The sequence below is a fragment of the Thalassophryne amazonica genome, chromosome 10 (assembly GCF_902500255.1).
Source record: "Thalassophryne amazonica chromosome 10, fThaAma1.1, whole genome shotgun sequence".
Lineage (NCBI taxonomy): Eukaryota > Metazoa > Chordata > Actinopteri > Batrachoidiformes > Batrachoididae > Thalassophryne > Thalassophryne amazonica.
Genome location: NC_047112.1, coordinates 72,820,092 through 72,941,987, shown reverse-complemented (window position 1 = coordinate 72,941,987; position 121,896 = coordinate 72,820,092). Strand labels below are relative to the sequence as shown.

Here is a 121,896-nt window from a genome sequence, read left to right as displayed (position 1 = left end):
ATTAGACACCATGATTAGTGCACAGGTGTGCCTTAGACTGCCCACAATAAAAGGCCACTCTGAAAGGTGCAGTTTTGTTTTATTGGGGGGATACCAGTCAGAATCTGGTGTGACCACCATTTGCCTCATGCAGTGCAACACATCTCCTTCGCAGAGTTGATCAGGTTGTCAATTGTGGCCTGTGGAATGTTGGTCCACTCCTCTTCAATGGCTGTGCGAAGTCGCTGGATATTGGCAGGAACTGGTACACGCTGTCATATACGCCGGTCCAGAGCATCCCAAACATGCTCAAAGGGTGACATGTGTGGTGAGTATGCCGGCCATGCAGATGAGCTTCCCTGAGACGGTTTCTGACAGTTTGTGCAGAAATTCTTTGGTTATGCAAACCGATTGTTCCAGCAGCTGTCCGAGTGGCTGGTCTCAGACGATCTTGGAGGTGAACATGCTGGATGTGGAGGTCCTGGGCTGGTGTGGTTACACGTGGTCTGCGGTTGTGAGGCTGGTTGGATGTACTGCCAAATTCTCTGAAACGCCTTTGGAGACAGCTTATGGTAGACAAATGAACATTCAATACACGAGCAACAGCTCTGGTTGACATTCCTGCTGTCAGCATGCCAATTGCATGCTCCCTCAAATCTTGCGACATCTGTGGCATTGTGCTGTGTGATAAAACTGCACCTTTCAGAGTGGCCTTTTATTGTGGGCAGTCTAAGGCACACCTGTGCACTAATCATGGTGTCTAATCAGCATCTTGATATGGCACACCTGTGAGGTGGGATGGATTATCTCAGCAAAGGAGAAGTGCTCACTATCACAGATTTAGACTGGTTTGTGAACAATATTTGAGGGAAATGGTGATATTGTGTATGTGGAAAAAGTTTTAGATCTTTGAGTTCATCTCATACAAAATGGGAGCAAAACCAAAAGTGTTGCGTTTATATTTTTGTTGAGTATATGAAATTCAAGAAGACTGAAAAGACTTAAAGCATTTCTAAAACCACAGCTAAAGCTTGTATAATATTTTGAAAATCATGGTAATATATCAATAATATATCCATCCATCCATTTTCTTCCGCTTTATCCGGAGTCGGGTCGCGGGGGTAGCAGCTCAAGCAAAGCCGCCCAGACCTCCCGATCCACACAAACCTCCCCCAGCTCCTCTGGGGGAACCCCAAGGCATTCCCAAGCCAGCCGAGAGATGTAGTCCCTCCAGTGTGTCCTGGGTCTTCCCCGGGGCCTCCTCCCAGTGGGACGTGCCCGGAACACCTCTCCAGCGAGGCGTCCAGGGGGCATCCGCAAAAGATGCCCAAGCCACCTCAACTGACTCCTGTCGACGTGGATGAGCAGCGGCTCGACTCCGAGCTCCTCCCGAGTGACCAAGCTCCTATCAATAATATAAAAAAAAGTAACTTATATTGTGTAAATACCTGTAAATCCATTCAAAGCCACAATGTCTTTTTTCCAATGAAAGAAAGTCTAGATTAATTAATAAAAACACTGATCTGTATCTGTTATACATATCAGTGTCCGCAGACTTATATAACTTGTACAATGTCGTTAAAAAAAAAGAACGCTTTGCGATGAGCATTTTAAAAACTCAATAACAATCGTGATTACAGAGTACAACATTAACCCCCCTGCCCCATGATGAAATCCGGGGACTTAATCGGATCCGCCCTGTTTTTCACATTTTCCTGCTTTAGTAAAGACAAATTTTAGCTCATTCGGAAAGATTAAAAACATTGGTTTGATTTCAACAAATCTACATCTGTGAATAAATTGTTTTGCCATAGTATTGAGGATATTGCATATCAATTCTACCTTTTTTGATATATTAATATGGGAAACTGAGCATCCTTTCCAGATACCTAATTTTGAAATGATTCTCTAAATGTCATATTCTTCTTCTTCTTTTGGCTACTTGCTACAGTGTCCCTCACATGCTTCTCTGCCATTCCAGACTTCCTGATACAACACTACAACACTTGCCACCTTTCTCTAAATAAAAAAAAAATGCACAATGCATCTTCTTCTGACCATCTCTCTATTTCCTCCATCAGGACTCTCAATACAAACATTGCATCTGTAGAGCTCTTTCTTGCCATGAAACCATATTGCAGCAAACAGACCTTCACCTTTCTTCCTCAGCTGAGCTTCCACTACTCTTTCCCATAACTTAATCCTGTACCTGATCAAATTTATGTCTCTGTAGTTACTGCACCTCTGCACATCCACCTTATTCTTAAAATCGGAACCAGTGCATTTCTTCTCCATTTAACATCCTCTCACTTTCCAAGAGTGTATTAACCAATTTGGTGAGGAACTCCACAGCCATCTCTCCTCAGCATGTCCATGTCTCCCCTGGAATGTCATCTGGACCAACTGCCTTTCCTCTGTAGGCACTGATGACATTCATTTTCACCCCTTCAGTTTCCAACTTCACCACAACACCATTTCTCTGGCCATCCACACCATTATTCAACAGTTGGAACCCACCTCCAATGCTGTTGGCCTTAATTGATGCACAGTACATCTACTTTGCTCCTCTTTATCACATCAGCCAGTCATAACACCAACATTCCTGACTTTCATTTTGACCATTCAAACTTTCCACTTTCTCCAGACTCTTTTTCACCCAACAGTAGGCCAGTTTCAGTCAGCTCCCTGTTGGACAACAACACTGACACTGTTAAACCTGTGCCTAGACAAATCCAGTATGGAAATTCAATTTAAGCTCTGTATGTATGGTTTATTTAATTTTCTACTATGACGTGTGCTGCCACCTTTCTTGACCAGGTCACCCTTGTAAAAGAGGTTTTGAATGAATGAAAACTGTTTATTTCGAACATTTGATACAGCAACAATTACAAGATAGATCAGTAAAGACAACAACAAAAAAGTCCTTCTGTGTACCCAACATGTCCGAAAAGGGGTAGGGTGAAGCATCAGCTTATTTATCCCTACCCCTTCTTCCCCACAACCAGTAATACCCTTTGCCACATATACACATAGATTCCTACACAGCTAAACTGATATCAATATATATATATATATATCAACATACATACACATATACGATATACATATATACACACATATATACATATAATATACATACACATATATATATATACACATATACACACATATATACAAAACATAAATATACACCTACACATACCTACTTACATACAAAATACTATATATTTACAAGCCGAAGCAAAAAACAAAAACACCCTAACCCTCATTACCCTTCCTCCTCCCTATACCTAGAAAAAAAAACATATTTTGTACCACTGTTTGAACTGGTTCATGCTTGGACATTGCTTGAGCCCCACTCCCAATCTGTTCCACATCCTCACCCCACAGACAGAAATACAGAAACCTTTTAATGTTGTTCGTGCCCACTGATGCTTTAAATTAAATTTCCCCCCTCAGACTGCAATCCCCTGATCTGTTAAAAAACATATTTTTAATATTTGCTGGAAGTAAATTGTTTATTGCTTTATACACGATTTGTACTGTTTGAAAATGAACCAAGTCTGTGAATTTTAAGAATCTGGATTGTAAAAATAGTGGATTTGTATGATCTCTATAGCCAGTATTATGAATAATTCTTATAGCTCTTTTCTGCATTACTGATAGTGATTGTGTTGTACCTTTATAAGTATTACCCCATACCTCTGCACAGTACTGTAAATATGGTAAAACCAGTGAGCAGTAAAGAATGCGGAGTGAGTTGTGGTCCAGAATATGTTTCGCTTGGTTTAGAACTGAAATGCTTCTTGACAGTTTACTTTGTATATGTTTTATATGAGTCTTCCAGTTTATCTTATCATCTATTATCACCCCCAGAAACTTATTTTCATGTACCCTTTCAATATCTACCCCCTCGACTTGTAACTGAACCTGTATGTCTGTATTACAATAGCCAAATAACATGTATTTTGTTTTACTTAAGTTTAATGATAATTTGTTTCTGTCAAACCATATATTCAATTTTCCCATTTCTATACTGATCCTCCTCAGTAACTCCTGCAAATCCCCCCCTGAACAAAAAATGCTTGTGTCATCTGCAAATAATACTAATTTTAATATTTTGGAAACATTGACAATATTGTTTATATAAATTAGAAACAGTTTTGGACCCAATACTGACCCCTGTGGGACGCCACAAGCATTGTCCAAGCATGATGATGTATATTCCCCCAACTTCACAAACTGTTTTCTGTTACTTAAGTAGCTTCTCACCCAGTGCAACACCAACCCCATAATCCCATACTGTTCAAGTTTACTGATTAATATGTGATGATTGATTGTATCAAAAGCCTTTTTAAGGTCTATAAATATTCCAACTGAATGTAATTTGTGGTCTATGGCGTTTGTAATCTCCTCAACTGATTCTATTAATGCAAGTGATGTTGAACTATGTGCTGTGAATCCATATTGACTATCAGTAAGTAATTTATGTTTATTTATGAATTTGTCTAATCTATTATTGAATAACTTTTCTAATAATTTGGAAAATTGTGGAAGCAAAGAAACAGGTCTATAATTTGTGAAGTGGTGTCTATCCCCAGTCTTATACAGCGGCACAACCTTAGCTATTTTCATTTGATTGGGAAATTTATCGGTTTGAAATGATAAGTTACAGATGTATGTTAATGGTTCTACAATCCATTCAATGACCTGTTTTACCACCACCATATCAATTTCATTTAAATCGGTAGATTTAAATGAAACTGATATGGGTTTGTATCTGGTTAAATAAAGATTTAATAAATAAATGTGTAAAGTTTCAATATCCAAAATCACATAACATGCAGTTATTTTAATGAATGTTAAATACAACAACAGGTATTAAACTTACCGGGGAATAATTGAGCTATTTCCCATAACCTGCAAATGCAACATTTGCAAAACAACCAAGAGCGACGCCACTCGTTGCATTAAAACAACATATCCCATAGTGCATTGCGGCACGTTTTCTGTCATTTTCTGCAGTCACTGTGACCGAAAGCTAACTGGGAACATGAGTTTTTTTTTATGTTCATCGCCAGATTCCCCACAGGTTTCGCGAGAATTTGACGGTTGTGTGCAGCAGTCTCTGTGCTGGACGAATTTACCAGCGTACTGCTATGAAATTTGACTAAAGGTAATGAAAATATGTGTTAGGAGGGTCAGTAATGCTGATAGCGTCCGGCTGTAGATGTTGTTTGAGCGGAACAATAGGTAACGCGGACATGTAGCCGCCTCCGCCACTTACCCGGGCATCTGTATGGAGCTAAAGCTAGCACATGCTGTGACGATTGGCGGACTACGGTAACTTCACGCTTCGTCACATTTAGAAACAGTATGTGCGCAGTTAACCGGTTAATCTTACACTGTATTTGTCATTTACACTGAGACGGCTACATAAGGCCATAGGCTTTGGCATTTATAGTTCTAAACTCAGGCTGGGTTAGTGCTCTAAGTATGTTCATACGTATGCCTGAGACTGTCCATTGCAGGTTGTGACCTGTGTAAAGTAAAGTACACACGAAGTTATTGCATCTTGCTGATTCATTGGCGGTCGAGGTTGTCAGTCTGTGCTGATTGGGCAGAACCTTTCGGACGAAGGACAGGCCTGTCTTCTCTCACAGTACATGGAAAGTTTGGCAGCTGTCACACTCACAGACCATTATCCTTTTCTTTTCAGAAACCGTTTGAATTCCTGGAGGCATGTCCAAGAAAAGGGGCAGGTACGTACAAACAGCAGTCTTGGAATACCATCATTCTTGTATGATGGTATCGCACATAAAGAACTGGTTAAGCCAGATTTAAAATATCCTGGGATGAACCATGACTTGACTAACACAGTCAGCTGTCTTTCCTTTTGCTTTTGAAAATGGCAAAATATTAGGAATGGCGAGTTTGTTAATTGTGCCATATTATACACCTTTATAACAGTCTAATATAGGCCACCAGGGGCTTTATATCAATCACAATTATTTCCTTGTGCAGTAAAACCACACATATGTCTTTTTGCCCTCACATAAACTAGAATTTAATATGCATATGCAGGTCTGGTATTTTTCCGGCCTGAGCCAGATTTCCGGCTTTTGGATCGGGATATATGTAGCGGAGGCGACAGGTTGCCATGTAATCCCTATGGAAGGATGCGCTGTGGATACGTAGTGACGTGGAGATGTCTGTCTGGAGTTTATACTTGATGTGGACATGTACTGTCTCTGGCAATAATAAAACAAATGCTGACTGGTTGATAACACAATTATGACAGTTTGAGGGGGAGAAAGTGAGGAAGTGCTGCAGCAGCTGGTGTTTTTTGTTCACGTGCGTGCGCGTGTGAACGAATCGTCCGTGAAGATAATTTTATGAATTACACAGATATACAGCGAGGAAAATAAGTATTTGAACACCCTGGGATTTTGCAAGTTCTGTTGTATGGCTGGGGGGGCCTGGCTGCCGGTTTGTTTGCCTTTTGTGTTTCCTCCCAGGTGGCATGCATTTGGGACTGAGTGGCTGTGTTGCTGAGGCTGTTAGGACTTCACCCTGATCACCTGCGACTCGTCAGGACTCACAGCTGAGGTGCATCTGGAGGGATTGGAGTATGTTGGCATTTAAGACTGAAGTGCACAGTGTGCATTTGCCAGAGACTCGACCTTGTGACCAGACGGGTGAGATCGTCGTCTCGGGAGCCATCTCATCAGCAGCGAATGCTGAGAAACGTCCAGGTTTGATGCACAGTCTGTGAAAGAGGAGGGGGTGAGGTCTCACGCTCGTCAGCACACTTCCTGAGGTACGTTAGATTTTGTGACTAACAGTTATACAGTCAGTAAATGTGGTGTCCCTCACACCTTATTGTATTGAGCTGTTTGTTAGTCATGTATCAGCTTCCACTGCGGTGGAGTTTTGTGAACTGGATGTTCCATGCCTGCAGGTTGGAAGCTGATCAGCAATCAAGCCAGGAAGTGTTTGCTGTTTGTACACCTTTAAGTGTTCTGTGTGTAGAGTGTGGACTCACATAATGGTTCCTTCTTTCACAGACTCGGTTGTTGCGGCCACCTGGGGGGTGTCGGCGGGGTCCTTGGGTCCGAAACAGCTTCTGGCTCCGGACCGTTAGCGCTGCTGGGAGCGCACCACGCCAGACCGCACCTTTCTGTATTATCACTGTTATGTATTAAATTCAGTTAGCCTTTGTACCGTGCTCTGCTTATTTCATACTGGGTCCTTCAAACGCTGGTCGGTTCTCCGAGCTGCGTCCGACACATAACAAGTTCTCCCACTTAGAAATCATTGAGGGGTCTGACATTTTGATCTTAGGTGCATGTCCACTGTGAGAGACATAATCTAAAATAAAAAATCCGGAAATCACAATGTATGATTTTTTTTAAATAATTTATTTGTATGTTACTGCTGCAAATAAGTATTTGAACACCCACCATCCAGCAAGAATTCTGGCTCACACAGACCTGTTAATTTTTTTTAAGAAGCCCTCTTATTCTGCAGTCTTTACCTGTATTAATTGCACCTGTTTGAACTCGTTACCTGTATAAAAGACACCTGTTCACACACTCAATCAATCACACTCCAACCTGTCCACCACAGCCAAGACCAAAGAGCTGTCTAAGGACACCAGGGACAAAACTGTAGACCTGCACAAGGCTGGGATGGACTGCAGGACAACAGGCAAGCAGCTTGGTAGAAGACAACAACTGTTATGATTATTTATTATAAAGTGGAAGAAACACAAGATGACTGTCAATCTCCCTCGGTCTGGGATTCCATGCAAGATCTCACTTTGTGGGGTAAGGATGATTCTGAGAAAGCTCAGAACTACACAGGAGGACCTGGTCAATGACCTGAAGAGAGCTGGGACCACAGTCACAAAGATTACATTAGTAACACATGATGCTGTCATGGTTTAAAATCCTGCAGGGCAGCAAGGTCCCCCTGCTCAAGCCATCACATGTCCAGGCCTGTTTGAAGTTCACCAGTGACCATCTGGATGATCCAGAGGAGGCATGGGAGAAGGTCATGTGGTCAGATGAGACCAGAATAGAGCTTTTTGGAATCAACTCCACTTACCATGTTTATAGGATGAGAACAACCCAAAGAAAACCATCCCAACCGTGAATCATGGGGGTGGAAACATCATACTCTGGGGGTGCTCTTCTGCAAAGGGGACAGGACGACTGCACCATATTGAAGAGAGGATGGATGGGGTCATGTATTGCGAGATTTTGACAAACAACCTCCTTCCCTCAGTAAGAGCATTGAAGATGGGTCATGGCTGGGTCTTCCAGCATGACAGTGACCCCAAACACACAGCCAGGGCAACTAAGGAGGGGCTCCATAAGAAGTATTTCAATGGTCCTGGAGTAGCCTGGCCAGTCTCCAGACCTGAACTCAATAGAAAATCTTTGGAGGGAGCTGAAACTCCAAACCTGAAAGATCTAGAGAAGATCTGTATGGAGGAGGGGACCAAAAACCCTGCTGCAGTGTCAGTCTCAGACTCTTAGGCAAACAAGCAGACGGGCAGACAAGAATTCTACCACTGAACTAGTCTGCCCGGCTAGCTCAGTCGGTAGAGCATGAGACTCTTAATCTCAGGGTTCGAGCCCCACGTTGGGCGCCAATTTTGTTGGGGAAAAAACACCTTCCTACAAAAATAACCTTTACTCAAAACATAGAAAATCTTAGGTTTCCCCTCGTGAGTCCGTGGGCAGTGCAAATAGAATACACAGACAATAGTAATTTAAATTCAGGTTATTCCTACCAGGTTTATTAAAACAGCAGAGCAGATCAGTCGTCAAAAATCATTCATCTTTGCGCAAAAATGGGTTCAGAATGCATACACATTAATGCCACAAAAACCGATACCCACAGCATGTGCAGCAAAAAGAACACTCTTCTTTTCAAAAACAGAGTTTTTAAGCTTGCAGTTCAGAAATCTGTCCGGGCGGGGCGCCCAGTCCCACACGTCTTCAGTCTCGGCACAAAACATGTAAGTCCTCGGAATAAAGCAGGCATTGTTGATAATTCTTAATGTCCAACGTTGTGATGGGAACTGATTTGATAAGTGCCCTGGGTGCAGAGATTGCTAGTACATACACCCCCAGTTTCTGCCTTTTGCGGCAAAGTGTAACTAATTAATTAAAGAATCACTGTTTTCTTGTTTTCAGCTCCATATGAGGACAGGTCCATGTGTTCAGTTTAGTGGCATTATTGTCTCTACAGACACTTTCAAGGTTGCCTCTCCGATAACACATAATCCAGTCATTGTTCTTCCCTGTGGAAACAAAGTTCTTTCACAGTCAAAATATGAAATCACTCACATTTTACAGAATGCAGAAGCAGCAATTAATTTTGAACAATACAGTTATTTAACTGTTCATTATTGATCAGCGTAGTTTAAACATAAATGTGCAAACCATTTGATTATAAATAGAGGCAACAACAATATTATTTGCAGTACATATCTTGACCTCATGACCTTTGAACATATCATGAAACATCATGTCAGGCATTAGTCATGACTTTATTAAAATGGTCAATGTCTGACATGTTTTAAACCAACATGTTACACCCGACTTAAGCATATGTTATTTATGAAAACCTTAAACCAAAACACTTTACTGATTTGAGAGTCAGCACACCTGTCAGCAGTTCAACATGTTCAGTACAATTCATCATAAGCACATATTTCAATCATTAATCAAACTGTATAATGTATCATTTCAAAACCATCATAAATCAGTTGAACACCTATCAAAGCATAGTCATACACATTTTCATTCATTTGACATCATGATAAAACCCTTAAACACATTATGGCACAAGAATACACTCTATTCAACTTCATTCATTCAATACAATATCTAGTTCATTTAAACCTGCATGGTGTACATACTTCTAAACGTGTTACTTTTTGTAAATAATGAACACAAAACCTTTTTTTCAGTTTGGTAACTTTTAGCATTGTTAGCATGCAAAGCTAATTATAAGTAAAATAGCATATATTTTCATTTATTCTTAATAAAATACAAAAGTTTCTTTCACCAAAACATCAAATCTAGGCTTTCATCTCAAATGTACTTTCTGTCAAATTGTAGCTGAACTTTCAGGTCTTCTTTTTAAGAAAATCCTCCTCTACACCACTTCATCAGGAAGCTGGATTTTATATTTTTAATTAATTTATATCAAGTTGTAGAGCAGGGGTGGGCAACTTGTTCCAGAAAGGGCCAAGAGGGTGCAGGTTTTCTTTGCAGCCACTGACTCCACCATGTGATTTCACTGATTAACATCACTTTGAGCAGATGGAATCAGTTAATCAGTGAAATCACCTGGTGGAGTCAGTGGCTGCAAAGAAAACCTGCACCCTCTTGGCCCTTTCTGGAACAAGTTGCCCACCCCTGTTGTAGAGATTTGCTTTCAGTTTGAGTTAAGGAAGATAATTTTAGAAAAAAAATGTATTTGAAATGGCATAAACAAATTAAAATGTGTGAAATACCAAGTGTTCCAATACTTTTGAGGACAACCGAGAAACACTGAGGAGCAGCATCTTACATCTCATATATAGTGCAGCAGTTAAGAGAATATTTAGAGTGGAATCCTGCAAATGGTGATACAAGCATCAAATTTGGCACAAATAATCCATAGACATTAACTCTTAAAAAAAACTGATTGGCCACTTGAATTTTCAAGAGGCAGCCGGGTAGGGGTCAATTGAAGAATTACACTGGGGTCTAAATCAGGGGTGGGCAACTTGTTCCAGAAAGGGCCAAGAGGGTGCAGGTTTTCTTTGCAGCCACTGACTCCACCAGATGATTTCACTGATTAATATCACTTTGAGCAGATGGAATCAGTTAATCAGTCAAATCACCTGGTGGAGTCAGTGGCTGCAAAGAAAACCTGCACCCTCTTGGCCCTTTCTGGAACAACTTGCCCACCCCTGGTCTAAATTAAAAGATGCTCCAATCATATAGAAAACTACACCACATTATTTGCCTGATCATAAAGATTCCAAAAAAGGTATAGTTTGGACTATCTGTGACTGAATATTATGGAGTTATGAGGTAAAAGCAGCAAGAATGGTGGCAAAGGTCAATTTCAGTTTGTACAGGGGTCAAAAGTTAAAGTTGCTCCATTAATTTTGCTCCAGCTGTATTTGTGCTGAATTTGATGCTTGCATCACCATTTGAAGGATTGTTTCAGTTATCTGCTGCACTAAGAAGGCAACAGAGAATGAACCAGCTGCTGTCTGTTAGTTTAAACGTGTATATAAGGCAACCCAAATTAACGGAGAAATTCTGCTTTTAACAACCTCATTTCTTGCATAAAATATGGTCATTTACTCACCACTATAAGTTTGGTGTGATTAGAAGTCCATAGTTCAAATGGCATGTTCAGTTCAAATCTGAAGCAAATATTTTTCTTCTGCTACTAAGGTGGAATAGAACTTTTTGTGGTACACAGCACAAACTACTGGACAGGAGGAACCTAGCACTCAATGTAACTCACCAACTTCAAAATGCAGGTCTTTCAACCAGACGTGTGGTGCCGTGACATGTCAGTCATCTGTGTCCAATCAGATATCAGGAGAGTCCAGTGAAACCCCGGCCTCCGCTCTAGCTCCACCCATGCCAGGAAGTGTTTGACATTTGAACTTTTCCTGTTTCACTGTGACTGCTAAATTGGCACTTCCTGTTTGAGTGTGAGCTTGCCACTGAGTTCCCGTGAGATTCCATGGGATCTTGTCTGTCAATCCAGGAAGTGTTTGAAATTTGAAACTTTCCTGTTTTACTGTGGATTTGAAAATTGGCACTTCCTGTTTAGGACGCCCTGTACCATGAGTGAGCTTCGCGACGCTTCGCTCATATAAAGGAAGACTGTGTAGTGAGAATGTAGATTTGCACTTACCTCACGCATGCTTCTGACCAAATATCAGTAGGCCCTGATGTAGTGAAATGAAAAATGCCATCACATTTGTTGCTATATCGCCCAGCCCTAGTACAGAATACTTCAAGGTTCTGTCCTGTATTGGTATTTTCTTCCAATGTTACATTTTCTGGTTTAGGATAAGATTTAGGATTGCCTTGCGTAGGCTTGGGTATTGAGAACCGGTTCTTTTTTGGGTATCGTTAAGAAATTATTCAATCCACCAACATCAATAGTCTGTTTGCTTAACGATTCCCTTATCGGTCCTTCAGAGTGGGTATTGTTTATGAGAGTGTTTGTCGGGAAAACAATCATTTCTCTACGTTGATTACAGACCCTGCAGTGGGTCTGTAATCAACAGTTTCTGCAGTGTGGCTCTGCTTTGAACCTTGAACTAATGAAGCAGTGCTCCGATCCTCTGCTTTGTTGGATCTTTGCTTTGTTCCTCTTAAGAAGCGGCAACTCCGCTTCTTAACCCCTCTCAAAAGCATTAAAATATGTCAATCGTTAGTCACGTTTGTGCAGATTAAAGTGACTAACTGGGACTCCTGTCTTGTTGCGAGAAAGAAATGAGAATCGTCTTCTGTTCCGTTGCTCCAAATGCTGCTCCGCTGTCTGCTGAGTTGAGTCCATTCGGAATTTGTAACTTCAAAGCGAATCGCCGTTTAAGTCAAATGACACTTCACGTTGTAGTACAAACAATAAACTGCAATAGATCAAAAGTTTGTTTGTTTGTTTTTTTTTCTTCCCAAAATGAGACGTCCTGCAGGGACCGATTTTTAGGGAGACCGTTTGGTCTGGGACACCGTCATTGGTACTTTCTATAAGATTATACATAGCTATTGGATTGTTATTACACCATTGATGTGCAGATGTACAAGTCTTTATGTAGGTAATGTCACCTGTTACAAAGGTGGAGGTGTGTCTGCAGTGAAAAGATAAATGTTTTGTAATAATCTGCTTTTAAACTCAGAGAATACAGAGACGATTGTTATTGGTTCTGCTCGACATACACATCTTTATGATCAATTACCTCCTTTCACTGGAGAATGTTTTAGTGTTTCATAGCAGAAGAGTTAAAATATTGTGGTGAAATTTTTAATCAAGTTATCGTTTGAATTGCATATTGACAGGTTTGGTAACATTGCAATGATTAGACCTACAGTAGTGTTCAGGATAATAGTAGTGCTATGTGACTAAAAACATTAATCCAGGTTTTCAGTATATTTCTTATTGTTACATGGGAAACAAGGTACCAGTAGATTCTCACATATCCAACAAGACCAAGCATTCATGATATGCACACTCTTAAGGCTATGAAATTGGGCTATTAGTAAAAAAAAAAGTAGAAAAGGGGTGTTCACAATAATAGTAGTGTGGCATTCAGTCAGTGAGTTTGTCAGTTTTGTGGAACTAACAGGTGTGAATCAGGTGTCCCCTATTTAAGGATGAAGCCAGCACCTGTTGAACATGCTTTTCTCTTTGAAAACCTGAGGAAAATGGGATGTTCAAAACATTGTTCAGAAGAACAGCGTAGTTTGAGTAAAAAGTTGATTGGAGAGGGGAAAACTTATACACAGGTGCAAAAAATTATAGCCTGTTCATCTAGAATGATCTCCATTGCTTTAAAATGGACAAAAAAAACCAGAGATGCGTGGAAGAAAATGGAAAACAACCATCAAAATGGATAGAAGAATAACCAGAATGGCAAAGTCTCACCCATTGATCAGCTCCAGGATGATCAAAGACAGTCTGGAGTTACCTGTAAGTGCTGTGACAGTTAGAAGACGCCTGTGTGAAGCTAATTTATTTGCAAGAATCCCCCGCAAAGTCCCTCTGTTAAATAAAAGACATGTGCAGAAGAGGTTACAATTTGCCAAAGAACACATCAACTGGCCTAAAGAGAAATGGAGGAATGTTTTGTGGACTGACGAGAGTAAAATAGTTCTTTTTGGGTCCAAGGGCCGCAGACAGTTTGTGAGATGACCCCCAAACTCTGAATTCAAGCCACAGTTCACAGTGAAGACAGTGACAGACAAGTATCATGATATGGGCATGTTTCTCCTACTATGGTGTTGAGCCTATATATTGCATACCAGGTATCATGGATCAGTTTGGATATGTCAAAATACTTGAAGAGGTCATGTTGCCTTATGCTGAAGAGGACATGCCCTTGAAATGGGTGTTTCAACAAGACAATGACCCCAAGCACACTAGTAAACGAGCAAAATCTTGGTTCCAAACCAACAAAATTAGTGCCTCGCAGATGTGTAGAAATCATGAAAAACTGTGGTTATACAACTAAATACTAGTTTAGTGATTCACAGGATTGCTAAAAAAGCAGTTTGAACGTAATAGTTTTGAACCAGAAGGGCCATTAGGAAAAATTAAGTGATTTAAATCATACCAGCCCTGCCGCAAACACCAGTTTCCAATTACACAAAATTTTTACCTTGGAAAAAATTTGCAATGCCAAAGTCCCGTAAAAAGTGACTTTTCATAAGGTGAATTAGACAATCAAATGTCAGGAGTATGTATTTAGTTCATGCACTTGAATCAAAGTTTTTTGTTTGTTTTTTTGTAGTCTTGTCGGCTATTTTTTTCTCAACTTTTTTGGTTTCTGAATTCTTTTTCAGATTATTTTCACAGAACCAGGGCTGTGAAAACTCCACAGATCTGCGAAATTCTGCAGATTTCATCATGGGGAGGAGGGGGTGTTAGTGTTTAATTCTGTAATTGTGATAGTCACAGAGTTTTTAAAATGTCTATCGCAAAGTGTACTTTTTTTACGACATTGTGCAAGTTTTATAAGACGGCGGTGGTCCGCAGTCACTGATCTGTGTGTTAGAGATATAAATCAGTGTCCTCGGATCGTTTCAAGGAGGAAAAAAGCCTGGCTGTTGCGACAGCTGTCGTAAAGCAGGATTGGTTGGTTGCTGCAGCGACGCTTAAGCTAAACGTAGCATGTGGACATAGCAAACCTTTAGAGCTCTAAAGTTTTTAAAAGAAGAATTGTGCAGCACGTCTGTGTCACAGACCAACGTCAGACAGAGAGAAGATGGCAAGATAGACAGTTTGAAAATGTCTGATAAGGACAAAAATCTGTGGAATTGTCGCTGGCTTCGTGAACACACCTGAAAGATAAATGGGAAAAGTGAACTCAGAAAACATGATAAGAATTTTTCTCTTTCTGGAAAATAAACATTGTGTTGTTCAAGCAGGATTTTAGAAAACCCATTGAAGTCACATAGTTAGTGCCCATGGCATGGGCAGCTTACACATCTGTGGTGGCACCATCAATGCGGAAAAGTACATCTAGGTTTTGAAGCAACACATGCTGCCAACAAAGCAATGTCTTTTTCAGGAATGTTCCTGCTTATTCAGCAAGACAATGCCAAGCCACATTCTGCACGTGTTATAACAGCGTGGCTTCGTAGTAAAAGAGTGCAGGTACTAGACTGGCCTGCCTGCAGTCCAGACCTGTTGCCCATTGAAAATATGTGGCGCATTATGAAGCGCAAAATACAACAGAGACCCTGGACTGTTGAACAACTGAAGCTGCACATCAAGCAAGAATGGGAAAGAATTCCACCTACAAAGCTTCAACAGTTACTGTCCTCAGTTCCCAAATGCTTATTGAGTGTTGTTAGAAGGAAAGGTGATGTAACACAGTGGTAAACATACCACTGTCCCAGCTTTTTTGAAACGTGTTGCAGGCATCCATTTCAAAATGAGCAAATATTTGCACAAAAACAGTAAAGTTTATCAGTTTGAATATTAAATATCTTGTCATTGTGGCGTATTTGATTGAATATAGGTTGAAGAGGATTTGCAAATCATTGTATTCTGTTTTTATTTACATTTTACACAACATCCCAACTTCATTGGAATTGGGGTTGTAGTACAGTGTTATCAATTTGAAAGTTGTTCACATGACAGAAATGTTGAAATGAACCTGGAGGTTTAGTCTTAGATGATATTCACTCTTTGTGTTACCATTATCATATCTATTACAAAGACTAGTAAGCTGTTTTACTTTGTGCAGTGTGTTTTAACTTATAACCACAAAATGACATGCTTTTTATTTCCATTTTACCAGAAAACGGAGCAGCGGGGAACTGAATGACGTATTAACCCCTGACCCCAACGGTATTCTGGGAGTCCGCATTCAGCATAACTGGCGTGAGAAGGGGAACCAGAGCAAATGGAAGGGGACCGTGCTAGACAGGCTGAGTGTGAACCCTTCTCTCTTCATGGTGAAATATGATGGTTTTGACTGTGTCTACGGAATTGAGCTCTTCAAGGACGAGAGAGTGTCCAACCTGCAAGTTCTTTCAGAAAAAGTTGGTGAGTCAAAGAGTCACTGTGTGAGCCACTTTGGTGGATGGGGGGTGGCTAAGACTGAGTTACAGATTTGCATCGAGATCACTCTGTCATTCATTAGAGTAGAAGAGTACTGAATGTATCCCTTGTCTCTGCAGTCAACAACAAGATCAAGATTCCTGCAGGGGCTGAGGAGCTGGTGGGAAAAGCTGTGGAGCATCTCTTTGAAAAGGAGGATGGCGAGAAGAATGAGTGGAGAGGCATGGTGCTTTCTCGAGCTCCAATCATGACCAACTGGTATTATATCACTTATGAGAAGGATCCCGTTCTTTACATGTACCAACTTTGGGACGACTATGCTGATGGAGACCTCAGGATTCTGCCGGAAGCAGGTGCTGGCAGTCCCTTCTTCTGATTTTTACCATTAGGGTTCACCCCATCAGCTAAACCGTTTCCATCTCACCCTTTCCTCTGCATCTTCTGTCACACCAACCACTTGCATGTCTTCTCTCACCACATCCATAAAACTCCTCTTTGGCCTTTATCTTCTCCTGTCTAGTATCTTGTGTATTATTTTCATAATATTGCTGGGTCCCTCCTCTGCACATGCCCTAACCATCGCAATCATGCAATGTCCTTCTTTGCTCATTCTTAATCCTGTCCATCCTTGTCACTTCTGAGGAAAAGATTCAGCTTTGCCTCCTGTCTGTGTTAGCACCACTGCCTCTTAGTCATACATGGCTGATCTCACAACCGTCTTGTAAACTTTTACTTTGACTCTTGCAAATAACCTCATGTCACAGATCACTCCTGCCACTATTGTCCACCTGCTCTTCCCTGCCCGCACTCTCTTCTACACTCTCCTCTACCTTGAACAGTTAACTCCAAGTATTTAAATAAGTCTACCTCCACCACCTCCACTACTTGCAACCTCACGGATCTACTGTACTCTGACACACATGTAAGCCATCTTGCTCCTATTTCCCTTTTCTCCAGGCTCAAATCAACCCGTTCTCTTCTCACTATAGAACACAATAGCATCTGCAAAATCCTAATCCATGGAGACTCTTGTCTGATCTTTTCCGTCAACCTGTCCATCATCACTACAAACAAGAACGGGCTCAGAGCCGATCTTTGATGCAAATCCACCTCCTTTAAACTCATCTTTAATTCATATTACTACTTCTGACTTCCTCACACAATATCACAACTCTTCTCTTGGCACCCTGTCATAAGCTTTCTCTAAATCCACAAACACACAGTACAACTCCTGGCCTTCTCTATGTGGCTGCATCAGCATTTTCAGAGCAAATATTGCATCTGTAGTGCTTTCTCAGCTTGAAACGATATTGCTACTTGCATATCTACATTTCTTTCCTAAGTTTACCTTTCACTTCTCTTCCACATAACTTCATGCTGTGGCTGATCAGCTTTATGCCTCTGTGGTTACTGCAGCTCAGCACATCACCCGTATTAACCAGCACACTTCTTCTCCACTGCTCAGTCATCCTCTCACTTCCCAAGATTTTATTAAACAGTCTGGTTAGAAACACACTGTCATCTTCCCTCAACTTTTACATACCTCCACTGTCATCTGGACCAACTGCCTTTCCTTTCTTCATTAGCTTCATCACCGTCCTCATGTTGCCTTTAACAATCTGTTGCACTTTCTAATTGACTCTCTCCACATCATTCAACCTTATCATTCTCTCGTCACACACAGAACCATCCATGCTCGTTCTCTTTATGCATAAATGAGTTCATTGTGATGTAGCTGAAATCACTGCTGCTGCCAACGTGGCAACGCCGAGACTTGACCTTCATGTCAGGTGTTCCGGGTCTTGATAGAAAACCTATGGGTGACGTCACACAGGCTTTGTCCAGTATATGTGCAGTCTAAGCAATAATGAGCCAGCTGTTGGAGAATTTCTTTATCACTGAGCCTTAGTTGTATAAAAAAAAAAACCTAGAAAAGTTGAATACACTCGAGACTGCAAGCTTTGCCACTGAGGCAGATATAAGTCAGGCATTGGTAAATAAATATAAATGAAGACTAAATACAATTTTGGTGTTAAAATTTATGTTATAACTTGTTACCATGATATTTGGCAGTTGTCACACTATAAATTAAATTGTTGTATTATGTTTATGTAATATGGGGACAGTGTCTCATTGGCTTTTTTCCTTTTCTGATCCCTGTATACACCTTTACCTCATCTTGCCTCACTTTACATTCAATTATTACACTTCTTTTATGACAATCTCTTCATTCTTGTAGTTGCCTGCCCTTCACACCACAAGGTCTCCTTGTTTTTGTTTCTTTGTCTAGATATCACAGTGAATACCTTACTAGGTGTCTCCCACACCACTTCTGTAGTAGTTGTCTAGTATCACTTCATTTACATGTACTACATGTCTCACTTATTCCCTGAAATTCACACACGTCTTCCTCCTTCAGTTTCCACCATCTGATCTTTGATTCAGCTTTTGCTGTATTCCTCTTCTTCACCTTCAAAGTCCTCTTCCAAACCACCATCTGATGCCATCTAGCTGTGCTCTCCCTTCTACCACCTTACAGTCTCCAATTTCTTTTAGGTTGCATGTCGTCCACAGGATGTATTCCACCTTCCTCCACTTGCAGACGTCACCCTGTGCTCCTTCTCCTTAAACTAAGTCTTCATCACAGCCATTATAATAATTTTTTTCAAAATCAACTGCCATCACTAACATGCCCATTAAAAACCACTCAAATCACCACGCTTTCCTCCTTGGGTACACTCTCCACTAGCTTGTCTGCTCACTCCAGAAATAGTCTTGATTGTGGTTGTGTATACTGAACCCACACAAACACAGGAGATGCAAACTCCACATGGAAAAGACCGGGCTGGAAGCCAACCTTGGACCATCCGACTTTGAGACAACAGTGCTAACCACTACACCACCGTGCTACCCATGCTTGAAACATTCTAGTTTATATGTGATGAGTCTAGAGTATATAAAGTTTTCACTTTCTGATATAGCCAGAAATATTGAAGTCTTTCATGATGTATATATTTTAAGGTTTACCTTCTGTAATTGCATTGTAAAGATGATACTATGTGGTACAATTAAATTTTCGACCTTGCGAGATCATGTTGGCTCATGTGTATTGTGGCACCTTCCCATCAAAGAAGTACAAATTTTTAGATAACCCAGGTAGTATTTTCTTTTTGAGAGTACACATTTGTGGTAGCAGAAGCATTTTTGCTTCAGTTCAAACAGATGTGTAACGTGGAACAGTTTACCACTGCACCCTGGATTATGTCTAAACCCAATGATGACCATAGGAGGAGGTGCTTCACTCTAAATATCATCCAGAGCCTGCATAGGGAGCAGCTGGAAATATTTACGTTTTAGAGTAGCAGATGAAAAAAGAAAATAATTAAATTGCAAAAGGAAAAATCTCACATTTCATTGTAATGTTAGTAGTATTTAGTACTAATTATCCCCCTCCCCTCTCTCTCCCACTACCTCTTTTCAGAAAACAAGCACCTGTTGCCTGCAGACAGGAAGCCGGGAGAAGAGACGGAGAGTCTTGTGGGAAAACAAGTGGAGTACGTTACTGACAAAGGTGTGAAGAGAACAGGCCTGGTAATCTACCAGGTCCCAGCCAAGCCTTCTGTCTACTACATCAAATACGATGATGACTTTCATATCCACGTCTATGACCTGGTCAAAACCACCTAAAAATAGTTGACATTTTCTCCCCCTTTCAAACCTCTCTCCATCTGCTTGTTTCATTCACTGTTATTGGCAGATTTAATGGATAATATGCTTTACTGTTCAGAAGAAAGTGATTGTTTTTGTTTGCAAAGCAGAACTGTAGCACTGCTTTGAGCATTTGGAGGATGGACAAATTGTTTCCTTGTTGCTGCTTTTAATTTATAAAGTTTGGACAGTCAGGGACTGCACTGCCCTACAGCTGCAGTGTAGCAGTTACTACTGCATTTGTCACCAAGGTACTGATCTGTCCTTAAAGTAACAGTTTTGATGAGGCTTGATTAATACTACCAAAAAAATACTTCTATGAAGCACTGCCCCATAGACTGTCTGCAGATTTTTGAATCAGATATCTGAGGTTCTACTTCGCCACAGTTAATGATGAAGACAAGTCCTGTATGTGGTCTGAGGCCCATTGGACTGGTGTTTATATCTGATGGCAAACACCATTGCAAGTAAAATTATACAGACAATATGGTGTACATTTTGTTACATAAGATGAGCACAGCTGCCATGTGTGAAATATTAGGGTGAGCATGAATGCAACGCATAATGGCCCATTGGCATTTAGTGACTTAAATGAGCAAAATGGAGTAAAGACCAGAGAGACAGAGTGCAAGTGGACTCCAAAATTATCAGTGTAGTAGTACTGTGTTTTCAGCCAAATTATAACTGGGGCAAAATCAAGTTTTGCACCATTTTAAGAACTGCAGCACTAATTGCAATGTGATTTACATGCCTAAACTGATGTGCTTACTGCTTAGGTTGATACATAGGCTCTAAACCCTAATGTTAAACAGCACAAGGAACATCAGATCCTCTGTACTGTAATGCAGTCTCATACATTCTTATTCAATTTTAATGTAACACAAATCATTAAGTGCCTTCTGGCTTGGGCTTGTCATTTTGCAACTTCATATATATAATGTTTGCTCTTAAAGGGGGAACTCTGGACTTTTTCAGCCTGGACTTTATTTTAGATGATGTAGAGTTTAATTTTTCCCCTCTCGGCCAAATACAATATAGTACATTTGAGCCCCGTTAACTCGTGCGATTTGGGGTCCACAAAATCAGACTGCAAGTTATCTGAAACCCTGAGTTATGTTGATCCAAAAAAAAAACCTTTAAAATCAGCTTACCTTGCCATATTACAATAGTTTTTGTGATTTGTTGGATGGTGATGATTTCCTCATCTGGAGTGAGTTCGGAATATTTTTCCTCCTGCTGCAGGTCAGTAATGAGGGTGGATGATTCTGTGTGAAAGACTCCTGACTATTAAGTTTTTGGATGCGACTCTTAAGAACCTTACTGCTTGTTCAGATTGGGCCGGAATTTATACATGTACCCACCACACAAGGATCGTTGACCTGCAGCAGCCGGAGGAGGAAGAATTCATTGTCCGTACTGAGGATCCCTCCCAAAAATAGTCAAATCAAAACTGACTTTTATAGGTAGTCCAAATTTTTGGGGTCCACAGCTTGACTGCGGGTAAAGCCAAATCGCAACTTGCACATGTGCAAGTTACCTGAACTTGCAACATAAACGCTGTCATGAGCTACATCTTAATGTGGCTCAGAACAGCCAACTTGTATAGACTTTGTAGACAGCGGTGTCCACAAACAAAGAGCAAGACAATAACTGCAAAATCGATTAGTTTTAACTTTTTTTCAGACGTAAATGTGCAAGTGTATGACTGTAGTCATACTACCGGACACTTTTTAACCTATTCAGTGACATGTAGTTCACTTTGAGAGTTTTAACTTGCCTTATGCCAATACATTGTACAGCTGTTTAACACCTGACTTTGCCGTTTAACTGAAAATTGTTTTTAATCCCAAAAACAAGTTCCAGGTTGAAAAATTCCAGGTCACCTTTAATGTCTCTTGGATGTAAGGTGGTCTTGTGAAAACTATGATGCTACAAGAAATGGTAAGAAGACATATTGCATAAAGTTTATTAGTCATATGCTTTGCCTATATTAATATTTGAAAACAAACTTGGTTGTTTTAGTCTCATTGTTCATATTTTGTGGGAGCACTTTATTGTATAAAGTTTATATTATAATTTGCCATTTAGCTGCTTCAAATCACTTTGACCTTAAGAGCAAATGTGGTAGTTTTATGGGATTAAATTTGGGACTTGAAGCTTATACATACAAAAATACAAAATTTAAACTAAGTCCAGGTTTTGATTTTGCACTTTTAAAAATGCAATGTATTAAAAAATTAAACACACACACATACATATAATTTTTTTTCCTTCAGTTGTAGATCTGCTGTCCATGATTTTACTTGGTAGATATGGTATTACCTACACATCAGTGATGGCTAAATGCTTAGTACACTTGGGTTCAGTATGGAAGGTTCCCGGTTCAAACCCCACCCCTGCCACATTTCTCCATGTAATGTGGAGCTGAATCAGGAAGGACTTGTGACAACCCAGAGGGGGAAATACAAGGGAGTAGCTGGACAAAATTGCATTTAGCTATTTTAGCTAGGTATCACCTGCATCTGGCATGTTCAGGCTCAGAGTCCTCTCTGCTCTCAGCAGCTCTGAACAGGCAAGTCATACTCTCGTGTTAATTTATGACCCTCTGAGGTAAATAACACACCAAGTAAAATAAGAGACAGACATTGTTTTGAGAGTGTGTGTGTGTGTGTGGGGGGGTAGACTTTATTTTAATACCTTGTAATCTTTTAAAAAGGTGCAAAATCAAAACTTGGGACTTCCAGAAAAAAAAAAAAAAATTCATACGAACCAGCTCAAAGTCACAAATTAATCCCCGAGTTTGCTTTATTACATGCATGATGGAAAAAAAAGGCTCACAATACGGTTAAACAGTATTTAATCTGCAATTTATGTAAAATGCATTGTAAAGTTACCTCTCGTGATTACTCTCCCAATATGACTCAACACATCACCAGCTCTTAGTAAAGCGATTCCACAGGTGTTAGCAGTATGGATTTCATCCCGACTTTGTCACTATGCGCTTGTTTCAGAATTGGTCTTAGTCTGCTCAGTTTAAAAAGAAAAAAATCATTCAGTGTATCCTCTCTGATGTTCGTGTTAACACATTCTGGTGTTACCATTCTGTGATTTGGTTGTCAAAAACTCTGCATGCATCATTGTAAGAGTAGCTGGAGTTTTCTTTCCAAACGTGTCTGTATCTTGGCAGTGAAATAGTGACAATGTGTGGCTGAATCTATACCATTTGTTGAAACTCACATGAACATAAAAGGGTAACACTATTTGCCTCCAGCACTGGTGCTGTGCGGCGTTTCGATGTTGTACACAGTGGAGTTACAGATGACAGAATGCTTGTTCATGCTCTCCATCACCTTGTGGGGGAGCTGCAGCTTATAGTTTCCCTATAAGATGACTGAAGCAACTGTGTAATAATTATGACATGATTAATAAAGGGTTTTTTTATATTTGTTTTTACCTTTTCTTTCCATACACAAATCAACATGTACTTTAAATTTGGTGAATAAATCACACAAGTTTGGAAGTTGATATTCAGTCATAAATGGTGACTTGGCACTCCATGTGTTCTGAGAAAGGTAGACATGCCTAAAGGGGGAAAATATATACATATTTCATCTAAAGTGTTGAACAAAAATAAGTATACGATACATATAATATTAAATGTTCTCCTTTGTTCCATAATATACAACATCCAATTCATGCCTTTATCATCAAATACAAAGGTATCCATTCAGGACATTGACTGTTACTCTCAGAGGTTAGCTTCTGTGTTTGTTGGTTTTGTCTTATTTCCTGTGTTGGCTTAACAGCTTTGATATGTGCATTACACGGGTAATACTACTTCAACAGTCATAAAATGTCAGGTTCAGAGTTTTTGTCTTCATTTGCTGAGGTCTTTCAGGTACTGGAACCCTTTATTTGTGTATTCAGTTGCTTTTGTTGGGGCCTCTGACAGCACTGAAATTGTCCACCGCACTCCTGCAAAAAAAAAAAAAAAAAAGGATGAAGCTTTGTGTTTGAGGTACCAAAGTCACACAAAGTGTGGTGTAAGGGGCAAGCTCAAAATGCTACACAAGCCCCCTCCTCCAACATACCAGTTGTTTGCACAGATGTATGTGATGAGCTATCCAAATTAACAAACTGGTTCACTTATGTACTGGACAGTCCAACAGGTCTATTTATCATACTTAACTGATAAGTCTGATTTTATTACAAAACGATAAAGATGTTTGATCAATATTATTTTGCTGAATGCACATGTTCCTGTGGTGTGCTACACTGTGTGAAGGATCACTAAAATCCACCGACTACATGAGAAGTTCTTAAGAGTTGTGGTAGTAAAATTGCACAGTTGCTTTGCAGTTAATATGAAAAAGACACACTGTAGAGTAACAAACAGCCAATAACACCTGGACAACAACTGTTCTTCAGTCATTAAAATGAACTGAAATGTTTGTGGCTCCAAATTATCACTAAAAACTATCTTTTTGTTCTGCTGGTTGGAGACATTATCTGAAAATTTACCTTGGTCACTGAAAATTGAAATGTCCCCCCAGTATATTTGGAAAATTTCAACGAATTCTAAAAAAAAAAAAAAAGTCCATAAAACATTCAATATGGTAAATAACCAGGTGCAAGTCTAGTAAAAATAGCACTGAACTGCTATGTGCTGCAGCTTCACATACATGTCAACCCCTTGGAGGGTCCACCTCTATAACCAAGTGATAAAATCCATAAAATCAACACAAAATCCTTATAACCTCCTAAATTGCACCAAAATCAGTTTTATTACAGTACACACAACCACACAGCGGTGTCACATAACTGGGGTTTTGTCCATAACTAACACCAGGGATCTCCATGGGCTCTTTTATGGTGGAAGTCCTCCACAGTTAAATCCTCTTGCTCCACAGTAAAATTGCTTGCTGTCAATAAAATCAATGTCTACAAGTACATTGTAGGTATTTTGTACAAACTCAATATATTTCCCGTGAATATAGTGTCACGCAGCTGTTCTATTTTTACAGAAACAACTCAGAGTAACAGATCACTTCTCCTAACAATCTTTGGCCCTACCATCTGAGACTGCTCTGCCCTACCATGGGATATTGGAAAACCATGTGATGATGAACCAATTCCGATTGGACGCTCACATTGCACACGTCATCACACAGCTTCTATGAGGAGTACAAAGATGGTGGATGGCTGGCCGAAAGTCCGCAGAGTTAAGAAAAACAACAGTAAAAAAATAAATTTACAACAGAAAACCCTGAATATCCGTAAGACTTTATTTGTACGTCTGCATGACTCTGAAACTCGGAAAAATCCGTATAATTTACGGACAATCCATATAGGTTGACATGTATGGCTTTAAGACAGTGAAAATGCCAAATTTGAACTTGGGGGGACTTTTCTGATGTCTTACCGGAGTTCCATGACTTAACAGGGGAGAATTCAATCTGAGGCATAGTTGGAAGTTGAGCCTGTAGAGAAGAGACCATTAGGTTCATGGGATAGCAACCAAACAAATTGAAGCTTTCAAGATGCTGACAATAACTGATGACTGCACAGCTCTCAGAATACCATACCAACTTCATTTATGAAGCACCTTAAAACAGCCAGCGCTGACACAAGGTGCTGCTATTCACTACAAACATAATACAAATTAAAACACTATCATTTAAAAAAAAAAACCACAAAATAAAACTAAAATGCAATTTAAAAAACAAACTAAGCCTCGGTGTCAAAAGCCAAGGAAAAAAGATACATTTTTAAACAAACTAAAAATAAAATGACTAACACAAGTTTCCAACACCACTTCCTATCAGTGTGTAAGCAGGCAACTCATTTACAGAAAGTGGTCACAATAGTGTGCACAATAATTAGGCGCACTAACAGGACCACTATCAAATCGCTGTGGCCTTAAAGCACAGAAGGCCCAAATACCATGTTTTGTTTTGTTTTTTTTCTGATGGACAAATTTGGATGAATTCTGCAGAATCTCAATATAAAGAAATGAGCACTGGTCATCACCCAGTATGACTATTACTGAATAGACTAAAAATGACAAGGACCATATCATGCAAAAGACTTAAAACAGGTGACAAAGTGAAAAATAAATAAACTGCATACCTTATCTAGGATCAACTTGATTTGCAGAGCAATTTCCTGCCCACATCAGACTAGTTTGTGTTAGTTGAAGCTAAGATACATTTGTTCCTGTGGCGTCATTCTTTTTTAACCTACTGCAGCAACATAGCAAACACAGGACTTCACTCGTCACAACAGGCTTCATTTCATAAAGTTACACTTGCTAACAGCTTGTGTTGTTTGAGCCACTTTTAATAACCTAGCTTGACAATTTTGCAATTGACAATTGTACTTTTGTCTAAATTTGCATTTCCAAAATTAGTGACTTCTCTGTACTTAGATTACTGTAAGTAATAAGTGCAATTACATGTGGCCATACTGGAACCAAATACCTGATGATGGGCACCATCTGCTGGACTGAGCAGAACAGACACCACAGTGGCCATAAGTGAGGTGACAGGAACCTAGCTTATCCTCTCTAACCTTAACCCTTTCATCATCTGATGTGAGGGGATAGAATGCATACTCAGGACACGGGGTGACGACAGGGAAGGTATGTGGGGTGACGACAGGGAAGGTATGTGGGGTGACGACAGGGAAGGTATGTGGGCTGACTGTGTACCAAACACATTACATGGTACAGCTGTTTTACATCACAAGCATATGTACAACTCAGCTGAAGTAGCGGTACTACTGCTACTTGGCTCAGGATGCGTATGCCTACCCGACTGTGACACAATTTGATATGACATAAAATACCATATTGGGGGGAAAGGAGTGATGTTCAAATGGATACAATGACTGAAGTGTTAGATGTATTTATGAGGGTATGTATGACGTGTGCGAGATGTGTTTTTATGGAATGGATGTGTTTGCAATGACACATTTTACTGGAGAAGCTCTCAAATTTTGTCTTTTACTGCAATGACAATAAAAAAGTCCATCCATCCATTTTCTTCCGCTTTAGTCCTCTGTTCTAAAAAGCAAATCATAAGATAATTGTATTCTGGAATTCTGATTTGATGCAAAACTCATTTAATTATCTAGCCTTATTTCAAAACTTTGAAAATCATTTCTGAAGGTACAGAGGTTGGACTGAATTACACAAAATGTCAATGTTTTACTTACTGGTATTGTTTAGTCATTAACCATAATGCAACATGACATTGCTACATCCACTACAGCATGTGTTTGAAATCATAAGAGTAATACTTTATGGTTTTCTTCTACTCATGAATATGGATTCACTTTTTAAATAGAAATATATTGCAAGATCATTCATGAATATCTATTCCAATATAACTAATGATTTCATATGTATGTATTCTGCGCAGTATGCCAGAACTGGAAGCGGACATATCAGAATTCTACTACTGTGCAAGACTTTCAAAAGTGTGAAAAGCAGTTTTTCAGATCTAGAAGTACTGATCAATTGCCCAGGCTTTTTAAAACCACACACACATTGCCCGCAGCATCTGTGTTGTATTGACACTACTGCAAGTTAAGCAGATAATATTCAAATTTTATATATATATACACATATACACACACACACACACACGTATATATATATAAAAAATAGTTTTGAGTTTGTAGCGTCAACAGCAGATGCTACATTATTGTGAACACCCTCTTTTCTACTTTTTTTTTTACTAATAGCCCAATTTCATAGCCTTAAGAGAATGCTTGGTCCTGTTGGATTTGTGAGAATCTACTGGTACCTTGTTTCCCATTTAACAATAAGAAATATACTCAAAACCTGGATTAATCTTTTTAGTCACATAGCACTACTATTATTCTGAACACTACTGTGTGTGTGTGTGTATGTATATATATATATATATATATATATATATATATATATATATATATATATTTCTCTTTGTTAAAAAAAAAAAAGACAACTAATCAATGAGCACTTACTTTAGCTTCCTTTATCAACTGAACAGGGCACCTTAACCTTTTAAATAAAATACTTTGTGAAACTTCCTTAATTGTTTTCTTCCTCCTCAAATAATCTACAAAACTAAAAAGGTAAATGTGTATGTGTCATTAAAAAGACATCCCCCCTTTCCTCTGTCCTGTGGTAAGTAACCTCAGCCTCATTTTGTACATAAAAATGTATTCTCTGTCTTCACATTTATATGCAAACTACAGGTGCGCAGGTCACATCTCCAATATGTTTTTTTCTTGGGCGCATCACAATTCTGAGAATGCTGGTGTGAATCTTGGTGAATGTGTTACATTCAACCAAAAATGTACCAGTAAGATTTAGACGCTGTGCACCGTTTGTGCTCCATTTATGAAACATGCAATAAAGTAGAAGCAGCATAAACAGAAGGTTTAGTGTTATGTCCACCCGACCCTGAATTTCTATCCAAATTCAAACCATTTAAGAGAAAGCAATTTACAGGGTTGCATAGCAGCTGAGACATCATCTCCAGTTTCACTCCAAAGAAGAAGCATGTAGCTCTCTTCCAAAAATGATGGTCAGTTTCTGGAGCAAATCATTTTCTGAGTTTCTCCACCTTTGCCAACTGCACCACAGATGTGCTATAACAAACACCACAATGCATTATGGGTAGAAGGAAAACACTGAATTAAAGTAAGATGACTCTTGACAAACTGAACAGTTGTTTATTTTCTTAAGGCAAAGACAGAACCAACCCATCTAATTTTCTTGTGCTGAATCTATCCATACCTGCAGACCAAAATACTTCATCCACTCCTCGACCGCTGGTGGTACTGCAGCCTTGGCCTTCCCCAAAGCCTCTGAGCCTTTCTCACTACTTCCCAACAGTCCCGAGTCGTAGGCAACGTACACAGCTCCTCCTGCAATGGTCAGCTTGGTGGCCAGTCTGCAAATAAAAGAACACATACAGTTTAACAGCTAGCGACACAGAATGCAAACCAAAAGTCACACTGAAAAGGTAGCGAGTGAAGACACCCGACTGAAAATTCACCCCAGGTGAAGTCACCCCAATCCAGCTATCCATTCTTACTTTTGAAATAATTAAGAATGAGTAGTTTAAAGTTAGGCCAGTGTGGTGTATACAACAGGGCAGTGCACCCTGCTTCTCCCATCAATGGGCTTTTTACCTGACAATTACATTCCCCTACCTTAAAACATCATCTCACTTACAAAACGTAATAACAGTTTATTATGCCACTGGTGTGTATAAATAGTTTATTACATGGACATATCATAATTGAAATATCGTGTTATTAGAGTGGGGTGACTTCACTATGAACTCACTGACAAAGGCGGGACTTATGAGTGTTTACTAAAGGTGCATTGTGAGGCATTAAAGTCACCCCTTTGAGTCTGGTCTGCTTGAGGTTTCTTCCTCAAATCATGAGTGGGAGTTTTTCCTTACCACTGTCACCTGTGTGCTTGTTCTGGGGGTTGGTAAGGTTAGACCTAACTTGTGTGAAGCGCCTTGACGCAACTTTGTTGTGATTTGGAGCTACACTCAACAAAAATATAAATGCAACACTTTTGGTTTTTCTCCCATTTTGTATGAGATGAACTCAAAGATCTAAAACTTTTTCCACATACACAATATCACCATTTCCCTCAAATATTGTTCACAAACCAGTCTAAATCTGTGCTAGTGAGCGCCTTGGGGCAACTGTTTGTTGTGATTTGGCGCTATATAAGAAAAAAGTTGATTGATTGATTGATTGACTTCTCCTTTGCTGAGATAATCCATCCCACCTCACAGGTGTGCCATATCAAGATGTTGATTAGACACCATGATTAGTGCACAGGTGTGCCTTAGACTGTCCACAATAAAAGGCCACTCTGAAAGGTGCAGTTTTATCACACAGCACAATGCCACAGATGTTGCAAGATTTGAGGGAGCGTGCAATTGGCATGCTGACAGCAGGAATGTCAACCAGAGCTGTTGCTCGTGTATTGAATGTTCATTTCTCTACCATAAGCCGTCTCCAAAGGCGTTTCAGAGAATTTGGCAGTACATCCAACCAGCCTCACAACCACAGACCACGTGTAACCACACCAGCCCAGGACCTCCACATCCAGCATGTTCACCTCCAAGATCGACTGAGACCAGCCACTCGGACAGCTGCTGAAACAATCAGTTTGCATAACCAAAGAATTTCTGCACAAACTGTCAGAAACCGTCTCAGGGAAGCTCATCTGCATGCTTGTCATCCTCATCGGGGTCTCGACCTGACTCCAGTTCGTCGTCGTAACCGACTTGAGTGGGCAAATGCTCACATTCGCTTGCGTCTGGCACGTTGGAAAGGTGTTCTCTTCACGGATGAATCCCGGTTCACATTGTTCAGGGCAGATGGCAGACAGCGTGTGTGGCGTCGTGTGGGTGAGCGGTTTTCTGATGTCAATGTTGTGGATCGAGTGGCCCATGGTGGCGGTGGCGTTATGGTATGGGCAGGCATCTGTTATGGACGAAGAACACAGGTGCATTTTATTGATGGCATTTTGAATGCATAGAGATACAGTGACGAGATCCTGACGCCCATTGTTGTGCCATACATCCAAGAACATCACCTCATGTTGCAGCAGGATAATGCACGGCCCCATGTTGCAAGGATCTGTACACAATTCTTGGAAGCTGAAAATGTCCCAGTTCTTGCATAGCCGGCATACTCACCGGACATGTCACCCATTGAGCATGTTTGGGATGCTCTGGACCGGCGTATACGACAGCGTGTACCAGTTCCTGCCAATATCCAGCAACTTCGCACAGCCATTGAAGAGGAGTGGACCAACATTCCACAGGCCACAATTGACAACCTGATCAACTCTATGCGAAGGAGATGTGTTGCACTGCATGAGGCAAATGGTGGTCACACCAGATACTGACTGGTATCCCCCCCCAATAAAACAAAACTGCACCTTTCAGAGTGGCCTTTTATTGTGGGCAGTCTAAGGCACACCTGTGCACTAATCATGGTGTCTAATCAGCATCTTGGTATGGCACACCTGTGAGGTGGGATAGATTATCTCAGCAAAGGAGAAGTGCTCACTATAACTGATTTAGACTGGTTTGTGAACAATATTTGAGGGAAATGGTGATATTGTGTATGTGGAAAAAGTTTTAGATCTTTGAGTTCATCTCATACAAAATGGGAGCAAAACCAAAAATGTTGCGTTTATATTTTTGTCGAGTGTATATAAATGAAAAGAAACTGAAATAAAAGTTCATGTAATTTGGAGAACAGTCCAAACACATCTACTTATTGGGTGACTTATTTATTCACCTCTGGTGAGTTATTAAGTAACTAGTTGTCCAGCAGTCAATCAAATAACAGTTAGCATCAGCTAGCTACACGGCAAGCAATTACTTCCTAATGCAGATGTTATAATTGCTTTTAAAAGAATAAATACTCACTTAACTACGGGCAAAAACCTTGCCGCCATACCGCACAAGTTAGTAGTTCCTCTACTACGTAGCTGTTTATAAATAAAAACAAGCTCGCTGCAAACAACCAAACATTCAGGCTAACAGGCTAACTGAAGGACAACTCTGTCCGACAAGTATGCACAGTACATGTGTGTTAATAAAGTTTGGGTGTCAAAGAAAATTGGTGGACGCAGATTCGTTTCATATGTATGTTATTTTTTTTCTTCTTCTTTAAAATAATTTTAAGTGTTTAATGAATCTGTTAAACGCTTGATAGGGCTTATTTAAAAGTTAAACTTTTTTTTATGAGAAGAAAATGTATTATTTAAAGCTGTATTATATAAAGCGCTTATCTGAACAACACACCCATAAGCAGAACGGGAGGGGCTGGAAAACTGAACACACTCAGAAAGCTTCACCACGAACAACTTTTCAGCATGAATTTCTTGGCAAAATTTTTAATAGTTAGTGCAGTTGTTGCTTTCATAGCTGTGAAATGGACTGCGCCCAGATTTCAGGAAGGTAAGAGAGCGGTGATATCTTTTGAAATAACTTACACACACACACACACACACATGTGTGTGTGTGTGTGTGAATGATAAATTATATACAGTGCATCCAGAAATTATTCGCAGCACTCCACATTTTGTTATGTTACAGCCTTATTCCAAAATGGATGAAGTTTAATATTTTCCTCAAAATTCTACACACAATACCCCATAATGACAATTTTGAACAGGCCACAGGTCAAGGGTTATAGAAGAAGGGGTGGGCAGTAATCTCACACACACACACACACACACACACACAAAACATATTATAGGGTGGGCTTGAGGATAGAGAATCCTCAGTTCAAATCCCTGTTAGAGTGGAAAATCACGTAGGGCCCTTGGGCAAGATCCTTCGTCCCTAAGATGCTCCCAGTGTACAGTTCAGCACCTTGCATGGTGAACAGACGTGTGCATCTTAAAAAATTAGAATATCTTGAAAAAGTTCAATATTTTTTTGTCAATTTCAGAAAGTGAAAGTTTTATATATCCTATAGTCTCATTACATATACAGTGGGGAAAATAAGTATTTGACCCCCTGTCAGTTTTGCAGGTTTTCCCACCTACAAAGAATGGAGAGGTCTGTAATGTTTATTGTTGGTACACGTCAACTGTGAGAGACAGCACAATATACCTTGTCTGCAAATGCTCCTTTGGTCTAAATGTTTACTACATACTGATGACATAAATACTGATGGCATTTCAAGGTATGTGATAGTTGATTTCTGTACATAGCGTTAAAAGAAAAAGAAAATATTCATTATGGAATTCCCCCAGGTAAATATGTTCTCTTCATTAAAATGAGCTGTAATTTTGCAACATGTTACAAAAACAGACCAACATTATAATGCTTGGACTTCAGTAGAAACTAAACTTTGACAGTTTTATGAAATTTGAAAGGCCGTACAGCTTTAAATCTTCGGTTTCGCAATATAGAGTATTGTTGTACAAAAACAAAAAGGTATTATTTTTTTTCTTCTCCCCAGAATCACTCAGAGGGGCTAGGGTCCTGGTAACTGGGGCCAGTATGGGTATTGGTGAACAAATCGCTTATCACTATGCCCGTTTTGGAGCCCAGATAGTAATAACTGCGAGGAGAGAGAATGTGCTGAAAGAGGTGAGTCTACATAACAAGTAAATGATCTGTCATATACAAACGAATTAATCCCTAAACCCATTTGATCTTTTAAAACAAACAAAAAAAAGTTGATTTGTGTATTGAATTATTACGTCCGCCAAGTACGTAATAAAATCATCTGTTTTTATTTATTTATTTATTTGTCTGTCTGTTAACAGGATTACGTCAAAACAACTGCATGGATTTTGATGAAATTTTCACCACTAGGCCAATGGTATCATCTCCGCGTTGTTGTAGTGAAACATCCCAGAGGATCAGATGTCTCTGTTACAGTGTTCACTCTGAGTGAAATTCTCATCAGATTTAACGTTGTATTCTAACGGTGTTAGCACTTTTATCAGCTGTCCGTAGCTTCATCTGTTAGATCCTCTTAATGTATGATTATTGGGAAAATCCGTGGCTCATAACTCTTAATGTCCACAACAAAGTCAACCATTAGGAGAACCACCATGCAGTCCCTAAAAATCAGATTTAATAAACACCCGAACTGAGGTTAAGCAGCACAGCCTCTAAAAGAGGGGCGTGTTCAAGTGTCTTTCATCACACATAGAGCCACGCATGCTCCACCCCTTAATGCATTAATGATTTTATCGTTTAGTGTCTGTGAACATGGTGCCGTACAGAACATAGTCCAAACATTGGCTTGATTTTGGCTCCGCCGGGTCTCTATAGAAAACCAATGTCATGCAGCCTCTGTCCAGTATGTACGAGGTCTGTTAGAAAACTATCCGACCTTTTTATTTTTTGCAAAAACTATATGGATTTGAATCATGTGTGATTGCATCAGCCAAGCTTGAACCTTCGTGCGCATGCGTGAGTTTTTTCACGCCTGTCGGTTGCGTCATTCGCCTGTGAGCACGCCTTGTGGGAGGAGTGGTCCAGCCCCCTCGTCGGATTTTCATTGTCAGGAAATTGGCTGATCGACTGCCGCTTTGCTTCATCAAAAATTTTTCAGAAAGTGTGAGAGACAGCCAAGTGGAAACCATTTGGAAAATTCAGATGGCTTTCGGTGAAGATCTTATGGGGATCACACAGATTAAGGATAATTACAACTGGATTAAAGACGGCCCACAGCGGCGGATGGCGCGCCGCGCACCCAGCGGCGATCGACAGGCTCAAACGACCAGATCATTTCCAAAGTGAACGCTTTGTTGATCCGGGACGTCGTCTGACTACCAGAGAAATGGCAAGACAGCTGGACATAGCACTTTTTCGGCACATTCCACTGTTACAGGAGTTTTTGTAATGGAAAGAGGAGCGGAGAAATTCGCCACGGAGCAGCTCATGGCGCGGGACGAAAGCACCTCTGTGTTGGTCTCACAGGACAAGCCCTTTGTCATAAGCCCTGACAAATAACTCCTGTAACAGTGGAATGTGCCGTTCATTTCCAAAGTAAACGCTTTGTTGATCCGGGACATCGTCTGACTACCACAGAAATGGCAGAGGAGTTTGACATCAGCACTTTTTCGGTATGAAAAGACGTGCGGAGGACTTTGCGCGTCGGGACGGAGGTGCAGGGCACAGAACAAAAAGCAACGCCGGGATGAAGCCTCACAGGACATGTTGTGGCATGTCCAGCTCGTCCACAATTTCTCGGATAGTCACGCGACTGAAAAGCCACCGAAAGCCATCTGAATTTTCCAAATGGTGCAAGAGCTGGGCATGTTAGGGCTTGTCCTGTGAGACCAACACGGAGGTGCTTTCGTCCCACGCCATGAGCGGCTCCGTGGTGAATTTCTCCGCTCCTCTTTCCATTACAAAAACTCCTGTAACAGTGGAATGTGCTGAAAAAGTGCTATGTCCAGCTGTCTTGTCATTTCTCTGGTAGTCAGACGACGTCCCGGATCAACAAAGCGTTCACTTTGGAAATGATCTGGTCGTTTGAGCCTGTCGATTGCCGCTCGGTGCGTGGCGCGCCATCCGCCGCTGTGGGCCGTCTTTAATCCAGTTGTAATTGTCCTTAATCTGTGTGATCCCCATAAGATCTTCACCGAAAGCCATCTGAATTTTCTAAATGGTTTCCACTTGGCTGTCTCTCACACTTTCTGAAAAAATTTTGATGAAGCAAAGCGGCAGTCGATCAGCCAATTTCCTGACAATGAAAATTCGACGAGGGGGCTGGACCACTCCTCCCACAAGGCGTGCTCACAGGCGAATGACGCAACCGACAGGCGTGAAAAAACTCACGCATGTGCACGAAGGTTCAAGCTTGGCAGATGCAATCACACATGATTCAAATCCAGTTAGTTTTTGCAAAAAATAAAAAGGTCGGATAGTTTTCTAACAGACCTCGTATACAGTCTGTGGTTGGCCACAGCAACTCGTCTGTCTCCATCTCACCCTGTCCTCTGCAGCTTTCTCCGTCTCATCAACCACCTACATGTCCTCCCTCAACACGTCCATGAACCTCCTCACGGGCCTTCCTCTTCTTCTCGTGCCTGGTGGCTCCATCCTCAGCATCCTTCTCCCTATATTTTTATATATCTAGCGCCCCCCCCACCATATATATATATATATATATATATATATATATATATATATATATATATATATAAACATTAGGTTATTTGCTTTGTTTTGTTGCGTTGCACCTCAGTGTAGGCTGTGAGGGTTGGATGTGCATCACTTCCTGTGCTGTTGATTAGATGCTGTTAGATGTGATTTTTGATTCCCCTTCTTCACAGTGGTTATTTTAACTGTGGGAATTTCAGTCACCTGTGTTGAGTAAGTTACTGTATGTTGACTTAAAATCTTAAAAAAAATGCTGAAGTTATGACTCATTAAGGTGCAACAATCACTGTTGTGGTGCAGGGGTCTAGTGACAGTTTGACCATCCTAACAGAATCATGAAGTCTGGTAGCAGGAGATGGTTTGCTTCATCACATACACAACACCAAATGCGGCCTTGGGTCCTGGATGGTGACCACTGAGGCAGACAACCAATCCATTCCAACATCTGTAAAGTAATCATCTATCCAGTAGCAATTTTTGGCAGTCTGCGCAGGGCAGCATTTTTTCATGAGGATGGCACGAGCACTGAAAAAAAATAATCTGCGCCGCAAAGCGGTTATCATATCACAGTGTGGGGAATTGGCAAATTGGCGCTCCCTACTTGCTGAGGTGCACAGAACAGAAGCAGTGTGAGAGGTTTGCCAGTTGTCTCCTGTATTGTCCCCGGGGAACAGGTGCTCTCCTCACCGGGCATTCTGCTCCGCTTTGGCTCTGGACGGAGCATCCTGCTCCACAACGTCTCCTCTGGCAGGGAAAAGTCCACTTAGGATGCAGCACAGAGCCAGAACTCTGCGCCACATTTGTCTGCGAGTCATCCAGCACCACAACGACAGGAAGAACAAGGCAGCCAGCCAGTTTATGAAATAAAAGGCAATTGAAAGTGGACAGGCAAGGTGTAAGAACAGGTTCGAATCTCACCGGAGAGGACAAATTGCCCACTCGTGGAAAAAAAGTTTGCAGAAAGGACAGCGTGCCTAAACAAGCGCACTAACCTCTTGGCCACTATGCTGTCTGAGAAGCTATAACTTGGCCTTCTATTTTCATATGCTTGATAATATGATATGATGAAAAGTTTTTTTGAAATTGTCATGGAGAGTATTGTTGCTTTCGTTGTGCCACAATGATGACAAATATCACAAACACAAAAATGGCATAAACGTGAGCATTAGCACATTCATCTTCTTTACCCTACTGATAGAAAGTATTGACTAAAAATCCTAGAATGAACATTGGGTTGTTTTCTTATCTCCTTAAATCCTTTTTTTGCCATTTCATGATCCATGTGAAAGTGATAGAATGAAATGTGCTTTCTGTGTGAGATTATGGTATGAACTGCAGATACTGCTAACACCTAAAGTTTGCAATTTGCTTTTACTCTGGACCTGTGCTGTCATTGCAAACCCCCTGTAGGTCTGTGTATTGGACAGTTCATTTATTTCTTTTTTATCTTGGTCCAAAAGGTGGCTGATAAGTGCTTGAGCTTGGGAGCCCAGAAAGCCCTTTATATAGCAGCAGACATGGCCAGTGACTCAGAGCCTGACAGAGTGATAAGATTTACTCTCGACAAGCTTGGAGGGTTGGATTACCTGGTTCTCAACCACATTGGGGTCACCCCCTTCTCTATGTGGGATGGAGACGTAGACCACATCAGGTGGCTGATGAAGGTAAGGGAACATTTGGATGGGGTGTTGACATAGACGTTGAGTATTGCACTTATCTTTATGGTTTCTGTTTGTTTGGTTGGTTTTTCATAGGTCAATTTCTTCAGCTATGTTCAGATGGCTTGGGCTGCTTTGCCTTTTCTTGAACAAAGTAAAGGCTCACTGGTGGTAGTTTCATCTCTTCTAGGTAGGTTAGTCACATTATTTCTATGAGAATCTCTCTTGGGTGACCACAAACTATACAGCTGGAATGTAATTTAGTTTATAATGACATCCTTTGTAATATTCACATTGTATGTGAACATACCAGCTCTGAGAAGATTATCCTATCAGTTTTGTTGCCATATTATTGATGCCAAAGTATCACTGATGTTTCAAACATATTGTATTTTACAGTAAAACTCTGAAAACTGGCAGAGCTGCATTTCTTGACTCCACTGCACAGCATAGATGAATGAGCATTATGTGTAAAGCAGTTAGTGAATCTCAAAAAGAGTTATTACTGGATAAATAGACCTTGAATCATGAATGTGAAGCCATAAACGTAACATAAACATGACATGAAAAAGGCCCAAAAATCTTTGTGTTTCACTTTTAACAACAATGTGCTGGGAAGATCGACTCTGACATTTGGTGATGCTTCACAGGTAAAATATCCACTCCTTTCACGGCACCTTATACCTCAACAAAATGGGCTTTGAATGGTTTCTTTGGATCCCTTCGGCATGAGCTGGCTATGAAGAAGAGTAATGTATCCATCTCTATATGTACACTGGGGATCATTGATACTGAAACGACCATGAACAAAATCAGGTTAGTCCAGCATACATAAGTATTTGGTTTTAGGGTTGGGGCTGATCTGATCTAATATCAGTATTGGCTTCCAATACAGACATAAGTCATTGATGGGAAATTTTCAATCCAACCTGCAGGGTTTTCCAATACAGGAGAGGAGTCACGTCTATGTTTCTGCTGAAAGATCTTGCTGGCTGCTCTGCTCCTGCTCTGCAGCCAGCCGAGAAAAGCAGCCCAGAGCGGGGCAGAGTACAGCACAGAATGAAAGGGGAAAAAAAAGTCCATCAAAATATTTCAGTAAATAATCCAGCGCTCCTCCTGTCTGTGTGGCTATGATACATTCAGAAATAAATTCTTTATTTTACAGTTGAAAGGCTTTGTGTTTCCAAAAAGTTCCAATTAGTTTGCTCAAAGGAGGAAACACTGCAGACTGTGTGAGAGAGAGAGAGAGAAAGAGAGAGAGAGAGAGAGAGCGCTGTCTTTTCTGTATAAAGTCTATGCTTTTTTCCCAAGACCTGCCATTTTTCATTAATCAACATTGATTTGATTTTTTTTTCACAGGGGTGCATCAGAAATTGTGTACATGTACCATTTTGAGGAAGAAGCACATTTCTGCATTTCCAAAATGTAACAAGAAACCACCAAAGAATAAATACAGTACAAGTACTTAATTCTTTCACCAAACTATCAAATCGAGCCTTGCATCTTACATATACCTTCTGGCAAATTGTAGCTGAACTTTCAGGTCTTCTTTTTAAGAAAATCCTCCTCTACACCACTTCATCATGAAGCTGTATAACTGGGGATACAATATATGCTCATATAAAATCAACAATAATGATAATAATATTAGATCAAACAAAGCTCTGGTATCGGAATAATATCGGTATCGGCAGAAATACAAATTCAGGTATTGGAATCGAATCGGAAGTGAAAAATGTGGATCAGTGCATCCCTATTTGGTTTAGATGAAGAAGCAACTCCAAGCCATTGCTGTTCAGATGACTTGCTGACATGTCTGTTTTCAATTCACAAAACAGTACAAGGCATTTGTTAAGGGCATCTGTGAGCACGACAGGGATAACTCTGCTGCAGTCATTGTCTCACTTGCTCAGAGGAATCAAAGCATAAGCAGATAATAAATCTACAGTGGATATAAAACATTTAAAGTGCATACGAAAAGTATTCACAGTGCTTCACTTTTTTCCACATTTTTGAATTGAATAAGATTTATTTTGAACATAAAAGAAAAAATAAAACAACAGACAATGTAAAATTAAAGTTAGTTAAAAAAGGAGTGAGAAGAAGTTGAAACTTATCTAATCCCACCCCTTCTCCCTGTATAATGATCCCTGTTTCCTTAAAAATACTATTGACAATCATGATAATAATAATAATATGAGCGAAGCGGCGAGCAATGGCGCGAAGCTCACTCATGGTACAGGGCGTCCTAAACAGGAAGTGCCAAAATTCAAATCCACAGTAAAACAGGAAATGTTCAAATATCAAAGACTTCCTGGATTGACAGACGAGATCCCATGGAATCTCGCGGGAACTCAGTGGTAAGCTCACACTCAAACAGGAAGTGCCAAATTCTAAGTCACAGTGAAACAGGAAATGTTGAACACTTTCTGGCATGGGTGGCGCTAGAGCGGAGGCTGGGGTTTCACTGGACTCCCCTGAAATCTGATTGGACACAGATGATTGACATGTCACGGCACCACACGTGTGGTTGGGAGACCTGCATTTTCAAATCAGTCATATTGACTGCTAGGTTCCTCCTGTCCAGTAGTTTGTGCTGTGTACCACAAAAAGTTCTATTCCACCTTAGTAGAAGAAGAAAAATGTTTGCTCCAGATTTGAACTGAACACATCATTTGAACTATGGAATTTTAATCACACCAAATTTATATTGGTGAGTAAACGACCGTATTTTATGACAGAAATGAGGTCCAGGTTGTTAAAAGCAGCATTTCTCCTTTAATTCGGGTTGCCTTCTACTTTAACTTTTGACCCCTGTACAAACTGAAACTGACCTTTGTCACCATTCTTGTTGCTTTTGGGCAATTCTATGGTAACGGAATTACAATCTGAGCTAATCTGTCATGGTTAGATGCCATATGTCCAGATTTTGCTGCTGTTGTAATTCCATTACCATAGAATTGCCCTTTTACCTCATAATATTCAGTCACAGATAGTCCAAACTATACCTTTTTTGGAATCTTTATGATCAGGCAAATAATGTGGTGTAGTTTTCTATATGATTGGAGGATCTTTTAATTTTGACACCTGTGTAATTCTTCAATTGACCCCTACCTGGCTGCCCATTGAAAACTCAAGTGACCTATCAGTTTTTTAAAAAAGAGTTCATGTCTATGAATTATTTGTGCCGAATGTGATGTTTATATCACCATTTGCAGGATTCCACTCTAAATATTCTCTTATCTGCTGCACTATATATGAGATGCTGCTTCTCAGTGTTTCTCAATTGCCCTCCAAAGTATTGGAACACTTGGTATTTAACACATTTTAATTTGTTTATTCCATTTCAAATACATTTTTTTTCTAAAATGATCTTCCTTAACTCAAACTGAAAGCAGATCTCTACAACTTGATATAAATTAATTAAAAATGTAAAATCCAGGATTTTCTTAAAAAGAAGACCTGAAAGTTCAGCTACAATTTGACAGAAAGCACATTTGAGATGAAAGCCTAGATTTGATGTTTTGGTGAAAGAAACTTTTGTATTTCTTCATAATTGATGTAAATAAAGCCAAGACATATTCAGTGACTTGGAATGTTCATGTTTCCATCCCCTGACTTGTCTAAAGAAAACTGGCAATAAAACTGATTATTGTTTACAGGTTTTATCAAGAGTTTTGCTTTCAGTTTGAGTTTGACGATCATTTTAGAAATTTTTATTCTTTATTTTTGTATTGAAAATTGCATAAACAAATTAAAATGTGTGAAATTCCAAGTGTTTCAATACTTTTGGAGGGCACAGCATCCTAACCTTATGATGAGTGCAAAATGAGAGTGAGTGCAAAATGAGTTTTGGTCGTGCTGTTCTTCTTCGTTGTACCGGCTGCAGTATTCTGATTGTGTGATTTACTGAAATGTGATTTAATGGATTTTTTTTTTTTTTTTTAGATTCTGTCTCTAACAGTTGAAGTGTACCTACGATAAAAATTACAGACCTCTCCATTCTTTGTAGGTGGGAAAACCTGCAAAACTGACAGGGGGTCAAATACTTATTTTCCCCACTGTATCTTACTGTTGTTTTATTTAAGCTTATTTATTGTTCTTATAGCACTTGAAGTTCTAAATATCAACACTTTTATTCGTAATACTAAAGTATCATGCTCGTAGATCGCAAACGTCCGGCAACACTAGTTTCCAATTCCACAAATTACCTTTGAAAATTTTTTTTCAAGGTCAAAGTCCCGTTAGAAGTGGCTTTTTACAAGCTAAAATATAATACAAAATATAGATCAAAAGTCTTTTCAATGTTAAAAAGAAGCAAATATCTGCTAAATCCGCAATACTGATCAGATGCAAATCAAACAGTCTATTCATTGAGAGTGCCAGTTTGTACCTTATTGTCACAAATAAGAGTGATTGAGGCACTTTTGATTGAGATATAATGCAAAAAGTACATCAAATGGGCTTTTTAATATTAAATTCAAATGTCCACAAAATCCACAATCCGGATCAAATCGAGATCAAACTTTGTCAGGTGATAGTCAGTGCCAGCCTGTACCTCACTTTCAAATATGAGAGTGATTGGGGCATGTTTGATTAAGATATAATGTAAAATATATATCGAATGGGTTTTTCAATGTTAAATTTAAATGTCCACAAAATCTGTAATCTGGATCAAACTTTGTCCTTTGATAAAGGATAACATCCAACATAATGCTCACAAATATGAAAAATGTGATCTTTTTGACAGTTATGAATTTTTCAAAATTCGTTCAGTGTCATGAACTTAAGGGGAAAAATCAGTTGATAGTGACAAGTTTGATATGTTTTTGGTTGAAATAGTATTGATTGTATTGTTAAGCCTTTTTATGTATATCTGTAATTTGTCATTAATGACTGGGAAATTTCCTTTCAAAATGAAAATAGCTAAAGTGATACCATTGTTTAAATTTTGGTGACAAACATGTTTTTTCAAATTATTGGCCAATCTCCCTCTTACCACAATTTTCTAAAATTTTGGAAACAGTATTTGTAATGAGGTTAAATGATTTCTTATCTAAACATCATATCCTTAGCGAGCAGCAATACGATTTTAGAATCGCACTACTTCATTGGCTGTAATGGATTTCGTTGAACAAATTTCCAACGCGATTGAAAATAAGCAGTATACTGTAGGGTTTTTTTATTTACAAAAAGCATTTGATACTACAGATCATACGTTGCTATTGGACAAATAACAGAAGTATGGTATCAGGGGAGTGGCACATGATTAGATAACGAGCTACTTACACAATAGGTATCAGTGTGTCCACATTGGTGGTGACAAATTCTGAATTCTTGAAGATTATATGTGGGGTGCCCCAGGGTTCAGTCCTTGGGCCATTGCTGTTTCTTTTGTATGTTAATGATATAGTTATAGTTTGAATAATTAGGTTTACCAATTTTGTCATTCTTGGGTTTGTGCACTGTTGCTGGTTTGCTTGTGTTTTGAAATTTTAGTGCACTGATTGAGTTATGTTGTTCATGCACATTTCTTTTGCATTGTTGTTATGAGTACATATATATATATATATATATATACGAGGTCTATTAGAAAAGTATCCGACCTTATTATTTTTTTCAAAAACCATATGGATTTGAATCACGTTTGATTACATCAGACATGCTTGAACCCTCATGGGCATGCAAGAGTTTTTTCACGCCTGTCAGTTACGTCATTCGCCTGTGGGCAGTCTTTGAGTGAGGAGTGGCCCACCCTCTTGTCAATTTTTTTCATTGTTTAGGAATGGCTCAGAGACTGCTGCTTTGTTTGATCAAATTTTTTTCAAAACTGTAAGGCACAACTGAGTGGACACCATTCGATAAATTCAGCTGGTTTTCGGTAAAAATTGTAACGGCTGATGAGAGATTTTGGTCCGGTAGTGTCGCTTTAAGGACGGCCCACGGTGCCTGACGGCGATCTGCGCTTCAAGGCGGCAGCGTCTCACCGTTTCAAGTTGAAAACTTCCACATTTCAGGCTCTGTTGACCCGGTAAGTCGTCAGAGAACAGAGAACTTTCAGAAGAAGTCGGCATGAGGAGTTTATTCGGACATTCCACTGTTAACGGACATTTTGTAATGAAAGAACGTGCGGGCAGAGTCGCATGTCGGGCCGGACCCGACCGCGGGGGGTCACGACAGGAAAACCACCTCCGTTGGAAACCTTAACGGGCAAGTTGGAACATGCCCAAGCTGTTAAACAATTTCTCCGTTACTCACTTGTTGAAAGCCATCAAAATCCGCCTGAATTTTACAAATGGTTTTCAACACGGAGGTGTTTATCCTGTTGCAGCGCACACAGATTCGCCGAGTTGTCACGGAAACGACTCGGCGAATTTGCGCGCACGTCTTTCATTAAAGATGTCCTTAAACAGTGGAATGTCCGCATAAAGTCCTCATGCCGGCCTCTTCTGAATCTTCTCTGTTCTCTCACGATGTCCTGGGTGAATTAAGCCTTAAATTAGGATGTTTTCAGGTCGAAACAGGCCGACGACGGCGCCTGGGAGCGCTGCGCGATGTCCCGCTCCGTGGGAAGTCCTTACACCGAGAGAAACACCCCATAATCTCTCATCAGCCGTTAAACTTTTCACCGAAAACCAGCTAAATTTCTCGAATAGTGTCCACTCGGATATTCCTCACAGGTCCAGAAAAAATGTTGATAAAGCAACGTGCACCGTCTCGAGCAGCGTGTGAAACAAAGGAATTCAGCCGAGAGGGCTGGACCACATCTCACTCAAGGCCTGCCCACAGGGAAATGACGTCACCGACACGCAAAAAACTTACGCATGCGCACGAGGGTTCAAGCATGATTGGTGTAATCGCACGTCATTCAAATCCATATAGTTAAAAAAAAATAAAAGGGTCGGTTTCTTATCTAATAGACCTCGTATATTCTTTATTTTTTTATGGTATATGGGGAGGGTATTTGTAAGCTTTGCGTCTGCCTTAACCTTTTTGGCCACACGGGTTCACTGTACATTGTTCTTTTTATGAGTTTTGTTACTGTCTTTGTTGTTGTTCATCTGTGTGCCGAATAAATAAAATTCATTCATTCACTAATTCATTCATGTTAACGATAGGGATTTTTCCTGACTTTGCCCCTTGACCTAGAAAACTGAATCACTTCTTCCCTGTCAGGATATGAATCTTCAGTAAAACGTTCATAAAGATATATGAAAAATTCTGGGCTCTAGGCTGTTCACAAACAAACAGACAAACAGGGGTGATAACATAACCTCCTCTAGTTTCGTTGGCGGATGTAACAGTGTCACAACTACAGCAAAATGATATATCTGGTGATCAGGTCACCTTCACATTGATCCATTACTATACCTTTCAATCAATTCAATCAATCAATTTTATTTATATAGCGCCAAATCACAACAAACAGTTGCCCCAAGGCGCTTTATATTGTAAGGCAAGGCCATACAATAATTACGTAAAAACCCCAACGGTCAAAACGACCCCCTGTGAGCAAGCACTTGGCGACAGTGGGAAGGAAAAACTCCCTTTTAACAGGAAGAAATCTCCAGCAGAACCAGGCTCAGGGAGGGGCAGTCTTCTGCTGGGACTGGTTGGGGCTGAGGGAGAGAACCAGGAAAAAGACATGCTGTGGAGGGGAGCAGAGATCAATCACTAATGATTAAATGCAGAGTGGTGTATACAGAGCAAAAAGAGAAACACTCAGTGCATCATGGGAACCCCCCAGCAGTCTAAGTCTATAGCAGCATAACTAAGGGATGGTTCAGGGTCACCTGATCCAGCCCTAACTATAAGCTTTAGCAAAAAGGAAAGTTTTAAGCCTAATCTTAAAAGTAGAGAGGGTGTCTGTCTCCCTGATCTGAATTGGGAGCTGGTTCCACAGGAGAGGAGCCTGAAAGCTGAAGGTTCTGCCTCCCATTCTACTCTTACAAACCCTAGGAACTACAAGTAAGCCTGCAGTCTGAGAACGAAGCGCTCTATTGGGGTGATATGTTACTATGAGGTCCCTAAGATAAGATGGGACCTGATTATTCAAAACCTTATAAGTAAGAAGAATAATTTTAAATTCTATTCTAGAATTAACAGGAAGCCAATGAAGAGAGGCCAATATGGGTGAGATATGCTCTCTCCTTCTAGTCCCCGTTAGTACTCTAGCTGCAGCATTTTGAATTAACTGAAGGCTTTTCAGGGAACTTTTAGGACAATCTGATAATAATGAATTACAATAGTCCAGCCTAGAGGAAATAAATGCATGAATTAGTTTTTCAGCATCACTCTGAGACAAGACCTTTCTAATTTTAGAGATATTGCGTAAATGCAAAAAAGCAGTTCTACATATTTGTTTAATATGCGCTTTGAATGACATATCCTGATCAAAAATGACTCCAAGATTTCTCACAGTATTACTAGAGGTCAGGGTAATGCCATCCAGAGTAAGGATCTGGTTAGACACCATGTTTCTAAGATTTGTGGGGCCAAGTACAATAACTTCAGTTTTATCTGAGTTTAAAAGCAGGAAATTAGTGGTCATCCATGTCTTTATGTCTGTAAGACAATCCTGCAGTTTAGCTAATTGGTGTGTGTCCTCTGGCTTCATGGATAGATAAAGTTGGGTATCATCTGCGTAACAATGAAAATTTAAGCAATGCCGTCTAATAATACTGCCTAAGGGAAGCATGTATAAAGTGAATAAAATTGGTCCTAGCACAGAACCTTGTGGAACTCCATAATTAACCTTAGTCTGTGAAGAAGATTCCCCATTTACATGAACAAATTGTAATCTATTAGATAAATATGATTCAAACCACCACAGCGCAGTGCCTTTAATACCTATGGCATGCTCTAATCTCTTAGCTGTTTTACAACTACCCTTTCAAGAATTTTTGAGAGAAAAGGAAGGTTGGAGATTGGCCTATAATTAGCTAAGATAGCTGGGTCAAGTGATGACTTTTTAAGTAATGGTTTAATTACTGCCACCTTAAAAGCCTGTGGTACATAGCCAACTAATAAAGATAGATTGATCATATTTAAGTTCAAAGCATTAAATAATGGTAGGGCTTCCTTGAGCAGCCTGGTAGGAATGGGGTCTAATAGACATGTTGATGGTTTGGATGAAGTAACTAATGAAAATAACAACAGATAACAGAACAATCGGAGAGAAAGAGTCTAACCAAATACCGGCATCACTGAAAGCAGCCAAAGATAACGATATGTCTTTGGGATGGTTATGAGTAAATTTTTCTCTAATAGTTAAAATTTTATTAGCAAAGAAAGTCATGAAGTCATTACTAGTTAAAGTTAAAGGAATACTCGGCTCAATAGAGCTCTGACTCTTTGTCAGCCTGGCTACAGTGCTGAAAAGAAACCTGGGGTTGTTCTTATTTTCTTCAGTTAGTGATGAGTAGTAAGATGTCCTAGCTTTACGGAGGGCTTTTTTATAGAGCAACAGACTCTTTTTCCAGGCTAAGTGAAGATCTTCTAAATTAGTGAGACGCCATTTCCTCTCCAACTTACGGGTTATCTGCTTTAAGCTGCGAGTTTGTGAGTTATACCACAGAGTCAGGCACTTCTGATTTAAAGCTCTCTTTTTCAGAGGAGCTACAGCATCCAAAGTTGTCTTCAATGAGGATGTAAAACTATTGACGAGATACTCTATCTCACTTACAGAGTTTAGGTAGCTACTCTGCACTGTGTTGGTATATGGCATTAGAGAACATAAAGAAGGAATCATATCCTTAAACCTAGTTACAGCGCTTTCTGAAAGACTTCTAGTGTAATGAAACTTATTCCCCACTGCTGGGTAGTCCATCAGAGTAAATGTAAATGTTATTAAGAAATGATCAGACAGAAGGGAGTTTTCAGGGAATACTGTTAAGTCTTCAATTTCCATACCATAAGTCAGAACATGATCTAATATATGATTAAAGTGGTGGGTGGACTCATTTACATTTTGAGCAAAGCCAATTGAGTTTAATAATAGATTAAATGCAGTGTTGAGGCTGTCATTCTCAGCATCTGTGTGGATGTTAAAATCACCCACTATAATTATCTTATCTGAGCTAAGCACTAAGTCAGACAAAAGGTCTGAAAATTCACAGAGAAACTCACAGTAATGACCAGGTGGACGATAGATAATAACAAATAAAACTGGTTTTTGGGACTTCCAATTTGGATGGACAAGACTAAGAGTCAAGCTTTCAAATGAATTAAAGCTCTGTCTGGGTTTTTGCTTAATTAATAAGCTGGAATGGAAGATTGCTGCTAATCCTCCACCTCGGCCCGTGCTACGAGCATTCTGGCAGTTAGTGTGACTCGGGGGTGTTGACTCATTTAAACTAACATATTCATCCTGCTGTAACCAGGTTTCTGTAAGGCAGAATAAATCAATATGTTGATCAATTATTATATAATTTACTAACAGGGACTTAGAAGAGAGAGACCTAATGTTTAATAGACCACATTTAACTGTTTTAGTCTGTGGTGCAGTTGAAGGTGCTATATTATTTTTTCTTTTTGAATTTTTATGCTTAAATAGATTTTTGCTGGTTATTGGTGGTCTGGGAGCAGGCACCGTCTCTACGGGGATGGGGTAATGAGGGGATGGCAGGGGGAGAGAAGCTGCAGAGAGGTGTGTAAGACTACAACTCTGCTTCCTGGTCCCAACCCTGGATAGTCACGGTTTGGAGGATTTAAGAAAATTGGCCAGATTTCTAGAAATGAGAGCTGCTCCATCCAAAGTGGGATGGATGCCGTCTCTCCTAACAAGACCAGGTTTTCCCCAGAAGCTTTGCCAATTATCTATGAAGCCCACCTTTGAGAGCACTGATAAGTCTGTGTAATTTCTTTACTCTTCACAGGGGTGTCATGAATGTTACAGCGTATCCAGCCTCAGAAGCAGCCATGAACATCATCGTTACAGGAGCTACGAGACAGTCAGAGCTCTTCTACCCTTGGTTCACACAACTTGTAGTTATTTCCAAAGACTGGTGGCCTTCCCTCTCAGATTTTATCATCCGCAACTCCTACACCATCATCCCGTGAGAAATGGTGTGTTTAAGGCACCCTAGAAGTGTGATTAAAAATACTGTATAATTTTTTTATTTAATTAACTAAGAAAAGGACAGTGATCCTTATTTGTTTTGATGTCTGTTTTATTGAAGACAATATGAACCCAAGATATTTCATGTTTTGTGTGGTCTTCTTCATTTAATTTATTTATGTATATCCATTCCTGCACGTCCATTACGCACGTCAACACATTCCAAAAAAAGGTGGGTGCTGAAACATTCACCACTTTGTAATGATGCCATTACTTCTCATAACACTTAAGATGGCACCAAGCAGATGTACAATAATGCAGAAAGGATGGCAGAAAAATGCACAAATAGTACCAAAAATGCACATTAGTGGCATCAGCCATGTTAACAGGACAAAGTGAATGTCACGTGACATAGAATCCACCAATGAAATGACAAGGATCTATTTAGGCGTCTCATGAAACAGTTTGCTACTGTAAAAAATGAAGAGATGGTCCCATTGTTAAATTACAGCACACAGCTGTGGTTTCCAGACTGGTTTTGTTTTGTTTTAAATGCAGTAAAATAATTCAATGAGATATGGGATCTACATGTTGATTTGACTTTTCAAACACAGCTGCATGATGAGAATGAGACATGATCGACCTTGAACCAAGAACATTGTGTTCAGGAGCCAAGTCCACTAACTGCATGCATCACTGTGCAATGAGATAATGTACACATCAACTTAACTCATCTGTTTTAGCGGACTGATAGAGCCTACTCAATTCTGAACAGACGGGATGTTTTTTAAAATTGTTTATATGAACATAATTTGTACAAATACAGTAAAAGTGTGATTTATTGTGGGACAGGTGTTTTAGAATATTGTGCTATTTCATTGTTAATTTATTTGTTGTGTCCAGGGACTGCGGATGGAAGTTAGCTATTTAGCTATAATCTGGTGCAGCTCATCTCTGTCTCTTTGAGCTTAATGATGTTGTACATTGTCCCGTAAATAAACTAATAATCTAAACTAACCAATACGAACAATTCAGTAAAATATTCAGTAGGCTAAAACAGATGAGGTAAGTTGAACAATACATTGGTGCAGTGATTCCCAACCTTTCTACTTTGAACTGCCCCCCCCCCCCCCCCCCCACACACACACACACACACACGTGTACCAAAGAAAGACTGCTCCCCCCCCCACACACACACACACGTGTACCAAAGAAAGACTGCTCCCCCCCACACACACACACACACGTGTACCAAAGAAAGACTGCTCCCCCCCACACACACACGTGTGCCAAAGAAAGACTGCCTCCCCCCCCCACACACACACACACACAAAGAAAAGGTTAAAGTTATTAATTCCCATTTTTATATATCTATTTTTTTTCGTTTGTATCTTTTTGAAAAAAAAAAAAACATTTTCGTGATAGCTCCACTCTGCCCCTCTTTTTTTCTCTTTGGTTCAGCTTGCCCTTTACACACTGAAATTCCTTGAATTATGCACCGTAGAGGGACAAATATGCAAATCCCTTTCAGTCTTTCTTTGAGGAACATTAAATACAAGTGGCAAGATTACAAATTTAATTTAGTGTATGTATAATCTGAATAATCTCATTGAATTTACCAGCTGTACTTTTTTTACTTGTGCCTGAGGTTTGGACTAACATGTATGTGTTGTGGTTCTGCCCAGCGACCCGTTTGGCTGTGGTTTTTGGTTTTTTACATGTCTTTGGGTTTTCATCTGTCTGTTGGTCTGTGGCGTCTTGTATGTTGTTCTGATTTTGTCTCTGTGTGTGTGTTTGCGTCCCTCCTTGCACCCTGTCTGTTTGCGTCTGTGGGTGTGGGTGTGTCTCCCCTGCTCCATGAGTGCACCTGTCTTTGGTCATCCTGGGTATATCTGTGTATCCATATATATGGTAAGGAGAGCCATTCTCTCTACCGCATATAGAAACAGAATACAGTGCTCTGTCTGTGATGTATTTAAGATTGTGCCTCCAGGCACCTGTACGCGCGACTGATGGAGCGCGAGTGTCAGGAAAGATGCTAAATTCATCGGTTGTCAAGCCTCATTAATATAACACTGTCAACATCCAGGTGTTTATTGATTTATTTATTATTTCTTCAGTCACCCGAGTTTGGAGAATTTACACACTGGCCTTCAAATGAAGGCAAAATCGAGCACTGTGACGTGTTGGATCCTTCGAGATATTCTTGATGTTAACGGACTACACATTTTATGAATGGAAATAATTATATAAACAATTTCTTTATGTTGAAATACTTTGAAAAACCTGAGAGGAAGAGTGTTGGTGGAAACCAAGCAGTGGTGGGCACAGTTCTGTTAATCCACTAACCGCTAATTATGTAAGCTAATATTTTCTTTATCCGTTTAGCTTTTCAGATAACTTTGAAATCCATCAGTGGACTAATTATCTTCCGATAAATTTTAGACCACTAACATATTTTTGCAGGTGTGATGAACAAAGCTTAACAGTTATAAACATTTATGAAGTGTAAAAGCCCAGATTTGAGTACCTACCTGTTAAATATATTCTAGTTGATGTACAGTTCTATTCCTTGCAAACAGAGGAGAGCTGGTTCCAGGAGAAACTGCTCTATTCTCTGCAAGCAAAAGAGAAATGGTTACAGAAAAGGAGAACAAAACAAAAAAAAGAAAAAAGATCACTTGTTTTGACACCATGCTAATGTGCTGGCAATATCACCCAAGTCATCCAGAGGCATACAGTTTTAACTTATGGTTAAAATTTAAATTAACGTCACATCTGAAGTTTTAAATAATATAAAATAAATAGAATATCAGATATATGTTTTAGTTTTAAAGTAATGCACTAATTTTGAAGGTTTTAGTGTGGGCACACTGTGTCCAGGTGCATTATGGGTAATCTCAGTACATTCATGACAGAAGAAATGCATTTGAGATGCTCTAATCAGGCATTAAACAGCATTAAACCCTTTGTATATTGTGCCAAAAACTCTCGGGAATATATTCTCTGGGTTTATAGATGTTGTTTTTTTGTATTGTATTATTGTAACACGTTGTATTATTGTGTTTGTTTTATGTAAAAATGCCAGAAGAAGCCCAGGTTGCTTCTCCATTATTTTCATTTGGAATCACTGCGATCACTTCCTGTTTGCTCTTTAGAGTCCTGCTTATGTCAAACACTGTCTGCCCTCTTTATTCCAGAGTAATACAGTGAGGAAAATAAGTATTTGAACACCCTGTGATTTTGCAAGTTCTCTCACTTAGACATCATGGAGGGATCTGAAATTTTCATCTTAGGTGCATATCCACTGTGAGAGACATAATCTAAATCACAATGTATGATTTTTTAATAATTTAGTAATAATCTACGCCATAATTTAATAATCTGCGCCAGTAGATGGCAGTGTTCTATTTATTTTGACCCCGGTTATATCAGATGGTTGTCTATCACAACTTGACTTTTTGGCTTTTGCAAATGGCTTTTTTTTTTTTTTTTTTTTTTTTTACAAATAAAAAAAGGCATATTTTACAAAAGCACATTTATATGTAAACACCAACACACACATCACATTAATGTGTTGGTTTTTACATAGAATGAATGAGTCAACCAATCAGTGTTAGTGGATGCTCATTTACCCATAATCCCTTTGGCATCTATCTGTGTTTGTTACAAAACTTCAGAATTAGTGCATTATTTAAAATTCAAAGATGTGTTATATTTTAACTTTGTATAAATGACAGAATTGACATTAATGGAGTTATTCTATCCGGATTCATTTGATGATTTTAAATCCAAAACCATAAGTCAAAACTGCTTTATTTTCCAAGACCTCTGCCTTACTGCAGCACTGCTGTATTCTGTTAAGGAATAATGGCACGGTGTGTGTAATTGCTTCACTTCTGCCAAATATGTAATAAACAGGAGTTTCCAGCAGTGGGCAGGGCACACAAAGACAGAAGTGCTGACTCATTGTTTGGATTTGAGGTCATCTTTGATGCTACCAGACGCGATTGTGGTGTTAAAGCTCAAAATCAGCTTGTTAGTAGTTGCAAGTGTACTGGAAGCAATACTGAAAGTTATTGGTTATCGCTGTAGCTTCCGATAAATTTTTGGGTGGTTTATCGATTTAGCTTTATAAAAGATAGCTTTTGAGTTAGCTGATTAGCTGTTATTGAAGCTAACGTTTTGGTTAGCTGTGCCCACCACTGAAACCAACACATAGACTAACTTATAACTTAAAATTAAGACTCAGACTCACTTTATTGTCACTCGACCCTTACAGGTCTTGGTGTAGCTAAGACTAGTGACGCTAATAGCAACTCATCTAACCTTGAGCTAATCTGATCTAGTGACAATTTTACCTAACCTTAATCTAACTTCCAATGTAAAATATATGCACATTGGAATATGGCCACATATGGAGTGGCCATATTCTATGGTCACTCCATATGTGGCCATAGAATATATGTACAAGGCACAGGGTCAGCAGCTGCAGCGTTAGAACATTAGTTTATTCTGTGAAAAAGCTTCACATAAAATGCTTGTGTCAAACATGTCTTGCGCTGTTATCATCAGGCGCAATTTGACCAGGAATTGTTTAAAATCTATTTTGTGCACCTTCTCTTCAGTATATTTGGGGTTATACACACATCAGTGCTGATTGGATGAATCCTGTGACACACCCACCAAATGGAGAAACTTGCTGTCAGTGCCAGTTCTGTATCGCCTGCCACATGTGTTCTGCACATGCATAATAGGCAATAACCAGCGCTAAGTAATCTGAAGACATATTTCTTTATTGGTGCAGGTACAGGGAGGAATTTGACTTGATTCACAGAAAGGGATGAGGCCAAATGTCAACACACTGTCACTGGATGGGTCCACATGGTTGGGTGCAGTAAAATGGCTGCTGCCATTGTACTTCTGGTGTCTTTGAGGACACCATGTGCCGGGGCCCAGCCATGCTCCTCCCCTTTACAGACAAGTTTATGAGAGAAGTCGTAAATGTAGAACTCCTGACCCACTTTTAATTCGTTACAAAATTACAAGTTGCTTCCAAACTTTTCAAGATGACGACCTTTACAAAAGTCTTAGTAGTTAGTGTAGTTGTTTTTGTGATAGCTAAGTGGTGGAATATATCTGAATTTCAAGCAGGTAAGACACCTACAGCTGAAACGTCACAACTTATACTGTCTGTACATGTTTACGTTTTAGAAGTGCCAAGTCATTTACAGAGTTTTTGTTGTTATTGTTGTTTAATACATTGTTACTTTTTGTCAAATATTGCAGATGATAGTGTCTTTCAGAGAAGGGAATGTGTTACAGTTAAATGTAAGACATATTTTATAGCCAAACTTAAACAATGGCTTTAAATATAACAATAACAAAACAAATTCAGATTGTTCATGAAATGAAGACAATTTTTAGTTTTTATGTTTTCTGGCGGTGTGTGTGGGTGGCACAGTGGATTAGTGGTTAGCACTGTTGCCTCACAGTGAGAAGGTCTTGGGATTGATTCACACCTGTGGTCTTTCTTTATGGAGTTTGCATGTTCTCCCTGTGTTTGTGTGGGTTCCCTTCGGGTGCTCCGGCTTCCTCCCACATCCAAAGATATGCAGGTTAGGTGAACTGGAAACTTTAAATTGTCTGTTGGTGTGAATGTGTTTGTTTGTCTGTATGTGACCCTGCAACAGACTGGCATCCTGTCCAGGGTGAACCGCCTCACGCTCTGTCTGCTGGGATAGGCTCCAGCCCCCTGTGACCCTTAATTGGATTAAGTGGCTACAGAAAATGGATGGCATATCATAAGATGACTGAGGAACAGGAGGGAGTTCTTAGACTAAGTTGTTTTCAGCAAGGGTATAGATCTGCTGAGCTCACCTGAAGATGTCTAAGAGCAGTGGAAGAAACACTCTGAGGCTCTCCACAACCCTACCGATATGCCCTCCTTAAAGTAGGCAGGGACGAAAAGCCCAGGTGGGTCATAGCTGACATGTCTAAATAATGTTGCATGGAAGTCTGGAACAGTACATCTGGATTGGCAAGGTCGGGTAGTGATTCCAATCTTAAAAACGGTTTACTGGAATGTGTGTCCTGTTCTGGAGGAATCGCATTTCTCAGCATCCACAAAAAACCCTATGCCAGGAGACTAGGCTGATTGTCCAACCTCAGATTCATTAGAACCAATGCCGGAATCTTGGTTGTAGAACAATGGACTGGCTCATTTTACTTGCATGGATATTAAAAAGGGTTTGAGAGTATGTCCAACCAGTCTACATGTGTTTGTGGATTTGGAAAAGGCCTATGACTGGATCCCTCGAGGTGTTCTGTGGGCTTTCATCTGACTTTGACCTCTGATGTGTAATGGTCAGGTTTGAGCCCGATTGAAAAGACTGGGATGAGGATCAGCACCTCCAAATCTCAGGCCATGGTCTTCTGCCAGAAAAAGGGTGGCTTGTCTCCTCTGGGTCAGGGGAGAGTTACTGCCCCAAGTGAAGAAGTTCAAGTATCTTGGGGTCTTGTTCACAAGTGGGGGGGGGTGGGGGGTTGGGTTGTGAGATTGATAGACAGATTGGGGTGGCATCTGATGTTCTGTGGACACTGTACTGACCTGTAGTGGTAAAAAAAAGAGCTGAACAAGAAGGTGAGGCTCTCTCAATTTAGTCCTATCTTCACTTGTGGTCATGAACCTTAGTAATGACTGACAGAACAAGCAGCAGAAATGTGATTCCTCCTTTGGGTATCAGGGCTTACACTTTGAAACAAGGTGAGAACCTTGAATATCCAGGATGGACTCAGAGTAGAACCACTGCTTCTTTGCTTCGAAATGAGTCAGATTCATATTTCCCAGCTGGCTTGGGAAGTCTTGTCTGGGATGATGAGATGTAAGTGAAACTTTTTAGAAGATACGCTTGTTTCATGAACCGTGGAGCAGCTCTTTACATTCACAAGGACATTAGAATGGGCCTGGGAGTATGACCAACAGCTTACATGTGTTTTGTGGAATTAGAAAAGGCATATGACCAGGTCCCTTGTGGTATCCTGTGGGAGGTGCTGCAGGGGAATGATTCTACCAGAGTCGCTGTAATGTGTGATCTGGTCTCTATATGAACAAAGTATGAGCTGTGTCTACATTCTCGCTATTGCATCAGACCTGTTTCCGGTTGGTGCTGTCCACCAGGGCTGCCCCTTGTCACCAATTCTGTTTGTGATGTTGATGGACAGGATTTCAAGGAGCAGTCAGGGACCAGAGGGTGTCCAATTTGGTGACGGACTTGCATCTCTGCTTTTTGCAGATGATGTGGTTCTGTTGGCTTCATCAGGCAGTGACCTCCAATGCATACTGAGCAGGCTTGAGGCTTAAGAGCAGGTTTTAAAAGTGTGAAGTGACTGGGATGAAAATCAGCACCTCCAAACCTGAGACCATGGTCCTCTGTTGGAAAATGGTGGATTGTCCCCTCTGGGTCAGGGGCGAGTTAATGCAACAAGTAGAAGAGTTTAAGCATCTCGGGGTCTTGTTCATGAGAGGGGGTAAGTTGGAGCGTGAGATCAATTGATGGATCGGGGCAGTGTTTGATATTTTACGTTCGTTTGTACAGGACCATTGTGGTGAAGAAGGAGCTGAGTTGGAAGTTGAGGCTCTGAGTTTACCAATTGAATTATGCTCCTATCCTCACCTGTGGTCATGAACTTTTGGTAACAACTGAAAGAATAAGACTGCAAATCCAACTGGCGGAAATAAGATTCCTCCATCGTGCATCTGGCCTTACACTGCTGGACGGGGTTAGAAGCTCGACTGTCTGGGAGAAGCTCGAAGTACAACCACTGCTTCTTCACATTGAAAGGAGCCAGGCATGTCCAACTGGGAGGAGGCCCCAGGGAAGACCCAGGACATGCTGGAGGGATTATATTTCCCAGTTGGCTTGGGAATGCCTCGGGATCCCTCGGAAAGAGTTACAGGACTTGGGTGAGCTTAGCGAAGTGTGGCCTGAGCTGCTTTGTCTGCTACCACCAGCTGAAAATGAATGAATAAATGAATGAATGCTTGTTGTGACGAGAATAGTCCTAAAACTAAAAAAAAAATTACAAAATTAAGGTTTTGGAGAGGCTTTCTCAAAATCTTGACTGGAACTCTGTCATGATGCTGTGAAAATATTTTATGCTTTATTGATACTTAAAAACCACATTATGTTGCTGAATTAAAGCTTTTCTGCAATTAAGATTCAGCCACAATTCATCAAAAGCAGAAAAAACTTTGATTGCACATATTGTAACCAAAGTTCATTCATTCATTCATTCATCTTCTACTGCTTAGTCCAATTAAGGGTCGCGGGGGGCTGGAGCCTATCCCAGCACTCATAGAGCACGAGGCGGGGTACACCCAGGACAGGGTGCCAGTCTGTCGCAGGGCCACAAATAGACAACCAAACACAGACACATCCACACCCACACCTACGGACAATTTTGTTAAAGATTCCAATCCACCTAACCCGCATGTCTTTGGATGTGGGAGGAAACCGGAGCACCTGGAGGAAACCCACGCAAACACGGGGAGAACATGCAGACTCCACACAGAAAGGCTACGGGAATTGAACCCACGACCTTCTCGCTGTGAGGCAACAGTGCTAACCACTAAGCCACCGTGTTGCCCACGCAACCAAAGTTTTGGTTATTATATTTTAGGTTGGAAAATATGCAAAACCCCAGCTAATCTCAAGGATGGAAAAACTGTTTAAAGGCTTTTACATATGCACCGTTCATACCCAGCAGTTAACAAGAATTTAGGTCAAAGGTGTTCTTGTCATGTTCTGCTGCTGACACTGTGATAAGGGGTAATCAGTAACAAAAAAGAAAATCAGCAGACTGTGCAAACTGTTAAAGGTCACCAGGTTGGTACCTGATGCAGATTATTATATCTGATCTAAAGTGCAAACGAGTAGTTATCTGTTCATTTTATCCATACAGTGCATATGTCCACTGGACAAACCCGGTGTTGACCAACAAAATGTGAATCTGCTGCAAATTGTGCATTATCCAAAAACCATTCATGAAAATTTACGCAAACCGTGAATATCCGCGAACCGTTAATAATTTTGCTGCAAAGGTGAGTAAAATATCCCACAAAATCTGAACACAGGTTTCACAAAAGGTAATTCGCAATATGTGAACATCATTCCTGATATGTATTTTATTTCAGTTTAAGTAGCTTGAGTAGCTTATGGATTTCAGTTTATGGATCAAGTACTTCAGGAGATCTTTTTGGGGCGGGTGGGGGGGGCACTACACCTGGTGAGATGAGGCGAGTGACCCTCTTCGGGAAAAGTGGCAGGTGGGGACTTTGACTGAGGTGGTACACCTGTGAAATAGTAACGCGCGCGAGTTGAGGGGTGGTGTGAAACCCCATGGTGCAATGAAAGTGAGAGGCGCGCAGTCATAATTATCCAACAGATGGCAGCTTTGCACCACTGGATCCTCAGTCAAACACACACACTAAGTCGTGAAGAAATTCATGTTTCAGAAGATATTTTTCAGTATTCTCATTTTACAATTCACAGTTTGTGGATAATTGATGATTTGCAGCTGATTCGAGTTTTGGGGGTTAACACTCGGAAGCCCAAAAATTGCAGCTCATGTTTGCAGCACTTATTCCACTGACATTATGGCCAACCCATATTTTGATAAAGAGGTGGAGCATAGGCACGTGCTGAATATCATGGGCAGGACGAATGAAACCCAAGCACACCCCCATCTGAAGAATGACTGACAAGATAAGCTAACAGGGTAACCTCAGTTCAGGTGTTTATTAAATCATATTTTTGGGGACTGGGTGGTGGTTTTCATAACAGTTTTCTTTGTTGTGGGCATTAAAAATTATGATCCGCTTATTTCCTCAGTAATCATGGTTTAACTGAATCAAACATCAAGCAACCAATAGATGCTAAAAATGCTCACGCCGTTCACATCCAAAATTAAATCACGTGATAATTTCAGCTGACGCAAATACTGGTGGACCGACAACTTAGATGATCCATTGGGAGAATTAACCACACAGAAAATCGTATTATTACTGATACGATAAAATATAATTGGGGGAGGTGATGGTCTAGTGGTTAAAGCGTTGGCTTGAGACCAGAGGATCCTCGGATCAAATCCCAGCCTGACCGGAAAAACACTAAGGGGCAAGGTCCTTAATCCCCCAGTTGTTCCCAGTGTGTAGTGAGTACCTTGTACCTTGTATGACAGCAGCCTCACATTGGGGTGAATGTGAGGCACTATTGTAAAGCACTTTGAGCATCTGATGCAGATGGAAAAGTGCTATAAAAATGCAGTCCATTTACCATTTAATACACTTCATTATGCCATAGGGAAATTTCAGAATACAATAAAAGAGTAAAAACAATAAAATAAATATAACACAATGCTAAAATATCCTCAGCTGTATGAGCATGTAAGCAATGAAAAAGTCTGTAGAAAGAATGTGACCTTTCAATCCATTAGAATAGGTCAGGGTTAACCATCTTTGAACTTGTCCAAGGTCTGTCTCCAAAAAATGGTCCCTGTAAATTTGAAGACCCTGTCAGTAATAGGACTGGACTGCTGAGCACAAACAGATGGATGGATGGACAGACAGACAGACGAAAAGCCTTCGCAATACCCGTTGGCTATATTTGATGGTCTCAGCTAAAAATTCACTGCAGAGACATGGTTCTCCAAACATCTACCAGCTGCAGCTACAGGCCTCTGAGTCTGAGCTCTCAGCTTAACGACACCACACGAGCTGTCACTCAAAGTAGCCACACCCCTAATTATTTATAACTTCATGGCTTAAAATGTCATCAACTAAGAAGCAAAAAAAAAATTCATTCCCCATCCAGTTGTCACAGAGAAGCAAACTAGCTATAGAGACAACAACAACAACAAAAAAAAACTTTTTTTTGTCCAATGCTGTAAACATTTTTATTTCTGCTCTAAAATTAGACATTTTAACATGGGGTTCTATGAGAATCTGTTCACTTTTGGAGCCAGTATCAAGCAGTTAAGACAAGGAACTGCAACTTTTTCTTCCTCCGAGTGTGTCTGATTTGGGACCATCAAAGCTCCTGCTTGATTTTATCAGTGTGCTAAAATTTTACTGACCACCTGAAATCCAACCTACTTCCCTCACATCATCACTCACTGTGGTTTTGTGGGAGCTGGAGACAGAGCGGGAGGGACAGCCTGGAGTAAAACTGAGAGCGGTGACACTCAACTTCCCAGGGGTTTGACTGGCAGACACCATATTGTGCCCAACTCCAGACTGATCTCACAAACAGCTACTGACAGATGTGTTCGTACGTTTTTGGTAAGAATTAAAAGATACTGTTTGTGAATGTACTAAAAACACCTTTGAATTTGTTTCAGAATCACTTCGAGGAGCCAGGGTCCTGGTAACTGGCGCCAGTTCAGGTATTGGGGAACAAATGGCGTATCACTACGCTCGTTTTGGGGCCCAAATTGTTATCACATCACGGAGGGAGAATGTGCTCCAGCAGGTACGTCTGCTTCTTCACGGCATAGAAAAAGCAAACATGCTTTATTACTTTGCTCATATAGAGACCAGAACCCTTTTTTTTGGTGGTTCATAACTCCCCCCCCCCCCCCCCAAAAAAAAACCCAAAAAACAAACCCAAACAGCTGACATTTTAATATGTTGTTGTATAAATGTTGAGGTTCCCAACAATGTTAAGCATGTCAAGATCAGATGATGACCAACATGCACATAAATCCTTAAATGAACAAATTAAACAGCAGTTTCCATCCAACATAGTTTATTCACACTACAGAAAGTATTACACAAATAAGAAATATTGACTATATATAGAAATAATTTAAATAATCATTGCATTTAGTCTGGCATGATTCTGGTATTCTATATGATGCTGTCAGTTTTGCTTATTGGATTAGTGTATAAACTCCAACAGGAACAAACACATGATTTTAGTACAAACATTTTTGGCCATTTGAAGAAGAAGAAGAAGAAAAAAAACCTTTGCCAATTAGCTTATTTGTGTCACCAGACCTGGCATCATGGTCTCTGACTAGATTCAAAAGCAATAGAAATAGTTTTATCTGCTAAAGCCCATCAAAACAAATGGGAGTCGACAAAAACATGGTTCAATATGGTCCCATTGATGAAAAATAGGACCAGTCTCCCGTAGGTCAGCTAATACATTGTTGTCTGTTCGTTGAAGTGTCATTTTAGTTTCTACACTGGGCAGTTAAGATGCCCATTCTTATGTTGGTCAATAGGTGGCAGAGAAGTGCCTTCGTATGGGAGCCCAGAAAGCTCTTTACATTGCAGCAGACATGTCCAGTGAGACGGACCCTGACAGAGTAGTCGACTTTGCTGTGGACAAACTTGGAGGGTTGGATTACCTGATTCTCAACCACATTGGAGCATCCAACATCAGCATGTGGGACGGAAATATAGGCCACCTCAGGTGGCTGATGAAGGTAATGCAGTGTTTTGATAATGTGTTGCCAAATAAAATGAGAACAAAGTTGACCTATTTTTCTTCTTCTTCCTCAAAGGCCAATTTCTTCAGCTATGTTCAGATGGCTTCAAAGGCTTTGCCCACTCTTGTACAAAGTAAAGGCTCACTGGTGGTCATTTCCTCTCTTGCAGGTTGGTCAGTTGCACCATTTCTGCTTGGTGACCACAAACTATAAAACAGGTTCCTCAATCTGCGACTTCCCAACCTGTACCATGCCTTACATTTATTCCTCAGTATGGCCAGTATGACTATTTTTATTTTCTGAGTTTGAATCATCCTTCAATCAGGTCCGGACATCACTGGACAGTGACAAATTTTCCAGAATTTTGCCTCTGTACACCACCACAGTGGACTTGAAATGAAATAATCGATATGTGTTTGTAGTGTAGGCTGTTAGCTTGAATTCAAGGGGTTTAACAAAATACTGCAATAGTAATTTAGGAATTGGGTATTTGTATACATAGTGCCTCCATTTTTAGACCTCATGATTTAAGATAGACCGATTATCGGCTTGGCCAATTATCTGTCTATCCCTTATATACTATTTTAATACAAATCATCACTTTTACGCCAAGATTTCTTAAGGCAAGTCAGGGGATAGATACATGGACATTTCCAAGTCACTGAATATGTTTTGGACTTCAGTTACAACAGTCAACACTAATCCTGTGGTCTTCTACTGGAAAGTTCTTCTCAAAACCTGTGTGACCCTGCAAAGAGACTAATAAGGGAAGACGCCAAGACACCCAGACAACGCTGAAGAAGTTCCCCATCATACAGCTTCGTGGTGGAGTGGTATAGAGAAGGATTTTCTTAAAAAGAAGTTTCAGAAGTTGAAATTTCAGCTAGTTTGCGAGAACATACATAGTACACTCGACAAAGGTGTTTGGTGATACTGATACCTTTGCAGGAGAACGAATGCCCGTGTCTTTAGGTTCCTGGTGCTTCCGGTCTTACGGACTTGAGGCGACGATGAGATGTGTTTGGTACGAGGTTTCTTCAGAGCATGATCCAGTGTACAGCTGTCTCAGTGCTGAGGACCTCATCAAGTGGAAAAGGCCAAAGGGACCTACATGTATAACCTGACTGTGGCAGGAGACCTGACTGCTTTCAGGACACGGACAAGTTGTTTGCCTGGGTGGTTGTCATCTAGGACCCAAGACAGTTCTGTAGAGTGTGGTGGATGCAGTGATGCGTGACACCAGCCTATGCTCCAGGACCTGGCCTATGGTCAACAGGAACATGTTATACAGTTGTATACACAATCTATGGTTCCAAAGATATATTTTGTAATTCAGTGGTAGTTTTGTTTACATTTGTTTCAGGAATTTTTACATATCATTCTCATACCAATATCAAAAGAATGAGGCACACAAATCTCAAACCCTTTCTTACTGTAAATCCAGGACAAAGAGGCACAAAGTACACAGTAAGTTTCACTGGCAGTTTCCTTATTTTTTTCCCAACCCCACATTGTTTCAGTAACTAATATCCTTCCCTCATCTGTGCACCTGTGGGGTCATAAATGAGGAGTTGTCAGGTGCATTGCTGGTGGACTGTTATCATGAGGAAATAGAAAATCTCACTGCTGTGTTCACATCTAAATAACAATGTGCCTGTTGCCCGTGCACCTGCTTCTTAAACAAAAAATGAGGGGCGACTCTGATTGGTTTACATCGCGTTATGCTCAAAACACACGGTGACTAACACAAGCCACCTTGCACCTGACTTCACACCCAGGTTACACACCGTGTCGACAGCAAAGTGGAGTTGGCCACACCCCCTAATGCATTTGCACAATACGTTGTTGACTTTGCACCATAGATTGTCAAGATAGTCATTTATATTTTCATGTCTTTATTGGTAAACCTAAACTGTTACTGCATGTAAATGCTTCACAGCTAAAATGTCCTGTCCCTTTGTGGCGCCTTACACCTCCACAAAATCTGCCTTGAATGGTTTCTTTGGATCCCTCTATCATGAGCTGGTGATGAAGAAGAGTAACGTGTCTGTTTCAATATGCACACTGGGGCTCATCGATACTGAAAATGCCATGAAGAAAGTCAGGTTAGTCAATCATACATGTGATTCCAAGATCAAACTAATCCATGTTTGCATTTGTATTGATACATCACACATTCTTGTGACTTTTTAATGTTATTCACACAAATTGTGTTTTCTGTGCCCTAGGGGATCTGTTAACATGCCAGCCTACCCGGCCTCAGAAGCAGCCATGAACATCATCATTACAGGAGCTCAGAGACAACCGCAGCTCTTCTACCCCTGGTTTACTAGAGTTTTGATTCTCTGCAATGATTGGTTTCCTTCTGTCGCAAGTTATTTAATGGGAAACTCCTTCAACTCCAGCCCATGAAAAAGAGCCACCCGGGGCACGGATTACTCATTCACTTCATGGATATTGGTATTGTTGAGTTTGTTGGATGAACAAACAACAATACCAATATCCATATGACACATGACTGCCAGATTACAGATTTTGTGGCCATTTAAATTTAACATTGAATACCCCATTTAACGTATATTGCACAATATATCTTTATCCAACGTGCCCCAATCACTCTCACATTTGAAAGTGAGGTACAGACTGACACTCACTATCACCTGACAAAGCTTGATCTGGATCTGATCCGGATTGTGGATTTTGTGGCCATTTAAATTTAACATTGAAAACCCCGTTTAATGTATATTTGATATTATATCTTGATCAAACAGGCCCCAAGCACACTCATATTTGAAGTGAGGAGTAGAATGACACTACCTATCACCTGACAAAGTTTGATCTGGATCTGATCTGGATTATGGATTTTGTGGACATTTGAATTTAATGTTGAAAAGCCCATTTGATGTACATTTTGCATTATATCTCAATCAAAAGTGCCTGAATCACTCTCATTTGTGCCAGTGAGGTGCAAACTGGCACTCTCAATGAATAGAATAAGTTTGATCTGCATTGACCCGTATGTCACATTTAGCAGATATTTTAATCTTTTTAACATTGAAAAGCCCTTTTGATCTAGATTTTTTAAGACATTGTAGCTTATGAAAAGCCACTTCTAACAGGACTTTCACCTTGAAAATAATTTTTTCCAAAGTAAAACTTTGTGGAATTGGGAACTAGTGTCAGCAGAGATTTGCGCTGTATGAGCGCAGTGCTCTAGTTTTAAAAGTTTTCTTTTTTTCAGATTTTTTTGTGATTTGCAGAACAGCTCTTTGTTTTTAATTGTTTTTTAAATTCTACATTGTGAAATATATCACAGCTGGTCTGCTCTGTGTCAGCCTGATCCTGTCAGATCTCAGACTCTAAGCAGAGCAGGATCTGGTTAGTACTTGGATGGGAGACTTCCTTGGAAGACCAGCAGCTGTGTGTGTTTCTCCTAATAAAACTGAAGTTGCGTCAGAAGGACATCCGGCATAAAACTTGTGCCAATTACTAATGCGGATCTGGCTGTATCCGCTATGGTGACCCCGAACAGAACCGGGAGCAGCCGAATGGAAAACAACAACATTGTGAACTATATTCTTGACTGCTTCTTTAACTTTTGATACTGTAACATCTGTTTCCTCTCAAGGATCAAACAAGTCTTCAATTCACTGAGATACAGTGGTGTGTTTTAAATAGTGAACAGATTGTAAAATCGTACAACTGGATTAGCAGAGCCAATACAAAGCACTCTGTGTCCTCTGGAACCAAATCTGCTGCAGCCTCGGGCCGCTGAGAATCAAGTGAGAATCATGAGGCTGGAAATTTAAAAGCAGTGTTGTATAATTTCCTCATCCTCTAGCTGAAAGTTTACCTGCCACAAAATGTATTGATTTGTATTCAGGTCAGTCTCAGTTTTGTCACATTGAAGGGGAATGAAACCCTGTGTCACAGTCTTAACAAAATTCCTAAAAATGTTGTGAATCCATTCATTTTTGCATCAGATTTTGTCTATTGTGTAACATCTGTGCTAAAATATTAGTTGTGCTGATTTTATTAAAAAAATATGATGTTGCATCACAGCCTGTCAGCCTGTCACAAAACATGAAATCTCCTAAAATGTATCCATTTACCCCATCACTCAAAGTCCAACCAATGAGCTGTGTTCATTTTTACCCAAAGCCAAAATATGGCCATCGGGTATTATGAAGCCATTGCGTCAGTCTGTGCTCACCATAAGATTCATAGGGAACATTCTTGGGACACAGACTTTGGACAAGTTCAAAGATGGCGAACCTTGACCTATTCTAAGAGGTCAAAAGGTCAAATTCAGTTTCCTATTTTTATGCTCACACAGCCAAGGGTATTTTATCATTGCGTTATATTTACAAAATACAGTCAGCTGACATCAAACCAGCCATAAGGCATCTGCTGGTATAAACATAATGTGGTTCTTCAATCCGGGTAGCTCCTTCTAGAAGCTCTGCGACTTTGTTTACAGGGACCTCAAGTGTCAAGTGCAGATTTGTCCTTAAACTGTATGAAAAATTCTACACAAAGTCATGTGTGTGTCAACATATACACACAGCGCTAACCATGCACAACATCTAGTGTCAAAGTTTACAAAAGACATTTGTGTGAACTAAACAGCAACTTTTGTTCCAGCATTTAAATAAAAATCAAAACGGAAGAAAACTTTGCTTTTTGTCTGTTACTACAACGCACAAAGAAAATAGTTTCCTTCTTAACATTTTATATTAAAACTGGGCTCATGTTATTTTTTTCTGGTCAAATTAGGAAAGATTTTATCTTCCTAAGGATGGTAGAGTGGTGACATCACAGGAGAGCAAAGGATTGTGGGATCACTCTCAGGATAAATAATTGTCTATGTATGCTTTTAATTGGAAAGCATTATGGTCGGTGTTGTGGTGAGCATGTTAAAACTATGTCCATAAGGCTAGCATCTCATGGAGCGGCCAAAGGTGACGAACATTGCGATTTTTAGATTCAGCAACTTTGTTGGTGAAAATCAGAGTTGGCCTCTGTCATTAACAGCATTTAGCGACAATTCGTAACATGAGCGTAACATGCATATTTGCGAAAGTGTTTGCAAATAACAATGGGTGAACATTAGAGACTATTAGCATATGCTAGCAACCGTGTTTGCAACCATTTGCCACTGTTTGGTAACATTTGGGCCCCTAACTAACTCCTATGTAAAGATGAAGCCCAACGTGTTGCTGTGTTTGACGAACAATGGCTTTGTGTGGCTGCTGCAAAACAGAAGGAAAGAAGAAGAAAAACATGCTTGAACATGTTCAAAATTTATTTGCGGCAAGAAATACTGTTTGTGGCCTTAAAAACTGTTTGCAAACTGTTTTTGCAACCTTTTATGATCCCTGATGAAAGCCAAACTCCGGAATGTTCGGCACCATTCATCATTCCGTGACATATGGACTTGAATGATTTTGTTGGTGGGGTTCAAAATGGAGAGGTTATTGCCACCTAGTGGCACATTTATTTCTATATGATATGTCTTGTCTCTTGGTGCGCTCACACAAGCACTTTGATCTCAGTCGCACAAAAGTTGATTTTCTTTGCTGTCTGTAAGCCGTTATTGTGGTGAAGATCACAAGCAACAAGCAGATGATTTGTTTCCATTCTTGGTTAATTGAGGTCCTTTTTGAATGCATGTGATCATGAACGTGCACGAGCATGTGCTGTAGGACGTGTGGGATTTGTCAACAGCGATACTTACTGATACGTGTATGAACTCAAACTGCAAACTGTTTCCTTTGAACCTGAAACTTTAGTCCTTAATTTCCAGCTCTTTTCTAAAATAATTCTTCAAGAGGTTCATAAAACCTGACAACTCTCAGCTTTACCACCAACTTACACTGGATGAACAATCCAAGAAATCTGCTGTAATAAAAACACACTGACAGGAGTGTAAATTGGCACTCACAGACACAAAGTCACAAGGGATACACAGGACTGATTAAAAGGACAGAAAATGCATGAACAGGCTTAGCAGGACACGCCCCCAATGTAAAAAAAAATACTAAATAAATGATCATTCTTTAAAGCAGCTCTTTTTGTCATTTAAAAGTGTCTTAATCTCCCTGTTTTAGAAAAAAAAGGGGGTATTTTGCCTTTCCCGGAACAAGTTTGCATTTATTTGGTCTGAATTTCATTTGTTAAATATTCAAATGCTTTCAAATATTAAGGAAATTGGATCTTTATTCACAGAGTTATGAATTTTTGAAAATTTGTTCAATGTTAAAGATAGGGATTGACCTATGACCTTGAAAAGTGAATCAGTTCTTGCCTGTCAGGATACTTTCTGGATTCACTGTATAACATCATGTTTAGAGCTTCTTCCATTTGTTCCTCTTTATATTTCTACATTTATTATTTCATTCATTTTGCTTAATATTTTCACATTTGTTTCTTTTTCACATGATTTTTTTACCCTGTAAAATGCTGCCTAAAACCTCTCTTCACCACACTGCACAGTTGCCTGCAGACACTCACATAGACCTCCATCGACAAACTACTGCATCTGATTACAGACAAAATAAATAAATAAATATTGACTCCAGAGGAGCTTCTTTTTTTTTTTTTTTTTTTTGCACCCATTTTCAAAACAGTTTTTTGCTCTTACGTGGTTTTGTGTTTTCTATGAATGTCCACGTGAGGGCAGTAGTGTAAAATTAAAGCCATTGTGGACGTTTGTTATTTGTTCAGGCTACAAGACACTCCAACAGATTAACACACACACATACATATATATATATATATATATATATATATATATATATATATATATATATATATATATATATATATATATATATATATACAGTAGTGTTCAGAATAATAGTAGTGCTATGTGACTAAAAAGATTAATCCAGGTTTTGAGTATATTTCTTATTGTTACATGGGAAACAAGGTACCAGTAGATTCAATAGATTCTCACAAATCCAACAAGACCAAGCATTCATGATATGCACACTCTCAAGGCTATGAAATTGGGCTATTTAGTAAAAAAAAAAAAAAGCAGAAAAGGGGGTGTTCACAATAATAGTAGTGTGGCATTCAGTCAGTGAGTTTGTCAATTCTGTGGAACAAACAGGTGTGAATCAGGTGTCCCGTATTTAAGGATGAAGCCAGCACCTGTTGAAGATGCTTTTCTCTTTGAAAACCTGAGGAAAATGGGACGTTCAAGACATTGTTCAGAAGAACAGCGTAGTTTGATAAAAAAGTTGATTGGAGAGGGGAAAACTTATACGCAGGTGCAAAAAATTATAGGCTGTTCATCTACAATGATCTCCAATGCTTTAAAATGGACAAAAAAAAAAAAAAAAAAAACAGATGCATGGAAGAAAATGGAAAACAACCATCAAAATGGATAGAAGAATAACCAGAATGGCAAAGGCTCACCCATTGATCAGCTCCAGGATGATCAAAGACAGTCTGGAGTTACCTGTAAGTGCTGTGACAGTTAGAAGATGCCTGTGTGAAGCTAATTTATTTGCAAGAATCCTCCGCAAAGTCCCTCTGTTAAATAAAAGATGTGCAGAAGAGGTTACAATTTGCCAAAGAACACATCAACTGGCCTAAAGAGAAATGGAGGAATATTTTGTGGACTGATGAGAGTAAAATTGTTCTTTTTGGATCCAAGGGCTGCAGACAGTTTGTGAGACGACCCCCAAACTCTGAATTCAAGCCACAGTTCACAGTGAAGACAGTGAAGCATGGTGGTGCAAGCATCATGATATGGGCATGTTTCTCCTACTATGGTGTTGGGCCTATATATCACATACCAGGTATCATGGATCAGTTTGGATATGTCAAACTACTTGAAGAGGTCATGTTGCCTTATGCTGAAGAGGACATGCCCTTGAAATGGGTGTTTCAACAAGACAATGACCCCAAGCACACTAGTAAACGAGCAAAATATTGGTTCCAAATCAACAAAATTAATGCCTCGCAAATGTGAAGAAATCATGAAAAACTGTGGTTATACAACTAAATACTAGTTTAGTGATTCACAGGATTGCTAAAAAAGCAGTTTGAACATAATAGTTTTGAGTTTGTAGCGTCAACAGCAGATGCTACTATTATTGTGAACACCCCCTTTTCTACTTTTTTTTACTAATAGCCCAATTTCATAGCCTTAAGAGTGTGCATATCATGAATGCTTGGTCTTGTTGGATTTTTGAGAATCTACTGGTACCTTGTTTCCCATGTAACAATAAGAAATATACTCAAAACCTGGATTAATCTTTTTAGTCACATAGCACTACTATTATTCTGAACACTACTGTATACGAGGGCTGTCCATAAAGTATAGGTCCTTTTTATTTTTTTCAAAAACTATATGGATTTCATTCATATGTTTTTACGTCAGACATGCATGAACCCTCGTGCGCATGCGTGAGTTTTTCCACGCCTGTCGGTGACGTCATTCGCCTGTGAGCACTCATTGTGGGAGGAGTCGTCCAGCCCCTCGTCGGAATTCCTTTGTCTGAGAAGTTGCTGAGAGACTGGCGCTTTGTTTGATCAAAATTTTTTCTAAACCTGTGAGACACATCGAAGTGGACATGGTTCGAAAAATTAAGCTGGTTTTCAGTGAAAATTTTAACGGCTGATGAGAGATTTTGAGGTGATACTGTCGCTTTAAGGACTTCCCACGGTGCGAGACGTCGCACTGCGCTCTCAGGCGGCGTCATCAGCCTGTTTCAAGCTGAAAACCTCCACATTTCAGGCTCTATTGATCCAGGACGTCGTGAGAGAACAGAGAAGTTTCAGAAGAAGTCGGTTTCAGCATTTTATCCGGATATTCCACTGTTAAAGGAGATTTTTTTAATGAAAGACGTGCGGACGGGTCTGCGCGTCGGGACGCAGCCGGCGTGGAGCGGCGGCACAGGAAAAACACCTCCGTGTTGATAACCATTTGTAAAATCCAGGCGGCTTTTGATGGCTTTCAGTGGAGTGAGTATATGAGAAATTGTTTAACAGCTGGACATGTTCCAACTTGTCCTTAAGGCTTCCAACGGAGGTGTTTTTCCTGTGGCGGAGCGTCGCGGCGGCTGCGTCCCGACGCGCGGACCCGTCCGCACGTCTTTCATTAAAAAAAATCTCCTTTAACAGTGGAATATCCGGATAAAATGCTGAAACCGACTTCTTCTGAAACTTCTCTGTTCTCTCACGACGTCCTGGATCAATAGAGCCTGAAATCTGGAGGTTTTCAGCTTGAAACAGGCTGATGACGCCGCCTGAGAGCGCTGCACGACGTCTCGCACTGTGGGAAGTCCTTAAAGCGACAGTGTCACCTCAAAATCTCTCATCAGCCGTTAAAATTTTCACTGAAAACCAGCTTAATTTTTCGAACCGTGTCCACTTCGATGTGTCTCACAGGTTTAGAAAAAATTTTGATCAAACAAAGCGCCAGTCTCTCAGCAACTTCTCAGACAAAGGAATTCCGACGAGGGGCTGGACGACTCCTCCCACAAGGAGTGCTCACAGGCGAATGACGTCACCGACAGGCGTGGAAAAACTCACGCATGCGCACGAGGGTTCAAGCATGTCTGACGTAAAAACATATGAATGAAATCCATATAGTTTTTGAAAAAAATAAAAAGGACCTATACTTTATGGACAGACCTCGTGTATATATATATATATATATATATATATGTAATGGCCCACTCCTGTCCAAATGAGACCTTGGAATTGTCAAAGTATGTATGTTTGGTTGACACACATACTTCGACATGCAGGGAGTGACACCAGCTTTTGAGCACTGCAGTAGTAGTAGTAGTAGTAGTAGTTGCTGTGTCTTCTTAATGCAGCTTTAGTCACGCCCTAACAGTTCTCTGGAATAGGTGGGAGGTGAGATATCTGTATATTTGCTTTCGTGTGTGCCTGACTGCCCTCCACCTTGCCACAGTGGGGTAGCAGACTCCCCCGAGTTGCTCTTTGTTCGTCATCTCTAAAGGCATTGTGGGCTTCCTGTGAAGGTGCAGCTCCATCCGTCCTGGTGGCCTTTGTCTGCTGTAATGCACCCTGCAGGTTGGACCCAGCTGGCACAGCAATTTGCTTCTATATACCAGGAGTGACGCATCAACCTTCAACCACTGAAGAAGTCTTGCTCTGCTCACTGTTTATTAAAATAAATAAAAAAAAGTTCAGATATTTCCTGGTTGGACATGAATGTCAGTTATAAAGGTTTGGTATCTTGTGCTCTTTTTGTTTGTGATGATGTGTTGATATTCCTGAAGAAGCCATTCAATGCTGTTTTTGTCCACTTTTGTGAGATTCCTCTGCAGATGGTGTGGAAAAAAAATCTCTCCCCTCCTCTCACTCTGATCCGTTTCTCTGTCCCGCACATGCAGGCGCAAATATGTTGGGGCCTCCTGAAGAGAATAGCAGGCACGACCTCTGAGAACAGCTCCAAACACCTGCAACAGATTAGTGCTCCTAATGCAGAGCAATAAATCCTCTCACCCCTCTCGAGCATCTCCAACTCCACCGTGCACGGAACACACACCGTATAAACACCAAGACCTTGACAGTGCAGCCTTCTTCATGCCGTTGTTGTTGTCTCGGCTTTTACACTGGGCTCTCTGTCAAGCTCAAAGTTTTTCAAGTTCAAAAATTCAAGGCTGTGAATGAAACATGAAAAGTGGCACACTTTCAGATTTTGGCAAATATTTAAACTGATGTATGTGGCAAGACTCATTCTTAACAGAATCCAGTGCCTGCTGTGTGCTGCTCAGGGAGCAGAGCAGTCAAAATGTCAGTCATCACAGTTATATAATGGAATGGAGCAGAGAAGGATTTTCATACAACAAAAGTGATCTATGCTTTTATCTTCCATGTGCCTTCTGACAAAAAGTAGCTAAAATTTCACCTTTTTACGAAAATCCATCACTGTGCCACTCTGCCACCAAAACTGGATGGAGGTTCCAAATGTATGCCTGTTTGTCTTCCAGTTATCAGTCAGAAACCAAGTCCCGAGTTAGTTTTACACTGGTGATTTTACTGTGTAGAGCAGAATTTTGTCTTTAAACCAAACTGAGTGACGGATCCAGGAGAATGTGGTCGTGTCCCTACGTCATCATGCACAAGTCTTAATTTATGATTCTTTCTTGTCCTGCTTGCTTGAGCACAAAGAACACTGGTGCACGACTCTTCATCAACTCTTGATGGTTACTATGGTCATTATTGAAGGAATGGCCTTGGTGTGCACACACACATCCTGCTCTCACTCTGTGTGTGTGTGTGTGAGTTACGAGAGTGTGCCTGTGTAATTTCTCACGTTGCCCACAAACTGTTTGGCCAAGTGATGCAAATGGGACTCTGGAGTCTCTTGTGCAAAGGTGAAAAGATGAATTAAGCGTGACGTATGCACCGCAGTAGCTAAACCACAGCTGTGTTCACATTACAGCCTGAAAGTGGCCTGATTATTATTTTTTCCCCCCACACACGGTTGATATGCTCCTTTTATATCATTTCTCTAGAAATGTTGTTAAATCTGGCATTTTTCTGAAGAACCAGTTCTCAGTACGACTTTTTTGTGTAAATTAATGACAGTTCATATTAATGCTTTTAAGTAGCCTACATTTAGCACTTGTAGAAGTTTATTTGATCGTTCAAGAAACCTACCTTTTCATCCCTACCTTTTCTCTCAAAAATTCTTGAAAGGGTAGTTGTAAAACAGCTAACTGATCATCTGCAGAGGAATGGTCTATTTGAAGAGTTTCAGTCAGGTTTTTAGAATTCATCATAGTACAGAAACAGCATTAGTGAAGGTTACTATGATCTTCTTATGGCCTCAGACAGTGGACTCATGTCTGTGCTTGTTCTGTTAGACCTCAGTGCTGCTTTTGATACTGTTGACCATAAAATTTTATTACAGAGATTAGAGCATGCCAAAGGTATTAAAGGCACTGCGCTGCAGTGGTTTGAATCATATTTATCTAATAGATTACAATTTGTTCATGTAAATGGGGAATCTTCTTCACAGACTAAGGTTAATTATGGAGTTCCACAAGGTTCTGTGCTAGGACCAATTTTATTCACTTTATACATGCTTCCCTTAGGCAGTATTATTAGACGGCATTCCTTAAATTTTCATTGTTACGCAGATGATACCCAGCTTTATCTATCCATGAAGCCAGAGGACACACACCAATTAGCTAAACTGCAGGATTGTCTTACAGACATAAAGACATGGATGACCTCTAATTTCCTGCTTTTAAACTCAGATAAAACTGAAGTTATTGTACTTGGCCCCACAAATCTTAGAAACATGGTGTCTAACCAGATCCTTACTCTGGATGGCATTACCCTGACCTCTAGTAATACTGTGAGAAATCTTGGAGTCATTTTTGATCAGGATATGTCATTCAAAGCGCATATTAAACAAATATGTAGGACTGCTTTTTTGCATTTACGCAATATCTCTAAAATTAGAAAGGTCTTGTCTCAGAGTGATGCTGAAAAACTAATTCATGCATTTATTTCCTCTAGGCTGGACTATTGTAATTCATTATTATCAGGTTGTCCTAAAAGTTCCCTGAAAAGCCTTCAGTTAAGTTGAGTACTAACGGGGACTAGAAGGAGAGAGCATATCTCACCCATATTGGCCTCTCTTCATTGGCTTCCTGTTAATTCTAGAATAGAATTTAAAATTCTTCTTCTTACTTATAAGGTTTTGAATAATCAGGTCCCATCTTATCTTAGGGACCTCATAGTACCATATCACCCCAATAGAGCGCTTCGCTCTCAGACTGCAGGCTTACTTGTAGTTCCTAGGGTTTGTAAGAGTAGAATGGGAGGCAGAGCCTTCAGCTTTCAGGCTCCTCTCCTCTGGAACCAGCTCCCAATTCGGATCAGGGAGACAGACACCCTCTCTACTTTTAAGATTAGGCTTAAAACTTTCCTTTTTGCTAAAGCTTACAGTTAGGGCTGGATCAGGTGACCCTGAACCATCCCTTAGTTATGCTGCTATAGACTTAGACTGCTAGGGGGTTCCCATGATGCACTGAGTGTTTCTTTCTCTTTTTGCTCTGTATGCACCACTCTGCATTTAATCATTAGTGATCGATCTCTGCTCCCCTCCACAGCATGTCTTTTTCCTGGTTCTCTCCCTCAGCCCCAACCAGTCCCAGCAGAAGACTGCCCCTCCCTGAGCCTGGTTCTGCTGGTGGTTTCTTCCTGTTAAAAGGGACTTTTTCCTTCCCACTGTCGCCAAGTGCTTGCTCACAGGGGGTCGTTTTGACCGTTGGGGTTTTTACGTAATTATTGTATGGCCTTGCCTTACAATATAAAGCGCCTTGGGGCAACTGTCTGTTGTGATTTGGCGCTATATAAATAAAATTGATTGATTGATCCCCACCCCCAGATATAGCTAACTGAATCATAAATCTAAAGGGGCATCGATCCCTTGGCCCACCCATGTGGTGTCCTTTTTTTTTTACAGGTATATCATGTGGATTAGATGTTGCAACCAAGCGTTCAGCTTCAGTGTGCTCAGATAAGGCCCACCGTCAAAACAAAAAAGTTGCAGTTCCTTAAGGCTGGCTCCAAAATTCCATATTAAAATGCCCAACTTTTTCTCAATGTTTCTCTGAGAAGCCTATTTGAATTTGATACGAACTGTGTATGATTTATCACCCCTATTTTTTCTTGCATCTCATGAGGGCTGATTTACGAGTATAGGGTAGATTTTTGTTATAATATTATACAAATAATGGATGTTAAGGAGTCCAACATAGAGAAATATTGGATGAAGAAAAGTTATATTGGACCAGGCTTAGCCATCAATTGTTATGTTCTCCAACCCCTCCCAAATTAAACAAACAACAAAGAGTCAAGTAAATTACATAAATTTATTTTGCTGTGAACAGCATATGATTGATTCTGATGTGATGAATGTTTCTAAAATGTCAGTAGCGTGCTTGTCTACCTTCTTAGTGTTTTTGGCATCCTTGGAGTTCAATATTTCCAACAGTTCCTCCTCTGTGAACTCAGCAAACCTCGCTGGCAGACGATTTTCTGCTGTTGTTGACATGTTTGTTGCCATTTTTTCAACCAGCGTCTGTCAGATAGTTCCTGACTTTCGTATGCCGCGCTCTGATTGGCTAGCTGTTGGCAGTAAGCTCTAATGCTATTGGTCAGTGGGAACTGATCCAATATAACTTTTGGTCCTAGCCTTTTTGGATCCTTTTGGATCCAACATAACTTTCTGGCGCCAAGCATGGCAAAATACAGGTAAATGATGAACAGAAAGGCTAATCTGTGATTGGTTATTGCAATCTGAGTAGAGAACATAATATAATAAATGCGATAATGCGCACTACGAGCGCGGTGCTCTGGTAACAACTAAAGTTGACCAGAAAAAACAAAACAAAATATGATATATGCTGGACTCATCCAGTCTGCAGTGAAATAAAATTCAAAGTAAATGTAAGAATCACTGTGGGGGTTTTTTTTCTTCTTTTTTGCATTTTCCACATCATCCCACCTTTTCTCATTTAGAGTGGGAGAAAAGAATGTTAATCATGCTGAAAAAGGAGCCTGTGTGTGACCTCCGAAAAGTTTTCACAAAACAATCTATGATGACAAAAGCCGAGGGAGTGGGAGAGACGGAGGAGGGACAGGAGGAAAATCTATGAAAGGGAACGTTGGTGCGGATAAAAAAAAAACAACTGTGGGAGTGAGAGATGATGGAGGTGGCCCTGTGACCCCTGACCTTCTTCCTCCCATGTCCATTCAGAGCAGCACAATGCTTAAACACCTGTGTCCTTTCAGTGTGGCACTGTTATTATTTACATCAGTCAGTGGGCGAGAAAAACGCAAAACAGAAAAAAGCTGGCGCTGCTGCGAAGCAGAGGGCATCATACTCTTGCAACCCCCCCAGACAGCCTCTGTCTCTGTAATTATTTCACATATTTTCAAACGTAACCTAACCCAGCCACAAATGGGAGAGATAATGTTTTTACAGCTGCAGTGTGTCAGAAATAGTGTCCACTAGTGGTGAGGTTGCACATTGCATTATGCAACAGCAAGTCAAGATTTTGTCTCCTTTCATTTTTTTTTTTTTGTGATAAACAATATGCATGATCCCCCATTTTACAAAAATTAGGTCTCTCAAAATTGTTATCCTTGTTATATGGCTGGGGGGGCCTGGCTGCCTTTTTGTTTCTGTCCTTTGTTTCTCCTTCCAGGTGGCTTGCATTTGGAACTGAGTGGCTGTGTTGCTGAGTTTATCAGGACCTCACCCTGATCACCTGAGGCTGATCACCTGCGGCTCATCAGGACTCACAGCTGTGGTGCATCTGGATGGATTGGAACATGGTGGCATTTAAGACTGGAGTGCACAGTGTGTATTTGCCAGAGACTCGACCTTGTGACCAGACGGGTGAGATCGTCGTCTCGGGAGCCATCTCATCATCAGTGGATGCAGAGAACGTCCAGGGTTTGATGCACGGTCTGTGAAAGAGGAGGGGGTGAGGTCTCACGCTCGTCAGCACACTTCCTGAGGTACGTTAGATTTTGTGACTAACATTTATACAGTCAGTAAATGTGGTGTCCCTCACACCTTTATTATATTGAGCTGTATGTTAGTCATGTATCGGCTTCCACTGCAGTGGAGTTTTGTGAACTGGATGTTCCATGCCTGCAGGTTGGGAAGCTGATTAGTAATTAAGCCAGGAAGTGTTTGCTGTTTGTACATCTTTAAGTGTTCTCTCTGTGTGTAGAGTGTGGACTCACATAATGGTTCCTTCTTTCACAGACTCGGTTTGTTGCGGCCACCTGGGGGGTGTCGGCGGGGTCCTTGGGTCCGAACAGCTTCTGGCTCCGGACCGTTAGCGCTGCTGGGAGCGCACCACGCCAGACCGCACTTTTTGTTATTTTTGTATCACTGTTATGTATTAAATTCAGTTAGCCTTTGTACCGTGCTCTGCTTATTTCATACTGGGTCCTTCAAACACTGGTCGGTTCTCCGAGCTGCGTCCGACACATAACAATCCTGCACCACTGATTACCTTTCTTCAGTCTTCAGTTGTGCTGCAAAATGCAAAACATGTAGTGATGGTGCGCTCTATTGTAACGTCTGCGTTGACAGCATCTCATTTCAAGCTCAGAATCCAAAATCAGCATATTCAGGTAAGTTTTTGTTGTGCTTGTCCTTTTGGAGTGCAGACAACTACGTCATACATCCTTACGCCAGCACAACATATACACAGACACGGTCACAGAGTACAGAGTGAATGACTGGAGTACCGAGACAGGAATAAATCATACGTGCTAATAAATGGTATATTACTGCAGCTTCGCTCTTTACACATGGTGCAGCCGATTGATTGATTGATTTTTATTCATGTAAATAATGTAAATATAATACAATACAAATACAACCCCAATTCCAATGAAGTTGGGACGTTGTGTAAAATGTAAATTAAAAACAGAATACAATGAATTGCAATTCCTCTTCAACCTATATTGAATTGAATACACCACAAAGACAAGATATTTAATGTTCAAACTGAAAAACTTTATTGTTTTTGTGCAAATAGTTGCTCATTTTGAAATGGATGCCTGCAACACGTTTCAAAAAAGCTACCACTGTCTGTCTACCACTGTGTTACATCAACTTTCCTTCTAACAACACTCAATAAGCATTTGGGAACTGAGGACACTAATTGTGAGTGTCACGATTGGGTATAAAAGGAGCATCCCCAAAAGTCTCAGCCGTTCACAAGCAAAGATGGGGTGAGGATCACCACTTTTGTGAACAACTGCGTGAAAAAAATAGTCCAACAGTTTAAGTTAAGAAGAATGTTTCTCAACATTTAATTGCAAGGAATTTGGGGATTCCATCATCTACAGTCCATAATATAATCAGAAGATTCAAAGAATTTGGAGAACTTTCTACATGTAATCAGCAAGGCTGAAAACCAACATTGAATGCCCGTGACCTTCAATCCCTCAGGTGGCACTGCATTAAAACCAAACATCATTGTGTAAAGGATCTTACCATGTGGGCTCAGGAACACTTCAGAAAACCATTGCCAGTTAACACAGTTCACAGTCCTAACCCTCTCTTGCTTGCCTCTACTGGTGGTTGGCTCTCACTGCGGTATTGTATCACTTCCTGTTCCGGAGCACAGCGGTGTTTTGCTGTATCTGTTAGCTGTTTAATCTGCGCAGTTAGATTGATCTAGTTATCTAGATTACGATTTGTTTCCCAGTGTAATCTTTACGTGCCTTAACTAAAGCACTCCTTCTGCTGAATCACCTCTAAATTATTTACACATTATTCACTTTGCGTGTTTTTAGGAATCCGCTAGCATAGCGTAGCTACTAGCTCTTAGCCGATTTAGCATGGCGGCTTCTCCTGTCTCTCCCGCACTTTTCTGCTCTGGGTGTGAAATGTTTAGTTATTCCTCGGCCTCCTTTAGCAGTAATGGTACTTGTAATAAGTGTAGCTTATTCGTAGCTTTGGAGGCCAGGCTGGGCGAATTGGAGACTCGGCTCCGCACCGTGGAAAATTCTACAGCTAGCAAGGCCCCTGTAGTCGGTGCGGACCAAGGTAGCTTAGCCGCCGTTAGTTCCCCCCTGGCAGATCCCGAGCAGCCGGGAAAGCAGGCCGACTGGGTGACTGTGAGGAGGAAGCGTAGCCCTAAACAGAAGCCCCGTGTACACCGCCAACCCGTTCACATCTCTAACCATTTTTCCCCACTCGACGACACACCCGCCGAGGATCAAACTCTGGTTATTGGCGACTCTGTTTTGAGAAATGTGAAGTTAGCGACACCAGCAACCATAGTCAATTGTCTTCCGGGGGCCAGAGCAGGCGACATTGAAGGAAATTTGAAACTGCTGGCTAAGGCTAAGCGTAAATTTGGTAAGATTGTAATTCACGTTGGCAGTAATGACACCCGGTTACGCCAATCGGAGGTCACTAAAATTAACATTAAATCGGTGTGTAACTTTGCAAAAACAATGTCGGACTCTGTAGTTTTCTCTGGGCCCCTCCCCAATCGGACTGGGAGTGACATGTTTAGCCGCATGTTCTCCTTGAATTGCTGGCTGTCTGAGTGGTGTCCAAAAAATGAGGTGGGCTTCATAGATAATTGGCAAAGCTTCTGGGGAAAACCTGGTCTTGTTAGGAGAGACGGCATCCATCCCACTTTGGATGGAGCAGCTCTCATTTCTAGAAATCTGGCCAATTTTCTTAAATCCTCCAAACCGTGACTATCCAGGGTTGGGACCAGGAAGCAGAGTTGTAGTCTTACACACCTCTCTGCAGCTTCTCTCCCCCTGCCATCCTCTCATTACCCCATCCCCGTAGAGACGGTGCCTGCTCCCAGACTACCAATAACCAGCAAAAATCTATTTAAGCATAAAAATTCAAAAAGAAAAAATAATATAGCACCTTCAACTGCACCACAGACTAAAACAGTTAAATGTGGTCTATTAAACATTAGGTCTCTCTCTTCTAAGTCCCTGTTGGTAAATGATATAATAATTGATCAACATATTGATTTATTCTGCCTAACAGAAACCTGGTTACAGCAGGATGAATATGTTAGTTTAAATGAGTCAACACCCCCGAGTCACACTAACTGTCAGAATGCTCGTAGCACGGGCCGGGGTGGAGGATTAGCAGCAATCTTCCATTCCAGCTTATTAATTAATCCAAAACCCAGACAGAGCTTTAATTCATTTGAAAGCTTGTCTCTTAGTCTTGTCCATCCAAATTGGAAGTCCCAAAAACCAGTTTTATTTGTTATTATCTATCGTCCACCTGGTCGTTACTGTGAGTTTCTCTGTGAATTTTCAGACCTTTTGTCTGACTTAGTGCTTAGCTCAGATAAGATAATTATAGTGGGCGATTTTAACATCCACACAGATGCTGAGAATGACAGCCTCAACACTGCATTTAATCTATTATTAGACTCTATTGGCTTTGCTCAAAAAGTAAATGAGTCCACCCACCACTTTAATCATATCTTAGATCTTGTTCTGACTTATGGTATGGAAATAGAAGACTTAACAGTATTCCCTGAAAACTCCCTTCTGTCTGATCATTTCTTAATAACATTTACATTTACTCTGATGGACTACCCAGCAGTGGGGAATAAGTTTCATTACACTAGAAGTCTTTCAGAAAGCGCTGTAACTAGGTTTAAGGATATGATTCCTTCTTTATGTTCTCTAATGCCATATACCAACACAGTGCAGAGTAGCTACCTAAACTCTGTAAGGGAGATAGAGTATCTCGTCAATAGTTTTACATCCTCATTAAAGACAACTTTGGATGCTGTAGCTCCTCTGAAAAAGAGAGCTTTAAATCAGAAGTGTCTGACTCCGTGGTATAACTCACAAACTCGTAGCTTAAAGCAGATAACCCGTAAGTTGGAGAGGAAATGGCGTCTCACTAATTTAGAAGATCTTCACTTAGCCTGGAAAAAGAGTCTGTTGCTCTATAAAAAAGCCCTCCGTAAAGCTAGGACATCTTTCTACTCATCACTAATTGAAGAAAATAAGAACAACCCCAGGTTTCTTTTCAGCACTGTAGCCAGGCAGACAAAGAGTCAGAGCTCTATTGAGCTGAGTATTCCATTAACTTTAACTAGTAATGACTTCATGACTTTCTTTGCTAACAAAATTTTAACTATTAGAGAAAAAATTACTCATAACCATCCCAAAGACGTATCGTTATCTTTGGCTGCTTTCAGTGATGCCGGTATTTGGTTAGACTCTTTCTCTCCGATTGTTCTGTCTGAGTTATTCTCATTAGTTACTTCATCCAAACCATCAACATGTTTATTAGACCCCATTCCTACCAGGCTGCTCAAGGAAGCCCTACCATTATTTAATGCTTTGATCTTAAATATGATCAATCTATCTTTGTTAGTTGGCTATGTACCACAGGCTTTTAAGGTGGCAGTAATTAAACCATTACTTAAAAAGCCATCACTTGACCCAGCTATCTTAGCTAATTATAGGCCAATCTCCAACCTTCCTTTTCTCTCAAAAATTCTTGAAAGGGTAGTTGTAAAACAGCTAACTGATCATCTGCAGAGGAATGGTCTATTTGAAGAGTTTCAGTCAGGTTTTAGAATTCATCATAGTACAGAAACAGCATTAGTGAAGGTTACAAATGATCTTCTTATGGCCTCGGACAGTGGACTCATCTCTGTGCTTGTTCTGTTAGACCTCAGTGCTGCTTTTGATACTGTTGACCATAAAATTTTATTACAGAGATTAGAGCATGCCATAGGTATTAAAGGCACTGCGCTGCGGTGGTTTTGAATCATATTTGTCTAATAGATTACAATTTGTTCATGTAAATGGGGAATCTTCTTCACAGACTAAAGTTAATTATGGAGTTCCACAAGGTTCTGTGCTAGGACCAATTTTATTCACTTTATACATGCTTCCCTTAGGCAGTATTATTAGACGGTATTGCTTAAATTTTCATTGTTACGCAGATGATACCCAGCTTTATCTATCCATGAAGCCAGAGGACACACACCAATTAGCTAAACTGCAGGATTGTCTTACAGACATAAAGACATGGATGACCTCTAATTTCCTGCTTTTAAACTCAGATAAAACTGAAGTTATTGTACTTGGCCCCACAAATCTTAGAAACATGGTGTCTAACCAGATCCTTACTCTGGATGGCATTACCCTGACCTCTAGTAATACTGTGAGAAATCTTGGAGTCATTTTTGATCAGGATATGTCATTCAAAGCGCATATTAAACAAATTTGTAGGACTGCTTTTTTGCATTTACGCAATATCTCTAAAATCAGAAAGGTCTTGTCTCAGAGTGATGCTGAAAAACTAATTCATGCATTTATTTCCTCTAGGCTGGGCTATTGTAATTCATTATTATCAGGTTGTCCTAAAAGTTCCCTAAAAAGCCTTCAGTTAATTCAAAATGCTGCAGCTAGAGTACTGACGGGGACTAGAAGGAGAGAGCATATCTCACCCATATTGGCCTCTCTTCATTGGCTTCCTGTTAATTCTAGAATAGAATTTAAAATTCTTCTTCTTACTTATAAGGTTTTGAATAATCAGGTCCCATCTTATCTTAGGGACCTTGTAGTACCATATCACCCCAATAGAGCGCTTCGCTCTCAGACTGCAGGCTTACTTGTAGTTCCTAGGGTTTGTAAGAGTAGAATGGGAGGCAGAGCCTTCAGCTTTCAGGCTCCTCTCCTGTGGAACCAGCTCCCAATTCAGATCAGGGAGACAGACACCCTCTCTACTTTTAAGATTAGGCTTAAAACTTTCCTTTTTGCTAAAGCTTATAGTTAGGGCTGGATCAGGTGACCCTGAACCATCCCTTAGTTATGCTGCTATAGACGTAGACTGCTGGGGGGTTCCCATGATGCACTGTTTCTTTCTCTTTTTGCTCTGTATGCACCACTCTGCATTTAATCATTAGTGATTGATCTCTGCTCCCCTCCACAGCATGTCTTTTTCCTGGTTCTCTCCCTTAGCCCCAACCAGTCCCAGCAGAAGACTGCCCCTCCCTGAGCCTGGTTCTGCTGGAGGTTTCTTCCTGTTAAAAGGGAGTTTTTCCTTCCCACTGTAGCCAAGTGCTTGCTCACAGGGGGTCGTTTTGACCGTTGGGGTTTTACATAATTATTGTATGGCCTTGCCTTACAATATAAAGCGCCTTGGGGCAACTGTTTGTTGTGATTTGGCGCTATATAAAAAAATTGATTGATTGATTGATTGATTGCTACATCTACAAGTGCAAGTTAAAACTCTCCCATGCAAAGCGAAAGCCATACATCAACAACATCCAGAAACGCTACCGCCTTCTCTGGGCCCAAGCTCATTTGAAATGGACAGACGCAAAGTGGAAAAGTGTGCTGTGGTCTGATGAGTCAACATTTCAAATTGTTTTTGGAAATCATGGACGTCGTGTCCTCCACACAAAAGAGGAAAAAGACCATTGAGATTGTTACCAGCAGAAATTTCAAAAGCCAGTATCTGTGATGGTATGAGGGTGTGTTAGTGCCCATGGCATGGGCAACTTACACATCTGTGATGGCACGATCAATGCTGAAAGGTACATCCAGGTTTTGGAGCAACACATGCTGCCATCCAAGCAACATCCTTTTCAGGGACGTCCCTGTTTATTTCAGCAAGACAATGCCAAGCCACATTCTGCACGTGTTACAACAGCGTGGCTTCGTAGTAAAAGAGTGCGAAAATAGAAAAAATATAAAGTGCAAAATATGACAATGGAGACCCCGGACTGTTGAACAACTGAAGTCGTAGATCAAGCAAAAATGCGAAAGAATTCCACCTACAGTGGGGTAAAAAAGTATTTAGTCATGCCCTGATTGTGCAAGTTCTCCTACTTAGAAAGATGAAAGAGGTCTGTAATTTTCATCATAGGTACACTTCAACTATGAGAGACAAAATGAGAAAAAAAAAAATCCAGGAAATAACACTGGAGGATTATTAAAGAATTTATTTGTAAATTATGGTGGAAAATAAGTATTTGGTCAGTAACAAATGTTCAGCTCAATACTTTGTAACATAATCTTTGTTGGCAATGACAGAGGTCAAACATTTCCTGTAAGTCTTCAACATGTTTGCACACACTGTAGCTGGTATTTTGGCCCATTCCTCCATGCAGATCTCCTCTAGAGCAGTGATGTTTTGGGACTGTCGCTGGGCAACATGGACTTTCAACTACCTCCACAAATTTTCTATGGGGTTGAGGTCTGGAGACTTGGCAACTCCAGGACCTTGAAATGCTTTTTACGGAGCCACTCCTTTGTTGCCCAAGCGGTGTGTTTGGGATCATTGTCATGCTGGAAGACCCAGCCACATTGCATCTTCAATGCTCTCACTGATGGAAGGAGGTTTTGGCTTAAAATCTCATGATACATGGCCCCATTCATTCTTCCCTTAACACAGATCAGTCGTCCTGTCCCCTTTGCAGAAAAACAGCCCCATAGCATGATGTTTCCATCCCCATGCTTCACAGTAGATATGGTGTTCTTGGGATGCAACTCAGGATTCTTCTTACTCCAAACACGACAAGTTGAGTTTTTACCAATATGTTCTATTTTGGTTTCATCTGACCACATTATATTCTTCCAGTCCTCTTCTGGATCATCCAGATGCTCTCTGGCAAACTTCAGGCGTGCCTGGATACACACTGCAGGATTTGAGTCCCTCTCTGCATAGTGTGTAGCCTTTGTTACTTTGGTCCCAGCTCTCTGCAGGTCATTCATCAGGTTCGTCCGTGTAGTTCTGGGATTTTTGTTCACCATTCTCATGATCAAAGTGCAAAAAACCGACTTACTCTGGCTTGCCACCTAACAGGTTGGCTTATAAAGTGCAGACCTGGCAACTTGCTGGCTTATAAGTGCAGACCTGGCAACTGGCTGGCTTATAAAGTGCAGACCTGGCAACTGGGTGGCTTTTAAAGTACAGATCTGGCAACCAGCTTGAAAATGAAAGAAAGGAGCCACGCCTTGGGCCAGAATTGCTTCTGCTTCATATTTTTACCTTGATTTGAGCACGATCAAACAAATTTCAAGTTGTCACTACAAATACCCCGTTTAAAGAAGTCCGAACATGATTGAAACTGTTAAGACTGTGAATACAGAGAATTTACCCCGTACTATTAATGATTTTGAGAATCGGATGAAATTTTTGAACAGGCCAAAAATTGGATCCCAATTTCAAATCTGGTGCCGATGAAGACCGTAAATATTATACGTACACCAAGTTTATTCAAGACTGAATCAAGAAGTTACTATGACGCTTCAAAATGCGCCTCAATTTGCTTTTCTGTATTAAACGGGGAAGAACGGCACTCCATGACAGCCTGCAGCTTTTTCAGTATAAGATTTTAACGAGGTTTACAGGACAGTCTTCTCATTCTGTCCTTGTTATTTATCCTGTTCATGCTGATCAGGCTGGCGGGTTGAGTCACATGGAACACGGGTGGCAGATGAATTCATCTTTTTTTTCATCAGGGGAGAGAAAGTCCAATTAACAAAGGATAAGAAGTGAACCGTAAATACCCTCAACAAGGCCCAACAAACCTACAAGAGCTCTCTCTCTCTCTCTTTCACCCCTTCACTGTCCACTCCACCCTCCCTTGCTCTCTCACTCTCTCTCCTCCACCTTCCTCACAAAAGGAAGGCTCAAGGCTTACAAAGTGCCAATTAACACTGAATATTTGCCCCTCGCACCTCCCTCTCTGAACTGCTGACAGCTCTGGTGTTTGGGTTAATACCAAAGGCCTGCAAAGAATTATAATTCTCCTCCTTACCCCATCCCCCCTTTCTGTCACTCTTCTATCCTTTTATTTTGTTTCCAATGGGGGTGGTTTTACAGTTCAACGCACAATCTAAGGGTGATATAAAATGACTTTTCAAAGAATTTTGTTCAGGGAGAAGAGTGTTGCGTCGGGGGGCAGCTCAGGCCAAGAACAGAAATACAGTCACAACAAAAAATACAAGTTACAGATGCTGTTTTTTGGCTTTTTATTTTGCGTTCAGTTAATTTTTGGTTAGTTCTCGATTACCCCAAAGCCCCACTCACACAGAGATTAGAGTGCTATCGATTTGGGACAGTCGCTGCCAGTCTCGGTCACATCGTTGATGCTTTGGCAAAAAATTAAATTGTAGTCCCACAAGACATTTTGAGATGGTTGCAGGGATTGATGAAATGGTAAATGGACTGCATTTATATAGTGCTTTTCCATCTGCATCAGACTCTCAAAGTGCTTTACAATGATGCCTACCATTCACCCATTCACACCGATGTCAGGCTGCTGCCATACAAGGTGCTCACTACACACCGGGAGCAACTTGGGGATTAAGGACCTTGCCCAAGGGCCCTTAGTGATTTTCCGATCAGGCTGGGGTTTGAACCGAGGATCCTCTGGTCTCAAGCCCAACGCTTAACCTCTAAACCATCACCTCCCCAGTGCAATGCTATAGTGTCATCCACATGGGGGATGCCGGAGTGAGCACCTGCACGCTCCTCAAGCTGATCTGGTGAGTTAGAACCCAACACGACATCACAATAAAGAAGACGACGACTGAGATACAGATCCATCGGTATCACTTCAACTATACGGATCAGCAGATATGTGCACACAACACAGGGATTATACTTTATCTCAGAACTGCATGAAGTGACTATCACATCTTTTCTAAGACCCTGGTCCCATGTTTGATTCCAAAACCAACGGTTTGGAAGTTTGGAGATAGAGTGACTTCTCATGAGTCATCATGGAGCGAGCTTCACAAATATCCAATGTCAGTGTGGGACTGAATTGATTTGTTATCAATTTGATTGCAGTCTGATATTGTGTGATTACCACGCAGCATATCATTTGATGATCTGATTTGATACAAACCATTTTAGTGTCTCATTAAGTTTAACGAGCTTAATCACTATGCTGATGTTCTGTAAGCAATTGCTTTAAATGAATATTTTCAACATGCACTTTTGTCTCAGTAAAAAAAATATATTGGGGGGGGGGGGGGGCAGTTTATATACTTTATAAACAATGGTATTGTGACAGCCAGCCACACCACAGTGGGCATTGTTATTTTTGTCTCTTCAAAGGTCAGCAAGCTATATAGGTGGTCATGTCTGCTTCTATACAAGTCCTGAGGCCCTTTGGTGCCTTTGATAATCCCCATGTACAGCAGCATGAAGCGTATTAGAGCCTACGACTCCCGCTGGATGGGACACCAGCCCATGATAGCTTACTTCCCCAGTCCATCCACATACAGGTGGGTGGACTTGGATAATGCAGGTCCAAGTGTTTTGTCCAGGGACACAGAAACAGTGTGACTGGGACTCAAACTCAGGTTTACATATTGGTAGTCCACCTGCTATCCCACTGAACTACCTGCTCCACTCAACGTCAAAGCTACTGTGGCCAACATAAATGACATAGACAGGCAGCATGACAGAGAACCTCAAGGCGATTATCTCATTGAGCTGCGACAGCCTGCGAACGGCATCTGCAAAGAAATTTGTGCAGTTTGGTGCAAGGTTCACAGCGGTTCACCGTCCCTTGTCCTCAGTCGCGGGCTGGTGCCCACACGCCACATGATTTTTGAACAAGCCAAAGAAATTGCCATGATGAACTCCCTTGTCATATCGTCACCTTGTACCCCTCACCACAGTATCTCTGTGACTCAAAATGTGCACAACATGAGATAACTTGTGAGGAATTGATACGCACTGCATAAAGATCAAGGGTTCGATTCCCACCTGTGGCCTTTCTGTGTGGAGTTTGCATGTTCTCCCCATCTTTGTGTGAGTTTCCTCCGGGTGCTCCGGCTTCCTCCCACATATAAAGACATGCAGGTTAGGTGAATTGGAAACTTCATAATTGTCCAGGTCTCCCTTGCAAAAAAGATGTCAGTCTCAATGGGACTAACCTGGTTAAACAATAAATAAATAAAACATTTCTTTATATATGATGAAAGAGGAAAAGCACTTCTGGCCAAACAGTCCAGCAGCCTCCAGCCGGACTGGATTCATTGTGTTTACCTCTGTTTATTTATTTATTTATTATTCTGAGGACAGAAGTGGATTTAGGTTTAATGCTCCTGGCCGGCACACACCCATCGTGCTTGTGGAAAGCGTGCTGGATATCACCTGTGTATTGAATGAGGTGTACGCCAGCACTCCGCCTTTATTTCTTTATTTTATTTTTGCTTCCAGAGGATCACAGAGCCCGTGCGCACATGGAGCAGTGCTTCAAGCGCATCACGGTGCTCAGCCAGTAGTGGATTGTGTGGTCATATGTCATTTGACAGTCACCAGATGGGACAATAGTATTGATGTATCGCACACCCTGGACATCTTCTGCAAGTCCTTGAGTGACTTTCTACACGTTTCTTGTGTTTTTAATTATTATTTTATTCTGCATTTTACTTTATTTCATTATTACATATTTTCAGTGCTTTTTCAGCCTAAAGTTGGGGTAATTTTCACAGCCTCTTTCACATAATAACAATGTAATAGTCCACATCAGTCCTGAGCGCTGTGTGTGCAAACCCGATCTCTCAGCCACGCCAGTGGTGCTGAACTTCCTTGAGAGTGCCGCGCAGCCTTTACAAACAAATCATTGTGCCTGCAAAGACCGCGCCAGTGTCGCTTGACTCTAGCGTGTGTGCTGCGCGGCATGTTACTGTCCCCGTGTGGTATGTGTGCAGACTGCTTGAGAGTTGTGGCCATATTTTCACCTTCACTCTGGATGGCATTCAGCGAACAGTCGGCCATCATGAGCGCACATATCAGGAGGACCGATTCAGTGACATTCCACATCAGAAAGTTATCGCCTTTTCACTTGTTTTTGCGTGATATTGCGTCTCTGGCTCCTCTCCACCAGTCGTTCATCAGTAAGATATGAGTCTTAGTGCACATAAGATTTCTGCACATAAGATTGATTACTCAAGTTAATATATGACTTCTTTGAGTGAATCCAAGCTAATTAAAATTGACACACTGCTTTGAAACAGACTGAAACAATTCTGGCACTTAGCCTGGGACTGATGAAGACATCACTGCTGGGGGGTTCCCATGATGCACTGTTTCTTTCTCTTTTTGCTCTGTATGCACCACTCTGCATTTAATCATTAGTGATCGATCTCTGCTCCCCTCCACAGCATGTCTTTTTCCTGGTTCTCTCCCTCAGCCCCAACCAGTCCCAGCAGAAGACTGCCCCTCCCTGAGCCTGGTTCTGCTGGAGGTTTCTTCCTGTTAAAAGGGAGTTTTTCCTTCCCACTGTAGCCAAGTGCTTGCTCACAGGGGGTCGTTTTGACCGTTGGGGTTTTACATAATTATTGTATGGCCTTGCCTTACAATATAGAGCGCCTTGGGGCAACTGTTTGTTGTGATTTGGTGCTATATAAAAAAAAAAATTGATTGATTGATTTGCATGAGTTCTTTCTGGCCTTTACTTATCAAAAACACAGTGTGTGCAAAGAATAATACAAATGTGACCCCAGCTACGCAAAGTGAAGTGCACAGGTATACGCACACACTCATGGAGCTGTAGGGCCCTCTTGAGATGGAGATAGCAGCTTGGGCCATTTATCACGGGAGAAGCTGATGGGTGTGCTATGCTTGGTTTTCTCCCTTGCAAAGTCCAATAAATCAGCCTACTGAGTGAAAGAGCGGGCTGAGGATGAGAGGTGAGGGGGTTAAACTTCTAGACTTCTAGACTCTCTGGGAGCTTCTGCCGGCACTCGTTTCCCTGCCTGAACTGGGACCATCTTAATTTATGATCTCTTGGGACAAGGTCTGTGCTCTCCTATTTCTTTTCATTTTGATGAGGCGTCCAGATGAAATGGCTTATTAGAGAGTAAGGACTGAACTTACTGCGTTTGAATCAGAGTTGGCAATTTTACAAAACGGCATCGAAACACACATACCTGCGTTTTGTAGCGGTATAAAAAATAAATAAATAAAATAATCTAAATTAGGTTACTGCCATGATTTTACTCTTTGTTGTTGTTGTCTAGGGGCAGTGGTTCCCAACCTTTCTGTATTGACATCCCAGAGTCAGAGCACTCCCAGCCCATGCACACACACAGCCCCCGCCCCATGAATAAGGTGATTCGTTCCAAACCTTTTCTCTTTGGTTCATCCAAAGGAAGTGGTCTGTTAAAAAAAAAAAAAAAAAAAAAAAAAAAAAAATATATATATATATATAGTTTTTTGAGTGCTGCAGATAAATGAAACAATCCTTCAAATGGTGATACAAGCTTCAAATTTATGACATTAGTCTTGAAAAAACTGACTGGCCACTTGAATTTACAATATGTGGCCGGGAAGGGGTCATTTGAAGAGTTACACAGGGGTCAAAATTTAAAATTGCTCCATTTATATTGAATACTATACCACATTATTTCTCAGATAATATAGATTACTAAAAGGCATAGTTTGGACTATCTATTACTGAATATTATGGAGGTATGGGGTAAAAAGAGCAAGAATGGTGAGAAAAGTCAATTTCAGTTTGTACTGGGGCCAAAAGTTAAAGTTACTCCAATTTTGCTAAAACGTGATGCAAATTACTGGTTGAGCTCATAGGATTAATAAATGGAATAGTTTTGACTGTGCTGAATGCTTGGTCTGCAAAGTAAAGGTCAAACAAGGTCGATGTCCATTGGATTCTATGACATGTGACATATGTTACCCCATAACATGATAACTAAGCATGACACACGGTGCAAACTGTTTCTTTTTGAAATGCTATAAACTCAACCAAGAGTCATGTCTAAGGAGTATTTGTGCCAAATTTGGTGCTTTTGCAGGATTCCTCTGTAAATATTGCACTACTGACTACTGCACTATTAATTAGTTTTGCTTTTCAAGAAAGTGTGCTGTCATGTTTTTATTTAGAATGTGCACTACTAATTTAAAAAACATCAGAGTACATACTGTATCATTTTGAGCACCCCAGTGTATCTTTGGCAAAGGCTGGGATCCAGAGTCTTAGGGTGAAGAACAGAAGGGCTTCCAGTGGGATGTCAGCCTCTGTGGTGTCTGGACCTGCCAAAAGAATATGAGTAGTAAAGATGGAATAGAACCAAGCTGGAGTGGAGATCATAGAGGTTAGAGGATCTGAGAGGGTTAGTGGTTCCAGCAGTGATGGCTGACTGGTCCTTCACCTCAACGTAGGATGGAAATACTCTTCTTTTCTGTGTCTGGAGATACAACTCAAGATTTGAATCCATGATAACATTTACTTTAAGTAAGTGTACACATTGGAAAAGTGAACCTGGGTGCGATAGATGAAGAATGCAGGTGGGAGTTAAAAACAATTTAAATTCACAAGGAATCCGATTTCTGCATGTGATCAAATGCCAGTAAATCATGTTTATCCAAAGATTTATTGGGGAAACAGGTGCTCCTCCTCCGACTGAGCTGCCAGGAAGCAAAGGAATTCCCTCGACTCTTATACTCTCGAACATCTATCTCACACCACACGAACGACAAATCTAAAGGTCAGAGATGTGTCAAATGAAGGGGGTCATGGGAAGAGTACAAAGAACCATGTGTCTAGAATTCAATGTGTTAAAATGAGCTTTTTCTAAAAACTAAAAGGAAAAAAGAAAGGATTTAATTGAGAGATATCGTTTTGGCAGAATGCAAGTGCAAAATTGAACACCTTCCTTCCACAGTCTCAACATTATTCTAGTATCATCTATCTAACTTCTCCTATTCTTCCAAAACCCAAAGGATTTTGCCTGTGATGAGAGAGAGAGTACTGTGTGCAATTCCAGCTGACCTCATCAGCAGGGAACAGAACACAGCAGAATGGGCACGAGGACCAAAAGCCCCGTGGGACCCAAACCTTGCAGAAGTTCCATGCACGGTCTACAACACATTGGATGTTGGAGCTGTAACTCAGCCTGTGTCAGTGGTTTGGGACCGTGCGGAGGTAGGGGTGAATTGCAGGTCAGCCGTGGAATGGTACATTTATTGTCTGTCTCAGAGTGGAGGATGGAAGAGAGAAAGAGATGGAAAGAGGAGGAGGTGGCAAGGGGGGGGGGGGGGGGATGGGAGGGAAAGGCACTAATTAAAAATCAGGACATTCAAAGAGTTTTTGGCATGTCGGGAGATAGACAAAATAAATGTATGACATGAGGGTGGTGCACACGTATTATCTCTCACTGCCTGTGCTTTCTGGTTTTTCAACATGGCATGTTGAAAGAAAAACTTTTTTCAGCAGAATAGCTGTTAAAGCACTAAAATGGGCACCATTAAAGACAAATCATACTTTAAAAAAATAAAAAAGAGAAAGTTAAGAAAATTTATTAATGTGACCCACACAGCTCTCAAGATATGATGAATTTACTTTCACATATTACTTTGGTCAAACTTATATGTTAACACTGACTGTGTTAAAGTTTCATTTCCGGACTCACAATCGCAACTTCAGTCTACTTAAAATAGTTTATGTCGCAGGAAAAAAAAAATAGTATTGTACATTGGTTTAAGTAGTGCAGTGCCCATAGGAAATAAGTATTCTGATAGAAAAGTGGGAGCTTTGTTGATGATCTTTGTCGAAGTTGCCACGTGTGAGAATGATCGGCCTTGTGACAGTAAAGCAAGAAGCGTCTGTGGGCTTAATATCTGTGTCAGGATTGGGGTTTTGTTTGTTGGTTCTTCTTTAGGTCTGTGCCATGCATAAATCCTCAACTCGCCCTCCTGCTGGTTCACTGTTGCCATTGTCTATTCCTAGACAATCATGGACACATATCTTGTTGGATTTGTCACTGGACTTCCTGGCGGGTGGGCGGGGGTCCTATGTTCTCTGTCCGGTGCCTGCTCGCTTCTTGCCGCTGGGGCTGGAGGGTGCAGTATTTTGTCGACTGGGAGGACTATGGTCCCGAGGAGTGGTCGTGGGTTCCCTCCCGTTTTATATTGGACCCCGGTCTTGTTCGTGATTTTCATTCGGCTAATCCTGCTGCTCCTGGGCCGTCTGGGATCGGCCGTTGAGGTGGGGAAGGTAATGTCAGGATTGGGGTTTTGTTTGATGGTTAGTTTAAATGAGTCAACACCCCCGAGTCACACTAACTGTCAGAATGCTCGTAGCACGGGCCGGGGCGGAGGATTAGCAGCAATCTTCCATTCCAGCTTATTAATTAATCAAAAACCCAGACAGAGCTTTAATTCATTTGAAAGCTTGACTCTTAGTCTTGTCCATCCAAATTGGAAGTCCCAAAAACCAGTTTTATTTGTTATTACCTATCGTCCACCTGGTCGTTACTGTGAGTTTCTCTGTGAATTTTCAGACCTTTTGTCTGACTTAGTGCTTAGCTCAGATAAGATAATTATAGTGGGCGATTTTAACATCCACACAGATGCTGAGAATGACAGCCTCAACACTGCATTTAATCTATTATTAGACTCTATTGGCTTTGCTCAAAAAGTAAATGAGTCCACCCACCACTTTAATCATATCTTAGATCTTGTTCTGACTTATGGTATGGAAATAGAAGACTTAACAGTATTCCCTGAAAACTCCCTTCTGTCTGATCATTTCTTAATAACATTTACATTTACTCTGATGGACTACCCAGCAGTGGGGAATAAGTTTCATTACACTAGAAGTCTTTCAGAAAGCGCTGTAACTAGGTTTAAGGATATGATTCCTTCTTTATGTTCTCTAATGCCATATACCAACACAGTGCAGAGTAGCTACCTAAACTCTGTAAGTGAGATAGAGTATCTCGTCAATAGTTTTACATCCTCATTGAAGACAACTTTGGATGCTGTAGCTCCTCTAAAAAAGAGAGCTTTAAATCAGAAGTGCCTGACTCCGTGGTATAACTCACAAACTCGTAGCTTAAAGCAGATAACCCGTAAGTTGGAGAGGAAATGGCGTCTCACTAATTTAGAAGATCTTCACTTAGCTTGGAAAAAGAGTCTGTTGCTCTATAAAAAAAGCCCTCCGTGAAGCTAGGACATCTTTCTACTCATCACTAATTGAAGAAAATAAGAACAACCCCAGGTTTCTTTTCAGCACTGTAGCCAGGCTGACAAAGAGTCAGAGCTCTATTGAGCTGAGTATTCCATTAACTTTAACTAGTAATGACTTCATGACTTTCTTTGCTAACAAAATTTTAACTATTAGAGAAAAAATTACTCATAACCATCCCAAAGACGTATCGTTATCTTTGGCTGCTTTCAGTGATGCCGGTATTTGGTTAGACTCTTTCTCTCCGATTGTTCTGTCTGAGTTATTTTCATTAGTTACTTCATCCAAACCATCAACATGTTTATTAGACCCCATTAGCATTAGTGAAGGTTACAAATGATCTTCTTATGGCCTCGGACAGTGGACTCATCTCTGTGCTTGTTCTGTTAGACCTCAGTGCTGCTTTTGATACTGTTGACCATAAAATTTTATTACAGAGATTAGAGCATGCCAAAGGTATTAAAGGCACTGCGCTGCAGTGGTTTGAATCATATTTGTCTAATAGATTACAATTTGTTCATGTAAATGGGGAATCTTCTTCACAGACTAAAGTTAATTATGGAGTTCCACAAGGTTCTGTGCTAGGACCAATTTTATTCACTTTATACATGCTTCCCTTAGGCAGTATTATTAGACGGTATTGCTTAAATTTTCATTGTTACGCAGATGATACCCAGCTTTATCTATCCATGAAGCCAGAGGACACACACCAATTAGCTAAACTGCAGGATTGTCTTACAGACATAAAGACATGGATGACCTCTAATTTCCTGCTTTTAAACTCAGATAAAACTGAAGTTATTGTACTTGGCCCCACAAATCTTAGAAACATGGTGTCTAACCAGATCCTTACTCTGGATGACATTACCCTGACCTCTAGTAATACTGTGAGAAATCTTGGAGTCATTTTTGATCAGGATATGTCATTCAAAGCATATATTAAACAAATATGTAGGACTGCTTTTTTGCATTTACGCAATATCTCTAAAATCAGAAAGGTCTTGTCTCAGAGTGATGCTGAAAAACTAATTCATGCATTTATTTCCTCTAGGCTGGACTATTGTAATTCATTATTATCAGGTTGTCCTAAAAGTTCCCTAAAAAGCCTTCAGTTAATTCAAAATGCTGCAGGTAGAGTACTGACGGGGACTAGAAGGAGAGAGCATATCTCACCCATATTGGCCTCTCTTCATTGGCTTCCTGTTAATTCTAGAATAGAATTTAAAATTCTTCTTCTTACTTATAAGGTTTTGAATAATCAGGTCCCATCTTATCTTAGGGACCTCGTAGTACCATATCACCCCAATAGAGCGCTTCGCTCTCAGACTGCAGGCTTACTTGTAGTTCCTAGGGTTTGTAAGAGTAGAATGGGAGGCAGAGCCTTCAGCTTTCAGGCTCCTCTCCTGTGGAACCAGCTCCCAATTCAGATCAGGGAGACAGACACCCTCTCTACTTTTAAAATTAGGCTTAAAACTTTCCTTTTTGCTAAAGCTTATAGTTAGGGCTGGATCAGGTGACCCTGAACCATCCCTTAGTTATGCTGCTATAGACATAGACTGCTGGGGGGTTCCCATGATGCACTGTTTCTTTCTCTTTTTGCTCTGTATGCACCACTCTGCATTTAATCATTAGTGATCGATCTCTGCTCCCCTCCACAGCATGTCTTTTTCCTGGTTCTCTCCCTCAGCCCCAACCAGTCCCAGCAGAAGACTGCCCCTCCCTGAGCCTGGTTCTGCTGGAGGTTTCTTCCTGTTAAAAGGGAGTTTTTCCTTCCCACTGTAGCCAAGTGCTTGCTCACAGGGGGTCATTTTGACCGTTGGGGTTTTACATAATTATTGTATGGCCTTGCCTTACAATATAAAGCGCCTTGGGGCAACTGTTTGTTGTGATTTGGCGCTATATAAAAAAATTGATTGATTGATTGATTGATTCTGTTACATTTAGTCTCTTGCTGGGGTTTTTCTGTGGGGTTTGTCTGTCCCTTTCTCTCTTGTTTGTCTCTGCTGACTCTTGGTGGTGGATGTTTCCCTCTCTTTGGTCACGCCCTCCTTCTGGTTCATTCCATGCACACCTGTCCCCCAGTCAACACCTCATCACCTGGGTGTATTTAAGCTCCTCGGCTCCACTTGTCATTTGCCAGATTGATGCGCCTAGTGCCTTCTCTCCAGCTCTGTTTGTGTTCTCGACCTGCTTGCCTTTTGTGTGTTCTGACTACCTGCCTGTATCCTCGACCATGCCTTTGCCTGATGTTTTTGGTTTTGTTATTCTTGTTGGACTGCTTTACTGTGTACCGGACCTCGTTTACTGTTTCAGTAAACTGCTTTTACCTACAGAGCTTGTTGTCAGAGTCCTGCATTGCGTCCAGCCGAACCAGTTCTCCAGACCTGAAAACCTGTCAGTGTTTGTGTATTATATATTTCTTTAATTTATTTCTTCCTTCTCTCTCCCATGAATGCATTAGACATAGGCATCTGTTTAAGGCAGAGAGTGATGCATCTTTGTCGACGATCTTTGTCAAAACTGGCGTGTGAGAACATTTCGCCCATACTCTCACATGCGCCACTAGCTTATTTGCCATAAGCTAGTGGCTTATGGCAAATAAGCTAAAAGTGGACGCTCGCATTTTGGCTGAACCACTATGCAGTTTTTGTACAACCCCAGTTCCAGTGAAGTTGGGACGTTGTGTAAAATGTAAATAAAAACAGAATACAATGATTTGCAAGTCCTCTTTAACCTATATTCAATTTAATACACCACAAAGACAAGATATTTAATGTTCAAACTGATAAACTTTATTGTTTTTGTGCAAATATTTGCTCATTTTGAAATGGATGCCTGCAACACATTTAAAAAAAGCTGGGGACAGTGGTATGTTTACCACTGTGTTACATCACCTTTCCTTCTAACAACACTCAATAAGCGTTTGGGAACTGAGGACACTAATTGTTGAACCTTTGTAGGTGGAATTCTTTTCCATTCTTGCTTGATGTACAACTTCATTTGTTCAACAGTCCGGGGTCTCCATTGTGGTATTTTGCGCTTCATAATGCGCCACACATTTTCAGTGGGCGACAGGTCTGGACTGCAGGCAGGCCAGTCTAGTACCCGCACTCTTTTACTACGAAGCCAATACCTTTCAGCATTGATGGTGCCATCATAGATGTGTAAGTTACCTATGCCATGGGCACTAACACACGCCCATACCATCACAGATGCTGGCTTTTGAACTTTGCGCTGGTAACAATCTGGATGGTCTTTTTCTTATTTTGTCTGGAGAACACGACGTCCATGATTTCCAAAAACAATTTGAAATGTGGACTCATCAGATCACAGCACACTTTTCCGCTTTGTGTCGGTCCATTTCAAATGAGCTCCGGCCCAGAGAAGGTGGCAGCATTTCTGGATGTTGTTGATGTATGGCTTTCGCTTTGCATGGTGGAGTTTTAACTTGCACTTGTAGGTGTAGCGACGAACTGTGTTAACTGACAATGGTTTTCTGAAGTGTTTCTGAGCCCATGCGGTAAGATCCTTTACACAATGATGTCGATTTTTAATGCAGTGCTGCCTGAGGGATCGAAGGTCACGGGCATTCAATGTTGGTTTTCGGTCTTGCCACTTACGTGTAGAAAGTTCTCCAAATTCTCTGAATCTTCTGATTATATTATGGACTGTAGATGATGGAATCCCTAAATTCCTTGCAATTGAATGTTGAGAAATATTGTTCTTAAACTGTTGAACTATATTTTCATGCAGTTGTTCACAAAGTGGTAATCCTCGCCCAAACTACTGAGCCTTTTGGGGATGCTCCTTTTATACCCAATCATGACACTCACCTGTTTCCAATTAACCTGTTCACCTGTGGAATGCTCCAAACAGGTGTTCTTTGAGCATTCAACAACTTTCCCACTCTTTTGTTGCCCCATCCCAACTTTTTTGAAATGTGTTGCAGGCATCAGTTTCAAAACGACACAATGATGTCGATTTTTAATGCAGTGCCGCCTGAGGGATTGAAGGTCAAGGGCATTCAATGTTGATTTTCGGTCTTGCCGCTTACGTATAGAAAGTTCTCCAGATTCTCTGAATCTTCTGATTATATTATGGACTGTAGATGATGGAATCCCTAAATTCCTTGCAATTGAATGTGGAGAAATATTGTTCTTAAACTGTTGGACTATATTTTCATGCGATTGTTCACAAAGTAGTAATCCTCACCCGAACAACTGAGCCTTTTGGGGATGCTCCTTTTATACCCAATCATGACACTCACCTGTTTCCAATTAACTTGTTCATCTGTGGAATGTTCCAAACAGGTGTTCTTTGAGCATTCAAGAACTTTCCCAGTCTTTTGTTGCCCTGTCCCAACTTTATTGAAATGTGTTGCAGGCATCGATTTCAAGAGCAAATATTTGCACAAAAACAAAAAGGTCTATCAGTTTGAATATTACATATTTTGTCTTTGTGGTGTATTCAATTGAATATAGGTTGTAGACAATTTGTAAATAATAGTATTCTGTTTTTATTTACATTTTACACAACGTCCCAACTTCATTGGAATTGGGGTTGTATATTCTGTGTTAGTACGCGCCCGCGGCCAATGTGCTTGATGAATTCTGTGCAAAAAGTAGTTCCCAAACAATGCTGTATTTGCGATGACAGTGCATTTTCGTGGGTAACAAAAACATAAGGAGTATATTTGGCACAATAACTTGTGTATCTCATGTGTTTTTACGCTTAAATGATTGTAAGTCAATACTCACACTCATCCAGCGGCATCCTCTCACGTCGGCAAATTCAGTGCTACGTCACGTGAAAGTAGTCCGGTGAGCTATCCCACAATGCCAAAATAGCAGAGATGTTGCTCCAACGAGAGCGGCACGCTGGGTAGTGTGCGTTCCACCTTGTGTCAATAATGATGATGACTTCAAAATGAAGGTTTTGAAAATTAATACCATAAATTTTCATTTTAAAGGATGCACATCATAGTACCATGCGCAAGTCACATCTGAAAGCTGAAGCCGATCTGACAAACAGTCCGACAGATATGCAAGCCATATACATACACACACAAAGACGCATCTTGCTTTATGGATAGATGCTTAAGCTGCTATGGCTTTCAAACTGTTGCGACTAAGAGCATATTGGGGGCCAGTGTCTTGTCCAAAGACACTTTTCACATGCAGCAATAGTCGAGTATTTTGGTTTATGGATACCAACTCTTCCAGTTCATGTTGACCAAATGGTACAACAACTTTATACAAATTTTTCGTTTTAGTTTAAAACTGTTGGGACTCCTGTCAGGGCCACACCACAGCCCTGAAAATGGATGGACAGATATTCCAGTTTTTTAAGAACTGCCTACTACAGACAGATTTACCATAAAGTACTATACTGTATATATTTCTTAATGTTTGACGCAAATGAAGTCCAAGTTCATGTATCATCTGCTGACTTATCAAAAGAAAACTGGCTATAACATTGATTTACATTAACAATCATCCTCATAATTAGTTGATATAATTAGTTATGAGCTCTGAAAAATCAAGGGATTATGCAAGCAAATGCCTGTAATTGTTGACTTGCTAATGCAATAGTTTTTCTTAAACCTAAATGTTAAGTCAGGCAAAAAGCATGGTTGAAGCAACAGGCTGGAGGTCAGGAACACATGCAGGACTATGGAAGACAGGTACAGAGCTGGAATGAAGGCACAAGGCACAACAAACTGGCAATGGACAAACATACCCAGTGAGCTTATATAACCCCAGGTGATAATCAGCAAATCAGAAACAGGTTTGCATGGAAAGCACCAGAACAAGGGTGTGGCCAGAGACAGAGCAATACCCATCACCAAGAACGAAGAGACAGACAAGAGAAGTAGAGACAGACAGACACAAGCAGAAAAAAAACAACAAGAGAATAAATAAACAAAAACCAATGAACTAAGAAAAATAACAGATCAGAGAAAAAAAATGAAAACAGATAATCAAACAAACTCAAACCCTGACAATCATCTAGTTTGGGAGTAACCTGTTGGACTTACTGAGGTAAACGCAATATTGCTGTCCCACCACATAGTATATCAACAGTGCTATTGTCAGAGTGTGTTAGATGTTATTCCCTTTATTTTTTTTATTTTCTATTTTTTTTTGGGGGGGGGGGGGGTTTCTGAGGCAGATTCAGATGTTGTAATTAAACAACAAAAGGAAAATAGTGTGGGGTTTTGCACATTTATGGTCAGAAAGTACACTGATGTGGGGGCAATGGTGCAGATGGTAAAGCATGTTATTCTAAAAGGTGTACAGGCTCAGTACACTTGTATATCATAGTGTCAGAATCACAATCAGAATAGTTTTTATTCGCCAAGTATCCACAGAATACAAGGAATTGGACGCCGGTTTGAGCTGCACTCTCTCTGTATGGCATCTATAAATATACACTAAACACTGAATAATTCACAGTAATAAAATGTGCAAATGTGAAAAAGTGTCTGTGCCTGTGTTTAGGAACGGCATACTCTGTGTTGAATCTGAAATGCTGCTGCAAAAATTGTGTTTAGAATTGTTCATTTCCATTGATTTGACTACTGGAAAGTAAAAACTGAAATGCATGCATTGACTCCTATACCACACAATGGAAATGCCCTGGGTCCTGGATGGCAAAAACCCAGGCAGACAATTGATCCAACCTCTTAAAAGTAACCATCAATCTGCTGCAGACAGGTGAAAGGTGGGCATCCGCTTGGCCTTCTCTGGCCGTCGGGATTTGCAATATTACAGGATCATCCACAGAAAATGCACCAAAATCTCATAGCTGATGCTTAAATTCAATTCAGTTTGAATTTATTGAATTTATATAGCATCAAATCACAACAAAGCTGCCTCAAGGTGCTTCACACAGTAAGGTCTAACCTTGCCAACCCCAAGAGCAAGCGCACAGGCAACAGTGGTAAGGAACAACTCCCTCTGATGATTTGAGGAAGAAACCTCAAGCAGACCAGACTCAAAAGGGTGACCCTCTGCTTGGGCCATGCTACTGACACAATTAACAATACAAATATACAGGAAATTTTGGGAGTCCATGCTGGTGTCCAGGACGGGAGGCCTGCAGAAGAAGACACCCACTCCCACTTCTGGATGCTTCTTCTTTAACAAAGCTCTCATAAAGTAGTAGTACTGCAACATGATGCTAATCACCATAAGGCGTGATTGGGCTCTGTCTTAGTTGCTCAGTGATTCAGAATGCCACTGAGAGAAAATATCCTGGACCTGTATCCCCATCTTTGTTTAATTTTAGCTACCACTACCTTCAAATAAGTTTGAATAATTCTTTGTTTCTTACAGGTTTGTATTGTCTTAGAAAACTTAAAGTAATCAGTTACCTCAATTTTTGCGAGTTCTGCCAGCTTCTTTTTGTTCATAGTATAGATGATCCATGCAGACACTAGACAAATTGTGTGAAGTCATACACAGGCACAGATTGGTAGAGTTGTCTAAGTTATCAAACGAGATGATTTCTACCAGACGTTCCGTGCCAACGTTTTTTTTGCTTAAAGTGATTGATGAGTCTTCAGTAATTGTCTGTTGTGAGGAGACGTCAGGGGGACAAGCCATGTCACCTCGCAGTGAGAGTAAAAGAGCTGGCAAATGGAAGTGATTACATCTAATATTCTACATCTGGGAGTGATTGCCTCAGAAGACAAGTTTCAAAGAGGACCATGGCGGGCCGAAAAAAAAGTAATTTGCACAGGATTTACAAATCTCCCGAACTGAATTGGGGAATCTTTGTTCCCATCTTGTTCTCTTACTCAAACAATTACTCATGAAATACGTGCACATGAATGTAAACAACATGACAAAAATGGCGCATTGTTCTTTGTCACAGTTTTATTACCTCCACCAACATTACTGTTTGTTTGTTTGTGAACAGCCTACAGCCCAAAATCTTTCATATGTTGTTATTTATATGCTAATAGACAAGAGCTGATTCAGTTTTCAAGGTCACAGGTCAAAGTCAGGAAAAATCTTGGAAAATTGGAAAAATTCCTATCTTTAACACTGAACAAATTTTCAAAAATTAAAAACTTGAATTCATTAATCAAATTTCTTTCATATTTGAGAGTGTTATGTAGGATGGTATCCTTTATTGACTGACAAAGTTTGAGCCGGATTACAGATTTTGTGACCATTTAAATTTAACATTGAAAACCGCATTTAATGTATATTTTACATTATATCTTAATCAAACGTGTCCCAATCACTCTCATATTTGAAAGTGAGGTGCAGACTGGCACTCACGATCACCTCACAAAGTTTGATCTGGATCTGATCTGGATTGTGGATTTTGTGGACATTTGAATTTAATATTGAAAAGCGTATTTGGTGTACATTTTGCATTATACGAGTATCTCAATCAAAAGTGCCCCAATCACTCTCATTTGTGACAATAAGGTGCAAATTGGCACTCTCAATAAATTAACTAATTTTGATCCGCATCTGATCCGTATTGCAGATTTAGCAGATATTTCATTTTAACATTGAAAAGCACTTTTGAGCTATATTTTGTATTATATTTTAGCTGATAAGAAACCACTTCTAACAAGACTTTGACCTTGAATTTTTTTCACAAGGTAAAAATTTGTGTAATTGTAAACTAGTGTTGGCAGAGGTTTGCGCTGTATGAGCAGCGGTGCTCTAGTTTATTGTGTCTCTGCTGGTTGCACAAATTCTGCCAACCAAAGAGTGTAAAGCTGTAAAATTCATTTCAGTGCATTGGATTTTAACACTCCCATCAATACTCAAAAGTGTCCCGGGTTTGTCTGTGAACAATCACAAACCACCCAAGAAATGCTTGTGAGTGTGTCACAGTTGAGTCTGAGCCAAACCCGAAATGATCAAAGACCGCTGAGGAGAGAGAGAGAGAAGGAGGGTTATCTGGTCCCAATTACATTCAATCATTGGAAAATAGCAAAGTGCAAGACGAGAGAGAGATCATCATGATGAGAGCAGGAGTCCAGATGAGCTGAGGTGGTCCGCCAACATGTCTGACTTCACAGAGAAGACAGGAAGATGAAGAGTGTTTTCATTCACATTTGAACCCTTTCTGCATTTGGAAAAATATGAGATAAAATAGATGGGAAACTACAAGGAAACCAATCATAATACAATACGTACAATAAAGTTCTATCTAATCTAATCTAATACAATTTCAGTACATATTTATACTTTATTTATTAACAGTACTTATTTATAATTGTACACACGAAGCCAGAAGTTTTCCTTTAATTCATTCATTTATTTATTTAAAATTTACCAACGATTTTGTCTAGAAAAAAGAAACTGCTGAATGATTTTTGGGATTGTTTTGGGAGACTAATAGGATACACCTGTTGTATCCTTCGTTTCATTGTCTGCATTCCAAGCAGCCTTTGAAATGGAACAGCTTAGTCGCGCCCCTATGATGCATGAGGTCGATGAATGCAGCCTAAAGTAGGATGCAGCCTCAGAACAACCTTCTGAGAACATCATTCCACAAAATACATCATAATATCGCCACAGATTATTGAGTTGTGACATCAGCAAAGAAACACAGAAATATGCAGACAGAGATAATCTCATAACTTCCACCCTGCTCTATCTGTAATAAAACACTGTACACTGTAGCTCACAGGCCAAGGTCAACATCTGGGCACCAAATGGGCCTCAAAAACAAGTCATGAGTGTGGGCTTGTACTGCAGTTATCTTGGCTTTAATTTGACAGTGATTCCTTCAAAATGAATTGAACAGTGTTGGGAATCAAAGCATGTTTTGAGTGTGATTCCCTGTTTTATAATGGACAAAAGGCAAATGTCTACTTGGCTGCTGAGTTTGACCCGTTTCACATCCAGATGGAAAACTTGTATGCACAGTCTGTCCAACCACAACTCAATCATTGACAGACAGCAAAAATAAATAATTAAACCCAAAGGGGGGTTTTTTTTGTGCCAGGCATGAATGAACTAAACTGAATGTTGAACAACAACCGAGACCTCAATAAAAGTAGACGTTGCATAAACATGAGACTGAACCGGGTCTGTTTGATTTGGATCTTAAAAACTCGTTACACGCTACCTGTTATGCAGCTAGTCTGTTCTGTGAGATCTCAGACGCTAAGCAGGGTACGTCCTGATTATAACTTGGATACGAGACCCGAAAGACCAGCAGCTGTATGCGTTTCTCCGGGTACAACTGTAGTCGCGTCAGGAAGGGCAGCTGGGATAAAATTTGTAGCATATCCCATTGTGGATTTGTACTGGTGTAGCAGATTGAACGGTCCGCTCCTAAAAATTGGTCTGCCCTGCCTCCATTGGGCATGCGTCATTTCGGAGCTCTTCACCCAAAGTGATCAAATGGATTAATGTGATTATTAACCATCAGATGACAACGTCAAACCTCTTAAATCATTCTGAAGTCAGTTTTAAGCAGAAACAGGGTTGTTTTAAGCAGAAATGAGAAGATACTCCGTGACGCTTTGAAATGACTGACGCGCAGTGAACGCATCAGCTAACAGCTCATGTAGCCGCGGTGCTCTGATCGCTTTCTCCGTCTTCTCTGATGAAATAATACTGAATTTATGTGGAAATGATTGCTGTACGAAAGCTTCAAATATCTGTCGCTGAGACAGATGATGACTGGAGTGCAGTTTTAAGCAGAAACGAGGTGACAATCAGTGATCCGCGGCTGATGACGCATGCGCATTGAAGGCAGGGCGGACCGATTTTTAGGGTGGCCCGTTCGGTCAGTGACACTGGGTCTGCTGGTGTGACCTTGAGCACAACAGGGACACCTGGAAGACAAACAACATGTTACCTCTGACCTGCTTTTCATCATCCATCCCTTGACCGGTACCAGAAATAAAAATATAACGCAATATTAAATTTCCTCAGCTGTAAGAGCGTGTAATCAATGAAAGAGTGTGTAGAAAGAAAGTGACCTTTTGACCCCTTAGAATGGGTCAAGGTTACCCATCTTTGAACGTGTCCAAGGTCTCTGTCCAAAGAATGCTCCCTGTGAAATTGAAGACGCTGGCAGTAACAGGACTGGACTTATGCTGAGCACAGACAGACAGACGGACAGATGAACACAAAGTTTTCACAATACCCATTGGCCATATTTTGGCCTTGGGTAATTGTGTAAACCTCTTAATAACATGTATTCTGCTCTAATGTTTGTATGAAAGAGACTGTGATTGAGTTTTAGGCTTTAAATTATTAAATGTTGATTATGTGTGACGTCACATTTAGAAAACTTTAAAAGTGGGTGAAGGCTAAACTAAGTAGACAAAGGAACCAACATTTATTCCGGCCTAATGAACAGTGTTAGAGAAAACTAAACGGGCACAACAAAGGTAACTTCTTTCACTTGGATTTGTCAATGTTCCTTCTGCCATGTGATTGGTTGCACACCAAAGAAGCCCAACACAGTGACCCACCAGTGAGCACCTCCTCCTTCAAATCCCCCCCCCGTCCTCCACCTCCCCCATGCTGTGTGTCCCTCAACCATCCCCCCCCCCCCCCCCCCCCCCCCCCCCCCCCCCCCCCCGTCCCTCTATCCTCCTCCACCCTATCCTCCTCTCTCCCTCTCATTCTCTCTTCACGGCTCAGTGTGACCCATCTTGCACCTCCCGAAACCCACAACAGACGCTGGGTGTGTGAAGAAGGTCAGAAGTTCAAGCCCGGCCGAGGCTCCGTCCCTCCCTGTGCACAGAGGAGGCCGGCCCTGTGGGTTCATAATTATCTACCGTTGGCATTTAGTACAGGTTCAAGCACAGTGCTAACGCTGGCACTGGTGTGGGGGGGATGTGCTTGGCTACACTCTTGGTGATTAGTTGTCCCTAATTGTCAGTTCCTTATTCCTTTCTACCTCTCTCTCTGTTTCCTGCTCCCTTATATCTGTACATAAAAATATATTTTTGGCTTCTCCTGTTTTCTTTGGGAGAAGCATGTAGATGTATACCTGATTATGCTCATCTGGCACTCATTTTACACCGGATGTCCATCTGATGCACCTCCAGATGTACAAATGGTAAACTGACTGTATTTCTATAGTGTTGTTTTCTATACAGATGTTCATACTGCTTTACAAAGATGCCTTACATTCACACACCCACACCGATGTCAGACATCTTGGTGGCTTCCCTCACTAGTCTTCCTGCATGGCCACAAGGTTTTTGAGGGACACAACTCATTTTAGACCTCTGTGACATGTATAACAGAATGCCCCCACAAAATGCTTTAATTTTAAAATGGATTATACAAAGACAGTCGATACAAGAAAATTGGAAAAGGATAACACTCTAATTTATTTACAAAGTGAGCTCTTCCTCAGTGTAAAACCACTATAGTGTAATTAGACACGGGTGAGTGGGTCCTCAGCGAAACAGGCCTTGTGTTACGAGCACAACATAATTTGCAGACAATTTATGGCGTCACACACAGCCTATATCCCAATACTCTCCCTGTCTGCCTTCCTGGAAACGTCACACGACCAGTAGGTCAACATCACATTAAATAGAAAAAAAAAATAAAAATATGTACTTCATATATCCATATTTTTAATTGGGTTTTGGCCATTTCTTTTTCCTTTATTGGAAGATACAGTGCAAAGTGGAAAGTATTGACAGCACTTGACTTTTTCCACATTTTCTGTAACAGCCTTATTCCAAAATTCATTTTCCCTCAAAATTCTGCTCACAACACCCCATAATGACATGAAAAAGCTTTTTTTTTTTACATACTTATTAAAAATTTAAAAAAAACTAAGAAATCACATGTACAGTGAGGAAAATAAGTATTTGAACACCCTGCGATTTTGCAAGTTCTCCCACTTTGAAATCATGCAAGGGTCTGAAATTTTCATCTTAGGTGCATGTCCACTGTGAGAGACATAATCTAAAAAAACAAAAAAAAAAATCTGGAAATCACAATGTGTGATTTTTTAATAATTTATTTGTATGTTACTGCTGCAAATAAGTATTTGAACACCAACCAACCAGCAAGAATTCTGGCTCACACAAACCTGTTAATTTTTCTTTAAGAAGCCCTCTTATTCTGCACTTGTTACCTGTATTAATTGCACCTGTTTGAACTTGTTACCTGTATAAAAGACACCTGTTCACACACTCAATCAATCACACTCCAACCTGTCCACCATAGCCAAGTCGAAAGAGCTGTCTAAGGACACCAGGGACAAAACTATAGACCTGCACAAAGCTGGGGTGGACTACAGGACAACAGACAAACAGCTTGGTAGAAGACAACAACTGTTATGATTATTTATTAGAAAGTGGAAGAAACACAAGATGACTGTCAGTCTCCCTCGGTCTGGTATTCCATGCAACATCTCACTTTGTGGGGTAAGGATGATTCTGAGAAAGCTCAGAACTACCCAGGAGAACCTGGTCAATGACCTGAAGAGAGCTGGGACCACAGTCACAAAGATTACATTGGTAACACATGATGCTGTCATGGTTTAAAATCCTGCAGGGCAGCAAGGTCCCCCTGCTCAAACCAGCACAAGTCCAGGCCTGTTTGAAGTTCGCCAGTGACCATCTGGATGATCCAGAGGATGCATGGGAGAAGGTCATGTGATCAGATGAGACCAGAATAGAGCTTTTTGGAATCAACTCCACTTGCCATGTTTAGAGGACGAGAACAACCCCAAGAAAACCATCTCAACTGTGAATCATTGGGGTGGAAACATCATACTCTGGTGGTGCTCTTCTGCAAAGGGGACAGGATGACTGCACCGTATTGAAGGGAGGATGGATGGGGTCATGTATTGTGAGCTTTTGGCAAACAACCTCCTTCCGTCAGTAAGAGCATTGAAGATGGGTCATGGCTGGGTCTTCCAGCAAGACAATGACCCCAAACACACAGCCAGGGCAACTAAGGAGGGGCTCCATAAGAAGCATTTTAAGGTCCTGGAGTGGCCTGGCCAGTCTCCAGACCTGAACTCAATAGAAAATCTTTGGAGGGAGCTGAAACTCCAAACCTGAAAGATCTAGAGAAGATCTGTATGAAGGAGTGGACCAAAATCCCTGCTGCAGTGTGTGCAAACCTGGTGAAAAACTACAGGAAACGTTTGACCTCTGTAATTGCAAACAAAGGCTGCTGTACCAAATATTAACATTGATTTTCACAGGTGTTCAAATACTTATTTGCATCAGTAATATACAAATAAATTATTTAAAAAAATCATACATTGTGATTTCCGTTTTTTTTTTTTTTTTTAGATTATGTCTCTCACAGTGGACATGCACCTAAAATGAAAATTTCAGACCCCTCCATGATTTCTAAGTGGGAGAACTTGCAAAATTGATGGGTGTTCAAATACTTATTTTCCTCACCGTACATAAGAATTCACACCTTTTACTCAATACTTTGTTGATGCACCTCTGGCAGCAATTACAGCCTTAAGTCTTCTTGAATATGATGCCACAAGCTTGGTGTACCTATCTTTGGGCAGTTTTGTCCATTCCTCTTTGGTTGGATGGGGAGTGTCGGTTCACAGCCATTTTGAAATCTCTCCAGAGATGTTCAGATTCAGGTCTGGGCTCTGGCTGGACCACTCAAGGACATTCACAGAGTTGTCCTGAAGCCACTCCTTTGATATCTTGGGTGTGTACTTTAGGTCATTGTCCTGCTGAAAGATAAACCGTCACCCCAGTTTGAGGTCAAGAGCGCTCTGGAGCAGGTTTTCATCCATTTCATTTCTGTACATTGCTGCATTCATCTTTCCCTCAATCCTTATCTGTTTCTCATGGTCTGAGAGTCCTTCAGGTGTCGTTTGGCAAACTCCAGACAGGCTGCCATATGGTTTCCATCTGGCCACTCTACCATATAGACCTGACTGGTAGATTGCTGCATGGTTGTAAATGGTAAATGGACTGCATTTATATACCGTTTTTCCATCTGCATCAGACGCTCAAAGCGCTTTACAGTTATGCCTCACATTCACCCCGATGTCAGTGTGCTGCCATACAAGGCGCTCACTACACACCTTTAATAGGGTTAAAGGCCTTGCCCAAGGGCCCTTAGTGATTTTCCAGTCAGGCGGGGATTTGAACCCTTGATCTTCTGGACTCAAGCCCAACACCTTAACCACTAGACCATCACCTTCCCTGTCCTTCTGGAAAGTTCTTCTCTCTCAGAGGAATTCTGGAGCTCTGACAGAGTCACCATCGGGTTCTTATGGGTGGCCAGCTCAAGGAAGGGTCCTGGTGGATCCAAACTTCTTCCATTTATGGATGATGGAGGCCACTGTGCTCATTGGGACATTCAAAGCACCAGAAATGTTTCTGTACCCTTCCCCAGATTTGTGCCTCGAGACAATCCTGTCTCAGAGGTTTATTTATATCTATATCAATTCCTTTGACTTCATGCTTGGTTTGTGCTCTGACATGTTTTATCAACTGTGGGACCTTATATGTAGACAGGTGTGTATCTTTCCAAATCATGTACAATCAACTGAAATTACCCCAAGTAGACTCCAATTAAGCTGTAGAAACATCTCAAGGATGATCAGTGGAAACAGGAGGCACCTGAGCTCAATTTTGAGTTTCATGGTAAAGGCTGTGAATACTTATGTACATGTGATTTTTTAGTTTATTTTTAATAAATTTGCAAATATCTCAAAATATTTTTTTCATATTGTCTTCATGGGGTATTGTGTGTAGAATTTCGAGGAAAAAAATAAATTTCATCCATTTTGGAATAAGGCTGTAACATCACAAAATGTGGAAAACATGAAGCGCTCTGGATGCACTGCATGTGGCAATATTTAATTCTTAAACTGCCGTCAATGATGTCTCATGCAACCTCAGATTTGGCAGAACCTTTCACCGATGATTTTGGTGACAATGTGTTCTTTCAGACTCTGTATATATTGTTGCCGGTGAGTTCATGCAGCCTGACAATATTAGGCTTGGCTAGACTCTTGGTGTTTTATCATATACCTATAAATGATAAATGCACGCAGAACACAATGCGTGTGCTCCCCCTTCACTCACTGCCTCCGGGGGTACGAATGCGGGACCCGCAAAGAATCCAAGTCATGGCCACTGAGCTCTGCGGCTGCGGTTACCGAGACCATGCAGCGGGCGCTGCGCATCAAAACAGCGCGCGTAGTCTCTGGACCTGGTGCTGGAGTTGGATGCAGCTCCGCACAGCAGACAGGGGGTGTGAGTGGCCTGCTGCGGTGCTTAGGGCCCTGTCCCACTGGCGTTTAGGAGGATTTGCGCATGTAATGAGGAGACAAAAGCTGAGCATCCACAACAAAGGTGGGCGGAAAAGACAAATGTCCCGGGGTGGATCAGCGAATACATGAGGAAGAAAAGTGGATATAACAGGGAACAGAAGCGAAGGCGACCGCGGAGGCGCCCCCATGAGGGGCACAGCGGCCGTGATGCACTCGCTTCATCCGTGCCCACTGCATGCGCGACATACCATTTGCGACCGTGATGTGGCCGCGGTGGGCACGCGTCATATCTGTTTTGCACGCTGTCCCGGTCCTCCGCCAAGCCGCGCCAACCCGTCGGTTGCGGATATCAGCGGATGACAGGGGATATGCGGCGCGTTGGTTGTGTATGTCCTCCGTATGTCTTCAGTATGTGTTCAGGCAGTGATGCGGATCTCATCCGCAGCAGGATTTTTGAGCCACTCAAAAATCCTGGCTGTGGACATGCGTGCCTCTGCTGATGATCACAGACGTGTTCGGATGGCGGCCGACTCATGTTTGGCGGATGTGGGCCACTTTTGTGTGCATTCCATCCACAAATCCTCCTAAACGCCAGTGGGACAGGGCCCTGAGCCCGCAGACTCAGTAAGCGCATCGGAGGCAGTGAGAGCAATCGCGGTGATGCCGACCGGTGCCGTGACCGGCCCGCCTGATAAGGACGTAGAACACAATGTGCTGTTAAAAAAAAAAAAAAAGAAGAAGCAGCATGCAAAATTGCACTAAAAAAATCTGCGAAACTGCGAGGCCGCAAAAGGGAGTTACGTTCTAAAAATAACCCGCGATAGGCGAAATCAGCAAAGTAGTCAGCGCTATTTTTTACAGTTATTATAGATGTTTTAAGGCTATAAAACCCCTCAGTACACACTTTATACACTTTTCTCAAACAGGCATTAACATTTTCTCACTTTTCTCTCCTGTGTAAACTCTCAAAGTTCAAACCTCAGTAGAAAAAAATAGAACGTTTTCCTATAAATAATTATGATGGCTTTTAGAACTAATGAATTTCATTTTAACGATCAACCTACGAGGTTGGACACGTAAAAAATTATTAATAGTGACTCACCAGTATTTCACAGTTCCTCTGACCGCGCCTCTTCGTCGTGGCGTCGCTCAGCTGTCCGGATTGGCTGATTACTTGGGTGGTATGAAAAATATTACCCGTCCACGAAAAGGGTGTATTGCTATATACTGTTACATCTTGCTTATTCAAAATAGAAAACAGTTTAGCTCTCTGATATGTCTGCTGTGCACATTTTTAAATTCAGGTTTTTTTTTTTATTAGTTTTCATGGCTTTGTCATTTGACATTCACATTTAGGTGTACAACATCATCTTCCTATATATTTTTCAGCCTCGTCCTGCCCTGGGAAGAAATTCACTTTAAAATTTTTAAAGACAAATAAATAATTAAATTCAAAGATGAAGAGACTCCACAGACGGACCTGGTTTGACCACAGAACTGACACAGGAAAAACAGGTGGACTTGAAACTGTTTCAGTGTTGCATCTTTATATCTTTGAATAAAATTAAATGTTTATTTCAGTTACCTTTCATTTTTAGTGTTTTATTTTAAATTTGCAAGCAACTAAAATGTGCTTTACATGATTCCTGCTCTCAGAAATAAATATTAAAACGCATTCATCTTTTTCTTGCTGTGATACACTGCAGATGCTGTGCAGCAGCTGAATGTGTTCCACTGGAAGGTGAGTGTGTGTTTTTGCATCAGTTGTTCCCATCAGCACTGACAGGCAGCATGATAAACGAGTTTGTATGAATCCATTCTTCAGAGCCTTCAGAGTTGTCTCTGCGCCATTAGTCACTCACACCAGAGATCTCTGCAAGAGTCCATCATTGCTGCTCTGAGAAACACATCTGCAGACCTTGAGACAGGCCCTGAACCGATACTGTTGTTGGGGGGAAGAGAGGAACAGCAGTCAGACAGATGTGGAACCTGAACGGCTGCCAAGCAGCACTCGGAACCTTCATCTCAACAGGAGAGAGAGAGAGAGAGAGAGAGAGAGAGAGAGAGAGAGAGAGAGAGAGAGAGAGAGAGAGAGAGAGAGAGAGAGATTAGGAGGTAGACAGAAGACTTTTGGACTAACTTTTCCTCTGTCTGAGAATATTCACCAAACTTCCTTGAATCAATACTGTACGACTGCGCGCCCACTGTTGAATCAGCATTACCCGCTGATGGAAAACCATAATTGAATTTGAAATAATTTATTGGGCAATCATCTCACTGAATGCAGCACCTTGAAAGCCCCATTATGCTTTGACATTTTAGTGGAAAGTAGAACTAGTCCTTTGAGCCTCCCATAAAAAAAAATCTATATTTAAACACATGCACAGATGGTTAGAATAAAAAGTCACACTTGCCCCTCTTCCCCTCTATTGGGATGAGGAAAAAGTTGAGATTTAGCCAGTTTCCAAGAGCAATGTGAGATGAGACACGGACGTTTGACAGGTGTTTGTTTGAATATCAAACAGAACTGTGGAGGCGTGCAGATGGCAGGCAGATTGCATTCCAGAACAGAGCTTCAGTTTAGGGCCAGATCAGTACAGACGAGTCCCTCGATGGATCTCCAAAGTAATGGGTGTACAAGCCCCTCGTTAGCATCATCATTGTCATCATCATCATCATCATCATCATCATCATCATCATCATGGCCTTCACTAATACAGATGTCTGAAGCCAAACTGTCCAAGCGTTTCTATGAGCTGTGTTCATTTTTTACAGTCGTTATCAGCTGTAACTCAATGAGAAAATAGATTCATTGGTTTCTATATTAGGAGCACTTACATTGTCTTGCAAAGGTTTTTGGCCCCCTGGTATTTCACACATTTTAATTTATTTATGCCATTTCATATACAAAAAGTAAATCAGGCTTCTCAATATAAAAATTTTAAAAATTATTTTCCTTAAACTCAAATTGAAAGCAAATCTCTACAACTTGATATAAATTAATTAAAAATATAAAAGCCAAGATGATGGGTTGCATAAGTAATGGAATGCTTTGGTATAATACCTGTAAATAATCGGTTTTATTGCCAGTTTTCTTCAGACAATAGGGATGGATACATGAACATTTCCAAGTCACTGAATATGTCTTGGACTTTATTTACATCAGTTATGAAGAAATACAATCAGTATGGCTCGCTATGGTAAATCTGTATGAAGAGTTTTCAAAAACTGAGTGACTGCACAAGAAGGAGCAGAGTGAGGAAAGCCACCAAGGCACCCAGACAACCCAGAAGAAGTTATATGAGTGAAGCGCTGCGAAGCTCGCTCTATGGTACAGGGAATCCCAAACAGGAAGTGCCAAATTTTGAGTCCACAGTGAAACAGGAAATGTCAAACACTTCCTTGATTGACATATGAGATCCCATGCAATCTTGTGGGAACTCAGTGGCAAGTTCACACTGATACAGGAAGCGCCAATTTTTGAGTCCACAGTGAAACAGGAACTGTCAAATGTTGAACACTTCCTGGCATGGGTGGAGCTAGAGCGGAGGCCAGGGACACAGATGTCACAGCACCACATGTCTGGTTGAAAAGAACTGTATTTTGAAATTACTGAGTTGCATTGACTGCTAGGTTCCTCCTGTCCAGTAGTTGGTGCTGTGTACCACAAAAGTTCTAATCCACCTTAGTAGAAGAAAAATGTTTGCCTCAGATTTTAACTGAACACATCATTTAAACCTGAAAGGTTTTAACCGTGCTAATGCTCCCCTGAAGCATTTACTCCAAAAAAAAAAAGACTGAAGCACCTAAATGACATGGTGAGATGCTGAAGAGCTTTGCTCTTTCATGTCCGCAACATATACATGTTCAGCTTTTGTGGCTGTGATTGGAGAAATTGTGCATAGTGCATTTATTTAATAATAATAATAATAATAATAATAATAATAATAATAATAATAATAATAATTTTATTTCATTATTGCTTCTGTTTTGTCATATGATTTTTAAATTTTCACTTTCTTGTGTCATCCATGTATTTACAATTATATTATTTACTTACATTAAATTACTAATAAAATCACTCACCGCACTCACACTATTTATATAAAGATGATTTACTGCCCCCTGATGATTTACTGCCCCCTTTCATAGCGGATTGATCTTTTTTTTTCTCAGAGTTGGCTGTTGAAAATGGCTCTAATCGCTTCCAGAATGACAGAGGAGCGCTCCAGAAGCAGCTTTTTTTTCTCTCTCTTGCACACGTGCTGAATGAGGTGGAGAAAGCATTTGGAACCATCTAAAAAGTTAATTATTTGTAATGGTTCTATTGTAATAGCTTGGTAAAACAGTTGCATGTTCATTCATTCTTGTGAGCAGCTGTAAAAGTACATTTATGATAGATTTAACATCTCGTAATTGTTCAGGTGAGCTGCGCTCCGATGCGCTGTGCTGACACAATTACTCGCACTCACATGCAGTGTTTTTGAATTGTTTGCGTAATGTTCACAGGAAGTTCATGTAATTAATGCATGATGGACATTTTGAACATTTCAAAATTTTCTTTCCGCAGTTGCACAAAGCTGCGCACAGTTTACAGTGGTTTACACTGAGTTTCAGATGGGTTTACTCTCCTACACGGCAGAGTGCGTGCAAGTGCGCGATTCAAAGTTGTGCAATTGTCAGGGCACCTTGAATAAATCCATTCCGAAATCCCCCCACCCAGAGAAGCTTTCTTCTGACACGTTTAGCACAGAAACAACTCTCTTTGTTTGCTTCATTCCCTCTTTCTTTCTCTCTTTCCCTGGACGTCCCCACTGAGAAATGCATGTGCTTGGCTCGACACAGAGACGATGCAAGCGCTTACCTGATCTGAATGATCTCAAAGATGTGCAACCACAGATTATCTCCATTACAACAGCTTTTTCCCATGGAGAAGAAGGCCAAATATTAAGCATTTTTACAAGAACATTTGTTATATAACCTCTAAATATACTCAACAAAATATAAAGGCAACACTTTTGGTTTTGCTCCCATTTTTGTATGAGATTAACTCAACGACCTAAAACTTTTTCCACATACACAATATCACCATTTCCCTCAAATACTGTGCACAACCCAGTCCTAAATCTGTGATATTGAGCACTTCTCCTTTGCTGAGATAATCCATCCCACCTCACAGGTGTGCCATACCAAGATGCTGATTAGACACCATGATTAGTGCACAGGTGTGCCTTAGACTGCCCACAATAAAAGGCCACTCTGAAAGGTGCAGTTTTGTTTATTGGGGGGGGGATGCCAGTCAGTATCTGGTGTGACCACCATTTGCCTCATGCAGTGCAACACATCTCCTTCCGCATCATCCGTGAAGGAGAACACCTCTCCAACGTGCCAAATGGCAGCAAATGTGGCATTTGCCCACTCAATAGCGGTTACAACGACGAACTGGAGTCAGGTCAAGACCCGATGAGGACACGAGCATGCAGATGAGCTTCCCTGAGACAGTTTTCTGACAGTTTGTGCAGAAATTCTTTGGTTATGCAAACCGATTGTTCCAGCAGCTGTCCGAGTGGTGGTCTCAGACGATCTTGGAGGTGAACATGCTGGATGTGGAGGTCCTGGGCTGGTGTGGTTACACGTGGTCTGCGGTTGTGAGGCTGGTTGGATGTACTGCCAAATTCTCTGAAACGCCTTTGGAGACAGCTTATGGTAGAGAATGAACATTCAATACACGAGCAACAGCTCTGGTTGACATTCCTGCTGTCAGCAGCCAATTGCACGCTCCCTCAAATCTTGCGACATCTGTGGCATTGTGCTGTGATAAAACTGCACCTTTCAGAGTGGCCTTTTATTGTGGGCAGTCTAAGGCACACCTGTGGCACTAATCATGGTGTCTAATCAGCATCTTGATATGGCACACCTGTGAGGTGGGATGGATTATCTCAACAAAGGAGAAGTGCTCACTATCACAGATTCAGACTGGTTGTGAACAATATTTGAGACGAAATGGTGATATTGGTATATGTGGAAAAAGTTTTAGATCTTTGAGTTCATCTCCTACAAAATGGGAGCAAAACCAAAAGTGGTTGCGTTTATATTTTTGTTGAGTGTATGTGCATTTTCCTCCATCACTCACAAGGTAATAACTCCTAGAAACAAGTTAGTAGGAACTTACCTCTCTATCAGATCCTTTTCTTGCCTTTTAAACTTGCAATTCTGCACTTTAACCATCTCTTTTAGTTCCACAACTGTTGCTGGCTCGACGTGTAAGTTACTAACAGCTCCAGGTACATCTGCCTGTGTCCAAAACTGGTTACAAGTGTCGCATCCCTCTTTGTTTACATCCATCGATGCCAGCTATAGGCATTACAGGACTATCCCATGATGTATTGCGTTAGGGCTACTTCCATGCTGTGCACCCCCCTACTGTTGTGCAAACTGCTACATTTTAGAGTGGGCTTCTTCCAGTCCAAGACACACCTATGCAATAATCATGGTGTTTCATGAGATCTGATATGGCACACCTGTCACATGGACAAGTTATCTGGTCATGATGATGTGCTTGAACACAGTTCTCAACAATTGTCCTGAACCACATTCAAGAGTAATTAGTGTTGGGTGCACAGAAAATCCTGAACTTTTAGAGCAAGCATGAAAAAGGGAATGAAAGCAGAAGTATTGCATTCATGCTATTGGTTGGGTACACGTTTTCTCTCATTGCAGTGGCAAGCAGCTAAAGGATCTTTGCATACCGGAACATTAATGGACCTGATGCCGAGTGTTGTATCCTTAAATTTGCCACCTGGCTTGTTGGCTGAAGGCTAGCTTAGTTGGCTTGCTGACTGATTTGCTGGAGAAGTAAAATGAGAGTGGGAGGAAGGTATGAATAGCTGGCGAGGTGCAGCTCGGTGAGTCAGCCGTGAGCGGGGTACTGCCAGAAAAACGGTCCACGTTGGTGCGAGCTGCAGACAGTGCTGTGAGGGAGCAGTTTGTTGGCTGAGCCTTTGGTCTGTTTCTTGTCATTTCATTTCTTTCACAAAGCTCGCATGTTGTGATGAGTGTGCTGTTTATTTTCACAGTGTTTGACACACGAGCATGTGGGAAGAAACAAGACAATGCTAAGTTAACCAAACCAACCAGAGTAGATAAAACCTAATGGGAAAGGACTGAGGCACAGGGTCATGCCATGAAAACCAGCATAGATATTTTCCTGCAGATGGGCCCCTAAAGAACAGGAGCCAGACCCAGGTTCCCACCCACACCATGCGTCACCTCGTCAGTTCTCATTTCATAACCTCATCTGAGACCAGCTGGACAAGTTGAACATGGATGTGTTAAGGAGGGTACACGCCGAGCCAACGGCAAGCCGTTTGGCCTCATCATGAGTCCATGACACAAGTCAGCTCAGTCTGTGCTCGCCGACAACAGCTTTTGCAAAATATCTGCACCTGTCAATCAGAGAGTGTACTCTGATAGGCTGTCAATTCAGTTCAGTTTATTTCATTTATATAGTGCCAATCACAACAAAGTTGCCTCAAGGTGCTTCACACAAGTAAGATCCTAAGCTTACCAACCCCTAGAGCAAGAACACAGGTGACAGTGGTAAGAAAAACTCCCTCTGATGATACTGAGGAAGAAACATCAAGCAGACCAGACTCAAAGGGGTGACCCTCTGCTTGGGCCATTGCTACCCGACCACAATTGACAATACAAATACACAGGAAATTTTGCTGGTGCACAGGACAGGAGGCCTGCAGAAGAAGACACCCACCTCTGGATGGAGCAACACCTTGAACAGAGGACTACAAATATGGTATAATTTGTCAGCTTTAAGCAACAAGAAAAACAGAAGAAATACTAGGTGATCGCCGGCCACTAGCCCTAAGCTTCACTAAAAGACCCAGACATTCGATAAAGTTGAGGTCGCAACCCGCTCTGCCCAGCTTTAACAAATTGGCGTATGAGAAGAGAAACTGAAGTGACAAAACCAAGCAAACAAGGAGGACAACATCACACTGGAAAGTGCAAAGTGACCCAACTGACCAAATGTGAGGCTTGACAATGTTTTGTACTGTAGTAGCTCGCATACACCAAAAAGCATTTTTAATTCATTAATTTATTTGTTTTTAAGATTCCAAAAGGTGGTTCTCTGAAAGTTGTTGGACCTCACTGAAGACATCAGAACAATCTGGAGAGCGGTGGATCCACAGAGCATTTCACTACATGTTACAGGGCTGTTCCACAGGGCACTGTTGTACTACGATCTCCCACTATCCAAAAAAGTGCAAAAACAGGATAAGCCGCCTTGCCTCCTTTATAAAGTGCAGACCCACCTGAAAACAAAAGAAAGGAGTTGCACTGTCAGCCAGAGGTGATTCAACAACTGGCTTCAAATTTTTACCCAGATGGAGCTCGATCAAAATTTCAAGCTGTAAAAGACGTTAAAGACGTTCAAACATGATTGAATCCATTAAGACTGTGAATATAGAATGTTACCACGTACCATCAACAATTTTGAGAATCAGGATGAAATTTTTAGAACTATTCAAAAATAGGATCCCGATTTCAAAACTGGTGCCAATGATGGCCGTAACTACTACGTATACCAAGTTTGCTCCTGATTGATAAAGATGGATCAAGAAGTTGCTATGATGCCTCAAGACATGCCCCAATTTGCTATTCAGGATGCAACAGAAATTAACAGAGCTCTGTGGAATAGCCACATTACAAAATTAAAGCCCCTTGATGAGCTGGAGACCAGACTGAAGAATGCAGAACCAGGGATGTATGAATGGAAAAGTTTGACTAAACTTTTAAGTGCAAACTTTCTAAAACTGTTTCTTTTTAAAGGCAGGCAGATGAAAAAGCTCACTGGGACCTGTCAGTGATGAACAGGAATACTGTAGAAATGGTGAGCAAACACTGCTTTGATCTGAAGAAGCGAATGCACATCTCGGGCCGTGCGTGCATATGGGTAGACTAAATTTTTCGGCTACCAACCCACATGCTATGACGGCGGAAAGCAAGCGCGAGAGTCCTATGATTTGGATCATTTCCAACTGCTGGAATGTTGACGATTTAAAGCATTTTTGCAAGCTCTGTGGATTGCCTGTTACAACCAGGACTACGTACAGCAGTGGACAGAAACGGAAAGAAGAGCTGGCTGTGCTTGCGTATGCTGCATCGTTACAGAAAACTACCGTTGGTGCTGACAAGGAGGAAGAAGAGAGCTGCTGTCAAAAATGACCAGTCCTTGTTGATAGTTGGAGACAAACAAATTTCTGACCCCTTGAAGGCAACTGACGGATGGTTAGACGAGGTCCAGAGTCTGAAACTGTGGATATTGCCGAATTTCTGTGTAGGCTCTCAGTTGTCCAGGTGGTTTCCATAGTAGAGAAGCTTGAATCTTTGACTGGACTGAGTTGCTTGACGCGAGAACGTTTCGCTTCAAATCGCAGAAGCTTCCTCAGCTAAAATTCTTGCTCTGGTGGTCTGACTTCTGTCTTGACTCTTGTAGAGAAGAATAATCAGAAGTCACAAAAGCTGTAGTTTTAAACCTAACCAGACTCCTCCTACCGAGAGGCAGACTGCTATAGGCTAGTGACTAAACAATAGCTCTAATTAGCACCTATTGTGCTCTAGTTAGCACCCTCCTAATGACAGGGCAGCTGTCCCTCCTAATGATGGGACAGACCCTCTCCTGATGGCTCCCTTGACGACTCTGCTGATGACGTGAATGACTCATTACCATGAACAAAAGACTGAAACTGCTTTGACCTGAGTACCCCATTGTAAACAGGGGATAAAGCGTGTCTCAGACCCCCTCCCCGGTTAAGGCTGGGTTTCAAACGTTTCACAAAGAATGCCTCCTTGACCCCTCTCTCAAACCATTTCTTCTCTCTGGCTGCCCTGTCATTAGGAGGGTGTTAACTAGAGCACAATAGGTGATAATTAGAGCTATTGTTTAGTCACTAGCCTATAGCAGTCGGCCTCTCTGTAGGAGGGGTCTGGTTAGATTTAAAACTCCAGCTTTTGTGACTTCTGATTATTCTTCTCTACAAGAGTCAAGACAGAAGTCAGACCACCAGAGCAAGAATTTTAGCTGAGGAAGCTTCTGCGATTTGAAGCGAAACGTCCTCGCGTCAAGCAACCCAGTCCAGTCGAAGATTCAAGCTTCTCTACTATATTGCAGAATATTCGCTAAGCAGGGATGAGAAATCACTACTCCACTGGCTTCATAATGACTACAAGGAAGGTAGGTCTCACATATATAACCTCTTTGGTGTCACGTTTGTTTTGATAAGTTGATAGACATACAATGATATGTGCATGCATGCAGTTTATTTATAGAACATGTCAATTTTACAATATTACGCACCATGTCATTCATGGCGCGACATTACAGTCATAAGCCGATGCACTAAAACAGCGTTAATCAGCCACATTATAATCGGCACAGTTTCAGGATATTGACAAAATAAATGTGTGCAAGAAACTTACAATTTTAGTCCATCTTTTACGTCTGTCTGGATCTTTCTTTTCTGTAGGGAAATTGTGTAGAATGAACGGAGGTTTACAACCACATTTCGTCATCTTTCCGTCTTTGTGTGGACTCGGCAGACCTTTGCAATTGTGTGTTTTCCGCCAGCTTTCAAGCCTATAAATTCCGTTCGAGCATTTGAAAACAGCACAATGTGCACCTGTCATTATTGTATGCGTCGCTTAAGGCTTAAAGCCTTTGAAACAATCCCTGTAAGCCTTAACTTTTACAGTCCGCTAATGCTACTGTATACGAAATTCAATGGGAGCGGTGTGAGTTTGGTAGTTGGAATTTTTGCCCCGGTTTGACCCATGCATGCGCAGATGTGTTGCGCACTTCGCTTATTTAGGTCCCTGTAACTTTCAGTTTCCCTTTGTGAATGATGTATACAGACTAGCACCACCAACTGGCATGGAGGGTTTACATGTAATCAGAACATGCATGCTCGATGGCTGGGTTTTTTTACACAACTGAAGCTGGTGTGTACCCTCCTTTACAGTCTTGCACGCAGCTTTTTAGCTTCTGCTTTCGATTCTATGCATTGTGTTTGTGTGCAGGAACAGCATGCTGACCCACACACACACAAAAAAAAACAACTCCCCAAAAGGGAAAATTCCCAAGAGTTTTTTTTTTTTTTCTTTTTAAATGTGAGCTTTAGTGGGGGGAAAAAAGCAATTCAAGACCATCTGCACTTATAAGAAAAAATCCACACAACATGTACCAGATGTGCTTTCTGACTCCGCAGCCAGTCTCCATCAACAGCCTCCGCTCTCCTTCCCGAGGGTGGCAGGTCAGCAGCACGCATAATGCCAGAGCTGTTTCATGCAACAGGTAGCCTCCACATTCTCCCCCGCAGGCGTTCTGTGGATCCTCTCACATTGCAAAACCCCTGGAGAAGAAGAAGGGAGCCTGTAAAGCCCACTGCTCCATTGTCACTGTCCCCGGGCTGCTTTGTACAGTAACATTGAGCTGCACATCCTCCCACCTTAGCCCCCTACCCATAGCTGACCCTGACCCACACTGGGGGAAAGACATGAGGTTATTTTCTTAACCCTGACACAACACAAATAGAACTCCAAGGAAAACGGATCTAGGGCCAAATTTGTCTTTTAATTCTAAAAAGATTACTAAGGAAGGGGATACAATGTCAGGAATGTTTGACTCCCACCATTCCAAGGATCCTGGGGGGGGGGGGGGGGGGAGGTTGGATTCTACTCAAGCACAACTGAGGACACAAGAGGCTTCTCTTTTTACGTCAGGTTTCTTTACAACTGCTTTTTCTTTGAAATTCTATTTCTTTATTTCAGTTACAGTTCAGTTGCATAAACAACAGCAAAAACTTAACCTTCAACAAATAAGATATCTATTGAATTCAGACAAGCAGTTCTTCCTGAACTGTAATGTTCATCTCCCCAGATAAATGTTAATCAATGCCATAAAACAAAGGCACGACCACAGCATCAATAATTCAAAGCAATCAAAGGTTAGGTTTCACATAGTAATAGGTCTTACATTTATAGCATGTACAAGTGACTCATTTTTTTAATCATCGCTCATACTCCATTTATACACTTCTTCAGCCAACTTACACATTTTGTCTACGTATATGAATTATCATTAAGACAAAGGTGGCAAAGTAAAAACAAGAAAGCTAAAATGCCCCCAATGGTCTTGTCGCTAATTTGATTGGATAGAAATGCCAATACAAAATGGCTGC

The 121,896-nt window shown here is 40.9% G+C and overlaps 4 protein-coding genes and 1 long non-coding RNA gene across 6 annotated transcripts; 3 read left to right on the top strand and 2 right to left on the bottom strand.

The window, feature by feature from the left end:
* Positions 1-5,004: 5,004 nt before the first annotated feature.
* Positions 5,005-23,454, top strand: LOC117518974 (spindlin-1-like). Of its 2 annotated transcripts, none has more exons than XM_034180262.1 (5): positions 5,005-5,155; positions 5,699-5,741; positions 16,040-16,287; positions 16,422-16,655; positions 19,784-23,454. In XM_034180262.1, the coding sequence occupies exons 2-5, from the start codon at positions 5,722-5,724 to the stop codon at positions 19,987-19,989; spliced, it is 708 nt and encodes a 235-aa protein (XP_034036153.1). In that variant the 5' UTR covers positions 5,005-5,155; positions 5,699-5,721; the 3' UTR covers positions 19,990-23,454. The 2 variants fall into 2 exon arrangements, with proteins under 2 accessions (XP_034036153.1, XP_034036154.1); XM_034180263.1 differs by lacking the exon at positions 5,005-5,155 and adding an exon at positions 5,304-5,322.
* micos13 (mitochondrial contact site and cristae organizing system subunit 13) lies at positions 22,851-31,632 on the bottom strand. The gene is made up of 4 exons (XM_034180264.1): positions 31,476-31,632; positions 28,799-28,955; positions 25,433-25,490; positions 22,851-23,985 (listed from the first exon to the last, which is right to left on the bottom strand). The coding sequence occupies exons 1-4, from the start codon at positions 31,502-31,504 to the stop codon at positions 23,888-23,890; spliced, it is 342 nt and encodes a 113-aa protein (XP_034036155.1). The 5' UTR covers positions 31,505-31,632; the 3' UTR covers positions 22,851-23,887.
* Positions 31,633-31,882: 250 nt separating this feature from the next.
* Positions 31,883-48,875, top strand: LOC117518972 (hydroxysteroid 11-beta-dehydrogenase 1-like protein). The gene is made up of 6 exons (XM_034180261.1): positions 31,883-32,009; positions 33,022-33,152; positions 37,145-37,348; positions 37,439-37,532; positions 37,993-38,158; positions 48,220-48,875. Exons 1-6 carry the CDS (start codon positions 31,925-31,927, stop codon positions 48,401-48,403), a joined length of 864 nt encoding a protein of 287 aa, XP_034036152.1. The 5' UTR covers positions 31,883-31,924; the 3' UTR covers positions 48,404-48,875.
* A 4,528-nt stretch (positions 48,876-53,403) lies between these two features.
* On the top strand, positions 53,404-88,262 carry LOC117518971 (hydroxysteroid 11-beta-dehydrogenase 1-like protein). Its single transcript, XM_034180260.1, has 10 exons — positions 53,404-53,555; positions 59,802-59,932; positions 60,690-60,893; positions 60,972-61,065; positions 62,836-63,001; positions 63,125-63,328; positions 66,108-66,111; positions 69,940-69,950; positions 71,545-71,547; positions 88,253-88,262. Exons 1-6 carry the CDS (start codon positions 53,471-53,473, stop codon positions 63,306-63,308), a joined length of 864 nt encoding a protein of 287 aa, XP_034036151.1. The 5' UTR covers positions 53,404-53,470; the 3' UTR covers positions 63,309-63,328; positions 66,108-66,111; positions 69,940-69,950; positions 71,545-71,547; positions 88,253-88,262.
* LOC117518973 lies at positions 76,693-89,815 on the bottom strand. Its single transcript, XR_004563128.1, has 3 exons — positions 89,741-89,815; positions 81,899-81,908; positions 76,693-76,703 (listed from the first exon to the last, which is right to left on the bottom strand). It is a non-coding gene; the product is annotated as an uncharacterized LOC117518973 (long non-coding RNA).
* Between the last annotated feature and the right edge of the window lie 32,081 nt (positions 89,816-121,896).

Excerpts from the sequence above, each read along its gene's own strand:
- micos13 (XM_034180264.1), bottom strand. The coding sequence starts at position 31,504 with ATGGCGGCAAGGTTTTTGCCCGTAGTTAA. Across the intron at positions 28,956-31,475 it reads AGGTTTTTGCCCGTAGTTAA|ACTGGCCACCAAGCTGACCA; the intron begins GTGAGTATTTAT and ends TTTTATTTGCAG. Across the intron at positions 25,491-28,798 it reads TGAAGTATTTTGGTCTGCAG|GCTCAACTTCCAACTATGCC; the intron begins GTATGGATAGAT and ends TCTTCTCTACAG.
- LOC117518971 (XM_034180260.1), top strand. The coding sequence starts at position 53,471 with ATGACGACCTTTACAAAAGTCTTAGTAGTTAGTGTAGTTGTTTTTGTG. Across the intron at positions 53,556-59,801 it reads TATATCTGAATTTCAAGCAG|AATCACTTCGAGGAGCCAGG; the intron begins GTAAGACACCTA and ends AATTTGTTTCAG. Across the intron at positions 61,066-62,835 it reads GGTCATTTCCTCTCTTGCAG|CTAAAATGTCCTGTCCCTTT; the intron begins GTTGGTCAGTTG and ends AATGCTTCACAG.
- LOC117518974 (XM_034180262.1), top strand. The coding sequence starts at position 5,722 with ATGTCCAAGAAAAGGGGCAG. Across the intron at positions 16,288-16,421 it reads AGTTCTTTCAGAAAAAGTTG|TCAACAACAAGATCAAGATT; the intron begins GTGAGTCAAAGA and ends TTGTCTCTGCAG. Across the intron at positions 16,656-19,783 it reads CAGGATTCTGCCGGAAGCAG|AAAACAAGCACCTGTTGCCT; the intron begins GTGCTGGCAGTC and ends ACCTCTTTTCAG.
- LOC117518972 (XM_034180261.1), top strand. The coding sequence starts at position 31,925 with ATGAATTTCTTGGCAAAATTTTTAATAGTTAGTGCAGTTGTTGCTTTC. Across the intron at positions 32,010-33,021 it reads TGCGCCCAGATTTCAGGAAG|AATCACTCAGAGGGGCTAGG; the intron begins GTAAGAGAGCGG and ends TCTTCTCCCCAG. Across the intron at positions 37,349-37,438 it reads ACATCAGGTGGCTGATGAAG|GTCAATTTCTTCAGCTATGT; the intron begins GTAAGGGAACAT and ends GGTTTTTCATAG.